General features: G+C 40.0%; 5 protein-coding genes, 1 long non-coding RNA gene and 1 other non-coding gene across 14 annotated transcripts; 1 reads left to right on the forward strand and 6 right to left on the reverse strand.

Moving 5' to 3' along the window:
* Window positions 1–435: 435 nt before the first annotated feature.
* RPS20 (ribosomal protein S20) lies at window positions 436–3,430 on the reverse strand. The gene is made up of 4 exons (XM_020812981.3): window positions 3,277–3,430; window positions 1,602–1,701; window positions 843–916; window positions 436–662 (listed from the first exon to the last, which is right to left on the reverse strand). The coding sequence occupies exons 1-4, from the start codon at window positions 3,277–3,279 to the stop codon at window positions 480–482; spliced, it is 360 nt and encodes a 119-aa protein (XP_020668640.1). The 5' UTR covers window positions 3,280–3,430; the 3' UTR covers window positions 436–479.
* Window positions 991–1,057, reverse strand: LOC140707245 (small nucleolar RNA U54). The gene has a single exon (XR_012087165.2). It is a non-coding gene; the product is annotated as a small nucleolar RNA U54 (small nucleolar RNA).
* A 3,021-nt stretch (window positions 3,431–6,451) lies between the features above and the next one.
* MOS (MOS proto-oncogene, serine/threonine kinase) lies at window positions 6,452–11,801 on the reverse strand. Its single transcript, XM_072998944.2, has one exon. The coding sequence runs from the start codon at window positions 9,066–9,068 to the stop codon at window positions 8,022–8,024; it is 1,047 nt and encodes a 348-aa protein (XP_072855045.2). The 5' UTR covers window positions 9,069–11,801; the 3' UTR covers window positions 6,452–8,021.
* Window positions 11,802–18,309: 6,508 nt separating this feature from the next.
* Window positions 18,310–54,896, reverse strand: PLAG1 (PLAG1 zinc finger). 6 transcript variants are annotated; one of them, XM_020812961.3, is made up of 4 exons: window positions 54,698–54,896; window positions 31,211–31,314; window positions 25,366–25,724; window positions 18,310–24,843 (listed from the first exon to the last, which is right to left on the reverse strand). In XM_020812961.3, exons 3-4 carry the CDS (start codon window positions 25,605–25,607, stop codon window positions 23,580–23,582), a joined length of 1,506 nt encoding a protein of 501 aa, XP_020668620.1. In that variant the 5' UTR covers window positions 25,608–25,724; window positions 31,211–31,314; window positions 54,698–54,896; the 3' UTR covers window positions 18,310–23,579. The 6 variants fall into 6 exon arrangements, 5 of the variants coding, with proteins under 5 accessions (XP_020668620.1, XP_020668622.1, XP_020668621.1 ...); XM_020812963.3 differs by having other exon boundaries at window positions 31,173–31,314; XM_020812962.3 differs by having other exon boundaries at window positions 31,152–31,314.
* A 188-nt stretch (window positions 54,897–55,084) lies between these two features.
* Window positions 55,085–73,716, forward strand: CHCHD7 (coiled-coil-helix-coiled-coil-helix domain containing 7). 2 transcript variants are annotated; one of them, XR_002302252.3, is made up of 6 exons: window positions 55,085–55,260; window positions 58,877–58,997; window positions 60,327–60,416; window positions 65,779–65,877; window positions 70,603–70,792; window positions 72,125–73,716. XR_002302252.3 is itself a non-coding variant. In XM_020812966.3 (5 exons), the coding sequence occupies exons 3-5, from the start codon at window positions 60,363–60,365 to the stop codon at window positions 70,705–70,707; spliced, it is 258 nt and encodes an 85-aa protein (XP_020668625.1). In that variant the 5' UTR covers window positions 55,085–55,260; window positions 58,877–58,997; window positions 60,327–60,362; the 3' UTR covers window positions 70,708–71,933. The 2 variants fall into 2 exon arrangements, 1 of the variants encoding a protein (XP_020668625.1); XM_020812966.3 differs by lacking the exon at window positions 72,125–73,716 and having other exon boundaries at window positions 70,603–71,933.
* Window positions 73,717–79,442: 5,726 nt separating this feature from the next.
* LOC110089703 (epidermal retinol dehydrogenase 2) lies at window positions 79,443–117,759 on the reverse strand. 2 transcript variants are annotated; one of them, XM_072998946.2, is made up of 7 exons: window positions 117,628–117,759; window positions 105,018–105,364; window positions 97,623–97,754; window positions 93,379–93,478; window positions 89,287–89,431; window positions 87,967–88,092; window positions 79,443–79,651 (listed from the first exon to the last, which is right to left on the reverse strand). In XM_072998946.2, exons 2-7 carry the CDS (start codon window positions 105,336–105,338, stop codon window positions 79,645–79,647), a joined length of 831 nt encoding a protein of 276 aa, XP_072855047.1. In that variant the 5' UTR covers window positions 105,339–105,364; window positions 117,628–117,759; the 3' UTR covers window positions 79,443–79,644. The 2 variants fall into 2 exon arrangements, with proteins under 2 accessions (XP_072855047.1, XP_072855048.1); XM_072998947.2 differs by lacking the exon at window positions 79,443–79,651 and adding an exon at window positions 84,378–84,747.
* Window positions 117,760–133,671: 15,912 nt separating this feature from the next.
* Window positions 133,672–135,795, reverse strand: LOC110089696 (uncharacterized). The gene is made up of 3 exons (XR_013545402.1): window positions 135,664–135,795; window positions 135,097–135,196; window positions 133,672–133,816 (listed from the first exon to the last, which is right to left on the reverse strand). It is a non-coding gene; the product is annotated as an uncharacterized LOC110089696 (long non-coding RNA).
* Between the last annotated feature and the right edge of the window lie 8,384 nt (window positions 135,796–144,179).

The following is a 144,179-nucleotide window of genomic DNA, read 5'->3' on the forward strand; positions in this document are numbered from 1 at the left end:
GCTATGCCTTGACTATTTGCATCTGGACAGAATTTGCAAAGACCAGGAAAAGATATTTCAAGATCTACACTGTTTAGTAGACCCGTTTCTACTTGCTCCTCACAACTCATGTAGACTTGTGCACACATTACCATTTGGAGACTGGAATCTGGAATTTAAGTTTTGAGTGTGCAAAGCAACACATAATTCATCCTACTGCATCAGTAATGGGAATATTACACATCAATATCTCCTATCTCATTTTCAGAGATAAAGTTGAATCTATTCTACACATATTTGTTTTATCCATAAAAAGCTACACAATATTTACAATTTAAGTACACAATTGTATGAATTTTCTAGTTAGTTCCCTTTCCTAAACTTCTTCCTGAAACTGTAAAAAAATAGTGTATGATTTTTATATATATAATTTACACCAGGGCACTACAGGAAACATAGGTAGAAAGTTTTCAACTTTTATTGATGTACATGACACTCATTTAAGCATCAGCGATAGTAACTTCAACTTCTACACCAGGTTCAATGCTGATAGAAGTAATTTGCTTGACAATCTCCGAAGGACTATGTAAATCGATGAGACGCTTGTGAATACGCATCTGGAAACGATCCCATGTTTTGGAACCTTCTCCACAGGGTGTTTTCCTTGTAGTGATGCGCAAAGTCTGAAATTTAAATAAATACAAATAGCTGACAATTAAGTAGAAGGCTTGAGAGAGACAGAGAGAGAGAGAGAGAGAATGAGAGAGATCTGGGGGGGGGGGGGGAAGAGGCCAATAAGGACAAAATATTATCTTAAAGATCGATATCATTGAGAGCATGCAGCATTGTATCACACACAATACCTTGGTAGGCATGCGGACAGGTCCTTTCACTTTCAGATTTTTTTCCTTAGCACCTCTGATCAGATCTGCACAGACTATGAAAATAAAACAATGATTGTTTAAAAGCTATATACTCACCATTCTAAAAAATTAAATTAAATTAAAGACAAGTTGGCTCAGAATAGCGTATAAATGAATCACGGTAGTTCAGTTAACACTTTATGTCCTCATTGCCAACTATATTTGAGTAAAATTATTTAATGTAGAGTTGTCAGTATGAAAAATGAAAGGTTCTACTTAAGGCATGAAAGGAAATAATTTTACTGCCAATTCCTTTTCTGAATTTGTCTATATTTTTGTGGGGTCTTATATGTGAACTACACAAAATGCATTCTGAAAATAACATTTTATCCGAGTATATAAAAATTAAGCCTAATCAGTGTTCTTTTTTTCTCAAAAGCACACAAGACTTGAAAGAGAAATTGATAGTCTCAACTTAGATACTGGTATCTCTACTTCAAAAATGCAGGCAAGAAACTCTAGAACATATTTCACTTTGTGAGCTCAGAAATGAATTCTACTGAACTCAACATGACATAGACATGTTATAAATCAGATCACATCTGGTTTTAAAATGATTAACATTAACAGCTCAATACGATGTATGATTAGGCTCATTTGTACCTTAAGCTACACAGGACTGAGCTGTAAGGGTACATCTTAGATGGACACCAAATTTCTGCCAATCATTTAGAATTCCTAGACTAATTTGCTACTTACCCTTTTCTAGAGACTTCACATTACGGCTTGTCAAGGTAATTCGGATTCGATGAATGGCAACTTCCTGTTCTACAGGTGCTTTCCCAGTATCTTTAAATGCCTGCAACAAATAGGAGATAAAAATTTGAGTTTGTAACCCAGAAGAGCCAGCAGAATCCTGGAACATAGGCCCAGATCCTGTTGCTTAGAGTATTTAATGGGTCTACTCTGGTGTAATTTACTAAAACAAGCAATAAGATTTTAGCCAAAGCTTTAAAAAAGTTTTAAAGGGATGATTTTATACTGCTTTATGGCAGATTTGTCATTTGTCTCTTACAAAATAACACCCATCTATTAAGGACATATATATGCTGCCTTTTCCTCCAGAGAGGACCCATTTACAAAGACTTGGCATTTTTAGGAATTCAATCCTACCATGTTTAACAAGTGCTGAATCTTATATTTAACTTAATACGCCAATACCCTTACCAAATTCTCACATGCCTCCACCATTGCAACAGGCCAAAAAAGAGCAGCAGTTAAAAAGCCATAGAACTAACTTATCCCTAAAAGTGTTTCACCGCAGGAATAACAAGAAAGCTATTTTTTAGATGAGATCTCTTTTGACTGATTTGATTTTCATCCTGCTTTTCTTCCAAGAACAGGACCCTCTATATATTTGTAGTATCCCTTGCTTTTGCAGTTCAGCTCTAGCAAACATAACTGTGAAATTTCAAATTAATGGCAAGATCAAGATCTTCCCATTTAATCACACAATACTGAGCTTAGCTGCACTGTGGTTGAAAAACAAATCGTACAGAATTTTTTTTTAAGAACAACATTTGTGAGTTTGGCGAAGGGACAACGCAAGTTAACAAATGAATTCACAGATTTGCTCATCCCAGACAAGGATCCAAGCCAGTCTGAGGAAGCATAGCCTAACTTTTGGGCTGCATTGCTGACTCCCCCATCTAAAGAAGAATACTGTTGTAGTTACATATAGAAAAGAATTTATTACCAGCTTAAAATTTCTGGATCCAGTTACAATAAATTTTAAAATAGTTTGCATTGCACCTCTATGTTGACTTCAGATTACAAAATTCCTTCCTCATTAACAGGGGTCCTGACAATCGTGGCAAAGCCGGTTTGCTAATAAAAAATGACTTGATGCCAAAATGTTCGGCATCTGCCGCACACGACACTTTGCTTCCTTTCTCTGTTCCGTCCTATGCACAATTAAACAGCCAGAGAACACAGCGTTTAATCGCTTTAATGCAGGTACAACACTACAAGGTAGAAAAGCTACACCACGAAATGCACCGGACCAAGAAGCAACAGCCCCAAAAAAGGAGATTAAACATGGCCGTCCCGCGTGTCCCCTTCTTCGTGAAGGCTGCTTAGCAGAGAAAAACAGAAAGGCCCCGCCTGATCCTTCTTGATCCCAGTCTGAGGCGAACACTTTCCAGATTCCATTTTAAACTGTAAAACAGGAGGGGATATTCCCGACGAGGAGGCAACCGCGGCGCCCCAAAGGACCTCGCCAGGCGCAGCCCCGGGGAGCTGGAGGCGCGGGAGGGAAGGCGAGGCGAGGTGGCGGCTAAAGGGCAAGGTTTGGGGCACCCAGAAAAAAGCAGCGGCGGGACCCCTTCCTTCCCCGACCTCCTCCCTCCCAGCCGGGCTCTTTCCTGCCTCTCACCATGGCCGCCGCCGCCGGGAAAGCTTTCCTGACCGACTTATTCCTGGCCGAAGCGAGCGCGCAAAGGCCCCCCGGAACAGCGGTGAGTCAGGAAACGACGAGGTAGGCCCGAGACGCCCTGCGCGACGAAGAGAGAGCGAGAGGAAGGGCAGGGCGGCGAGGCCGGAGCTATATAAGCTCCCGGAGGGCCGCCTCTTCACCCTTCGCTCCGGAACTGATGGAGGAAACCGGGAAGTTCGCGGTCCGGGCGCTTGGAGTCAAACGCAGGAAGGCGGGAAGCGAGTGTTCAGGCGCCGGGCGGAGCGGGGCTTCCAGGCGGCGGGCCCCCCCCCCCACTACCACCGGAGTGGCACGCTGGGCTTTTCTCCGGGAAATCGGGGTCGGGGTGGGGACACGTTTCGCAGCCGCCTCCCGCTCGGCTTTCTCCTCGATCTAAGACAGCGAGACCACGATTGCTTCGGGTGCAACGTTATACACGTCCTGCCTTTTCCGATCTTAACCTAAAATGAGCCCCAACGCACAGACGGAAATCCATTCTCCGTCCTGCATCTACGTTTTTCCCCACTATAGCCTTTGCTGTTCAAAACTTTGATAGCCTATTGAGCCGGATTTCAGACCAGGGATTTCTCTTTAATACCCGGACACTTAATTTTCAGTAGAACAATCGAGTTGAAAGGGTCCTGTAAGGCCATCCAGTCCAACCCCCTGCTCAATGCAGGAATCCAACTCAAAGCAGATCTGACAGGCCGTTGCCCAATTTCCTCTCCAGTTGCCTCCAGTGTTGAAGTGCTCAATTTTAACACAATAATAATCGTGTTAAAAGTTGTTATCAACATACAGTTTCCCCTAAAATAAGACCTAACCTGAAAATAAACCCTAGTAAAATTTTTCAGGATGCTCATGAGCCCTACCTCTAAAATAAGCCCTAGTTAAATTAAACCCTGCCCTCCACCAGGGACTCATTGTACAGCAACTGAGATTGACTCCATCTCCTCTGCCTCAATCCATATGTTACCTTCCCACCACCACCTCAACAAGCGTGTTCCCAAAACGAGACAGAAATCATCTGGTTCTGCGGCTGAAGGGGTTTGAGGCCAGTGTGTGTTGGGGCCCATCATGCCAGCATCACCACAGCGACCACTCCCCTGTCCCTGGAGGGAGTCACAAGAAATTCAGGCCCGAATTCGGGGTTTGGAGTTATGATGATGTTCCAGAATTCCATGACTGTATTTGAATAAATGTAGATTGTTGCACATGAAAAAATAAAACCTCTCCTGAAAATAAGCCCTAATGCATTTAAATATAAGACATTCTTATCTTTAGGGAAACACAGTATTTCTACAGAGATTCTACATGCAATACAAAATATTTAATTTTTAAAAAACAACTCCCAGAGTATCCTGTTGTATAAGGACACCAACACAACAGGAATGATGTCACAAACAGAAGCAGCAATTAAGTTGTCAATAATTTGTTCTTTGGTTCAATTTTAGGTTGTGCATGGTTTGCATACAAGGAGGCAAAGTCACACGGGAACTAAGCTGAAGCAAGGGCTATTTAATGTTTAAAATTGCCCTACATGACAAAAAGACAGGACATATTTAATACTATTTTCATTCCCTGCACCAAAATGAACATAGTTTTATAAAGAAACATGAACATTTAAATCACAGGTCAACTGTTTAAAACTAATCTTCACTAATAAAATTATTTTCACATAGCAAGTCTCTGGTCTCCAATTATATTTGCCTTTCCTTAAAAATCATATTGAACTTGGACTGCTTCAGAGTGAATCTCCAGGATTATACTGTTATAACTTCGGTTAAGTAAATCACTTTGCAGATTCATAGGTAAAGAGAATAAATACCTGAATTTCTTTCATGCACACTATAGCATCATTAATATATTAATATTGGCCATCTAGTGATATATGATTGCAATTACACCATATCTAATAGGTAATTGCCTCAAAATGTTTTGAAAAATAGCCTTTTCTGGAGAATTTATTATAAATTCTTGGGAATTTCTGCAAGTAGAAGCCTTGTTACTCTAAAGTGTCAAAAGTCATTTTAAATGAAAAACTAGCAGACCTATTGTAACAATGTGTTGGCTGTATTCTGTACTGTCAAATTACAAATGATCATGTGAATTAGCAAAATTGAGAAAATCAATTAGGTCTTAATTTAGGACTCAGATTAACTGAATTAAAATTACTGGAGTTTAAGTATGAAACTAGTTGAAGTTTAGGTTTCTTGAAAGACCAATTCTATCTCACATTGCAGACTGATATTGGTGGTGAGAAAGGAGTCCTGTTTAAGATCCAAATAAATAGAATTTATCATGAGCACAACAATGATTCACACCAATGGAAATTTGTAGTTTTAAAGTGCTAAATTTAAACATAGCTTAGCAAAATAGGGAATTCTGGTATCATGAATTCCTACTGTTGTGAATCATCACTGTGCTTATGTTACATGGACATTTCTGAACGTTGCCTGGTTATGTTAAGATTGTTCCATCCCACAATTTTTGGCTTAATTTATGATCATGAAGGACTATACAATGCATCAAAATCTTATGCTGTAATAGATCCATTGGTCTTAAAATTCTGCAACATTCTTATTTTTGAACATCTGGAAGCATTACTTTCTTTTCCTTAGGAGATAGATCTTGCCGTTTATATTAATACATTTCCCACTCTTCTATTGTAGATAGGAACTGTCTCTCCTATCATTGCAAGTGGATGCTAACTTTGTTTAGGAAAGAATCTATTCTTAACAGATGTGTGTGTTTTAGGAATTAAGAATACCCTTCCCCTCACTGCAGGGAATAAATATTATAATACTTTCATCCATTTCTCCTTTAATCCCCCCTTCCATGTTTCTACTTAAGCCCTTGAGTGGTTAAAAACATTTAAGAAAACCCAATTAACCATTACCCTTGTTTCCAGACCACCTGAGGAGTTATCCCAATCCAGCAAGGATTTAAAGACAACTTAAGTTCCATCTAAACAGTTACCACCATCTTCTAGTTTTTAGTTTCACTCCTTATAAGCAATATCATATAGTACATAGAACATCAAAAACTTTCTGCATTATCAGCTTTAGGCGCTAATGTTTTGCATATTCTTAGTTGATAAAATTATTTACATTAGAGACAATGTTAATGCAAACTCTGGCTGGGAAAAGTTATGTTAAATAGGTTACGTCAGCTCAGCTTTGTCCAATTGTAATTTATAAGCTGAACATTTCTAATTAGAAGTTGCAGAAAGAACAAAGTATATTATGCCAGTAACTCAGAATTAATACACACTTTCAAATATGCACTGAAAACTCCAATATTTTTGTTTATACAGTAATGTGAAAAGAATATATTGGGAACAGTAGGAGCATAATGACAGTATACAACCTAATTCTATGCATGTTACTAAGTTATTGGCTCTAACAGATTCAATGGGATTTAGCTCTTTTTTATTGTTTTTACAAAATTACAATATTCCTGTCTTCATGCTTCCACTGAAGATTGTCCCACAATGTTCAGTTAGATATGCTCCCTTAAAAGTATGTTTAGAATTACATCCTTAAGTTTTGCAAATAAAATATCTCATATTCAAAATCTGCAAAACTCCCGAAGAACCAGAATATATGTGGGAACGCATTTGATTTTTCATTAGCCCAGGTAGTTAGCCTTAACAACACTCACATTTATGCCCTCAAAATGACTGCTGTAAAACAGTATTTGTTGGTCAACATTTGGTCTGTATTTAGTCAGGCCTTAAACAGCTAATATCTAAACAAGTCCTAGGTCCTGTGTGTGGCATTAGACAGCAGGATGGGATACAGTATCTGAGCTGGAGAGAATGTTAAACTAGTTTGCAGATGACCACGTGTTGATGCACAACTACAAGCAAACAAGCAACCTCCAGTAAGAAGTCATGTAGCAACTTAACGACTAGCAAATTTATTTGGTGTAACTTTCATGGACTACAACCCACTTCTTAACATGCAGATGGGCTACAATCCAGAAAAGTTTATGACGCATACAAATTACGTGTTTAAGATACCTCAAGGCTGTTTCGCTGCCACAGACTGACACACTTATACTAAGACACACATGAATAAATGCTGCATTTACCAATTTCTTTAAAAATGTGGTGTCTGGTGACTCTTGTTCAGCAGATAACTAGAAAAGGTGTAGAAATCAGATAGCTTTGTTATTTCTAGCTGAGTTCACTGACAAACAAGGCTTGGAATACTGAACTAAAACTCTTAGAATTCCCCTGGTCAGTATGGCCAGTCTGGATTCTAGGAGTTGTAAAAATAACAGTTCCAAATTCTATCCATAAAGAGAGAAAAGTATTTTTGTTTAAGGCACTTTAAAGATAGGATCCTTTACATTATTACTGAATAGGTGGTTTTCATTACTTAACTTTGTCAAAGCTTGTTGCCCAGATCTCAGGTATTGTGCATTTTCAGTATGTGACTGTGCTCTCTATCTATATGGATTCCATGAAAAAAAAAAGACAGCATAAGAAACTGAAAGCTTCTGTTGCTCTACTGAGCAGAAGACTTTCTAACCTGCTACAGGTACTAAGATTCTGCAATAACTTTATTGATAAATTAATAACCAGCAACTTTTTTCAGAAGCTTCTTTTGCATATTGAAAAAGATCAGAGCAATAACTTAACAAATTTAGCAAGGAAGAGGAACAACAATAAAAATCAAGAGACACAACACAACAACTTTTTATGCTTTTAGAGATAGAGAATGAAGATCATGGAGGAGAAGTTCCGCATTAGGACGCTCTGCTACATCAGCTCTCCAGCAACTTTCAATTGTGGTCTCAAGCTGTTGTCCAATGGTTGAGTCTTTAAACACATCATCAGACAGAGAAGGACGCAAGTTGTAAGCTACCACAGAATAGAGTACATACTGATGGTCACCCAAATAAGGCTCTTTTTGTGTAACCATTTGCCAAAGCGTGATGGCAAATGAGTAGATGTCTGCCTTAGGTGTAATTTTCTCACCTTTAAGAAGTTCGGGAGCACGGTGAGTGTATGTTCCCCCTTGCTGACAAAGCTGAGGGCCTGATAACACAGTGTCTTCTAGCTTTTGGGAGCATCCAAAGTCTCCGATCTTACAAACATTTTGTTCTGTGATGAATATGTTAGCAGGCTTTAAATCCAAGTGCACAATCAACTGTGAATGGAGAAAGACTAAACCTGCTACAATGTCACAGGAGTAGCATACAGCCTGAGCTAGATTCAAAAATGCATTGCCACATCCAAGTCCATCATCCTTTCTTTCTGCTGTTGTGCAGCCAGTTCCATAGATAACATGGTGCAGGGTGCTGTTACCTACATATTCCATTATTATGGTGCCCAAAGTATCCTGGCTGGAAGGGGCACATGTGCTGGCAGCTATTACATGCACCACGTTGTTATGGTGAAGATGTGCCACATTTAGTTCTGCCCAGAAACTCTGTCGAGATGCCAAGCGATTCTTACTGCATTTCTTTACCTGCTTTACTGCCACGGTAGTTCCACAGTAAACAGCCTTGTACACAGAACCAAAGCCACCAGACCCCAGAGGGTGTAGCAGAGACAACTGATTCCAGTCTATCGAACACCAAGCAAGGCGAGAAGGTAGCCGGCAAGCCCTAGGAGAAGGGCCTTTCTCAGAAAATAACTTTTCACCTTTGGTTGAAAATACCAGGGGGCTACTGCAGGGTCGTGCATTAACAGATGGAGAAAATTCCAGACGGAGACGACTAACAGGAAGAGGTGATGGCATAACTATCTTGGAATATGTTTAAGAAATGCAGATTAACCACCTGAAAATTGTGAGTTCCTTCAAAAAAAGAGAGTGCTGGGCAATTCATGTGTTTTTTCCTTAAATGTGTTCTTTTTCTTCCAAGCTCCCACATTCCGTTCCCTAAATGACTGCAGCTGATTTTCAGCTGACAAACCCCAATCAGTTTCAGATGACAATAATTTTAATTATTTCCTAATAACTTTGATTTAGAAAGGGAACTGAATTACAGCCCTAATCCTAAAACACTTAAAGCATACTTCTAAGTGTATTTACTCTGAAGTACATTCTACTGTCGTCAATAGGAATTACTCTATATCTATTAAGTGTGCTTAGGGATCTGGGCCTATGTTAACATTTGATGGTTTAATAGTCCTTTTACTCCTCCCCCCCACTGCATTCAAACTCCAGTAACAACTGTGTGATGAAGGGATGATCCAAATGTGGACAACAGCATAAGACAGTTAACATTTAATTGTTTAGATTTAATTGTTCAGTCTTTCCCTCACGCAACATATAAGCTGTAGCTGGATTGGGCCCATTCAGTTTAGTGTATAAAAACTAAGCATGTAATCTAATCATGTGCTTAATATAATGTTATTTGGCCCAGATCTGTAAGGTCTTTCCTGCAAACAAACATTCTGCTCCGCAGAATCAATTCCTTCCCTCTTTCTTGAACTGCCTTAGAGAAAGCTCAGATTTTGGCTAATATGCATACAAACACTCTGTACCAAACAAGAGATCCCACCCCCCCCATGCTGGTAAAACATATTTTACATTACTAATGAAAATGTCTTAAAAATTAAATTGTCATCCCTTATGTACAATTAGTAAGTTTGTTTGCCACCAGCTGCACATGGATGTAGTGTCAAATATTTTAGATTTTAACAAAAGGATATGTTTGGCATAACAAAGCCCAGAGGCCCTCCATGTGTCGGGGAGGATCAGGGATGGATTTGGGATAGTGCTGATTTACTGTGCTCCTTGCGACCCTGGGGTCTCCTTTACGGAGCTGGCAGGCTTCATCTCAGTGGCTGTGTTGAGGTCACCCAAGGTCACTCCCTGTTTTGGGCAACTTCAACATCCATGCTGAGATGGAAGCCACTTGTCCAGTACATGAGTTCTTTGAAACCATGTCTTCCTTGGAAATACCTCAGTATATCAACGGTCCCACCCATATGGCAGGCCATATCTAAACCTGGTGTTTTCAATGGGGCAGATGGAGAGTGATCCGAAGGTGACTGACCTTGTTGGTCCCCTCGTCATGGTCAGATCACTGCCAGATAAAATGCAGCCTCTCAGTGGCACTTCCTCCCCACGGGGAGCAAGGACCCATTAAGATTGTCTGCCCCTGTACTGGATCCAATTGGTTTTCAAGACACAATGCGAGGGATACCGGCTGATCTGGTTGGCACTCCTGTCGTGGCTCTAGTGGAAGGATGCTATGATGACGCTATCAGGGCTGTTGACACAATTGCACCTAAATCTGCCCTCCACTGCTGAGCCTGCCCATCCCCTGGTATAACCAACATTTGTAGGCAACAAAGCAAAATAAGAGGCTGGAGATCCCTGACGGGATCTAATCTAAAAGCTGCAAAAAGCACATCAAACTTCTACTTAGCTAAGGTGAAAGCCACTAGGAGAACATATTTCACTACCTGGATAAGTGAAGCTCAAAACCATCAGGCCAAACTCTTTTGTATAGCATGTGATTTCTCCAGGGTTGGTCATAGTGACAGGCCTCCCAGTAATATCTCCTGTGACCAATTTGCGGCCTTCTTTAAACAAAAAGTGGAGGCCATCCACTGGGACCTTGACCATCCTTCTTCTCCAGTATATCAAGCCGAGATGTCCACTGTACTGCTTTGCCCAAAGAGTTTAACATGTTTTCAGCCTGTGATGTCAGCAGAGGTGGACAGGGTGCTTGAGCGCTGTAGGGCCACTGCTACCTCCCTAGATCCTTGCCCAGCTTGGCTCATAAAAGCGGCCCGGATGGTAAGAAAAGAATGGGCTATTGGTATTATTAATGGGTCTCTCCTTGAGGGCAGGGTTTGCTGAGCCCTTAAGGAGACACTTCCCAAACCTACCCGTAAAATGCCTACCTAGCCAGCAAATGATATAAACAACTATCGACCCACTGCCAATGTTCCCTTCCTCAGCAAGCTAGTGGAGAGAGTGGTGCCTGGTTAGCTTTAGGCACTCCTGGAGGAAACTGATGATCTTGATTCATTCCAGTCCTGTTTCAAGCTGCACCATGGCATAGAGATGGCTGTCCAGCAAGGTGACCTTTTGAGGGAGACTGACGGGGCAAAATGTCCTTGCTGGTCCTGCTCAACCTATAAGCAGCCTTCAGTACAATCGACTATGGTATCCTCCTGAGCCAGCTCTCTGAGTTGGGATCAGTCTGGCCTTGGCCTGGCTCTGATCCTTCCTTGAGGAAGCTGTCCTCAGAGAGTACAGCTTGGCAAGATGATGTCCAGCCCTAGACCCTTGACTGTGGAGTCCCTCAGAGGTTGATCATCTCCCCAATGCTGTTTAATATCTATATGAGGCCCCTGGGGGAGATCATCAGGAGCTTCGTAGCTTTGTGACACCAATACGTGGATGAAACTAGCTCTATCTCTTCTTCCACCCTTTTGTAGAGGATGCTGTTCCACCCCTTGAGTGCTGTCTGGATGCTGTGCTGCAGTGGATGAGGGATAATAGACTGAGTCTGAACCCGGGCAAGATGGAGATCCTGCAGGTGGGTGCCCCTAGTGTTTGTGAATTGGGTACCTCTCTCTCCTTTGGGGGGGCTACTCTCTCCGCTAAGGATGAGGTTCACAGCTTGGGTGTAATCTGGACCCAGCACTGTCAATGGAACCTCAATAGCTTCTGTGGTCCATTCTGCCTACTTCTACCTAAGGCAGATTGCCCAGCTGAGTCCCTACCTTGACACTGGGGTTCATGCAGTGGTAGTCTCGAGAATAGACTACTGTAATACTATCTATGTGGGGCTGCCCATGAGGCTGTTACAGAAACTTCAGCACGTCCAGAGCATGGCAGCCAGATTACTGAGTGGTGTTAAGAAACATCAACACATTTCTCCCACCCTGGCCACCCTGCACTGGTTATTTGTCTGTTTTCCTACCAGCTTCAAGGTAATAGTGTTAACTTATAAAGCGCTAAATGGTTTGGGACCTTGATACCTGACAGAATACCTCCTCCTGATGAGATTGCCCACCCCATTCCATCTTCCCAGGCTGGGCGGTTGAGTGTTATGACCCCGAGAGAGGCCCAGAAAGAGAGAACCAGAAACTGGGCCTTCTCGGTGGTTGCTCTTCAGCTCTGGAACAAGCTCCTGCCTGAAATCTGCCTGGCCCCTTCACTGGGAATTTTTAAGCAACTGTTTAAAATGTCGCTTTTCCAGAAGGCACTCAACATCTAATTACAGTGAGTGGTCTCAACATTTATACTATTAATCCTGCTGTCTTGCTATATATATTATTTCATTTTATTTTATTTAAATTGTTGGTTGTTTTATCTTTATTTTGATTTTTATTATTATGTTCATTGTTGGTATAGTGTATGTTTTATTTGTCTAACATGTAAACTGCCCAGAGTGGCCTAGTAGCCAGATGGGCAATATAGAAGCCGAATAAATAAATAAAATAAATAAATAAATAATAATGACACTAAGCACGTGTCACTGTAGCATGTATTGTTGATTCTATTTCATATCTATTAAATTGTGGAAGATTACCTTATAGACTGCAGTGAATGAATGAAGAATTTTAAAACGGCATTTAGATCAAGAAGGGATCAAGTGGGTATACAGTATATGCAGAACTTCTGTTTTGCAATTAAGCAACAGATTTTGAAGCACATAGTCATTCTTAGTCATTTTAGCTGAAACTAAGAGTGATATATATTATTTCAGACTGAGACCAGAATCCTATGTACAACTTGGTATAAAGCACATTATCTGAATGGGTGTTCTGAATAAATATGTACAAGAAAGACAAAATACCTTTTATTTTAACCATCAGTGAGATGACACCTGCAGAAGGAAAAGAACAAACATAACCATCTGTATCCTATTAACGTGATAGTCCAACTATGTATTTTAATATATATTAACTGCTGTTTTACCATGGCATCTATGGCATGGCATAATCTAGAAAATAGCAGCACTACTAATATAGTAAACAGAAACAAATGAATAAGGATTCTACTGCAATCAGCTATATTGCATTTCCCAAGTACCATGAGAACTTTTACATTCTGCCTTTTCCAAGTAGCCCTTACTTTGGAACTGTCTTTTTTCTTCATGTTTTAACCAAAGATACTTGTATATATAGCTCTGGAATAAATTTTCCAAGAAGCAATTACTTGCTTGTCTTACAGGCTAATCCCTGGGCCCAAGTACCTTTGACTGTCTTCACTGCAGTTGTGGCACTGTGGAAACTCCTTCTCCTGGGACAGGCAAGAAAGAGGACAATTCTCCTACCCCTCACCACCCCATGCCCTAGAAAAGTGACCTGCTATAGAGGGCTGGGAAACCTTCCAGCATATGTGTTTGCAACCAGACAAGGCTACAGGAAAGGTTGCTGAAAAACCCATAATGCGGTGAGAATTGCTTTGGATTTAGCCCCTGTAGAGTAGAAACAGATTTTCAAAGGCTAATTCATATTAGCTAGTTCACAATCTTATCAAGAAAAGCAAAATCATAAAATGAATACTTACCTTTGCAAGGGCTTTGCAGACTGCCTCTTAAAATTTGCTATATTACTTATGAATTTGCAGGATTCATGTCATAAAGGGCAATATTTTTCCATCATAAGAATATGTTCTCACTTCACAATTATCTGAGAAAGAAACTTCATAAAATAACTTTTAGTATTAATTGTTAGGGCACAGCAGGTGTTCTGACAGAACTGATGACCACCATAGTGCAAATAAATAATACTTACTTGGTGTTGTTGGGTAGAAATACACCAGAGCTCTGTAAATATCACTTAGAAGCATATATTAATGGGTAAAATAAAGGTTTAGTCAGAATTCACAGAGATAGTTCAATTTTTGACATTGTTCTGTCTCTACTATTGAACACAGAAAGTTTGGATCCTCCCATAAGACTAAACTGCCATGATCTATGCTAGAAACCAGATATAGGCAGCATGTCTGTTGAACCTACCAGCAACTTCTGGTAGCACCATCAGTGGTAACTACTATCTGTATTCCCTAGTCAAAATTGCAGACACAGCTTTTTAGTGACTCCAGTTTAACTTGATAGGTTTGGAAGGACGGGGGTGAGGACACTGCTTTAGAGATAGGCCACACCCTTCTTCTGGTGAGCAAAATTAAGGTGACTGTAAGTATAGAGCCATGGGCCGCACCTCCCAGAAGTCTGACTGGTGAATTCTTGGGAGAATTCTGGGAAAATAGGCACAACTCTTAATAGTAGCTATTATGTTGGATACCATTCCGTCTATACTAGTGGAAATTGATTCTTGATGTAGTGATGGATTACGAATAGGCTAAATGAGGTAGTAGTCTTATTAGTCGGAAGGCAAATAATCTGGAATTAAGTGTGCAGCCTTTTCTGGACAGGATTATAAACACTTTGAAAAAATCAACTTTACAGTTTAGGAATATTCTAGATCTTGAGTTTGTTCACCATTTACTCCTGGATGGACAGCAAGTGGGTATGGCCAGGCATACCTTTGCACAGGTTGGCTGCCACACAATGTGTTTTCCAGATACTGTTATGCATGCCCTGTTATTAGATTACTGAAAGACATTATATGCACAGGTGTGTGTCAAAAATATAAACAGGATTGTTTTGGGTCTCCTTTTTGGGTTTCATTATTCATTTTATTTAATCTATATTGGTCTTCACTTCACCTTCAGATATTAGACGGCTATTTTTATGGGGACTGCCCAACATAATCAATGGTGAGAGATGCTGAGAGATGCAGTTCAGTATCTGATTTGACACAAGCCACTTACTTATCTCCGGGCGAAATGTTTGTATACCATATTTGAAAAATAGCTATTATATGAGCCTGCTGGCCACAATCATCCTAGGACTTTGTCTGCATCCCACTTCAGAGTTCTTTTTGTTGGTAATAGAAGACAGGGTCATGCAAGGTACATTACCTATGTTGTGGAATTCTGTTTATACAGAGGTTTTCTTTCTTTCTTTCTTTTTTTGTTGTTATGTGCCATCAAGTTGGAACCAACTTACAATGACCTAATAGGGCTCTCAAGGTACATGAGGTATTTAAGGAATTTTACCAGTTCCACAGTCCCAATGAGTTTACATAGTTGCATGGGAATTTGAACCCAGGATTCTTGACTCCTGATCCATTACTTTATCCGCTACACCACAATGGATACTGTATTTCTATAAGTCATCTTTCAGACATCATTATGGCCATGATAAATCCCATAATTTTAAAAATACAGTTATGTATCAGAATGAGAGGCTAGATATTTGTTTCCTGACTATTAATATCTTGCTATTATATTAAATAGTTAGGATAATATCATTAGTTTTAATTAACTAGTAATTGGTGGAAGCTGACGGGGTAGAGATTGACTTTTATGGGCTCAAATGATTTTCAACTAGTTCTGGGATAGGTTATGTATGTTGATAAATTGACCAGATCAAAATTAATACATTTCATGAAAAACAGTGTAATTTTACTAAACTTTGTAAAAATTATAACCTAATGTATGGTATTCAAAAGTCCTACTGAAAAACATACAGATGATATATTATGGTTAAACTGCTGTACTGCAGCCAAAACTGTGCTCACGACCCAGGGTTCAATCCCAGGTAGCTGGCTCAAGGTTGACTCAGCCTTCTATCCTTTTGAGGTCAGTAAAATGAGTACTCAGTTTGCTGGGGGGGGCAATGTGTAGGGGGGCAATGCATAATTAACTTGTAAACCGCCCAGCAAGTGCTTGAAGTGCTATGGGGCAGCATATAAGCACCACACGTTGCTTTATATTTAGCATAACTCACTAGATGTCTCCTTGATGTGCACTTAATATTAACGAAATCCTAATACAATCTGTCTACACAAGGGGGCAACCTTGTTTTTTTGTTTGGCATCAATGAGGCCTATTTAAAGAATGGGTCTGAAAAGAAACCTTTCAAACAAGTTCATTTCTACTTCATCCTTTTGCTCGGATAGCAAGAATCATACACAGAGGCACACACTAGTATGCAGCACAGCTATAGCAAAACCACGTCTAAAGGCAATTGTTCACTTCTATCCCATTCCATCCAACAAATTCCCATTTTTTAAAAATCACATTTAGTCAATGGAAGATTCCAAACTCTTTATGCCAGACTTTGAAGGTGGGAGAAAAATTTGTGATTTCTTACCTGTCATGAGATTAGACACTGGGTTTATCCATTACAGCTGACTGGTGTTAAGAGTCAGAATAGAAAAAATGGAAATATTTTTTGTGAAATGCAGTACCACAAGGTGTAGTTAAGTTCACCAGCAGGGATGGCTTGAAAAGTCTGTGGAGTGTAAAGCCATCAATGGCTACCGGTCATGAAAGTCACTGTGTGTTCTTGGGCTACTCATTTGCTTTCTGACAGACCTACAGTGCAGGGTTTGATAACAGAGTTGGGGAGAGCAATGGACATTGCTTTAGCTCATGGTAAAATAAGCATAATATAAATTCAACAAATATTACAGAAAGTTTGATTATATAAATGCTAATACTAGCAGTATACTTCTTTAGTTCAGGAGTCAGGAAACACGAATAGGAAACTGCCACTTCATAAAATGTCCTGATAATGAGCTTCCCATCTGGTTGGCCACTGTGCAAATAGAATGCTGCATCTGATAGGTCTGTGCTTTGGGCTAGCAGAATTCTTCTTGTGTCTCTTCTGTGCTCCCTGGATTTCAGCTCTGTCCCGTCGTCTCCAAGTATCAATGCAGTGACAAAAGATTCACCACTTCTTTCATTCTGTCTCATACCCCACAGCATTACACTAATTCATTAAGTGACCAGGATGCAAAGGAGAGCAGAGATACCAAGAATTTATTTATTTATTTATTTATTTGATTTATATCCTGCCCATCTGGTAAATTCTACCTCTAGGCGGTAGAATTTACCAGATGGGCAGGATATAAAATCATGAGGCAACCAATTTTTTTTAGATATCCACATGCAGCATTTGCCACATGAGGTTGTTTTTGGTTCCATATGTTTCCATGCTACAGTCAATAAACAACAGTCCTATCAGACTGTAACTATGAGCTCTATTCAGGTCTTAAAATGCACTTTGGTACTCAGAAACACATGAATAGAGAATACCTCTATTGAGCACGAAGGAGGAGAAGCCTCTTCTACCTGCAGGAACTCTCCTCGTGACTAGAACCTCTATATAAAGAGCTTGCGTGGATATAAGAGGTCCTCCCTTTTAGAATGGTCACCCTTCATGTCCAAAAGATGACAAGTTTGGGAACGGAGGGGTAGTGCTAAAGCATCCTGCTATGTCATGAATACCCCCACACAAGTGGACATAATGAGGGTCCAGCCCCCTGGGACCAGACAGTCCACTCATCCATCTGCTGCTGTCGTGGCTCCATGCTCCCTTACAATCGCTCCAGAGCTTGTGACTGACTAGCCACTAGTCAGCCTTGCAGGGAGGCTCATCTTCTCTCCTTCTGCCAGGAGTGGCTAGTCGACTGCGAGCTATGGAGTGATTGGAAGGGAGTGTGCAGCCACGGCAGCAGTGGACAGGTGAGTGCGGGGGGGACACCTGTGCATATGAAACCCCCCATCTCTAGTCATGAATGTACTCATGTTTTGTCTCCTGAACAGGGCCTGTAGAAAAACTCTGATTGCTCCATGGCAATATTATCTTATAAGAAAGGATGACTTTGACACTCATGAAAACTTCACAATAATACCTTTGGCATGGCTCTGACAATTGCTACATTCAGCACTGTACTAAGTATATATTTTAAAAAAACTGTTACTGATACAGAAGACCATACTTATCATTTTAATCAATACCTTACACCTGACGGCATGAATAATATTTTGGAACTTTTAATTTTACTAAGTCTTTTTCTTGAAATAGTTGCCAATTTATTACCCATATATCAGAAAAAGTATTCATATATACTGTATTAGTATCTGGTACCTAGTCTGTAGCCTTTTGCATATTCACACATACACATACACACCATATTTAATTCCAGGCATATTTTGTACATAACTAAAACCATTCTGTAGTTTTTATTGATATTTTGTGGAGTTCACATATTTTTGTACAGCAAATATAACACTGTAGGCCACAAGAAGCTGCAGCACTATTGTTTAATAGCAGCAAGTTATATTTTTATCAGGGTATGTGGACAATAAATAGTCTGTTTCTTTGGATATGAATGTCTAAAATGAATTTCTGCTGCAGCTTCACAATGTGATAGCTATTTTACAGAGCTTATACACAAAAATATATATGCAATCTTTTGTCTATATTTTATACAAATACAACAGTAGTTTGTGAATACATTTTAAAGTACATATACATGATAAGCAACACAATTTCCCATATCACAGGATAGTAATTTTAAATGAAATACACAAATTCAGTCTGGAATGCATTTTCTATTTTGACTCAAACTCTGTTTCATTAAAACATTTTTGCACACAAGACCAAAAACATTCCTTACTATCTAAAAATATAATTTCAGCAAGCCAAGTCAGGTTCAGATGTCATCCTTCTTTCCCCATTTGTTAATACTTGAAAGGGCACTGAGGAACATGCATGTTCTTCACATCATATTCAAGCCCCACTTTCATTTTCATCTACTAGTTTTGAGAATGGGTTTATTTGGGTATAAATTTTCATGTCCAAGTATCTTCTTTTGCAAGTGCATATGAAAACATGGTGGCGTACAAAATTCATTAATGACAAATTAAGTCACAGTATAAAAATATATCATACATCTATAAATCTAGTATAGGCCTTTCTCTATGGATAAAAATACATCAGTCTAAATGAGACAGGGAGGTCTGTAGCACCATGAGAGGAGTTGTATCCCAAGTTATATTAGCAGCATGATCCACTATAATATATTTGCAGGAGTGTTTCTGAGAAGATAAACATTCATTCTGGTTCAACTGTACCACTGAAGCTTATACTGTAAAATGATTGCATGCGGTTAGCAATAGGTCTGGGTCAATTTTAGGGTTAAATATTTATCAAAAGACATGGCCTTTCAACATACTACCACCCTTGTAAGGGTTAAGGGACTATAACACACTTGTTAATTACCACAACATCATTTTAAATTGTCTTCCTCTGTAATGTCAAGTAGGTGGCTATTACTGCATACTAACAGGCTGTAAATAAGCAGCTGGACCTGTACAAGGTGTACTTCATGAAGCATAATGTATAGATTTTAGTACCCTGTTTCCCCAAAAATAAGATAGGGTCTTATATTAATTTTTGCTCCAAAAATGCATTAGGGCTTATTTTCAGGGGATTTTTTTTTTCATGTACAAGAATCTCTGTTTATTCAAATACAGTCATGTCATCTTCTTCTGGTTGCTGCACAATGGTGGGGTTTCACTTAACTAGGGCTTATTTTTGGAGTAGGGCTTATATTACGAGCATCCTGAAAAATCATACTAGGACTTATTTTCAGGCTACATCTTATTTTAGGGGAAACAGGGTACTAGGAGGCACATCATTTTAAACTGCTAAACCAGTGTATGAGACAAATAATTAAGAGCTTAATCCTTTTTTATATACAGGCACAGGATCAACCCTATGTTGAATCTGAAGCAGCATAGCTATGGCAGGACATTGTAACTGCAGAGTACTGCTTATTAAACATTCTGAAAGTTGCAATCCTAAGCACATTTACTTCTAAGTAAATTCCATCAAATTTAGTGGATCACCCAAGTAAGCATATATAGGATTCAGCTGTAAGGTTGAATGCCTGTGCCTAATTTCACTCATGTATTTCCCACTGAAATGTATGGGACTTAACTAGCACTAGAGGACATATGACTGACATTTGTAAGATCTAAGTACACACTTAATTATTTTTGACCATTCAGTTTTTGGACTGGTATTAAATGGCAGTAGAAGATGGCATAGATTGAACCCAGGAATCTACTGTAAAACCCTTATTAAAAGACACACTGGTTCTGTGCAATATAGCAAATTGATATAAAAACACTTTAAGCTGTACCTGTTAAAAGTTACAATGTTTATCATTTTGTACCCAAAGCATTATATCAAAGGCCCACATATGTCATCTAATGGCACTTGAAAAATTATAATAGATTTTATAATAGAAAGCATAAGAAATTCTCTTTTATACGGTTTAGGTTTTCTTTTTGAAAGTGCTATATCTTGTATTATGTGTAACACAGAAGTTGATCGCGCTTTAGTTTAAAACACACACACAACAACAGCCTACAATACATATAGAGCTCACTAGGCAAAAGATCCTGAAAATATGTACTCTTAACATTCATTATTAGCTTAATAAAGCAATCAGGTCTGGCTCATGTTTTAGTCAGTATATGGTTTTTGAAAACCTCTACTGCCAAATGAATAAATCACTCTATTCCACAATTCAGTACTAATAAAACACAAGCAAATTATATATATAATATTTTTTAAATCCATAACAGAAGTTTAGAACTTGCAGTAAGTGTGGTGTATGATCAGCCAGCACACGCCACACTCCATTCTTAAGAATCAATCTGGTAACTACAAAATACACTTTAAAATTGACATTTTAAAGTTCCCAACTGTGTCTCTGCCTAAATGATAGTCAGAAAGCACTAATGTGTAAATAATGCCTACACTGTCATTTTGCTTCCATTAACCCATACATCTTACTTCAGTGATGTGCACACAAGGTGTAGTTATCTACTGAAGTACTAACTGAATGAGGTTCAATATCTTGTCTGAGGTTAATTTGAAATGCACCTGTCTTTCTAATTAATCTCATTTCAGAACCTGAAGAAACTGCCATAATAATATGGAGCCTTCTATTATATTAAGGAGTACTGGAAAAACTAGTTTTTTTAAAAAAATCATGTTAACCAGCAACTAACACTGAAAACAGATAACTGTGTTGTAACATGCTTTGTACCTGTCAGGTACCATAAGCAATGTAGTGGTAAGCTTTTGATAAAATCTGAAAGGTTATAACTAGTTCAGCTTATGTCTGAAACAAGTGAAATGCTTTTAAAACAATTTTTGATGGTGTCTGCTTTGAGTAAGTAAGGGATAAGTGACAAAGGAGACCAGACTCTCAAATGTGGCTTCTGTGATGTGTTGAAGCTATTCAACATTTGTTAAAAAGCAAATTATACGACTCCTTTGAAGAGATGAGGCATTTCTATCCTTTCTGCTAAAAAAGGAGGAAATTTCTATTTACATATTGCTATTTGGATCATAAAAGTAGATTGGTAATGTTTCCAATTTTCTCCTGATCTGTTTTTGTTTCCCCTTAAAAGGATGGTGCTTAAAGGCTGTAAAGCAATATTGAACAAATCATTCCACTGTAGATATATTTTAAAAATCTGTTTCATAGAAACTAAAGGAAGCAATCTTGCAGCAGAGCTAAAGTCTACTTTGAGAAAGTATTCTCATAACATATTGGAGCAGCTTGCAGAATTTTGAAAAGGTATTTTCCTTATTAATACATCCTTATTTTAATGCCTTTGGAACAAACATTTATAAAAAGTTACCATTCATTAATAAAATTTAAATACATCCGTATAAAATAGTAAATCACACCTGCATATTGTTCCTACAATAAAAAAGTAGAAACTAATGATACAAATATTGGGAGCCAAAGCTCCTCAATGGGAGCAACTTTTGTTCCTGTGAAGTATATTTATTTTAACCACTTAAACCCATGTATTCATTCATACAGTTACTGCAGATTATGTGTTCTTAAATTCTTCCTTAAAATAATGAACAGAAGATTACCGAGTTATATCAAGACCATATTTTGCATGCAGATCACTTTCTCCCTCTTTTGGTTTTCAGGGACAGAGACTATAAGATGTCTTGAAAAGGAACAGCAACTGGACATACACCATGAGTAGCCATTTTGTTGATACTTCTCCTAAATACCCATGTATATTAGGTAAAAGTGGCATAAGCAATATGCTTTTACTTCACTCCTAGGAGTCCTGTTATTAATTCTTGGCATTGAATAAAATCACTAGCCAAATACCCAAGGTGTGGTAAGTGTGATTACCACCTAAGTTGTTGCTTAGGGTGACATGACACACCACAAATTACTATTCAAGAGATCTTCTACTCACATGAAAATACGGAAAATGTCTTTGCAAATTTACATTCATTTTTGACTGCACACTAATCAAACTGACCACACACGAAATCTATAGCTGGACCTGACCCCACTTTTCAAAGAGCTTCAAAAGGTGTATGTATAATAGTTGAAAAAGGTATAGCCCTAGTCATGCATGACAACTGAAATCATGTGGAGCTAACTATGTTGTGGGGACATAGGGAGGCAAGTAAGTCTTCTTCTCATGTCCTCATTCCATCCATAAGTCACACAGATCTTCACATACCTATCATGACAGTCAGCAGAGGTAGCTTGTAAACATCTTCAGCTGAATGTGCTTACAATGTTTCCATGATCAGGAACTCTAGTAAGGTAGGGACCCCGATCACAGAAACACTAAGCATGTTAAGTTTACATGCTTACAATTGCCTATGCAGACCTCTGCACTGAATATGCAAATGAGTCTGGCTACTGAGTCAAGAGCAGGGATGATCTCCCATCACAATCGCACACTTCCAGGTTAATAGCTGAACAGAACTTTTATTACATTATTTCTCTTTCAAGTTCAGCTCTAATTTTGTCTCTTTCAAATCATGCCAATTAGGCATATTTTATTGCCAGATTTTACTAATTTGTAATTGCACTTAAATGATAGGGCTGTTCCTCTTTACTTCTGTGAAACTGTTTAAGGAAAAGTGGCAAGATGTTCAGAACTTCCAAGAAGTCTTCATGTAAAAAAAATGTTCAAATTTTCATAAAGAAGCCACAAATTATTCTCCTGTTATAAAAAAGATAGAAATTTAAAGAACCTATTACATAATGATATTCTTTTGCTCTCCTTACAGGTAGTGAAATAGCTAAATTTTCACCAACAAACAGAATTATCAGGCCTTAATGCTTTGAAACAGTAATATTTTGGGAATAGTACTGTATTTCTCTCTCTCTATTTTTTTAAAGTGTGGGTCTATTGGCAGTAAGAATACATACACTATTTTAAAAACTGAAGTAAACAACTGTGAATGAACACATTCAAAATATTTTAAAAGTTAATTTGCATTTCATACTGGCTTAATGAGACTGGTACTGTACAAAAGTAGATTTACAAATGACATAGTAGGCACTACCTTAAAGTCATCTAAGGCATTTCTAAAAATAAACTTGTCACAAGGCCATTTTTTTCATCCTACTGAAACGCTTGATGAAAACGTGGTAGAGTTGTGGTTGTGTTTAGACTACTTGTGAAAGCTGCTGACAATGAATGCAAAGACCCAAGACCTATACCATTACCAGGGTCTTGTGGATCTTGTGCCTGTGGAGGAAGCTGAGTCATTGATGAATGTGCTTCCTCTTGTGTGTAACTCATTCCAAGATTTCCCACAGAAACAGAAGGATTAAATGGAGGTCCATTTACTGGTATAAAATTGAATAATTGAGAAAAGTCCAGTGATGGGGTATTTAGAGGTTCACTAATAGATACAGAACTTTTGGACAGGGAAACATCCCCAGACACATCATCTAGTGGACCTCCTGGAGGATCTAATCCTAATTTAGATGAAGACGCTTGAGAATCATGGGATGAAGAAGGCATACCACTTTGCAGTTCCATTAAGTAACTTTCAATTTCCCCTTTCAATGGTTGCTCTTTATCAGCCATAGAAACTGTGTATGAGGTAGAACTGAGTGGATATTTTAGAGAAAGCTGGTGAGAAGGGTGGACAGATTCCATATCTATTGGACAAGGCATTCCTAAAGGTAATGATGTGGCAACCATTTGGTGTGCAGATGTTGAGCTCTGCATGGACTGAATTTGTGTGTTGTAGAGATTTAATTGTAAAGTGTTTGTAAATGGCTTTGATGTCAGTTCACTGGAAGATAAAGACATCACTGGAAGCAGCTCATCCTTTATAGGCACAGAAACATTGCAGGTAAATGGGTCTAGAAGATCCATTGGCTCTGTTTTGACCTTCAAAAGTTCTTGGTTGTGACTTTTCTTCATATGCCGTGTTAGATGATCCTTCCGGCCAAATCTCTGTGCGCAATACTGACAGAGGAAGTCCTTCCTTCCAGTGTGTACAACCATGTGTCTTCGGACATCCTTTCGGGTGTAAAACCGACGATCACAATGTTCACACTGGTGTTTTTTCTCCTTCACTCCACCTGATGATTTGCCTGCATGAGTTTTTAGGTGCTCCAGCAACACCCCTGTGCTTTCAAATGTCTGCAAACATACTTTACAGGTGAGATCACCACTTGTTGCAGCATGCAAAGCCAGGTGACGCTTAAACCCAAGCTTCGTGTTGTAGTTCTTTCCACATTCTTCACACTTAAAAGCTTCTTTATTGGGATTATGTGTATGTAGGTGATTCTTTAGGTGATCTTTTCGATGAAACATTTTCTCACAATAATTACACTTGTGGGTTTTCTCTGGAGAATGAGTAGCCATATGCCTTTAAACACAGATATATTCTGTAAGTAATTATTTTGATCAAAAATTATATGTGTACATTTTAAAGGCAGCTAAATACTAAGCTAGTTTTTTCACTGCAATATATTTTGCAAGAAACATATCACTACAACATGTATCATACTAAATATAGCAACCACACATTACAAGTCATTTCATTTCAACTGATAGTTTAGTTGGATGATTTTAAAATTACTTTAATAATATTTTATTAATGTGAATACTTTGTTATTTCCATAGCCAAAATGCTCAGTCCATACACTTTTTGCAACAAGTTTATACAAATGAAAAATTTTAAACTCTCCTCTTTGAAAACACAAACAAAAAACTCAAGACAGTCATTTATAAAGCTATGAATTGCTTATAATGCTACAATCTGATATCTAAATTAACTAACATTTCCTCCTTGAAAATCAGCTGAATTGTACACAGATATAAACGTTTACAAAGCTTAAAACGGCCAACAAATGATAATATAATCTGAAAAGTAAATAGAGTTTAATACCTTAGTAATTTGTACTTAGAAACAAAGGCCTTGGTGCAGTCTTGTTGTGTGCACTTGTAGGGCCTCTCTCCTGTGTGAGAGTATGAATGAACCTTTAATTTCTCAACACTGTTAAAGGCCTTGTCACACAGTTGGCAAGGAAAGTTTTTTCTTGGTTTGGATTCGGCACGCTTACGTTTCCCTGAAGGGACTTTCTGGGTATCTCTTACTTCTGACAAATCACCAGGAATGACAGTGGCCATCGCAGCCTAAACCAGGCCTTCTTGTTGGACACTTGGGAACTGCCCAACTCCACTAAATGATTTAGCTTTAGATGGCTTCTCAAGTTTCATGTGGTCGTTAAAGAAAGCAAAAGGGGACTGGAAAAAAAAATAAGAAACAACTATTTGTAACTACACTTAATTTTGAAGTTTACTTGCTATGTGATGCTTTTGAATAAAGCTTATATAAAATTCGGTTCAGCTGGTCTAATGTAATATATGTAGACTCTTTTAAGCTATTTATTACAGCTCAATTCACTGCTCAGGATGGACAGATCCACATATACCCTAATACTCCATTTTGCAATGTTTAAAATAAATTCTTGAGCTAATATAGCAGTGCTTACAGGAATTTCTTTAAATGCCTATAAATTAAGGTGGATGTACATGCACTTTTAAAGTACAGGAGAGACAGCCATGTTGCAGCAAAAACAAAAGATTCTTGTCACACTGCAGAAGCTAGCTAGTTTCATTGCCAGCTTTCATGAACTGCAGCACACTTTGTCAGATGCAGCTGAAGGAATGGGCTAAAGTAATTGACAGCTTATGCCACATAAAACTGGTTGGTCACTAAGCTGATACAAGAATCTTTGTTATTTTGTTATTTTAAAGCAAAGTTTCAGTAGTTTGCAAAAATCTTATCCAGTATCAGATCACATATAATATGACGTGACTAAAAGTGCATGGCATCTACTAAATAAAAAATAATACTGTACTTTACAGTTCAGAACATTGTGATCTGAAGCACTGTAGTGAAAATTAATGACAGATGGTACGGCACTCTGTGGACTACACTACTACCAGTGCAAAGGGAAACTGCACACTTGGACTGGATCAGCGTACTAATTACTCTCACCTGCAGAAGCTAGAATGGTAAAAAAAAAGTCTTCTAGTCTAACCAAGCCTCCTCGCTGATATCTTATATTTTCTATGTAACGAGACTTACTACAATCAAAAATTTACAACCAGAAATAGAGTAGTCCTCAGTGTGCTGTAGCATGTGGTTTTTTTATAATATTTAAATAGGCCTAGCAGTCCTTAACTACATTAAAGTTGAACAACAACCCAGCATCTAAGCCAGTCTAGACATTTAATGTCTTGATCTAAATCTAATTGTTGGCCCCAACTGGAATAAACCCACTGACTCAATTGCTGAAAATCAGCAGTTATATAAACTCCATTGGTTCAGAGCGTCTATTTTCGTTGAGACTAGCAAGTAGAGTAGATGCTTATACCTAATAATTCTGGGCACTAATCCATCCAACTTTTACCAAATTACTTAATCTCATGTTTTCATATCCTGTCCTCTGTGCAATTTTAAAAAAAACTATTAGCCCCCACATACCATTTCAAGTATTGAAATTAAGATAGAACACAAATGGAAAGGGCATCGACTAAGGAAACTGAATGAAAGAATAGATTGGAAACTAGATATGTAATAGACAGATGCAGTTTGTGAGTACAGGAAAAGATAGAAAGCACCATAATAAGATTTATTCAATTCCCCTAAATCAGGGGTCTCCAAACTATGGCTTGCGGGCCACATCTGGCTTGCCTTGCCATTTTATCCACCCCATTCCCTTAACCCTGTGTGCAGAAAGGGTGGTTGTGTGGGGGGCATGCAGGCAGGCGTCTGTCCATGCATGTGTGCAGGGGTTAATGCGTGCAGGGGGATGCGGGTGGGCATCTGTGTGGGGTGCGGGTGCAGGGGGTGCGTTTGGGCATATGCGCGAATATTCCTGTTCCTTCTGCCCTCTAAGATCTTGAAAATATCTGGTGTGGCCCTCAGGGGAAAAGGTTGGAAATCCCTACCCTAAATGATCACCCTTGAATTCTATAGGATATCTTTGAAACAAATCCATGTTCTCTAAAATGCTTGGTATTCATGTAGTTTCACTAATTAACTTTTGAAAAACCCAACATTATGTTTAAAATATTCATGCGAAAGCAATAAAATCAACCTGGAGAAATGTTTTTGAAGGAGCTTGTGGAATTTGCAATTAATTTAACAAGATTTTTCCCTCCCTTGAACACCTCAGTTCCTTCAAATGTTAAAATGGAATACTTTTAGTTATAATGTTTTGGTTCTATAGTCTTCTGTTTTTTAAATCCTAAAATGAACTGGATCTATAATTTACACATGAGCTACATAATATCTCTTCAACTATTTTCTCTATGAGAAAAGTACTCATAATAAATTTCACAGTATAGGCTTCGGATGAGGAACAAATACCCTGGCCACTGATTTGACCAGCAAGTGGCTGTAAAGTTCCTCCACCTAATTGCAATCAGTGACATACAAACTTGTGCACTCTTATCACTCTCGCCTTCACATTTAGGTCTAACTACAAACTGACATTATGCTTGTACAAGCACTTTCACATCAGCACTGCAATAAAATACAGCTCTAAGCCATGACTAAAAATAGTCTCCACAAAAGTGATTTAGCATAATGAGTAGAAAAACTGGTGATGCAAATGTAACATTAATGATAGATTAGATCTGAAAAGGGAAGAAGTACTCATCAGGACTGGCATTCAAATGGAAAGGCTATTCTTGCATAGACCTAATTACGGTTGGGCAACTAGAGAAGACTAAAATAGTTTTATAAACTTCTTTAAGCTCACAAAAAAGCACAGAGAGGAAATCTACTGGAATTATTTATCAACAGCAATATAATAGACACAGTTCAACGTTTTTTTTCAGAATTTAGTTTGATTTTTTAACAGCTCTGTTTCAACTGAAATACTGGTTTGGAAATGGGTGGAAAACACTCTGTTAGCAAATGTATTCAAATATGATATCCTAGTCTCTCAGATATGGAAGGGCTACCTTCTAAGATAGTGGTCCCCAAACTTTTTGACACCAGGCACCGGTTTGGTTGAAAACCATTCTCCCAAGGACTGGGGGGGGGGGGGTACTTGTTATGTAGTAGGTTGTTGGAGGATAGTTTTGAATCTAATTCATTTCATGTATTGTGCCAGGAAAGATGAGTGGCGAGCAGGAGGTGAGCTGCAATTGAAGCTTCGCCTACTGTTAGAACAGCAGCGGCTTAGAACCTAATAGGAGCTCAATGCCACAGGCACAGCTGATCTAAGCAGCAGCAAGAGGGGAGCAGGGGGTGAAGCTCCGCCTCCTGTCAGATCATCATCAGCATTAGAACCTATTATGAGCATGTGGACAGGAGGTGGAGCTTCGCTCGCTGCTCACCTCAAGTTTGCCACTCATCTGTCCCGGTGGCCCAGTACTTACAAGGCCATGGACTGTATCTGGTCTGTGGCCCAGGGGTTGGGGACCCCTGTTCTAAGACATCTGGATAATCCACAAATAAATGGATAATCCACAAATAAAACCAGTATTATTTTTGTGCCATTAACTGAACTGTTCCTAAATTACATAGCTTCACTTTCTTGTACAGTCTATCTCAACTACTAATCCCTCTTTTAATTCATACAGAAAACAATAAATCTCAAGTCAACTGTTAATAAAAACATGGTCACCTTTCAAAGCATTCCTTATGACTGCTAATATTGCCTATTTAGTTGATTTTAAAAGTAGAATAGAAGTGGGAACTGGGAAGCAGAAAGCAAACTATTCCAAGATTCTATTTTGTATCACTAGGAAAAAACAAAACTTGTGAGTAAACACAGAAAGGAGCTTTGTAGAAACAATAACAGAACAGGAAAGAAAGCATAATTTAACTTTTTATGGTGTGAACTGTTTCATCAATTTTTTAAAGTATATGTACCCTAGAACCCTTTTATAAATATCTATGCTCCTGTGGTTCATTGTGGTTTTATTATGTCTCATCAGCTGACACATCTAATGCACCCTAAGAAAATGTATTTGCGAAGGCTTTCACGGCCGGGATCTAATGGTTGTTGTGGGTTTTTCAGGCTCTTTGGCCGTGTTCTGAAGGTTGTTCTTCCTAACGTTTCACCAGTCTCTGTGGCCGGCATCTTCAGAGGACAGCACTTTGTGCTCTGGTCCACAGAGTGCTGTCCTCTGAACATGCCGGCCACAGAGACTGGCGAAACGTTAGGAAGAACAACCTTCAGAACACGGCCAAAGAGCCCGAAAAACCCACAACAACCACCCTAAGAAAAAATTGTGTGAATCCTGAAACTGAAAAAGGAACTCTTTAATTAGTGGCAATCTGTTACTGCCAATGATGCCACTCTCATTATTCTGGCCAAACTCTGTACGAGGATACTGCCAATACAGGTAAAACTATGGAAATTATCTTCAGGGATTAACTAGAGACAAAAGCAGACCAACATAAGCTTTAGAACACAAAAAGCAGAGTGCAATGCCCAAAGGAAGGGGGAAAAGTTGACAGCAACAAGTTGAACACTCCTATTTTACCACCCCTCGTTAGAGTTCACAATAATTTAGATCCAAGCTTGCATTCAGCTGAGTTTCACTGACACCACAAGAAAGAAGAGGCAGCAATTTCCAATTTCACTGCAGCCCTATGACCCCTGAAAAGCAATGGAGACTGGAAGTACACTCCAGAACAGTGTGGGAAGTAGTGCCGCAGGGAAAATCAGTAATGATCAGTGGCTTTCTACAGTATGAAATCTTTGAGATTCCACACGGTAGCAAGAGCTTAATTCCCACTGTGAACAGGAACTTTCTATTTACAAATGAACATGCCTGGATCTAATTCATTGTGGTTTAGACTCTCTTTTTAACATGCAACTGTCTATAGTTAAGATATTGCTTTCTAATGATCAAAGAAGAATTTTAATTTAGGGGCGTGAAATCCAGGGAAAACTACAGGCCATATCCAATAATTCTATTCGAATAGGAGATTCAAAATTCAAACAGATTGAAGCAAACTGCTGGTTTCAAAAAACCAAGGCATGTTTCAACAGACACGAAGATTTCACAAGATCTTTAGAGTACACTAGAAAATAGTCATTAATTTACAAATAAATTAAATGTAGATTTGTCCTTTTGAAATATAAAATAGTTTAGGCTGCAAAGAGATCTGTGCATGGACAAAAATCATGGGATGGCAATTGATCTTGCTTTATAGACACCTTGTGCCAAGGTGGTATTGCAGACAGTGCCCTAACTTTCAGCAACAGAGGGAGGATGGACAAAATGGAAGAGGATGCAAGAAGCTGCTGCAGGAGAGTGGAAATTTCCTATTATATATGTAAAATAGTGCACATGCCCTTTGGAGCCCAGCTGTTTGAATTCTGTTCTGCTATTCCTATGATAAATATCCAAGTAATTAAATTTACTCCTTAATTTATAATTTTTAGATATCAAGTATAGCTAACTCAAGTGTGGATGTACAGGCTGAGCAATGCAGACAGTATTTTAACATTGATGCTCAAATATTACACTTCTCAAAGACCAGCTGAAAAAAATTTGAGTAACAATGCTCATTTCCAGCTTCAGTATATCATTATTCACAATGGTTCTTTCACAACTACAGGATGAATGATAACAGTATCAAGGACTATTTAGAACTATATTACAAAAAAACACACAATACTTTTATATGTTTTATACCATTTTAAAAGGTGCTCATACTCAAAATAGATTTATGGTAGCCTCTGTTCAGTGCACACCTGGTGATGGGTAACGAAGAAAAACCTTCAGATTTTGGTCTTAACCAGTTCCACTGATATGTCTAGGAGCAAACCAGAATCCAGTGCTTCCCATTTTTGCTGATCTGAAAAACAAAGGAGAAGGGGCTAGACATTAGTAAATAAGCCAACTTCGGAAGACTAGATGACAAAAAGAAATAGCCCATGCTCAACATTTTAAAGATATTAATAACAATAAACAGACGTCATGATTTAAATGTTTGACAGAAAAAGTTGTACCGGCTTTATATAATGAGGCAGAGGGGCCAGTATGCCACAGGAAGAATTAACTCTCTCTTCTCCCACTTTTGATTCCTGTCTTGGTTTTAAACTGATTAAGTGAATATGCCCACAGGAAGAATGTTCAATGCGATGGTGACATTAGTTGGAACAAATGCAAAAAAACTCAAAAAAACCCAACAACCCTGATTTAGACAATCCATTCTTTATTATCTTTCACTTTTGCTCCTCTCTTTTCTTTGCTTTCTAGAACACCACACATGGACCCAGCATGCCCTGCCCTTAGAGAAGCTGGACAGTCTACCCATGGAAGCTTGCTATTACTTTTTAGTTAAATCCCATAATTGAAAAGAATTGCTGACCACAAAAAAACAGGCTTTGTATAATAAGAGTACTGGAAACTAATGTAGAGGCAAATAATATTTTGTTTTGGGGTGTGTGAGAGTGTGTGAGATATATAGAGAAAGTTTGGAATACAGTTTGGAATATATTTTTAAGGGAACTTGTTATGTTACTCATTACCTCTTGGCAGTCAAGACTATCCAAGCAATTTCTCATGTTTTGCAGTATTGCTTTGCATTGTCATTACCAGCAGGTCAGAAAAATACAGGGAAATTGTCTCTGTTCCATCTACTGGCCTATTCAGACATTACAAACTGTAAATACAATAGGACCCAATTCACTTATCCACAGTCTGAAAATATTAAAAATATTAAAATTTTAAAAATCCAGAAAAATATCAAACTATTTTCACATGTATTAACAGAACTGGCCATTAGAGGGAACCAGAGATTGTGCTATGAATAACTGTAAGTGAACATAACATGGTCACTGGCACCCTCTAGTGGCATGCTCTGTTCTAATACAGTAATGAACTTGAAAATCATTTTTCCAGTTTTTTCCCCCTTTTACCATGCTATATTTATAATGTTAACTATTTTCCAAAGTTTTCAGTATCCACGCGGGGCTTGAAACCAATCCCCAGCGGATACGGAGGTCCTACTCTATTTACAAAAATACAAGAGTTAAAACCAAAAAATGGTTCCCTTACCACTTAGGATTTATAAGAGAATGACACCTTAAAAAATCCTGTAAAAATGCCTTTCTAAATGCCCTTTAAACCTGTGGAGTGTAGACAGTAAGAAGAAACCATTACTACTTACACCTACAAATTAACTTTGGCTGCAACTACACTAGCAATTCAGTTTTGTTACACCACGTTTACTGTGAGTTTTTCATTACATTACATTACATGTAACCCTCAAAAGATATCTTGTCACTATTACTAAGTCACCTATAATGAGTTTCTTCCAAGATCTGTTCAATTGTGACCAATCTTCAAATGGGAAACACCAAACAGGGGAAAGTTTAAGTACTCCTGCCCCACCTTGTTGATTCTCCAATTTCTGAAAGGAACGATAGGCAGCTTTTGTGTGTATTTGTGCACAAAATGAAGTTTTGTCCCTAACCCAAGAATTTGAATTGTAGCTGAACTACAATTCTTGCAATATATACTTCAGTCTGTTCATAGATTGTGTATAGGTCTTGTTTCACTTTTTTAGCCTTTCAATTTAAACAGAATTCAAAACCTTTTAATTCACACAACCTGTTTTTTTTAGATACAATAGAGAGAAGTTTTAGAATTGAAGCAATGTTATTTGGGCCATTCAGAAAACCATTTGCAAGTATTTAAAGGCTCTTCACAAATGTATCATCTTCCATTTATTTTAACTTGAGATGACTCCTTTTACTTCACAATTAAAAATGAGCCTACATAGCACAATATTTAGAGCCAATAACTAGCACTGAAGAATATTTTCTTCAATAATGCAAAGATTTCTTCATCCACACATAGCCAAAACCCTGATTAGAGATGGGCACAAAATGAACCCAAAAAACCCCAAACCAAACCAAACCAAAAAATAAAACACACACCAATGAACTGGGCAGGTTTGTCGTTCATTTCCTGACCCAATTTGGGGATCCAATTTTGCCAAAGCAAAATAAAATGACAAACTTTTTTCCCTTTCGGCTTTTTGTTTGCTTCAGCAAACCGGGATTGCCCACTTCTCACTACCCTGTTGCCTCAGCCTACCTGCTGCTGCCAAAGATGCCCTGACTTCTGGGTGCCATCCTCAGTAGCAGAGCCCTGGCAAGGAGACTGGGCCACTGCTTCAGAGCATGCACCTGCTGCCCAGCTAGCTAGTAGGCACATCTTCAGCTCCTCTGGGTCACCTCCACAGCTGCCACTACCTCTCTGGTCTGCCCAGGGAGGCTGAGATGATGGTGGTGGCAGGCAGGCCAGGCAGCAGTGGGAGGGGGGGCAGAGATGGGCTTCAACCACTCTAAACCATTATTCATGGTGGTTTGTGGATAGCCATGAACCATCACGAATCGCCATCATAATCACCAGGTCCTGGGGTAGTGTGAAGTGGGGGGGAAGGTAAAGGTAAAGGTTCCCCTTGACAATTTTTGTCCAGTCGTGTTCGACTCTAGGGGGCAGTGCTCATCCCTGTTTCCAGGCCATAGAGCCAGCGTTTTGTCCGAAGACAATGTTCCATGGTCACATGGCCAGTGCGACTTAGACACGGAACGCTGTTACCTTCCCACAGAGGTGGTCCATATTTATATACTTGCATTTGCATGCTTTCGAACCACTAGGTTGGCGGGAGCTGGGACAAGCGATGGGAACTCACTCCATCACGTGGATTCGATCTTACGACTGCTTGGGCTTCTGACCCTGCAGCACAGGCTTCTGCGGTTTAGCCCGCAGCGCCACCACGTCCCTGGTGCGGGGGGGGGGAAGGAGAGGGAAAAAGATCTCTTTAGCCAGCACACAGGCAGCAGTGCAACACTCAGATTGGGCCTATGACTACAATTTATCCACATCCACCATCATCTCCAACTCAAGATTCCTTAGGCGGAAGCCCTATTTTAAAAAGTAATTTTCAAAGACTAAGTGATACAAAATCCATTAAAAACCACAAAAAAGTCATTTATATGCTTTATTTTTTAATAATTAAATGGCAAAGAGAATTTTTTTAAGGTGGATTCAAATGGCAGTGTAACACCCTACCCTATTATATTACACAAATACCTTTACAAAGAGAAATTGATTAAAGAGTACGTGAACAGCATTCTTTAAATTAAGTATGCATTGTCAAGCCAATTCTGCCTTATGGCAACCCTTTCCACGGTTTTCTACATTAGCACTTGCTCTTTCCTTTTGGGGTCACCCCGGAATTGTGCAGCTTGCCCAAGGCTATACAGACTGGCTTTTCTCTTGGGAGGAAGAGTGGGGAATTTAACTCCCAACTGCTGGCTCTGCAGCTAGATATCTAACTCACTGAGCTCCCCAGCCATGTTCATGTCAGTGTTCATGGAACTTGCATAAGGAGAGTCAGTGGAGGAGAAACTACACCAGACAAACCATGTTGGTCTCACGCCAGCTAGAGCAGCAGGTACATGGGGCTACTGCAGTTCTCATTCACCCACATATTTTGGGTATGTTGCAAGAAACAAGGGACTATGTCTTGAAAGTCTCTCTTAATCTTTGCACTTTCTTCTTCCCCAGGACATTACTTTCTTCTTAGGACACTCTGGGACTAGCTAAGATCCATGGGAGATGCAAGAGATTAGGAGACTGGTTGTCTCTCAATAGGCTCTGTACAGGGGTGCCTCAAAGAAACACACCACTCCCCTAATCCCTTGCAGCTCCCATGGAGCTTAGGTCAGACATACCCACTTTCTTCCTCTTCAGGCTAACAGTTGTTGCTGCAGAGTGAGACTTGCTGGGCCACATATGTGTGAGCTGAAACTCCTTTGAGAACTCAGATTTTTTTTGGCTACAGCTAGCAAAGTATTGGCTGGGGAAACTTCTGGTTAATTCTGTAGTGAAAAACATCTGAAAACTGCATACCTAGTAATTCCATATACAGAATTCAGAATACCTATAATAGTATGCATTGTTACTGTTATTATTTACATTTTAGTTTATACATTCTGGATGTTTGACATTTACTGTAAACAGTATGCTCTTTTAAAAAAATATAATCTTTTTGGTTTTTTTTTACAGAAGGTCTGTTAAAAATCTTCTGTCATTTAACATCAAGTCACATTCAACCTATAGAGACCCTAACAGGGTTTTATGTAAGATATTTAAGGGATACCTTTAGCATTGCCATCCCCTAGTGAGTTTCCATGGCCAAGCAGGGAGTTGAACCCAGGTCTTCTCAATGCTACTCCATCGATTTATTTACCACACCACATTAGCTCTCTAAAATCCAATAAGTCCAAACCAACCATGGACACACAAGGTAACTAAGAAGACCTGTCACATTTTCATTTTTAAATGTAAGCACACATTTGGAAGTACATTAATTAAGGTCAACCACCAAGATGCTTAATAAAAAGGGAGGTTAATTAACTAATACATTACCACCCTACTGTTGAGTTCCCAAAGCAACTTACAAAGATCCCTATCAAGACACTCCATGCCTTCAGGCTTGAAACTCAAAATAATTTGGGGGTGGAGGGAGCTGTGTCAGTCTATTGTACCAAAACCAAAAGAAACATGTAGCACCTTTTTATTTATGTTTTATCTGGCATATGTTTTTGTGGACTACATCCTATTTTATCAGATGCCTGATGATAGGAAAGCTAAAAAAAGTTACACAGCTGGACCAGGCAATGGAATAACTTTGTCTCACTTACCTCCTGCTGCTCTAAAGCTGATAGAATAGATACAGTGATTGGGTGGGGGGATTGGCCTCTCATTAGAGATGATAAAAGAGCCATGCCTGTCTTCTCCCTTTCTGCTCTATAGCCATATGGAATGAATCCAGCTGAGAAAATCACTTTCTTGCCCTTTCCTCCTTACAACACCCTCTCCAACCACAAAGTGCTTGGACTGGGGTAGATTGAAACAGAATTTAGACAGAAAATGTCCCACTCTCTATTCATCAAATGAGCTTCTTCAGCTCTATGGCATAGTAAGTAACATTATGTAAAAACTATGTCCGGTTAGTAATCAAATATGAAATCAAATGCATCAACACTACATGTGCCTGTGCCTCACTTTATTTAGACTAATTACACATACTTATGAATTGTAAACATTCAGTAAGTGCCACTGAATTATAACACTGTTGCCTCACTTTTCAATCCAGACATAATTGAGTATAATAATTTGTTAAGAACTGAATGACTCTATCATTATACAAGTATGTAGTAAAAAAACATAAATGATCAATAAGGCTGCTATTGTTTATCCATTTATTGTTCAAGAGGAGGCACTCTAATGCTCCAGACAATCTAACATTTGCATATCAACAAAGTAGCTTAAATCCAGAACAGACCATAACATTCTTAACCTGTCTATTGCCATCCACCTGCAGCTATTACTATTGAAGTGAGTTGGAACTATGCTTTGAAAATACTAGTAAGCACACAGTGAAAATCATGGGTCCTAGAGAAGCACATTGCAAGGACAGAGGCTTTGGAAAGAACTCTGTTCAACTGTAGTGAAACAACAAAAGACACACAATAATAACATTTGAACTGCAGAGCTCAAAGTGTCCTTATGGATCATTGAGTTCAGCTCCTCTCAAGGAGGCACAGTGGGGAACTGAACTCTTAACCTCTAGCTCCACAGCCAGCAACCTAAGCCACTGAGCTATCCATGCTTAGGTTCCATGCCTTTTCCAAATTCACCATCTAAATTATCCAGAGAATTTAAAATTTAGTGATGTATGTAAGTCATGTCTGCAGCTTTGCACAAAAATATATTATGAGATCTTCCAGATTTTATGACATAATTTGTGTTGACTATAAGTGCCTAAATCCAGTGTTGTACTTGTGCTCAATCACCAGTGCAAGGATTTCCAACCCCCTCTCAATTCCCCCAACCTCACAAACAGCTCAGTATTTCCCACTCTCCAGAGCCAGTTTTGGGATCGCGCGGAGGGATCAACTTTCTGACTCTGTTTGAATGCCCAGTTCTGCAAGTGGAAGTCCTCCACTGGAGTCTGTCCATGATGTTTTTACCACTGCTTTTAGGAGGTGAATAACCCGATGTGTTGTGAAACAAACTCATTATGCAATGTGTGACACCTTTCAAAATGCCATTTAAATTCATTTCTGCAGATAATACATTTCAGTAGCAAACTGTAAAATTCAGCACTACAATAACTTTCCAAGAGGGATAAAAATAAATGATTTTAAAAACAATTTTAATTTCCATTTAAATCAAGATTTGAATAGTTTTTAAAAAATTTAAATAATCAAAAACTCCAGTTTTAAAATTTAAACCATGATTTTAATCAATTTGATTTAAATAAAACACATCCCTTTTCACTGTAAAATAATGTATCAATGGGAGAATTCTACAATCCCAAGCCACCTCAGATGCACACAGTAGAAATACACTAGCCATGCTAGACACACCTTCTCATGCATAATGTATTGCATTTGGAGTGGTGGGGGTCTGTATTAAATTTTGAGTCTCAAATTATGGCCTTGTGGAAATGCATCAAGCTGTTAATTTTGCCCTGGATCGGGGGAACGAAGACATGTATTTTGGGAGTGTTACAATTCATGATTAAATTGGACAAGTAACTGAAGGTAGTACCTTGGATGATTCACAACAAAAAGAAGGAGATGTACAAGCACAAATGGAACGTTAAGTACAGAACACAGATCCATGGAAGAAACACAGTTTGCACTGACAACGTTTGGAAATAAATCAAGAGGAATGGGGAAATGTCATAGCAAGCATATAGCTATTGTTTACCTGTCTGAATGTGTAAAACTGATTTGGAATCCAGACACCTGTCTGTTTTACTACAGAGCAGAAATACTCAGCAATCACCATCACCAGCCTCTGTAATTGCTATCCCAAACAAAGAATAGTTTGCTCTACCTATGTAAATCCTTTTTTGAAAACAAAAATCAATTTTGAAGCGTATTTCAATTACAATAAGGCAAACTGCAGGTCCAGAGTTTTTACATACCATCAGCTTTAAGATCTTCCACTCACCTCTTGGAACACCATCATCATGTCAGGAAAGGACCATGCTTAAGAACTTTGCAATCATGTACCCAGTTTATTCACACACTCAGAGCAAATAATTGTATTTTAAAGATGATAGAGTGAATATACAAGGAAGCAAAAGAAAGTTCAAAAATAAAAATACATAAATAAGCACTACTTTTGAAGATTTCAGAAAAGAAGATTTCTTTACATCTGTATGAGCCTATCAAATCTATGGCAAAGACAACAAATGAATTACTAGCTTAAAAGAGGATTTCAACATAAAGTAAATGGACAGTATGATATGAGCATCAAATGTGGTTTTAGGCAACCAACGAAAACATATAGTGGTTTCGTTTGGAATTCCTGTTGGATGACCTTTTCCAGGTATGTTGTTCTGAGTACTCCTCCCCTCTGAGCAACGCATTCATGTTATAGGAGAATTGTGTGGCTCTATTTTCAAAATTCAGTATGACCTATTGCATAGGTCTAGATTAATAATGGCCACATTATAATGACCTTCAAATAAACTTTAAGTCATCAGAGAGATATGGGGCTTTATGTTTTCCCTTCCTCACTTCAAACATGACTGCAGAATGCAGATGCCTTTTAAAGAAAACTGAAACCTACTAAATGTTTATAGCCATAGATAGCAAAGCCATACATACACCAAGAAGAAAATGTCCAATTTAATTACTACACTATGTAAACAGTAAACGAACTATGCTACTGGCTTATACTATGTTGGCTTTCAAGTTAGCCTCCACACATCTATCTACATTTTTTCTTGGACTGTCAACTTTAATCTTCTTTCCCTGCAGTTGGCAGTAATCATTTGAGCCAAGCTGACAATCAAATAAACTTATGGTAGCTATCTCATCTTCTAATCACACATACAGCAAAACAGTGGTAACTTTAACTGAATGAAACTTATGGTAATGGGGCTGTCAGATTTGGTCTTCAGGTTTTTGGATGTGACAAAGTTCTTCCCAAAGGAGGATTCTGGAGTTTGTCATTAAATCATACTGTAGAAACATGTAAAATGAACATAATGTATTGCAAAGTAAGTTGCTCCAGCTTCAGGCATCGGCATGGAAACCATTTCTATAGTGAAAAGCATGATGCCAACACTTTCACTAACTAGCACCTTTTCTAAAAATAAATCTAATGTTATTTGAATGATGTGTGTATGCAAAAATAAAACTGAAATTGATTCAAACTAAAAAAGCACTATATACACAAGAACATCTAGTAAAATTGAGTTTATGGCAACTGTAGTAGGGGTTTCAAGGTGAGATATTTAAGGAGTGGTTTCACTAGTGCCAGATCTCTCCAAGTGAATTTCCACGGCCAAGGTGGAATTAGAATCTATGCCTCCCCAGGTCTAGTTGGTTATTCTATTCACTACACTGGACTGGACATCCCTAAGTCATAAGTTACAGTAAACAAGTTGGTCTTTAGGGCCCTACCAGATATAAATTGCAATATTGTTCCTAAGTGGGAAAATGCTACTATCCCTTGTACCCAAGACCCCAATTGCTTTGATGGGAAGAATCAGAGAATTCCTTCAAGGGTTGCTCTGGGAAGAATCAGAGAATTCCTTCAAGGGTTGCTCTGGTTCTTTTGTTTCATTTCCCAGTGCATGTGCCAAATTAAAATTTAATTCACTTAAAAAAAAAACCTCTAGTAATGTCACAATGCGTTTTGATTTTGATATTTTTATTGACTTTTTTTTAAAAAAGCAGAGACTTGTAATAACTACCGGTAACTGAGTCTGTTTCTATTAGGCATTGCATCTTCTTGACACCTGGAAGTAGCAACAATGGGCAGGGAGGTTTAAATCTCTCAGCCAAGAGTGTCAGAGACAAAAACGAACCTCTCAAAAGCTCAATTCCTGGGCCTTATCCCATACCGTTGGTGGTTAAGATTACTTCTTCACTTCTCAGGTTATCTCTGGTAGTGTGCTAAGATGGGAACAAAGATGGTGCTCTGTAGTTCTGGGCAGCTGAATTCATCTTCATCTGCAGCATGCTGAATAAAAAAGATTTATCTCCCAGCCCAGTGCATCCCAAGGATGAATAACCTTGCATCCGATCAGCATAGATCAGCTGCAAAGGTGTTGGCTGTGCAAAATCTCTCTCTCCCCATCCTTCTATCTTTGTGGGGGCAGGGCAGAGGTAGGAGGAATACAAATGTTTATCTTAAAGAAGCCTTACTTTAATTTGGCCAATGTGATTCTCTCCAACACAATTATGAGAGAACACTTAGCCCCTCTTCTCTGTCATCACATTCTCCCCATGGTCAGTAAATAAACATCCACAGAAGAGTTTCCTGCATACAGACTTTCCAACCTTGAACCTCCACTTTTCTGGATCAGATGTGTTCTAGCAAAATCTAGTTCCACCAGCGATGGTGATATAGAACCAGTTTTCACCCCATTAATTTCCACTCTGCTTTGACCACGTGGACAGAAGGCATAAATAGAGAACTCAGACTCTCAGAAGGTGGCAAGAGGAAAATAAAGCTGCAGCATCAATGAAGAATAGCCACAATAAAAAGCTGCCATAAAGAAAAAAGGCACAGTCCCTGTCCTGTTCACAGAATGAATGTTGAGATCAAACTGCTTGTGCATTTTATTGTGTGGGTTTTAAAATATGGTCTGAGCACTGAGGTATCATGATGGTTAAACCAATCATGATAGTATGAATTTCTAAACTTAAGAACAAGAAAAATTGGCTTAAGCTTGGAATGGAAATTTCCCATCTCTTCATCTTTCCTGCAGCCCCATACCCTCAAAACTCTGCTTTCAAGTGTTGTGTGACTTTACCAGAACAACACCGAATGTACGTATCACTGAAATTCATACCTACACTCTTGGATCCAAGTTAATACTTCTTTTCACCTCTGAAAAAACACCACCATCCCACTGGCAATCAACAGATCTGAGCCCAAGTCTTCTAATTGCTATTCTAATTATCTAACCACTACATCACACTGGCATTCAATAATGTGCAAGTGAGATAACAGTTGACTGAATCACAGAGAGACCCATAGTACAGTCTTAATAAAAGTGCAGTTCTACAACATACATTTGGTATTAAAGTTGTGAAGTGGAGTTGCTGAACATAATTGTCTAGTTTGGCCACCACCTGAGAGCAAATATTACTTAATTTGACACTCTTTCCAAAGATGCATCAAACTGGACTTTGGAAGAGCGTCAAATTGAATAATATTTGCATGGGATATAAAGCATGGGAAGAAGGGACAAACTACATGGAGAAAAGTACATAGTTCAACTTATCATGACGCCATAATCTGTAATTTGGATAGATATGAGTACCTAACTGAAACATTCAGGTTACCAGAGACAGGCTCTGCTCTCATCACAGTAATAGTCCTAACATTCTTTTTGTAATTTATCTCATGACTGGCAAAATTTTTACTATGATTATCATTCCCTAATACTCCAGTTCCACTCTAAATCTTGCCCCTTCTAAAAGAGCAAGGTTGGTAACTGTGCCTTTTATCCAAGTATAGAGTTATAGTTACAGGGGAAAAGTTGCAGGCAAGGAAAAAAGTCTTGAGAGGGACCAGGATCCCCCAAGTCTGGCACTATATGTAGCTGGCAGCAGCAGCAATCAGGAGATCCTTTGAAGTTTACCTGGCATATCAAATCTGGGCTTACCTGGAGAAAGGCAACCTGAACATGGGTATGCATTTGCTAGATAAAAACAAATGAGACTGCTATAAAGCATTTGGGCAGGAGCTTAATAGTACTGGGGGACTTACACTGTCCTTTGCAAACCATTGGAATTTATCTCATCAACTCTGCTCTCAAACTCTGCAACAGTTATGCAGTACAGGAGGATGCCACAGTGTTTCACAGTTAAAGAACTGTATCACTCTAGCTACAGAACTGTGCCTCTCACAGGGAAGAAAGCAAAAGAAAGCCACAAAGGGGGAGGGGGGAAGCTAGAATGATTCTGGTAGCACAACTTGCACTGGATTTTAGTTTGGCCATGGGACTCAGGGATTGCATGACCACTTGTCGCTCACTGAGTATGAAACAAGCATTTGCTGGGTAGTTAGAATACACTACATTGATTTTGTTCCAGCTACAGTGGTCATCAGTGTAGTTCTACACACTTTGAAGCCCTGAGCAGTACGGGGCAAGTTGTTTGAAAAACCACCTGTATGTGTGATAACTACCCACCCTTAAGATCTGTTAGGTTGGTGGGCACAAGGAACAAATGTTTCAGGAATAGTCTCTACTCTTTGGAACTCCTTTCAAGGAAGTTACGTTTGGTCCCTTTAGCCTTGGCTATGAGAAAGGCTTCAACCTATACCTATTGTTCATTCTTACAACATAACTTTCTCTCCCTTGCCTTCAATATTACCTGAAGACTGGTTCCAGAGCTCTCCTTGGCCCTCTGGAGTTGGTTTTGTGGTAGATGGGAAGCTACACCGGGGAGAAATTGTCTGCTTATTTAATGGTAGCAGAGATTCTGATCTCTTCACTTTTAGAAACATCACCTCTACAGCTTCTATGATGTGGTCTTACTGGAAATGCTGCTGGCTGTAATGTACTGGCTGCATTAAACTGGAAAGTATTGTTGTTTGCTTTTGCATTTTTGAATATTTTATTTTTAACCATAACATAATCTTAGTGGATACTCATTGTGGTATAGCGATAAGAGCGATGAACCAGAACTTGGGAGGCTTAGGATTGAATCTCCACTCAGCCATGAAAGCTCACTGGGGGTGTGGAACTGGTAAAACCACTCCTTCAAATACATTCATTTACCTTGAAAGTCCTATTAGGGTTGCTGTAAGTAGGTTCCAACCTGGCATCTCATAACAATCTTAGTATAAAAAAATAAAGTAGACAAAACTGTAGTGGCACCTTAAAGACTACCTGCTATATTTTAATGTGAGCTCTCATGGACACTTGTCCTCCAAAGCACACATTAAAATATAGCAGTTAGTCTTTAAGGTGCCACAACATTTTTGTCTTATTTTTTATTTTTATTTTGGTTTTGCCTAATATGCTAGCACGGACTACCATGGCCACCTCTTTCAAAACTACAATCTCAGTAGAATTATTTTCATGGTATGTTCTTGTTCAAATGCTTACCAATTATCTTTATGGCCAAGACCTTCTAAGGTCTTGGCCATAAAGATAATTGGTAAGTATTTAAATTAAATAAATAGTGAGATTTTTCCAACATTATAGCAGCAGTCTTGGGAATGATATTAGCAATTGTGATCTACAAATATGCACAGTATTTCATACTTAAACATGACAACTAGACATCATATTTTATGTTAGCTTTTTCATTTTTTATTTGCTCCGATGCAATCATTACTAAACTGCAGCTTTTCTATGACAGAGTGTACAATAATTTGCAAAGTATTACTACACATTAGTTGTTATTTTACTGAGCTGGCTTTTTATCTAAAGGTATGTATTCACAGTTTCAGTTCAAGGTATTTCCATGATTATGTGTCCTATATACTATAAAGAAGACTTCTGGTCTTCTAGTTTTCATGTTTCATTTGATTTTTAAATCTACTGTTTTATCATCTATCAACACTTAAAGATTTTCCAAACTTTGGTGATATATTTTACCACTTCAACCAAAATTTTCCTTTCAAAATACAAGCTTAAATGTGAGCAAAACTAGGAAACCTAGTTTTTAGTGTTGGTTTTAAAAAAACTAAATTCTTCCCTGTTAAGAAATTTAGGAATGGGATACCACCACAAAAAGACAGCTGCTTTGAGATATTAATAAAACCCTTTGATAGATTCCTCTCCCTCCACTGAGATGCTAAGTGGGATGCCCAAACATTTTACAGCATTCATATCAATATGGAGAAAGTACAATCCCAGCTTCTTGCACTACTCACATGTGTATGGAACCATTTTTAGCATTCATTTTTCTATCAAAGTTCAAAGTATTTTGATTCAGTGGGACCACAACAAAACTGAAGACTTGGCAACTGATCTAGAAGCCCATGCACTTGATCACCATTTGGTAAACTAAACACTAATTTGTGGATTATGTAAATTTTAGCCAATATGTTGAAAGCTGTTTTCACCAGGGTGCCAGCAGCATATTGGAAAGCCATTCAGATATCATAAAATGTTTGAATATTTGGTTTGTATTTTTAGTTTGCTAAACAAACACCCTCACCCCCATCAGTCATTATCTGTGCTATCTTAGTAATTACTGATTACTTTAAGTACAAGAACATCACCATTACACTATGATCAGGAAGAAGAAGCTAGTATTACTTTGCCCATCTAAAACACAGTCTTGAAACAGTTTGGTATTCAGCAAGTTCTGAGACAATTTGGATTGCACAGCATATTTCTGAAGATGCAAATCAAACATGTATTGGAAATCACTGTCATTTAACCAAGTATACAACTCAGAGAAGCTCATAAGGGATATGTCACACAAGACAAAACTCTACCACTTTTCCTGAATGTTTGGGTTCAAATGATATTGCTGATAAGTACACAGTGAACAAATAAACTCTTTGGAAGTACTGCAGTGTTGCTGGAACTTAAATAAAACAAATGTCCATAATTTATGTTGCTAACTAATTCAATGAACATTCACAGGTTGTTTTTGGGTAGAAATAATGCATATTTGAGAGAGAGAGAGAGTACTAATTTATCTTTTCATAAATATCCCTTCTACTAAAATATGGAAATAAATATAGTACCACTAACACTACCATATATGTGACAAAAGATTTTAATCAAATAATATTAGTCTAACATGGAGTTTTCTCTTCCAAACCCTTAACACTAAATAGCTGACACTTTATTGCAGTATTACTTTATCTATTGGATCACAAGTTGCTTTGCTGTACACTTAATTCTCAGACTACTGCACTGCCCCCCACCTTTGTATGGGCAAGAGCACCTCAGAGGAAAGCTCTATTCCAAAACGAAAGTTAGGTTTATGTTCAACTAAACTCACAGTTGGAACTAAAATTTAAGTAACATGAGACCTTCTGAACAGGAAGCACATGGAATGGGTTGCAAGTACTGCTTACTCTCTTATCCAACACTTAGAACAGTAAGAAGTTACAGCATATGTCTATGAATATATAAGACATTTTTAAACCATTAAAAGTGATGCAGTTACCACAATATTTATTTAATTGTAACTAATTTGTTTCTGTTGAAATGGCTGGTTTCAGCTTATCCAGAAAACTTGGAAGTGGCTTTTTATTCATATATAATTCCAGCTTCTATAGCAAGACCAGCATAATTTAACTTTTTCAACATATGTATAACTATATTACTATCATTGCTAAACAAAAAATAAATGGCTTTGAACTAAAATGCATTTGGAACAATCTAGCAGAACTGAGTAATGCAAGATTAAAATTGTATATAATGATTAGCTTTGTGGTAAGTGGGGATTTCAACGTTGATCCAAATTTGTCACCAGATTTCAGCACCTTTTGAACCAAATTCATTTATCTCCAAAACTCTATAAATTGCCAGGAAATCTGCCCAAGCTTACTTAGCAAGCTTCATAAATGTGCAAGATTTGTTAATTTGCTGCTTCCCTCCCCTACAGCAAACTGAACTGACTCGCTTACTATACTAGACAGAAATATAAGCTACACTTATGATATGCTGTAATGGCTTACTGTTCTCCCTTGCCAATTAAGTATGAAAAATACAAAAATTCTATTGATCAAAATTAACACATAACAGTTCTATCACTGAAGACCACTTTCTTTGCAAGGTAAAATCTGTGGTCATAATAAGAACATTTCAACATTAGTAAAATCCTCATAACCGAATAAGATAATGTTTTGAATCTCTGGCTTAGTTGCTCAACATTAGGCAAAGTCCCATGGATATTGGTTGCATATATTTAAATTCTCCCTTCATATCTTTGAACTCACAGGAACATTCTGAGTTCCTAGGTGTCACCAACCACTTAATGATGGAGACAAAATTGTTTACCAGCACGGTGCTCTATTATATGCCTTCAAAACAGAAACACAAGCGTTTTTTTAAAAAACTAGAAAGTGCCATTCATACATATTATTTCAGGAGGATTCTATGAGCTAAACCATGATATAACAGATCTAGTAAAATGCTGTTACTGGTTCCCGCTTGGCCCATGTTTATGTCCATGACTTCATGAACATTTTAAGCTGGCCCATACATTATTAAAAGCATTAGGGATTAGGCCTATAATACAAGGGAAGTGTTAACGTTTGATCAATCAGTCTCTCTCAAAACTGAAACAGATCAAAATGTTTATTGTACTTCCAAATAAACTGCATGACACTATTTTTGTTTTAAAGAACTAGTATGTCATCTTAATGAATGTAATGAGTTCCCTTGTGATTGCAGGACAATTAAGGAAGTGTTCCGTTTACATTCTCAACTACAACAAATTTTCTGACTTCCTCCTGCAAAATGTGTATTATGGATAGACTTATCTATATAATAATTTCAGGGAAAGTTATCTTTCAGTATACCTTTAAGCAAAAGCTGTTTTGTGTAAATTGATTTTATGTAATACACAGTGGAAGTTTATTTCAAGATGCTTTTTGTTTAATCTTATAAGCAAATTAACCATTTTATTTCTAGAAAGTGCAGATCATGTGAAAGGGAACCTAATAAAGAAAAGAAAATTAATCTAAGTAAAGTCATCTACATGGAGCTTAAGGAGACTTTAAAAAGCCAATGAAGACTAAATGCACAAATTCAAAGCAGATTTTTTTCTGTATGAGTCTACTACAGATTAACATGTATTAAACTACAATTAAAGCTCTAAGGATACTAATTCTTTGGCCAAAAAGAAAAAAAATGGAAATTAAAGATGGTCTGAAGATACCCATGTACTGTACAACTTCTACATTTGAAATGCAGTACAAGTACAAGGCAATTTAACAAGTGCAGGTTATTCTACAAAGAAAAAAAATGCATCAAATCAAGAAGCAGGAACAAATAAAGGCTTCAGAGCACAATTCCATACTTTTAAGTTCAGAATTAACAGCAGATAACAAATATTAGTACTATTTTAAAATCTATGAAACAAACAATTTTAATCATTAACTATGTACAGTACTTTAGAAAATATTAAGTCAATTGAATTTAAGACTTCCTAATTTTGAACTGGACTGTGGCAACTTTACAGACAATAGTGATATTCTAATTAAAAGTAAGTTTAAAGATCCATGTAACTAACTAATACTATATTGTTTGCTATTAATAGCAAATACAGAACCACTTAGCATTATCCTCTTTTACTGCACTAAATGGCATTCCATAATTTCTCTGTTTAGGTGAATTATTAGACAGTTTACTAACATTTAAATGTTGAAAGAGATACATTGGGTACCACTAAACTGGCATTTTCTATAAGCTAGCAATGAACTAATTTACAAGATTAATTCATACTTTCTTAAAGTCCCCTAGAGGAGAAAAACTAAACTTGCACCAACTACACATACTACCCTTCAAGAAATAGTACCAGCTTTAATAATATGTCTAACAAAGGAAAATGTTTTAAATGTACTGTATTTACACTGATTTTTTTCTATTCCTTTAAGGAAACTGACAGTCTTCTGAACATACAAGCAATATAACAGTTAAAACACAGAGTGTTATGTAATTTGCACATATTCATATATGTGCAGTCTCAAATAGGTTTTCTTTAACTTTAGGTATCAATAAGGTAAATAGATACTCAGTGTCCAAAAACAGTAAAATATTTCTCAAAACATTGGACAGAATTGTCTAGTTATCAACAGAACCTGAAAAGCATCTAATATCCAACTTTAAATTATACCAGCTCTTTTAGAACAAAAAAACTATACAATTATCTTTATTCAAAATGTAAAGCTATTTCTAAACTCCAACAAACTATTTCAGAAATTGCAGCATAAGACATTCAGTCTTTCCCAATTCTCAAAAATGTAATTTGAAATTTCAGAATGCTGTTACCACATCCTATAACACACTCAGATATAAACGAATACAAAAGCAGAAAAATGAAAATCAAGTGTCACAATTATACTTCTCATCAAAATGAAAAAACAGATTTTTAGCACACAAAGTGAATAGTACTTTCAACAAGTTCTCGAAACACACCACAGCAAGTTATAGAACAGGAGTACTGTTTGTAATTGGACTAGAACATCCATACTCACTGTTAGAAATTTAATATACCCATAATGATTCTGAGATGATTTTATCACAAAAGTCTGTTAGAAAGAAGATAGCATCAGGAAACCCAATTTACTCTTTTAATGTGTGACAGATCTTAGCTTTTTGAAAACATTTTAGTTTTAGTTTTAAAAAAACTGACAACTAATTCCCATTAAACACTTTCTAATCTGATTTCTAGGGATATTCTCCACACAGCGACACATTTGGCACAAGTGCAAATAAGATTATAACAGCTTACTCCAAGACACTTTCCCCCCCAAACACTGCAATTAATTTTTTCCTTAAAAGCTTGTTTCCTTTGTTCTACCTCACTTTTCTATTTCTTTTATCAGTCTCTTGGCTTCATTTAAATCATGAGTTAAAGTTTCCCACTGCCTTAAGAAAAGAATCCCATACTATTTGGATACAATTCTTCTAGAAATACTCATAGAACTTTCTACTAATGACTTCAATTTCAAACTTGTGTAAAACTAAATGAAAATGAATCATCTGATATTAACAAAATTCACATTTATCTTTGATATCTTAATAAAATAACAAGCATGCTGATTATGGTTGTCCAAGGAACATGACATCTTTAATTAATAACAATATTTGCAAACTGAATACTCAGATATAAGATTTCAACACTTAAAGCCATCCTCCCAGTAAGCTATACTTACATAACACCAACTTATATTATAACTTATCAGTAAATTGTAAGATACCAAACTTTTATATAATTACAACTATAGATGGACATATTCAGCCATATATCATAAAACGAATTCTAAATGCTCTTTATTCAACAGCAAACAAATAAATTACACACAGTATAAGGAAAACTGGATTACTATTTGTAAAAAGCCACATATTCTTTCTATTCTGATGTATGCAAATCAAGGACTAGATTGCAATTATACTTTCTTCCTAATATAGATATAGTCTGTTATTGAGATGTTTTACTTGCTTAATACAGTTACTTGTGCATCATGTATGAGTTTTTAAGTATATATTTCAGGTCAGAATGTTACACCTTTCCATATTACAATTATTGCATATATTTGTCTGATGCTTTCTGAACAGTGAATAATCAGTTAAAGATGAGCAATAATGAAATTTGGACAAGCATTAAATAATTTTGTCAAAACACATGAATGATATCTGTTTTCAGGAGTACAGATGTTCATTATCTATTCAGATTTTTCAGCATTATAGTGGATGGTTTGGACATTACATACAAAAAAACTTTTAAAAATAATCAAGGGAATTTAAAGTTTATCATTAAATGCAATGAAATATATTAAAATATTATTATAAACCAGTGATCAAAAGTAAAATATAGAATGCAGTATTTCATGTCTCTAAGTGAACTAAAAGCTCAATTCACACTATGAAAGGATGAGATGAACACTTTATAAGAAGCAGCTCCAAACATTTGTATTAACAGAAGGGAGTAGTGTAGTCAATACAAAATACAAATGTAGGAATAGGTGATATCTTTATAGACCACTAAAAAAATCATCATACAATCTGAATAAGTCCTGATCCACGAAAGCTTGTAGACTATATGATGGTTTTTAGTGGTCTATAAAGGTATTGCCTACTCCTGAATTTGTATTAACAGAGTAAGACTGTGGCTGTAAGGCATTACTAAGAGAAATGATCACTAACCATAAAGAAAGTGTACTAATATTTAATATAATTACATTATATATGAAGCAAATAATGAGATTTCACTAAAGGGCAGGAGCATCATAGGGTAGTTTGGTCTATAAGATGCACTCAATAATATTTGAATCTATTCAAAAACTGTTGACATGTTAGTATTAGGTTTCTGCATTAAATGAACTGTGTCAGAATAATGTAATTTTATAAACTTCTGTTTTAGCTTAATCACAAAAACACTTCATACAAGGTTTCAATCCTAAATGAACTTGAAAATAGTCAAGTACGTAACAATAAAATTTTACTGATCTCTTTAAGTTAGCTTGTTACAAAGAGACATTTTCATGCCATTATGATTCTCAGCATTTTAAGCACATGTAACCAAATATATTCTAGAACCATTATATTTCTAATTGTCCTTATTTTTAAATGTATTGCTGCAACATTAAAGGTGTTAAAAAGTTTTTTTAAAAAGAGACTATGCTTAAGAGGAAGACAAAGATAATAAAATGCACTTTTACATGATATGTCCTGTGATATGTGTATAACAGATACAGCTAAGTCAACAGAATTATATTCAAATGTTTCGCTTACAGGTATCCATACATACAATATGAATGAAACAGCTTGATATTATGAAGGACCAACTGATTTAATCTAGCCCCCTGGGGAATTCAACAATTCATGCTCAAATATTTAGCACTATGGTTAATGGTTGTAATGATGTTTCTCCATGTTTGTTAAATGAACTCTAAAGTCCATCAAATGTACAGTAACAACTGAAAACTACAGGTTCAATTCCTAATAATTATCCTACATGCACTTGTGAACTCAGTGTCTTTAACCAGTAGACAAAAATTACTGATCTGCAAATGCTAGCTACTCAAGTGACATTCTTAAAACATATGGTACACATCAGCCATTTGCCAAGTTTGTTTGCTTTTAGGATTTTTACCTTCTCTTTAATTCCAACATTATATGGGAAAAATAGAAAAGCATTAAATAACAAGAAGCAATCTGCATATAATTATTACATAGTAACAAATTAGCCTCTCATCTACCGATATTAATCATACTATGAAAACAACTCAGACTAAATTTTTAAAAGAAAGCCACTGGGAAACTTGGGATTTTTTTTTTTACAAAAGTCTGAAGACACATACCAGAAAATTTATACAAGTATTGCCCTGAAGTAGCCCTAACACAACTGTAGAATGAAGTCCCTTGAACCCAATGAGATTTACAGTACTTTCATGTGAAAATGCACAGCACAGAAACAGGTTACAGACATTTGCTGCAGATGACAGCAAATCAGTTATATATCTATAAGGAACAAAAGGAAATAGAGATTTCTTTCAAGAGAGAGTCTCTATCTTATAGAGAAAAATTTCCAATCAAAACTGATGACAGATTTAAATTTAGATAGCACTGAGGCAAATAATTTTAATATTATCCAAATAGTACCTGAGAAGCACAACAGCTGTTAAGAGATTTTTTTTAAATAGTATAGTGCTCCTTAGGTTTTTCACTTAAGCCAAGTTTATACTGATCCAATTTTACATCAAGGAACCTGCACATTTACAACTTTAAAATGCAGGTAGATCTTTCATCAATGATTTCTAAAAGTTCCCTAGAATATTTTCCTAAGAAATAACTTGGCATCAGTTAAAAATGTCAAGAACACACCTATGTAAAATCTGGTCACATTTCAGTTTCTCTCCCCCTTCAAAACCCCCAAATCTAGGGATACTGTAAGTATAAATGACAACCTAATATATTTAAAATGTACAAGATAGAGAAGTTGTGTTTACTCTTTGTGCTAACTTAAACCCTTTAAATGGAAGTGAATGCCATTCACAGACTTAAAATATTTGGATTTTTTGACAGAAACAATAGAATTGAAAGTGTTTCAACACAGCTTATCAACATATCTGTTAGCAACATTTCTGTACATCTGCACTATTTTTGGCAAGTAGATTTCAAGAGCTGTTTTGGGGAACTGTGAAATGGAAGAAAAATGTTACACTTTGCAGCAGGTCATTTCAATTTCTGCACACATAAATCCTAAAGCAATTTCTAAGGCACCACAATTTAATTAAACTTCAGTCATCAGACATTATTGAGTTACAACAGAAAATAATGATCAGGTCCAAACAGTACTTACACATTTCTCATGCAAAGGAGTGTACCCATAACCAGAGTGATTCGACTGACCTAGTGTAATTCCACCAGTGTAAGTAAGTCACTGATTGCCTTCAAACTGTGATTTATCACATTACAGTTCAACAAATCCAGAACTACCTTGCTTTAGTTAGACATTTTGCATAGGTGAAGATAGCTAGAAGAAAAGAGGAGCGGTCTCTTTAAGATACCGTGCTCTGTCCCTTATCCCACGTGGAAACCAACATCAGCAGCACTTTCGCATAAACTTCAATGGGATGCAAAGCGAGCCTTTTTTTAACACATAAAGCGCGAAAATCGCAGGCTGCATTCTTAACGGAATACAAAACAGGTGAAATAAACATGCCCAGCATCACCGGTGCTCTCCCAGCAGAGAAGACTTCACTACGTATATATATACAGTATATATATTTTTAAAATGGCACGTTGCTTTACGTCTATGCTACTCTACTATAATGCCCTTTATAGACAGTGGACCCAAACACTGTGATCCATCCATAGCCAACGCAAAGGTACAGGACTCCATAAACCGGAAAGATTTACTCTTTTGCATTACAGATCTTCATGAGATCGAGAGAAAGCTAACATATAGGTATGGCATTGCGCGCCACCTTCTCCCATCTATGCCCCCCCTCCCAACAAACAAAGAGCACGAAAAGGAAGGTACAAAGTTTGGCAAAGGCAGCGCTTATCTGCTTTGCAATCTCTCCTCCTTGCCCCAGTAGTGGAGGAGCTCGTGCATTCCCACCTCCCGCCACCATTCAAGGGAGAAAAAGGGATTTTACACGTTCTCGCATTGTCGGGAACCGAGCTGTAAAAGGACTTTTTGCCTTTCCGAAGCAAGTCATCATCAACAAAAATAGGCATCAATACTGTATTAACTCCTTGCTCTCTGGGGGGAGGTGCAAAGCCGACCCCGGGGGGGGGGGGCGCGGGGGTTCACCGTGATCTCTTAGGGAGAAATCGGGGAGTGGATACGATTCGGGGTAATTTTTTGAAATTTTTTTCGGGTATTTTTTTATTTTGTTATATGCCTCAGTTCTCCCTCCATTTTGGTTGTTTATGATACTGACAACAAGCTATCCCTGCTCTCTCTCTCTCTCTCCGGATCCCTCCTGCTTTCAGTTAACGACCCCCCCCCCGCCTCCCCAAAGCAACCCACCCTCCAGTTCTTGCTTGCTTTCAAAAGTCTCCTCTTAAAACCCACACAAGGAGGGAGAGGTGGGGGGGGAAGCCTCCCGAGCAGAAGGGGAACCCGAAAAAAAAGGCAGTTTCTTTTCTCTACTGGGGCAGCGAGGGGGGAAAAAAACTTTTGTCCAATAAAAAAGAGAGACAGAGAGGGAGAAAGGCGCTGCATGCCCCACAGTTAAACTCCGGAGAGCCCCCCTCCCAAAAGCTTTCCGCCCCGGGGTCCCAGGCACCCTGTCCGGATAGTGCCACCCCCCTGGAAGGTTTCTGCACCAAATGGGGCGGGTTTGGCGCTACGGGTGAATTTACATTAATTTTCACTCATTTTTGGGGGGGCACCGCGGGCTCTTAATGTCTTCCGCTCCCTTCTCGCTGCTGCTGCTGCTGCTACCGCTGCTGCTGTCACTAGATTCACAGCACAGAGACGCTGGAGCTCAGGGACGGGGGGGGGGGGGGAGAAGAAGAGAGCGAGAGAGAAGAGGGTAGGAAAGAAGGGCAAGAACTTCTCCCAAAGTTTCTCTCTCTCTCTCTCCCCCCCCCCCAACCCGGGTTCCTAAACGAGAGACGGGGGAAGACCCTGCTCTGCAGTCTCTCTCTCTCTGTGGAAGTGGGAGAGAGAGAGAGAGAGAGAGGCGAAGGGAGGAAGGGGGGGCGAGCGAGGAGGAGGAGGGCGAGAAAAGAGAGAGGAGGGAAACTGCGGCCAGAGGGACTGAGGGAAAAGTGCGGCTTTCTGTTTTAGGGTGCGCTCCAGGACCCCCCAGCAGGCGGGCAGCGGAGCTCCCAGGAGCGAAGGAAGGGAGAGAAGCCCCGCACAAACTTTCCTCACGGCGGCTCCGCTCTTCTCTGATTCTCCCCCCCCCCTCCGCTCTTTCGCCTCCTCCTCCTCCTCCCCTTTCAGAATTTAAATAACCCTAATATTTCCCTGCTGAACCCCGGCTCCGGAACCCCAAACCAGCCGCTGACTCACCGTGGGAGCCTCAGCATCCCTTCCGCGCGCTCTTCCCGCCTTTTACAGGGTTCTCCGATTTTTCTGTAATTTTTTCCCCATATTTCGGGCTGGACGCTGCGGGCCTGGAAATTGTTTGCTTTCCCCTCTTTCCAGCAGCCATTGTAGTGTATGCGCTGCGGTGCAGCTCAGCCTGCCGCACACGCCGCGCCCACACCGCCAGCCGCCCACACGCGCCGCGGGTTGGACACCTCCCCCTGTCACTCAGGCGCTTAGCCGCGCCCAGGCGGTGGCGCCTTTGACGCTCGCGGCGGGTCTCGTTGGTAGGAGGAAACGCCGCTCGGGGAAGGGCGGGGAGGAACCGAGCGCGGATTGGCCAGCCCCGCGGCGAGCTCGGCGCTGCCCGTCAAAGTTTCCGGCGAGAGTGATTGGACGACTGTATTGTCACTTTCGGCCGGGCTGCGGGGCCAGAAATGGGGTAGGCTGCGCTTCTTATAAGGCGAGTGCCCGAACCGCTGACGTCTTTCGAATTGGAGGCAGCGTCTCGGAGCGCGGTGGGTTGGTGTCGCTGGCGTTCGGTGGAGGTGAGTGTCTCCCGTGGAGGCGCCGCCGCCGCTGCCTCTAGGCGGGGGGTGGGGGTGACTTGGGCGCGGACTCTTCGGCCTCCCTCCGTCGAAGCCCTCGAATGACAAGAGGCGCCCCGGGCTCGTTTTCCCAGTGGGGGAGACCTAGGCGGCAGCGGCGGGGAAATTTGGTGCCGAGGAAAGCCCCCCACCCCCACCCCGCGACCCTTGGCTGCAGCCCGGGAGGCATAAACTCTGCCCTGCCTGCCTGCCTGCCTCCCGGGCCCCGCTTGCTCGCTCCGTCGCTCCCTCCCTCCTTCCCCTCGTCTTTCGTATCCTTGTTGCCCTTCCTGGCTCGGTGACTTTCGTCGTGACCCTGAAACAAGAGCGACTCCGGTGCCCTTGGTGTGTGTGTGTGTGTGTGGGGGGGTTTCGTTTCTTCGGCGTCACGCGGGTTGGATGCCGGCTTGTCCCGTCTGGACCGCGTGGAAGCCCTTTCCGATTTATTGCGGCAGAAGTCGAAGGGCGGCGGGTTGGTGGTGGTGGTGGTAGTGGGGGCGGCGGCGATGTTAAATAGAAAGCGGTGCTCTCTCTCCTGTCACTTCCTGTCGCCTTATCTTATCGTCTGGAGTGATTTTTGCTCCCGTTTGCTCTCAGCGCTTCCCATCTTGTGTGGGTGTGGCTGCAGACCGCGAAATTCTTCCCTTTTCTGAAAGTGAATTGGGGGTGGGGGGTGGGAAGCATCTTACTTAAATGTGAGACAACCTGCCCCTTTCGTGGTTGTGGGCTTCCCGGAAGGGTTTGGTTGGAAGCCGACCCCCTATCCGTGTAAACAGCGAAAAAGAAAAATGAAATTAACACATAAACGTAGCAGGTGACGGTAGGGTAAGGTCTCTATTACTAGAGTTGAGGCGGGGAGACGGGAGACATTTACTGTAAGGAGAGCAGAGAGCTCTACTTTTAGAAATAAAAAAAATGGGTTCCAGCTTCTGTTTACAATACCTTAATTAATATTGTAAATGGTATTGCTGGCCTTAGCAAAATTGCTGCTGTTATCCATTTCTTAGGCAATTCTACTCCTGGGCTCTCAAGCTTTCTTAATTTCTGCAGTGTAATTTAGGGAGATGCCACTTTGTTGCTGTCATTTTCAGGAATATTTATTTAGCTATCCAGAGATGATACAATGTATAGGGTCATGAAGGTGGATGGATGCTTTCATAGCCCATAAACATATTACCTCATGTTCATATATACTGACTACCTACTTCTTCCCAAACTGGCCATGTGTTTTTAAGTTTACAGAGAAGTTGAAAATTATTTGTTTTGAAAACACTATAATTATTTTGTGCATTTGTACGTACTGTACTGTGATACCATATTTTGTTATTGCAATTATGGGAGGTGGAAGCCTTCACTGTTACCTTGGAAAAATTATGGGTTTAAATGTATAGTAGAGATGGGGCTTTGATAGCTAACCATAAAGCTGCAAGCTTTGCTTGAACATTGCATTAAAACTGGAGGTGCACAACTTGTAGGCCCCACATAGCTTCTCTAAAGTATTATGGACTCCAATGACCCTTGCCATTAAATTTGCCTTTTTTTTTTTTAGCTTAGCTTGAATTTTTAAGACATCTGTACTACTTCATTGAATCATACAAGCCCCCATTACCATCCCCGGTATGATAACCAAATGCTTGCTTTGTGTCTGGTATACTCTGATAGAAATTTTTAGCAGCCATAATAATGATAATTTATAATGGTCAGTGTCCAGGAAGATAAAATCACATAATACAAGAGACATTGGTCAAGGCATAACACCGTCAATGCACCCTCTGGCTGTTTTATGACATTAAAGTTAAAAAGTTCAGAGTTAGCCAGTGGCATTGAAGGATATAAAAGCTTTTAAAAACATCACAGCAGTCATATGATATAGGATGAAATTAGGAGACCCATATAACTATCAGTATGCCACCCCAACTCTCCTAGAAAGTAAGTTAAACAAGATCTCTCTAACAAGGGCAGGGGCACTCAAAGACCTTATGTGGTCAGGAGACTGTGGCAAGCTGTTGTGGTAGCGAGGGAAATGATAGTATAAGAGGACATGCCCCTGTTTCTACTTCACCACCATCATAAGGATATAGATGATCAGAACAGGGTACCCCTTGAAATCTCCCTTCCAGGAGATTAAAAGGCAACACGTTAAATCTGGCTAAAGTAAAAGCTCTTCTCGATTTAGTTGGTGTTATACTGGTCATATAGGAGGGGGAAGTATAACAACACTGGATTTGTCAAGTGAACCTAAATGTTCTCGAAGTAATATACAGTATCCCAGATCCTTTGCTTGATGTCTTATTCTGCATTGGCATAACCCATCACTATAAGGGTATTTGGGAAAAAACAATTAGCAGAATGTTGTTTTTGGGTGGGCTTTGGCTGTTCTATTCACAATTGAATTTGGTGAACACATTGTCATTTGGCAAATACAGTGGAAAAGTCCTTCCCATTTGATGCTGGGCATTGCCAATACAGTGGTGCCTCGCAAGACTATTGCTTCGCGTGACAACGAATTCGCTTTACAATGAGGTTTTCAGAGTGATCTTGCGCTTCGTTTAATGATGTTTCCTATGGGCGATCTTCGCTTTACAATGTCAGGGTCCTTGCCTCGCAAGACGGTTAAATTTTTGGTCCCTATTTTTCGCTTTACGATGTTTTTGACAGCTTGGTCTTGCTTCGCTATACGAGTCTTAATGGTCTCTGTTTCGTTAGATGGCTGTCTTCGCTTGGGAACTGCGTTTCGCTTAACGATGTTTCCTATGGCAATTTTCGCTTTACAATGACAATCTGTTCCCATTGGAACGGATTATCAGGTTTTCAATGCATTTCAATGGGAAAACGTGTTTCGCAAGCCAATGTTTTCGCTTAACAGCGATTTTCATGGAACAAATTAACATAGTCTTGTGAGGCACCACTGTATCTGTATCCAGAAAGTTATTCTGACAGCTGATTTCAGAGGGTCTGTCCTTTGTATGCTAGAAACCAGGGAACCTTTTAGGATGTGCTTTGCCCATTGCTGCTGTATAGTTATGTTCCTGAAAGTACAGTTTGCTACTCTTGACGGGAGAGTGAAGTGAGTATATTCTTCATTTGAAAAAGAGGGTGGAAAAGTAAGAAAATGTTGGAAGAAAAATGTTGTTAAAATAGTGAAGTGGAGCTAACATTAAATTGAAGAGAAGGGTGAGGTACAGTGTTGGAGGACAATGTTAAAATAACGTTTTAGAATAAAATGTTAAAATAATTTTTTGTTACATTGAGTGATATACACAATGTAGATTGAGGGTTGGGTATCCATGCATGTGTGCACTCCAGCTTCCAGTAGATATAATTATTGGGGCTGAAAAGTTATGCACCCCTGCATTAAGCTGTAGTTTAGCACAGCAGAATGCAAGCTATGAGGACTGACAGGAAACATGTGCTTATCATTGTAATAATAGTAAGACTAGAGTTTTTCAGATGGAACCAGCATGTCGAACATTGGTTGTTTTTCATTCTAGATGTTCATTTACATTTCAAAGTTTTGCATGATTTAGAATTTTTTAATAGATATTTTTGTGCTTTAACCTTTTGTTTGCACCTGCAGAGAGTACAAATGTTTTATTTGAAGAAAAAAAATTGAATTTGAGGCATGTGAAAAGTACTTAAGGTTCCACTACATTGAAATCTTGCCACCTTCCTCCTCGATTGCACTCTTGGACCAAAAAGTAATTGATTTGCTTTCTCTTATCTCTTTCCAACTTGAATAATTTGATTATTGATGCTTATAATGTTATGTTTTATATTGTTTTATTATATATGTTGGAAGCCACCCAGAGTAGTCAATTGACTAGATGGGTGGAGTATAAATGCAATTAATAAATAAATTACATGTAAAGATACTTGCAGTCTATGTCATTTGAAAATATGACATAGAAAATTGTGAAAATATTGCTCATTCGGTAATGTAAGTTGAATGTTTTAGTGGTATATAAACTTGTAAAGCCATGGGTTGTAGAACCTTTATCAGTTGCCAAATGAGCTACAAAAGGTTATCAAAATGGATTTTCTGCCATAGCAAAGTTCACATGCCACAGGCACAGCTGTTGTCATATGTGAAGAAGCAGATGCACCATGAAGACAGAGATGAGCTTGTCAGTGTTAAGGAAATGGAAAATGTAAGCAGATTAGTAACTTGGTGGAGATTTATTTATTTTGTTCGTTGCCTTTCTCCCCATGAGGGAGAAAGGCAATATTAAACTAGCAGAAAAATGGAAATTGTTGGTGTGGCAATCTGTGGTACCAAGATAACATTTGATTGAAGCAGAATCACATTGTTTTATTTGACCTGTGTACAAGGATGAAAATTGGGGTTCTGCAAGTATTTTTGTCATTGTAGAATGAAACTATTAATAAATCTTAAATCTCTAAGTCAGAACAATAAAATAAAAGCAACAAATTGTGTTTTATGTATTTGGCATTTCAAACTATGATTAAAATAATTCATTATGTACATATTTGAACTTAACCAGTTGCAGCACTCAATGTTACTGCCTTGAGTCCTGAAGGAAAGAGGTTTGCCAGAATGTGAATGGACTGTGCAACAGTATATTTTAGAACATTGATTTAAAATGGTTCTGTCAGGTATTTCATAACAAATACTCCCATGTTGTTCCAAATTTAAAACTGTGGAAAATGGGGGATTTGCGCTGCCTTTTCATCATGCTAACCAAATTCCCTGACTGAGACTTATATGTATATATATAAAGATATAACCTATTAGCCCGTTTAACTGATGGTACTCCTGTAGATACGACCAACCTAGGATGGTTTCTGGAACTCCATCATTTGAATGCAAATCAAATTTTTAGAGCTAGCAACAGTGACTAATATTAAATACTGAACTTAAAGGTTATGTGAGGACTCACTTATGCCCTGTCCTTTTTAGTTAAATGTATTGTGGCTAACACATGTTGTAGAAAATGCCAGAATTATTGCTAAAATGGAAGCTATTCTTTTTTAGCTTCTCCTCAAAAAATCTATTTCTTGTCTTTCAGCTGCAGTTTTTTAAAAAAAGAAACGTAACCCAACCCATGTCCAAAAAACCGCAAAGATTTCTTGATCCTGATACAAACCCCTGTTTGCCGGTAAGAAGCTGAGTTTTTGTTGTTTATCGATTCATTTGCAGAGACTGTGTAGCATAGTCTCTGCAACAGGTATGTTTTTCCTTTGAAATAAATAGGCTTACCGTATTTGCATAATGGATTCTGAAAGAATGGTGAGGGCGGTTGGAATGTGTTATTTAAAGCTTGATGTCTGTTTCAACATGTTGTAAAACTGTAATTAATGGGAATTTAAAATGAAATGTTTTCATATTTAGAGTTTTTTCAGAATAAAAAATTGCTTTTCCACCATCAATCATATTGGAAGGGTTACCTTACCTGTGCATGGCTGAGTAAAGCTAGTCCCAGATAGTTTGTGAATATTCATATATTTCTCTTCCCTTTCCATTTTTTAATTGTTTGTTTTAAATATTGTAAGTCACCTTGAGTCCTCTTCAGAAGAAAGGCAACATATAAGTATTTTAAATAATTTTTCTTTAAAATTTCTTTTATCTACTGTTTGAATTAATTATTGAAAAAATCAACCATTTGGATAATACATGATATACACTTGTATAACAGTCCAAGCTTTTCATTTCTGTTAAAGTGGGTGTCAGTGTAATTTCATCTGACAAATTTTAATTGGAACTTGCAAGGACTCCTGTGAGAAAAATGTAGTTAATAACATGTTGTGGCCATCCATAGCTAGATATCTGATAGGATGACGTCCTTGGTTCAAATCATCCTAGAAGTTATTTTCAAAAGTCTGCTTCAAAGTATGAGATACCTAACTACTGAGTAGAAGTGGATGTATTGCACATGTGTCCAAATTGCACTTTAACATTATTAAGAAAAGTCAGAATTACTAGTTAATTTGACTTGTTAGATTAAGCAGGTCCTTTTATAAAAAGAATAGTGCCTTTCAGAAATGTAATTTGTGTAAAACTGGTTTAGAATCCAGTAAATATTTCAGAGAATGTGAGAACAAAATAGCCATGCTTAATCAGACCAAAACAATAGCTTGAACAGTATCCTGTTCATACAACGGCAAAATAATTGCATGGATGCATCAATGCATTGTTCCTGTGTTTTTCAGCAGCCAGTTTATATTACCTCTGTTGCTGTACGGAATGTATGTCCTTTAGAGAGGGGCGTCAACCACCAGTTTGTCCAATAATTGTTCTATGATTCTGAGCTCTACGTTCTCTGGCAGATTTCTGGTCAGAGGCAGTGCCCTGGCTTCCCTGGCCTGCTTCCTCCAGGTGCTGTCTGAGTGGGCGCTTGCCAGTGGAAGCAGGGCTCAGAACCATGAAACACCTGCTGGACCAGCAGTTTGTGCCCATCTCTAGTATCCATTGTGAATAGAAGTCTCCAGTAATCTCGGTGTCCTATCTCCTTACGTCTAACCAAGTTTGCATTCATCACTACATCATTTGGCAATGAATTCCACACTCCCCCACTGTTCACCTTCAGTAGATCATCTCCCAGTTCTAGTAGTATAAGGGACAGGTTTCCTACCCACATTCTGCACACCATACATACATACATAAGAACCCTATATAGTGGCTTCTGTACTCACCATTTTTCCATCCGAAATAGTTCCAGACATTGCAGACTTTCCTTTACAGAAATTAGGACTTTCAAAGGCTAACTATACTGCAGCCCTGAGATCAGTCAGATTGTCATTTTCTTTCTTTTTTCTTTTTTGCAACTCTACAGCAAATCTTTTCAGCTGCAGTGCCCTAGTATTTCTAGGTTTGGACCACCTTAGATTTGAATAATGGCAGAAGTCATGCTGTTGAGTTAATATTGTAAATTTGCAGTTTTCCAGTCTAATGACAGGTCATTTGATTTGATTGTTATACTGGCATTCTCTTGGCAGTAGCTACAGCCTTATCATAAATAGTAGAAAATCATATGATGGAATTGTTTAGCAAATTGGTCAGCATGTGCAATAGAAATAAGATAACTCCTATGGTACTGGCAGTTCTATTTTTAAAAATTTATTTTTCTCATTTTGCTCACTAAGGAATCTGCATTTCTTAAGGCAGCTGCATGTCAGGTTGACATTTTAATCAAGCTGTGTACCATAGCCCAAATATTCCTTTCTTGGCTCACTAATATCTCAGTAGTATATATGTGATACTGAAGATTTTTAGTCCTATACCAACACTTTACAGTTGTTTATATTGAATCGCTTTTGTCATTTTACACCCCATCCCACCGAATTTGGAGAATTCTGTTTTGTCCTTTTACAATCTATTTTTGTTCAGAACTCCCTAAATTTGGCATCACTGACAAACATAGCCATCCGACTGCTAACTTTAATTAATTTATGAACAGATTTAAAACTTCCCTTAGATATAACAATACAGATCCTTGCCTGATCTCACTTTCATGTTCCTCCATTGCCATTTATTCCTGCTTTCAACTCTGTGCTTAAAAGTTTCCAGATTATAATAGCATATATTCCATGGCTGAGAAGTTTGATCAAGAGACTTTACTGAAGGACCCTGCCAAAAGCCTTTTAGAAGACTAAGTAAACAATAACCAAAATCCTGTTTACTCTAGCACTAGAGTAGGCCCATTGAATTAATGGGAATTTGATATGTCAAGTACCGTATTTGCCGGCGTATAAGACAACTGGGCGTACAAGACGACCCCAACATTTCCACTCAAAATCTAGCATTCCTTACATACTCGCCGTATAAGACTATCCCCTCCCTCTGCCTTTTACCCTGCCGGAAGGGCCAAAGAGGGAGGAGAAGGAAAGCAAGTTTCTGGGGTGGGCTACCAGCTGGCTCAAGGCAGAGGCCAGTGCCTGCTCGCTCACCCAGCCTCTGGAAGTCTCCTCGGGAGCCTGGTGCGGCGGTGGTGCTGGCGACGAGCGGGGCGGCGCTGGCTTGTTGCAGGTGCCGTTTGCTTGCCAGCTTCTCTCTTGCTTGCTTGCTGCAACAGATTAGCAAGCAAGCAAGAGAGAAGCTGGCAAGCAAACGGCGCCTGCGACAAGCCAGCGCTGCCGTGCGAGGCTCCCAAGGAGACTTGGTAGGTCACAGGGAAGAAAGAGGCGGCACTGCTGCTGCTTTCTGGGAGGGCAACTGTGTCGAGGAAGTGACTGAGCCGGTGGGGACTGAGCTCCACCCGCTTCCTGGGCTGGGCTCGCCTCTCCATGCTGCTTCCTGCTGGGCGCCTGAGAGCCGGAGCCGCCCGCTGTGTCCTCCTCTTCCTCGTTCACCTCTCCTCTTTTCTCCTTGCGCTACATGCTGCCTGCTCTGGGTGCACCCGCAGTATAAGAAGAAACACCCCCCCCACTTGGAGGCATGTTTTTCAGGGCAAAAAACTCGTCTTGTATGCCAGCAAATACAGTACTCCATCAGTTCCATTGTGTCAAATTGGGCAATTCTAACTGCAGTTTACTATGCTGAAATAAGTTGCATTTAGAATAGGCCCATTTGAATCAATGAAATGTACGGAGAGTTGACTCACGAAATCTGTTGGTTCAGTGGGCCTATTCTTGTATGATTGATTGCACTAAACAACAGGATTTTGGCCATTGTCCGTTGGATGATGTTTAATGAGATTTTCAAAGAACTCTAGTAATAAACTTTCAAAGAGCTTCCTTTTGCAGAGATCCTGCTAGTCTTTTTGCAGTTGGGCTTTTTAAGTACTTCAGCATTACATTTTATTCTGAGCCAGAATGCATAAGATGCTAATTATTTCAATTGAAATTTCATGAATCTTTTAATTTGAAAAAGCAATCCAAATGGTATGTGTTTTTGATACTGGGGTTACTGATCCAATTCCAATGAAATTTATCCCATTGTTCACAGTGCCATGGTGCTACTTGCTCACAAGAGGACATTTCTGTTGATGTTTTTACTTAGGTTTTATGAACAATTAGAATTATCTAGTCCAGATTTTTCTTCCTCCCTTTAACTTTATAGTCACTGAGAAAAGTACGTACATTTATGTGATTTTTGTAATTTTTTTCTTTATTTTTCTGAAATTTTAATTTCGTGTGTTGAATGTAATTTGTAATATATTAACGGCACCAACATGAGGAGGTTAATATTCAGTCTTCTAAGGGGAAAGTGCTTCACAGTGGAACAGATGCAGCTGAGAAAAGCCTCCATGTTCCTCATACTGAATCATTCTGTCTGGTGGGGCATAAAGTAGCCTCCCACCCTGCAGATCTTTGTGACTGGGCTAGTTCATATAGGGAGAGGTATGCCCTGAAGTATATAAGTGCCAAGGGTGAACCTTGAGCTCTTACTGGAAGCATATTGGTAACTGATGCAGTTTGTTCAGAATTGATGTCATAGTGGCTCTGAAAGGTATTCCTGCTAGCAGTGGCATCTTGAGCATGTTATACTGTAAAGTAAGAAAGTGTTCTATGTATTTTATGAAAGTAATGGGGAGCTAGGTAGGTAACCTGGTCAATTTTTTAAATACTAAATTATCTGTGCAAAGTTTTGGAACTTACTTACTTACTTACTTACTTACTTACTTACTTACTTTATTTATTTATTTATTTATTTATTTATTTATTTAGGAGAGAGTAATGCAACTATAGCCTGTCTGTTACATGTGCGTTTTTGAGCTTCACATAGATGGTTAAGCTAAGCAGCTGATTCTTTGAGTTTGGCATATAAATCTTGAAAGCTGTTAGTATGATACACAGTCATTTTTCCTGGTAGGTTTGCTTAGACACGCATCCTACTGAATGCAGCATAACATGCCTTATTCTAAGTATACTTGAGGTGCTGGCGCAGAGCAGTCTTCTGAGGAAGAAGATACCGTATAAGGAATACTGAATTCAGTATAATATTTTTTCACTTTTCAGTCTGTATGATTACAATGCCTATGGAGAGCTTTGAAGTAACTGATTACAAATAATATGATTATAAGGAATGGCCTACACATTTACAGTAAAACTAGCAGTGAAACAAGTTTTCAGTGCATTGTAGTTGCTTTCAAAATATACTTTTTGAGAGCATTTTTAGAGGAAAGTTTACATAATTTTTTCAAGCTTTATGCCATTTTGTCATCAGTCCTTAAGTGCTGATAAAGAAAGTATTTCCCCCTTTTTTGTCTTTTTATACATATTTGTGACGTGTGTTATCAACATAGGCCGCTGAGGGGACCAATGAGTATTTCCCTATACTGTATGTTTCTGGCATGTTGTTTGTGACAGCATAACACATATAGTGCTACAAATTACTTGCTTGCTTGGGGTAACTAAGGACTGTCCTGAAGCAGTGAGTAACACAACAAACACATTTGAAATGTAATGTTCCAAGCTCTCAATCAGTGTTTCAACTAGTGTAGATAGCAGTTTTAAAAACTGAGAAAATAAAGCCTTGTATCTTTGTTGACTCTTTAACTGTGATCTCTTTTTGTATTCAAGGAATCAGATGCTTCTAACAAATGTCTGATCAAGACTAACTATAGTAAGGATATGTGTGCCCCGTGTTTTCTTAGGTACAGAAACTGTAGAATATTTTGGGTAAGTAGATTTGCAGTGCTTTTCATACATTCTCACTGCAATGTTTGTAGTATTTTTATTTATGAACATGCACATTTATGGAATACTTACTTATTTATTTATTTAGATTTATACCTCACCCATTTAGTGGACATACCACTACTCTGGGTGGCTTACAAAATATTATTAAAACTATATAAAATATGCAAAACATATTAAATGAAAACTAATATTTTATTATCCCCCAATAAAATCATCCATCTGAGACATAAGATGGTAGACAATGGGCCAGCATAATTTTACGAAAGGGTGGTGCTTGGAAAGGCCTGGGTAAAAAGCCAGGTTTTAATGTGCTTGCAGAAACTCAAGAGGGTGGGGGCCAGTCACATTTCCACAGGAAGAGAGTTCCAGAGCAGAGTGGCCACTACTCAAAAGGCCCAGTTTCTGGTTGATGCCTTCTGGGCCACTTTTGGAGTGGCCACCCACAACATTAAAGATTGGGAGGTGTGGGTGGGATGGGAAGATAACCTGAGGGAGAGGCGCTCTGACAGGTAGCAAGGTCCTAAACCATAAAGGGCTTTATAAGTTAGTATCAATACCTTGAATTTGGCCCAGAAGCATTCTGGCAGCCAGTGCAAGCGAGCCAGGACAGGTGAAATATGGTCAAATGTAGATGTACAGTGGTGCCTTGATTTATGACCATCCCTACTTACGACCATTTTGAGTTACGACCAGCTCCGGCTGCTAAATTCTACAGTGGTGCCTCGCTTAATGAGCGACGAAATCGCATAGCGAGGGTTTTTTTTCGATCGCAACTGCAATCGCAAAGCGATGGCCCCAATGGGTGAAACTCGTATAGCGAAGGTCGGTGAGCGTTTCGCTTACCGACCTTCGCTTTGCGACCCGCGGATCAGCTGTTCATCGGGTCCAAAATGGCCGCCAGAACAGCCGAAATGGCCGCGCGCAGTGTTTTCGCGCCCTCGTTAAGCGAGGGGAGGGTGCGAAAATGGCTGCCGGCTATGGGAAGGCTTCGTTAAACGGTGAGTTGTCAGCCGATTTGGAACGCATTAAACATCGTTGGCTTTTTTTGTTCCGTTTAACGAAGTATTCACATAGCGAAGATGTTGGATTTAATAGCCTGGGGGACAGATCTGAGAGAGAGCTACCACTCCCTCAGTGTCCACCCAGGTCTCTGCTGTACATGCCAGGTCAGCCTGCATTTTGTTCTGTAACTTAAAGCATTCTTTGACATCTTCAACACTGGCAAGTTTTATTTTTATGTCACATGTTCAGCTGCAGAAGTATAGCATCTGTAGATGGACATTTATACAGTAATTGGAGACTAGGAGTATAGAATGTAATGGAAATGTATCATGTGGTGAGTGGTTGTTAAATAACGTTAGGAGGTGATCTCATTACTATGCAAGTATCTGTCTAGAGAAGTTACACACCCTGTATCTGAAGATGTGGACTACAGTTCACGAAAGCTTATGCTAAATAAAACATAAATAAATCTTAAGGATGCCACTGGATTCCATAATTTTTGATGCAGTGGGCTGCCTCCTGGAGAATAAGGTTTATGTTTACAGTTTGTTGCTGATACTCAAAAATGAGTTTTAAACTACTGTGAGTACAGTGGTGCCTTGATTTACGAACTTAATCCATATTGGAACGGTGACTGTAAGTCAAAACGTTCGTAAGTCAGAGCACCATTTCCCACAGGAATGCATTGAAAACCGATTAATCCATTCTGGCCGAAGAAAAAAATACCAAAATAAAAATAAAACACTGCAAGTCCCATGCTGGGACTCCAAAACAACAACAACAACAAAGCACAGAAACATGCCCCCCAGCCCAAAACTACCCTCCAAAACCCACCCAGAACAACTTTTTTAAAAGAAAAAAAGCAGCCTCCCAGGGGTCCCCCGCCGATCACTGCCTTTGGAGGCCTCCTGGGGCTTCCCCGCTGCCATGGGAGGCCTCCCAGGGGTCCGCCGCCGATCGCCGCCTTCAGGCCTTCCTGGGGGTAGACCAGGCCTACCAGGGGAAGCCCCCCCCCCGGTAGACCGGGCCTAACAGGGAGGGCTTCCTGTGGAAGGCCCAGTCTGCCCATCAGGAAAGCCTGAAGGCAGCGAGCGGCGGCGGCGGGGGACCCCCGGGAGGTCTCCCATGGCAGCGGGTAAGCCCTGGGAGACCTCCGAAGGCAGCGATGGTGGCAGCACCGGAAACCTGGGAGGCTCATACTCCCTTTCCCTAACCATTGGGGTGAAAGAGCTACAAAGAAGCAGTCTCTTTGCGACCAACGGTTAGGTTTTTGAATTTCCTGCCCTTTTTCCCTGCCCTTTTCCGTTCGCAGGTCAAAGCTCCGTTTGTAACTCAAAGCAATATTTCACATCCGGAGCTGTCCGTAACTCAAACATTCATAGGTAAGGGCGTTCATAAGTCAAGGCACCACTGTATATGAATATAATCATTTACAGTGGTCCCTCGACTTACGAAATTATCCGTCCCAGAAGATATTCATAAGTGGAAATGCTCGTAAGTCGAAGCACCATTTCCCATTGAAATGCATAGGAATGGGATTAATCCATTCCAGCATTTAAAAAAAAAACACACCAAAATAAAAATAAAACTCTGCAAGCCCCTGGGGCTTCAAAAAAAAAAAAAAAAACAAATCAAAACATAACCCCACCAGCCCAATTTCACCCTGCAAAAGCTACCCAAAACAGTTTTTAAAAAGCAGCACCTTACCTCCACCGCCACTACCCGGCCTGGGCTTCCGCCGCTGCCGGGAGGCTGATGATTGGGGCAAAAGAGTTACAAAGAAGCAGCCTCTTCGCCACCAACAGTTTGAATTTCCTGGCCTTTTCCCCTCCCTTTTTCAGTTTGTATGTTGAAGCTCCATTTGCAAGTAGAAGCAAAATTTTGCAACTGGAGCTGTTCATACGTTGAAATGTTCGTAGGTAGGGGGCGTTTGTAAGTCAAGGCACCACTTTATTTATTAAAATGTGCATGTCATGCTTTATATCTAAAGATCAAAGGACAAGGCACAAGCAAGAAAAAAGCTTCAGAATAGTTCGAAATGGTTTCTGCTATATAAAATAGTATAAGCTAATTCAACAAAATTGAAATAGTAGGCACCATCTAGCCAACGCATTATGATGGGTTTTGGATAATCCAGTTTCCTGAACTTGTGTATAGATTTGATTTTATAGAATAGTACAAATGTTGTGGCATAGATCAGGAATTACTGGAGATCAAATCAGACCTAGTTTATTTTGTATTCTCAAAGACTTTAATGGCTGGGCTTTGATAGTTGTTGTAGGTTTTCCGGGCTGTTTGGCCGTGTTCTGGAGGTATGACCATGTTCTGAAAAATCTCCAGAACATGGCCAAACAGCCCGGAAAACCTACAACTACTATCTAGTTGATTTTGTTTGAGACGGTAAGTTAGCTGGTAGACATAGCTAGATATTATACTACACTGCTCAAGCCACTACACAGTTCTGCTCTTTTTCCATATAGTAATTCCACAACCTGACATACGAAAGCAGTGGCAGACATTTGAAGTTGGGATTTAATTACCCCATCACATTGCTGACCGTTGTCTAAGTAGTGAAGCAAATGTCCGCATATGCTTGAAGAGCAGCAAGTCAAAGTACAGTACAGTATGATGTTCCCCAAGTATTTCTAGCAAGTGCAAAGATTCCTGCTTTATATTTCTGTAAGAAATCATTTCAAGACTAACTTCCATCTGCAGATTGTTAAGTAGCCATTCCTGGTACAAATAGTAAAAGTTCACTAAATTTGTATTCTGCTTCATTTATCAATGTTATTTGTCTTTGACCTACTTAATGCTAAATTTGTATTTTTCATGTTGATGGGTCTAGTGCTGTGGTTCTCAACATTAGGTAACCCAGATGTTGTTGGACTGCAGTTCTCAACAACCTTCAGCACCAGCTGTGTCGACTGGTATTTCTGGTTACCAAAATACCTGGGTTACCCAAAGTTGGGAGCCACTGGTGTAGTGCCTAGTGCTCAAAAGAAAAACAAACAAAAACCTCAAAGAAAAAAAATGCTGTTTTAATATGAGTTTTTTTATTGATCCTAATCAAGTTTGATTTCAGCAAGAAATTACTGTTTTTAATTAACAAATATATTACTGTTTATGATCACGCTGTATTTGATAGTTTATCTGTTTTTATCTGGTTACTCGGATATACAGTAGGGTCTCGACTTACGAACTTAATCCGTATTGGAAGGCAGTTCTCAGGTCGAAAAGTTCTTAAGTCGAATCTGCATTTCCCATAGGAATGCATTGAAAACCATTTAATCCGTATCTGCTCTTTTCGTCCATAGAAACTAATGGGAAGCTTCTATTCTGCCTTCTGCCACTAGAGGGAGATATTTTTTCTTTTTTTCCTTCTGAGATGACTTAGCTTTAAAAAAAAGGGAAAAAAGAGTTTGTAACTCGAATCTAAGTCCGTAAGTCGACTCCATATATTCCTATGACAGCGGTTCGTAAGTCGCAATGTTCGTATGTCGAGCCGTTCGTAAGTCGAGACCCCACTGTAATGACAAGTTTTCAATCCATTGTTATAGAGCAAGTGAGAAAAATTTGTCAGTAGTATAAATTTGAATTGCTCGAGATTGCTTGGAAGTCTATTCACCAAAACGTGTTAATAGTTATATTGTTGTTAATGAATTTGATTACAATTGGTAACACACAGGTTCTTTGTATTTCTAGAGCAAGATCATGGCACAGAGAAGAAGAGATGGAATTCAGCCAGCTATGCCTACAGCAGAAGAGAGAGAAAATATCCTGGCATCAATTGGAAAAATGCCATACTGATATTGCTGTGTTGCTGCATCAGAATATTCAGTGGTTTTTATTGTTAAAAAGTACTTCCTGAAGAATGTTTAAAACTACTATTATGGTAGGTATTTGTTTTGTTGCTGTCATCTTGAACATCTCTGTACGATAGCCTTCTTAACTTACAGTTTAGGTTATTACTCTATAAGGTGATCTTCATTCCACCCAAAATAAAAATCTGAGGATTGATGACTATCTGTAGAGAAATGTGCATGACATCTGAATAAGAAATTGAATTTTTATGGCCTTTGTCTGTTTATAACATAAATATTCAAAATGTAGAGTCCAGCAACATTGCAAAGGGTATGTTTTCAGAAATGCTATTGGTTTTAAAAAGCTGAGACGCCACATTTGGCAAAGTATGTTGATCCTTTTTTATGTTGAAAAAGAGTAGATCATTGGGCTTGTATATAGTAAGTCATTTTTGCCATTCAGCTGAAAGAAGTGCTGAAAGAAAAGGCATTAGTACTTGCTGGTGTGGTGTTTTTCTATACAGTCCTGCAGACCAATCCACTGATATCTTTGCTATCATATTAGATAATGATAAATAATAAAAACTACTATGTTTTAAATAGTGTTTCATATTATGATGTGAACTAACAGTATTTACAGATGTTGTTGCTATACTGTTTTGATCTTCCCCACAAGGGAGGGAAGATCCCACGGGGGGGGGGGAGGAATCTTCCCCACAAAGGGAAGATTAACCATATTCTAGCAGCATTTATAGGTTACTTTCTATTTGGAATCAGTGTTTCTTTTTATGTTTTCCAGTCTATTGCTAAGAAGGTTTCAGAATAGCCATAATGAATGTTTTTCTAATATTTCCTGATCCTTCAAGGATCAGGAGAGATCTGTTGCTCAGAAAGGCCAGCTTTCTAATTTACACTAGTGTTGTGCAAGAAAAGTGCGATTAGAACTTGACAAAATCCTGTTGATGATTTACACAAATCAGATTTCATGACCTTGTGGCAAATTGTTATTAACCTAATGAGGTACTGTGGTATTACATGGCATGTGCCTGATTGAGCAGTAGGTAGGCAGCTAGTAATGAAACTGGTGCTTTCCGTATTAATTAGCAGCAATTTGTCAGAGTGAGTTATACAGTTTATCTTGTGTACATGGAAATTATCAAAAGGTTTCTGCTAGTAAATGCAGTCATCATACATTCCCTCTTTGAAAATAAATTATCTGTGGTATTTAAAAAATTGTTTTGGTCTTCTCATGTACATTTGTAGAGTTCAGAATTGTAGTCATGCAAGAATTCATGTATGCTAGATTATAGAGTAAATGGAGGATAACAATGCAGAAAGTGAAAAATGTCTCAGCTACTCCAGAACTGCCAATCCTGTTCTAACTTGGCCATTTTTTCTCTCTCCCTGCCAAAGATGCTACTGAGAAATTGCACTGCAGCACTACAGAATATTCACCAGTGTAACACCAATGAAATACAGTGGTGCCTCGATTTACGAACTTAATCTGTATTGGAACGGTGTTCGTAAGTAGAAATGTTCATAAGTTGAAGCACCATTTCCCATAGGAATGCATTGAAAACCGATTAAGCTGTTCTGGCCGAAGGAAAAAAAATCACCAAAAAAAATGAGAACACAGCAAGCCCGGTCGGAAGGCGCTCCGTTGCTGAGGTTTAAGAAGAAGAAGAAACCTCCAAAACAAACACTAAAGCCACCAACAACACAGCACAGAAACATACCCACCCCAGCCAAAACCCACCCAGAACAGTTTTTTAAAAGGAGAAAACAGCAGCTTACCTTCCTGCAGACACCCACCCACACCCACGCGCTCATTCCAAAGCAGAAGGCGGCTTTCCCAAGCCTCTGACCACAATGACACACTGTCTAACTGCTGAAAGTGAAAGAGCTACAGTACAAAGCAGCCTCGTCGCCATCTACAGTTAGAAATCTGAATTGCCCACCTTTTTTCCCTGCCTGTTTCTGTTTGTAAGTGGAAGCTCGGTTCTTAAGTCGAAGCAAAATATTGCAACCAGAGCTGTTTGTAAGTCAAAATGTTCATAAGTAGGGACATTCGTAAGTTGAGGGGGGCACCACTGTAAATCATTTTAAATCATGGGGATCTTTTCACTGATGAGTCTTGCAATGTTGTTGGCAGTATAAGGCAGTTATGGCATAAAGTATCGTAAGTTCTTAAGTACTTACTGTGTGCATTGAACTGTGATTTCTCTAATTTTAATCCCCCCCAAAAGTTCCTCACCTCCTATACATTTTTTAAAATTTATGATGCCTTTTGTTTTCTGCACTCATGCTGGCAGAATCTATATTCTGCATAATATACTGCATAATCAGTATCAGTATATGTTAAGGGTGTTTTCTTTTCACTAAAGCTTAGTCATTTAAAACCATGATCTTTGGATGCTGTGTTGCATTTTTTTTCTGGCTGTGTTTTCCACAGTAGTGTGGTGGGGTGTCCCTACCTAGACAGTGTCCAGTGGTGATTGTCAGCACTGCCTGTTCTGGTTTTGGATGTGTGCTTGGTGGAAACTTAGCAAGGTTTTGGAATGTAATTAGAGTTGGGGGTATTCGTATTCATCCCTGCACAGGTGGAAATAATGAGTGTGTGGCCCCCATAGGGCTGGACTGTCCATTCACAATTTTGCCGCTGCCACCGGCTCCATGGAGGCTTCCTGTTGTACTGTTTCCCTTTTCATATAACCTTCTCCTAAAATGTACAATGGTATTTTGATGGCTTTTCTGATGAAGAGTTTTGGAGAACTCAGAAAATGGTCACTACTGTTTGACATCTGTGATTGTCCTGACAAAGGTACTGCTGCCTTAACGTGCGTTTCCAGATGGATGTCAGATTTATACTAATATCTCCAATTTTTCTATGTGCAGATACTAGAATAACTTGTTTAAAAATATAACAGTTGAATTGGATGTACTTGAGCACAATGTCATACTCTAGAGCAATGTTTCCCAGTTCTCCCAACAATAAAGTTTCATACTTAGAGTAAAATGTTAAAGTAGAATTCATACCCTCTCAAGTGGTTGGAAACTACTTTCAAACTTACTTGTCTTAGTAGGTGCTCACAATTAGCAGAGACAAAGATGTATTAGAATGTGAGACATGTATGCTTAGCAGTGGACCTCTGAATATATACATATGTATATGCATAGATGTACATATACAGTGGTGCGCCGCATAGCGAGGTTAATCCGTTCTGGATTAACCTTCGCTATGGGGAAACATCGCTATACGGAACGGAAAAGCCCATTGGGCACAAAACTCAGTTCTGCGATGTTTCCCCCATCCGGCCGCCATTTTCACGCCCTTGGTAAGCGAGGGCAGGGCGCGAAAACGCTGCGCGCTGCCATTTCGTGCGTCTGGCGGTCATTTTGGAACTGGCGAACAGCTGATTGAAAAAAATCGCTAAGTGAAAATCGGTAAGCAAAACGCTTACCGATGGTCGCTAAGTGATTTTCGCCCATTGGAACTGTCGGTATGCATTCGCATTAGCGATCCAAAAAACGGATCGCTATGCGAATTTGTCGTTATACGGTGCGCTCGTTAAGCGAGGCACCACTACGTACGTACATACATACATACGTACGTACGTACGTACGTACATAGAGGCATTTGGAAAATTTAAATACTTTCTTGATCAAAGATGCCGGTAATATCCTACAAGGAAGTATAAGAGATTTCAGTTTGTAATATTTTCTCCACATTGAATATTCTTGCTACATAAAGTGACATTACCTGACTACAATACAGTCAATTCTCAACTTACAAACGGCTTTAGATACAAACATTTCGACTTACAAACCACTCTACTAGGGAAAAATGGACTCAACTTGTGAACTTTTTTCGAGATACGAAAAAAAAGTGCACGGAACATCCTTCCCCCCCCCCGGACCCTCCGGACCCACCCCTGCAGCAAGCACCACTTTCAGACGCCTCCCCAGGGCAGGGGAAAAGCACCATTTTTTACAGTATTTCAAGCTTTTCCCCTGCTTTCACGCCACCATGGGAGACCTCCCTAGAGGTTCCCGCTGCTGTGATCAGTGCCTTCAGAGGTTTCAAAGGGCTTTCCCCCAACATCGGAGGAAGCCTTTTGAAAGCTCCAAAGGCAGGGAGGAAGGGCAGGAAATTCGAACTTCCCGGCCTTTCTCCCTGCCTTTTTGGTTTGTAACTTGATCTGCGTTCGCAAGTAGGGTCTGCTACTTGCCATGAGATCGGGTTCGTATCCCGAAACGTTCGCAACTAAACGACTTGGGCCCTGGATACCTGAAGGACCGCCTCCTTCCATATGAACCTACCCGGCAGTTAAGATCTAGCCAGGGGGCCCTTTTGAAAGAGGCGTCCCTTAAGGAGGTAAGAGGGACGGTTTGTAGACAAAGGGCCTTTTCGGCAGCTGCCCCCAGACTATGGAATGCCCTCCCGACTGAGATTCATCTGGCGCCGACGCTGATGACATTTCGGCGTCAGGTCAAAACCTTCCTGTTCCAGAAGGCTTTTAATTGAAATAATATTAGCTGTGGGTCTGATGGCAATTTTAATTGTATTTTAATTATTTTATCTTTTACTGTGTTGAATTTTGATTATTGTAAGCCGCCCAGAGACCTCTGGGTAGTGTGGGCGGCATATAAATAAATAAAATAAATAAATAAACTAGGGCCGTTCGTAAGTCAAGGGCCCACTGTACTATTTGTTTTATCAAACATATAAGCAAAGAAACTGGAGAAACCACTGGAAAAGTGGTTCTCAACTTTCAATAACCCGGGTGTTCTTGGATTGCAATTCTCAGAAGCCTTTATCACCAGCTGTGCTCGCCAGGGTTTCTGGGAGTTGTAGTATAAGAACACTTTAGTTACCCAAGGTCACTATTCCAGAGCCTTGCCATGACACATGCATCCACAGAGAAGGAAAATGCAAAGCAATATGATGTCTCTGTCCTGCATATGGTAAAATCTGAACAACGTTTCAGTTAAATGTTTAATTTACTTATATCTTCATAAATGCATGTTTATGTCAAGTATGACTTCACAGGCCACCACAAATATGTACATAAGGAAGCCATCATTTTGATTTATGTGTTAGAGGTTAGTGTCATAATACAGAATTGTATCATTAATGCCAAGAAACAACTAAATTGCATTTCTGTTGGTATTGCTAGGAAAGGTAAGATTCATATTACTAAATTACTTATAGAGCTGTTTTTGATGTTAATAGGAAACATTGTTCATAAGATAACTGATACGGCAGTGTCTGCTAAACATTTAGTTCTGTTTTCAGATTTTAGCATATCAAGATGAACAGACTAGCCTGATATAAAACACAAACAAGACTCCCCGCAATGGAAGCAAAGCAGCAGTTCCTACGTTGGAAAGAATTATCTGTTACTAATATGTACAGAAGAGTGAGAGCGGTTGAAAGATTAGTACAGTCTCTGGATAAATATAGAACAGATTTATACAGCAGACAGTATATATGATAAGGGGTGCCATGTGGATGTTTTTAAGTGGTAAAGTATACATGTGCATTGGCACAGAAGTCATTACCAAGGTTTTTTTTATTTGAACTTTGTCAGATAGGGAAATTATCTATGAGAAGAATGTTCTAGAAATTTCTCAAAATTTTTACCATAGAATTTGCAGTTGGAAAGTATAAAAAATGAATATACTGTAGCTCATGCATTGCTAAGCAAAAGTATTGAGAACAGCCAACCTCTAAATTTGGTGTAGAAAGTGACCTTCAAGATTGTAAAAATGACTTAACACTTCTGTGTTGGTTAGAGGTGAGTGAAATAATCTAATCCTATAGTCTACCATTTTAGCAGCAATTAGAAATTCACTGTCAATATTCTGTAAGGGAACATTGTTCTCCAAAATGAGCTCACCCAATCATTCTCAATACTGGAAGATGCAGGATTTATCTACCGAAGTTACCCATGAGAAGTTGCCACCATTTGAAAATAATTACTCCCCAAAATGAAAAGTTAAGAAACGTCCAGAACCAGAGTAAGGTTTATAATAAATGGCATCCTTTTGCTAATCAAATTAATGGAAATGGAACTTCATATTCATCGCCACTTGCTCGTGCCAATTAATGGAATATCGTGCTTAATAAAATGGTAAGTACCCTTTCCATTGATTAACAGCTTCTTTTCCGGCACAGTTGAAAAATCAGTGATATGCCTCTAATGCTTTGTAGTCTTAACTGGGAAGATAGAACACTGCTTAAACAATTACACATTCAGCATTCTGTTTATTGAATTGCATCTGTATGTTTCATTAAAAATATTTTACATTTCTTGGATACAAACATTCATGTGATTAAGGTGTTTGAGTGTGTCAGGGAAACAGAGAATAGTGTCATCAGGAAGGTAGATTCATGTTCCTGGACTTCTAGCAAAGTAATTCAAAAAGGAATGTTCACAGCTAAGACACAGATTAAGATGCACCCAAACTTCTTCAAGATAGCTACTAGACAGCAGCAGTAACTGAAGGTAACACTGGCAGAGGAAGCAATGGTAGTGACACTCAAACTAAAAGTTTTGTTAGTACTGTGCAGAATTCCTGATAAACTTTCCTTGCCATGGAAACCCTGTGATGAGGCAGTCAAAAATGAAACAAGAGATAATGCTGCAAGATGAGACTCCTACATTGGAAAGCACCTAGTCAGCAACTGTGGAGCAGAGGACAAGTGTGGATAGCTCTGTTGTCAGTGACGCAGCTAAAGGTAAAGGTTCCCCTTGACAAATTTTTGTCCAGTTGTGTTCGACTCTAGGGGGCTGTGCTCATCCCCGTTTCCAAGCCATAGAGCCAGCATTTGTCCGAAGACAATCTTCTGTGGTCACATGGCCAGTGCGACTTAGACACAGAACGCTGTTACCTTCCCACTGAAGTGGTCCCTATTTATCTACTTGCATTTGCATGCTTTCGAACCACTAGGTTGGTGGGAGCTGGGACAAGCAACGGGCGCTCACTCCGTCGCATGGATTCGATCTTACAACTGCTTCGTCTTCTGACCCTGCAGCACAGGCTTCTGCTGTTTAGCCCGCAGCGCCACCACGTCCCACCATGCGGCTAGATTAAGGCTAAAAGGATGTCTAGTGGCTGATACGCACAAAAGTGAATCCAATATGAACAACACATATAACATGTAACATGAAAAGTATAAACAAGATAAACTGGAAACTCTAAAGCAAGAAATGAAACATTTAAACATTGCAGTGCTAGATATTGGTGAACTTGAGTAGACTGGAATGGGATATATGTTCAATCAGGCAGCTACAAAGTGTTCTCTGGAAATGACAAACCCAGAAGAAATGGAGTAGTTCTAATACTGAAGCAAGATGTAGTGTAGGCAGTTGGGGGGGGGGCTATCGTGCAAAGCCTGACCAAATAATGCCGTATATTAAAATTTATCAACAGAATCACCATTCAAGTCTGTGCTCCAACTGCAGATGCTGAAGAAGATGAAATCGAAAGTTTTTAGGCAAGCATCCAGATGGAAATTGATTGCACACCAAAACAAGACTTGCTTATGATCACAGGTGAATGCAAAAGTAGGACACAAAGCAGAACCGTGAATCTGCGAGAATCCAGCAGAGTAATGTTTTCAGGTCCTGATGGCAAAATAACTCACGCAGACACGTTCAGCTTCCTCCAGCAAGACACCTGTATTTTATAGCATATACAAATATACAAAGCGGCAGCACAACAGCATGGAATTATCAAAGTGAAGGGTGGTACATGTTCTCCATACATTTCATTTATATACACTTAAGCATCTGCCGTTGCCCAATCAGAGCAAGTGTTGCATCATCCAGGCACCACCTCTCCAGAGTCACTGTGACTCAGCATTTTACACACCTGGATATCATGGCAGCTCATCAATGCTTCTGTTCTGTTCAGATCAGGCCTGTAAATTTTTAATACTCTGACAGTGAGTGGGTTCAAGTTTGGGCACCACTTTCTTTCCCTTAATCCCCCCAATTGGGGGGGGGGGGATGTTTGAAGCAAAGGTTGTTTGCATCGACCTTTTATTAACTTCCAACTGGGTGTCATGGATAACTATAGTGGTGCCTCGCACAACGATAAATTCACACAACGATGGCTTTTTCTGAAAAATTTGCCGCCTCACACAACGATGTTTCCTATGGGGAATTTTCGCACAACGATGTCTCTTTTCACTCATTTAAAAGTGCCTTAAACTGTTTGAAACCTGTTTTAAATGCTTGGCATCGATAGTCCAGCTTGTGAAACGTAAGCAAACTTAATTTGGTGTTGTTCTGAGGCGTCGTTAATTTTTGGTGGATTTTTTTCTCTCTCATTGAGAAGCATTGGACGGACCGTTCAATGGCTTTCAATGGAGAATAAAAAAATTCACCAAAAATTAACGAAAACTCAGAGCACCACCAAATTAAGTTTGCGTAGGTTTCAGGAGGTGCGCTAACGATTGCAAGCATTTAAAACAGGTTTCAAACAGTTTAAGACACTTTTACAGGAGCAAAAAGGGACATCGGAAAAGGCTCTTAGATCTCCGTTTCCCTGCTTTTGAAGCTCTTTCAATTTATTGAAAAGTGAGTTTTAGTAACAAATATTTTTAATCATCAAATATAACCAAGCACTGTTTATTATATTGACTTTTTTAACTGTTTGGTCTCAGTTGAGACGGTGAGAACTATAGCAAAATAATTGCGGTGAACAAAAAAAGGTGAACACGAAAGTCAATCTGCTGCTTCAAATTGGCGTATTAGCCCCTTTTTTATTCCAAAGTGCAAGGTATAGGTACAAGCATTTTTGGGGTTGTCCTCTTTATTAGGCTGTAATCTGCAGCATATAAAGTTGATAAGTTTATGTTGCCTGGTCCTGTACACATCAAGTAGATCTCACCTCAACTCGAGACACCATATCAAACACCTTCCTCATCCTTTGATCAATTTCTATATATAACAAACACAAAACAAATGAAATAGTTACAATTAGAATGCAAACATTGTTACATTGTACTTGTTCTTATTGGAAATACATTTTGATATATACCTAAATGTTTTGTATATACTGTACCTAAATGTTTTGTATATACCTAAATGTTTTTTTAAAATTACCTATTTGTTTTCTGACCGGATAACTGACAGTTTTCCTGAGGTCAGTGCGTCAATGTCTGACTTTAGGTCTTGTGCAGTAGCAATCCATAAAACAGCATGGAGGTTGTCACCGGTGATGCGTGTTCTGTGCTTGGTCTTGTTCACATAGGTAGGTGTTCCCAACATAGACAGAACATGAGCAGCTTGACATCAGAGCTGTGGCATCAAAGCAGGCAGAGGTGGCAGTAAAGTCCTCAACTGCAGCATCCTGGAATTTTGCTCTCTGGCTACTGTTGCGCTGAAGTTTATTTTATTTACTTATTTATTTATTTAATTTATATATTCCATCTGAAAGTGATGTATTGCACTGTCAATATCAATAGTGAAAAGATTGACAAAGTTGGTAAAGGTGAAGTGCTGTTATTTAAAGTCAGAGAATCGCCAATCAAATTCATTAAGCAGCTGATCCACTTCGGTAGCCAAACAAGCATATGAAAAAGCATCTGGGAATGAGGTTGAGATGCTCTGACAGATAGGGAAGTGGGCAAGATCCATTTGGTCAAGCTGGGACTTCCATAGGTGCAATTTTTTTCTGAAAAGTTGTGATTGCATTATATATATTGCAGTTATGACTTGCTTCTTCCCAGCAGCCTCTGACCCAGTTGGGCAATAAGCGTTGTTATGTCACACAACATGCCAAAATCACACAGCCAGTTTGGAACTGACAGTTCAGGAAAGGGCTTCCCTTTTGCATGAAAAGAGAATTTCTTTCAAAAGCTCATATAATCACTTGAGAACGGTGCTCCTACTCAGCCACCTTACTTCTGTATGGTATGGCACATCCGTATGTTCTGTGCCCACCTCTATCAAAAACATTTGGAATTGATAATTAAGGCCCCGAGCATGAAGGAAGTTCACGGTTTTTGTGACTGTGTTATCCAGTTCGAGAATCTTGCCACACACAGCTGCTTGGTAGATAACGCAGTGGTAAGTTATTAGAGGTGTGTGGCAGTTACTTTTTTGCATTTTCTCATTCAACAGTCCAACCCAAGCCAGTTTTTTGTCCAACATTGCAGGTGTGCCATCAATAGTAAGCCCCACCAAGTTTTCCCAGGGTAATTTAATTTTACTTTGAGACTCCTCCACTGCAATGAAGATGTCCCATTTGTTGTCCCATGAATGGCGACCACATCCAAGAGCTCCTCACTGACAGACACGTCTGCCTTCATGCCTCTAGGCCTCTAAAAAATGGCTAGATGAACTGTAACTGTATTGCCAGTGCTTTCGTCCACGGCTAACAAAAATGCCAGATAACTGCGTGCTTCTTCAGCCAGTACAGAAAGACTACAGGTCAGAGTATGGGCACAGAGAGGTGCGGGTTAAGGAGGGGCAGTATTATTTTTATTTGTATGCCATATTTCTCCCAACAAAGGGACTCAAGGCATTATAATTCACACAGTTAAAAACACAGTAATTTAAATATTAAAAGACAATATATGATTTAAAATTAAATTAAAAGATTAAAACATGGAAAAGATTAAAATTATCTGCTAAACTTGGTTCAGGGATTCATTTTTGAAAGGATAAAAGGGAGGGGACCATCCTGATCTCCTGAGGAAGAGCGTTCCACAGCATGGGAGCTGTCACAGAGAAGGCCCTCTCCTGTGTCCCCATCAGCTATGCTTGTGGTGGCAATGGGACTAAGCGGAGGGCTGCCTCCTACTGGTCTTAACTGCTGAGAAAGCACGTATAGGGAGATACAGTCCTTCAGGTAGCCTGGACCCAAGCTTTATAGGTAATGACCAGCACTTTAAATTGGACCTGGAAATGGACGTAGCCACTGTAATTCTTGTAACAGGTGTGTTATATGCTCCCTGTAGCTGGCCCCAGTCTGTAGTCTGGCTGCAGAGTTTTGTCTCAGCTGAAGTTTCCAAACCATTTTCAAAGGCATCCCCACATAGAGCACATTACAGTAATCCAAACAGGATGTAACTAAAGCATGTGTCACTGTAGGCAAATCTGACATCTCAAGGAACAGGCGCAGCTGGTGCACCAGCTTTAGCTCTGCAAATGCATCCAGGAGTACACCCAAGCTGCAGACCTGAGTTTTCAGGGGGAGTGTAACCCCATCCAGCACAGGTAGTATCCCTATTTCCTTATCTCCCTTGCAACTGACCAGGAGCACCTCTTCTCTGGATTAAGTTTCAGTTTGTTTGCCCTCATCCAGTCCATTACTGATGCCAAGCACTGGTTTAGAGTCAAGACAGCTTCCCTGGAATTAGATGGAAAGGAGAGATAAAGTTGGGTGTCATCCGCATACTAGTGACACCAAGCACCAAAACTCAGGACAACCTCTCCCAGTGGTTTCATGTAGATGTTAAAAAGCGTGGGTGACAAAGCAGAACCCTGAGCAATGCCACAGGCCAATGGCCAAGGCATTGAGCAGGAGTCACTCAATACCACCACCTGAGTTCTCCCCTCCAGTCTTCTTTCCACCTGAAGGTAGGGATCCCTCCATCTTCATGTCTTCAAAAGTGAAAATGTTGGGAATGTCTTTTTAAGCCGTCAGTTAGGCAGGCAAGGAGAAAATATATATAAGGAATAAGTAGGAATAGCACATAAGTGGGGTTATAATGGCCTTTGCCTTGCTTTGTAGGGGCAGTTGTTAAACAAAAGTATTTTTCTCTTATTCAGGTAGCATGGTTCCTTGAAAAACTTAAGTAGATTCAAGATGATGTGGCAGGACTGCTCCTTTTTTACGAGCAAAACAGAACGTCTTTGTTATAACAGCATCACTGTGTACTGGGCTGTTCTGGGATATATTTGGAAGTGCTGGTTACAAGTGAGAAAGCCCAATAAGACTCAGGTTTTAGCTGTCTGAAGTACAGCATCTCTCCATGCAATCCTTGCTGTGTTCTAAGACGGACACCCTTATGTCCGCTCTGCCACTCTTAAGGGTATGTTTTGGTTAGGAACCTGAGGGGTTTCTTTTCAGTGGCGGCCCTCACGTGGGAATCCTAGACAGGAAGACTAGGTCATTTCATCTGGCAGGCTTTCAGCAACTGGTGACTAAGAGAGCTAAGATAATGCTGCATTTTTACTTTTCTGATGTGCCTCCTATTGTTTTAAATTAGTGTTGAGTGTATATTTAATTGAATTTTAATCTTATAACAATGTTTTCAGCTGGTTCCTGTATAGGGAGAACAGTGGGATATAAATAAAATGCATAAAATAATACTGAAGATGATAGCACTAATACTTCCAAAAAGCATGAACAAAGCAAAGTGTCTACAGAAATGAAATGGGTGCTTGCTAACAGGGTAGCCAGGATCACTCATTTTTAAAGGCTATTTTTAAAAACAAACTCTTACTGGAATTGAGACTCTTTCTATTAACTTCAAATATTTTTTAAAAATTGTGGGTCTAGGTAATTTTTGCTTTTGGAGAAAAATTTTTGGTGAGGCAGGGCAAATTTTGCAATGTTTTAATACATTCTCAAATGGGCCTGCTTGATTTTTATTTACTTTTCCAAGACTCGTGGGCCTTCGATTTTTGCTTATTTTAAAAAATTCTACAGGGTATGAGTGGTTTTTTTGTTTATTTTTTCAAGACTCCCTAGTGTGCCTTCTTTAAACCTCTGTGGTGGGTCTCGCCACTTTTCATGCCTGCATTTTTCCCTGCAATGTGGGGATCATCCCTCCCCCATTTTCCACTTACCAACCACAGTTTAGTTTTTCTAGTCTAAAACACAGATTATTGGTAGAACAGGAAAATATGTCTCGAAAGGAGTGCTTTTATGGTGTTGGAAAATTTTCTGGAGAGGGGTCAGTTTTGGGTGTTGTTATGCTCCTTGCTCCTGAGTAATCCAGTTCCTGTTCTAAATACATAAGAAATGTTGCATCAGACACTGGCTTATCCAGCCTGACATTCTGTCCATACAGGGACCAGGGAGTTGCATATGGGAAACCTGTCAGCAGAATAAGAGCAACTTGTACACAAGAGGCAATCTCTGCTGTGACAGCAGAGCATCTGGAAGGTTTGGCGGGAGTATGCTTTGGTATACATTTAGGGGATTCCTTTCCTCACCCCTACGAAGCTCATGTGCTTCAGTTTCTTTATGTGGGCTGTTGAGGGTTTAGAAGACTGTTTCACCTCTAATAATCTTGTGGCCTTCAATTCTGGTGACACTGCCCTCTTCCCTACCCTATATTGGTGACAGCCACCACTAGAATTGTACCTCATAAGGCTGCTTCAAAAAATATTGACAATATCCTGTTAAGTTGACTCTAACTTATACTTATCCTTTTATGTGTGATTTATCATGGCCTACTTCTGGAGGCACACTAGGATTGTACAGCTTGCCCAAGCCTATACAGGCTGGCTCTTCTGGGAGATACGGTGAGGAATTGAACGCACAGCTCCTGACTGTACAGCAAGGTATTCTTAATTCTCCAAGAGACTTGTAACTTTCTTCAGGCTTTTGAGAGGATAATGAACACCGAAGTGGAAAGCAGTATTCATTATTGCCACTGTTTTATTTATAGAAGCTAATGTTAGCTTTTTTAAAAATTCAAATGTCACGTAGAAGTTAAATAAATTTTATTGCAGTAAATTATTAGTTTGCAAGCCACATTAAGCAGAGGTGTAGGAATTTTAAAAGCAGGTGAAATCAAAGTAATTCATATTTTAGTGATGGTGCAATTTAGTTTTAGATCAGATTTTATTCATCTCTATATTGAATTATGCACACATATTCACAACAGAAAGAATTGCTGCAGAAGGTGTATAGACCTGCTTTTCACTCAGGTCAGTCAAGTGATCCTGGGGTTTTTGTTGATGCTTTCTGATATTTAATGCCTTCGGTCTTCTTTGTCCAACCTCTGAATGTATCCATAAAATGGAAATTTCCCATATATTTCGCAAGAAGAAAAAACAATTTTGTAGGCACCACACTAGGAATGGAGAGAAATAACATAAGCCACTGCAAGTTAAATTTCAGAATTTATCTCTTCCCTTTGGATGAATTATTCTATTTATTATTGTGCTGTTACTCTTCTTTTAAAAAAGGTTTTACTCAAGGTGGCTAAATATTCATAAAAGAAATTTAAATGGCTGATAAAATAGTTGGAAAATCAAAAGGGACAATGTCGTGATCTCAATGCAATTAGTATTTTATTTACCTGTACATACTAATAAAAAGCCACTCTAAACAAATGAAACTTAATCAGCTCCTCTTTCTATGTCTTTCTAAAACAAACAGAAAGCAACAGGAACACATTAGACTCCGATGGAAAGACAGTCTTCTCTACACCCTTAGATGAAACTATATTATCTATCAGACACAATCAGATGGTGCCTTTTTTCCTTATTTGCCCAAATGCAACATCGGAATCCATTACTTCCCGCCCCCCATATATTCAGAAATGTTAAGTCCCCCTCCCCATCTTTTTATCTCCTTGCCAAATGAAATGAGGCAGGTTGCCACTAGATTAAACATTTCCTAGTATGTAGCTTCTCTCAGTATGGTAGACCACTATTAGGTGAGTTTCTGCTATGAAATTCTTATACAGTATAGTAATTTTAAACATATCAGAGCCTGGCAAATAGAGCATGATAAGATGCATGAAAAGATAATGCAGGAAAGATAATGCAGATCAATTTTTTTTAATGCCTCCAGCGTCTGCATGTTATCTTTTCCTTCAAACACATTCCTGTAAACGTTTTCTGGATAATAAATTACTGTAATTTTTTCGTACAAAAAGTTCAAGATCTATTTATTTATTAATTATTTATTTATTGGACTTATATACCGCCCCATAGCGCTACAAGCACTCTCCGGGCGGTTTACAATTTTAATTATACAGGCTACACATTGCCCCTCCCAGCAAGCTGGGTACTCATTTTACCGACCTCGGAAGGATGGAAAGCTGGGTCAACCTTGAGCCGGCTACCTGGGATTTGAACCCCAGGTCGTGAGCACAATTTTAGCTGCAGTACAGCGTTTTAACCACTGCGCCACGAAATCTAGAGATTTCAGTCTTCAGTAGTGAGCTATAAGAACAGCCTATGGCAACTTGGGCTATTAACTATTCTACCCATACTGTTTTTCCAGTCTAAATCATTGCTCACACAAAAAGATGCATGTTGGGGTATTTCTCCCTTCTAGGGATAAAAAGAATAGAGGTGAGAGCAAAAGGTTTCAGTCAGTAAAAGAAAAGTGGCAGAAGTGATAGCATGAGTTAATAGTCCCTACCACTGTTTTGCACAAGTAAGGCATCCTCCTAATGCCAGATTTATACACAAGCTAAATATACTACAATTTAGAAGTTCAGAATATGAGGGACATCTAAATACAATACAAAAGAGAAAAAAGAAAACAGTTGTAATCTGGAGTTTCTTCAATAGCTGCCTTGAAGTAAAAGAAAACATGTTGGAAAATCCACTCATGATTGTCATGTGTAGTGTAGCCCCATCTCCTTTGGGGCCTGTAGCAGGCCCGTGAGAGATTATTTGAAATGAACTATTATCAAAGAGTGCCAAATTAGTTTTCCCATACAACTTTTGGGTTAATCTGAGTGTCTTAAAGGTCTATGGACATTTGAAAAACGCTTGGAAAAAATGTCGAAAAGTTGCCAGTGATTTGTCCTGACGCCGAGGGAGGCCCGGAAGGAAAGAACTAGAAACCAGGCCTTCTCGGCGGTGGTTCCAGAGATTTGCGCTGCACCCTCGCTGGGTACTTTTAAGAACCAACTAAAAACATGGATGTATAGGCAGGCCTTCTCTTCCAGTTAATTCCTGTCCTCTTTCCTTTTTTATTCTTTTTCTCTTTATTTGATTTATTTTGTATTTTTCCCATCTTGCAGAATCATTTAATTAATTAATTGTTATAAATTTTTCTTGAACTTATCCTTTATGTTGTAAGCCGCCTAGAGTGGTCGAAATGACTAGATAGGCGGGGTATAAATAAATGAATGAATGAATGAATGAATGAATGAATGAATGAATAAAAATTGTCCCATCTGCATATTCCAAGCTTCTAGACAGTAGGAACTAACAAATTCCTTTATTACAGAAAATCTCTGAGCGCTCCTTTTAATTGCTTACTGCTTAATTAGTATTTTAAAGATAGGTGGGCATAATCTGGCCCACACACCACATACAGCTTTTCAAACAAACTTTTGAACCTTTCCCTCTTTCTAAAGCTGCCAAAACAAAAGCAAAAGTAAGGTTTAAAAAATCCACATACTGTAAACACTATAAACAACAGCTAACTAGAAATAAATTTAAACAAGATGGAACAGATTTAAAATAGCTACAGATCAGAAAATGGTTTTGCTAATGTTTTTACAGGGGTGGATTATGCTGCTAATATTTGGTGGTTGGGGGGTGCCCCCTTTTGCATGGAGGTGGCCTCCAGTCTGTTATGCCAAAATGGAATGTGGGGTCTGTGGCCTTGGCAAGATTGCCTATCCTGCTCTAAAACATTTTTTGAGGGTAATCAAACAGGCTTTTAAAATTAGCTCAATAATGTTTACTTTATTTAGATTTATATCCCGCCCCTCTAGACAAAGTCTACTCGGGGCGGCTTACAAAAAATGATAAAATACAATAGAATAATATATATTAAAACTGAATAATACAAGCAACTAACTAGTGAATAAATACATTATCAAGATGGGAAATTAAAGAAACGAAACAGATAATTGACTGGAGGGAAGGCCTGCCTAAAGAACCAAGTTTTTAAATGGCTTTTAAAAACACCCAGCAAGGGAGCCAAGCGGATTTCCGTTGGTAGATTATTCCACAGCTGAGGGGCCACTGCTGAGAAGGCCCGGTTTCTTGTTCTTTCTTTCCGGGCCTCTCTCGGCGTAAGGCCCCTCAGCCATCCCTGCTGGCTTTGTTGGGTGATTCGAGTAGACCTGGGTGGGAGAAGGTGATCTGCCAGGTATCGAGGTCCCAAACCGTTTAGGGCTTTATACGTCATCATTAAAACTTTGAAATCAATGCGGAAACAAATGGGCAACCAATGCAGAGCAGCCAGGGTGGGGGAGGTATGCTGATATTTCCTCACCCACTAAGGACCCTGGCTGCCACATTTGAGTTCCTTCATTTGCTATTTAGAGCATGAAAGAATGCAAAATAGATATAAAATCAGAATAGGTTATTCTTACCTTTTCCCTGCCAGCAAGACGTGTATGCTTCGTGGCATAAAAAGATATACTTGATTCTGCAGCACAGCAGTCACAATTTTTGAAGCTGCATATTCTGCATCTAGAATGGGCAGGATGAGCGGCCACCTGTTAAAAGATATTGGAATTCTGAACGGTCAAGTTTTGCCCGGTGTTTTACCTCCTTCCAATTAAGTAGGTTTACATATTAATGCCACTATAGCATAATTCTAAATACATGATAAATAATCTTGTTTGTGTTTTAAACATACACTCTTACCTAATTAAAGAAACATTAAAAGTTCTGGTGGTGGGACTATTTAAAGCATTGAATGATAGCAAAAGTTTCAAACAGTGGGTAAGGGATGACTTAGTTCACATTAAGCTAGGTACAAATCCAAGTATTATATGAAAAAGCTCTGCTATGCAGTCTCTATATGCTGAAATGCACGTGACACAGGAGCGCCTCCTTACACTAGCTCAGATCATTTTTCCATCACTGTCCACTGCAGTGGTTCTCTACCGGTGGGACAAAATGATAGTCTGTGTGGGATTTTCCTAACAATTAGTGAGAATTTGTTTCCCGTGCTCTACTGCAAGTGTAGTGTGCCAACTCTTTGACTTGAGTTATCCATCTGTGACCTTCTGACCTAATAATAATTTAGTATTTGTTCTAAATATTTTATTTTTATTTATTTATTCGATTTTTACCCCGCCCCTCTAGACAGCATCTACTTGGGGCGGCTATTGTTTCTTTGTAGCTTAACTATAAATGATAATAAAAGAATGCTTGTGAATAAATATATATATGCATACCCAAACACAGACACACTTTCTTGGGGGCAAAACAGGCACTCCATCATGGTGGGACTCAAGTTCCCTGACAGAGTGATTAGTGGGATATAAAAAGTCTCCCTTTGCATTATTAATAGATCTTTTCACTGGAATGACTAGGGACTGAAGGGAAACTGGGAACCTTTGGCATACAAAGAGCATGTGCTACTGTATAGCTATGGTCCCTCCCAAGGATGAAAAAAGGAAAAGTGCATTAAGTTGCATTCACTCCTATTATCTACTTCTCAAATATACCTCTAAGAGGGAATGGTAAACATACACAAGAGTCTAGAACACTTGCTTGTGTCTACTAATTCATATGTTTAGATCAATATACATGGACTCTCCTCCATCGCCACTGTACTATCTGCTTCTTGAATGAATACCTAAGGTGTAGGTGAGCAGTGTTGTTATATGGCAACTCAGCTTCATTGTACCAACAATCAATTTAGTGCTTCACGTACAGAAGTATATGAGAAGTTAACTCACTTTGTTTGACAGCCATCAAACATTCCGGTGTTTATGAAAAATGGACAGACAATTGTGGATTTAACACCAGTCTTCCCCATTGACAGCATTTCCATAGCTATAGACTCGGCAAAGCCAACAGCTGCAAATTTGCTTGCACAGTAATCTGCAAAGTAGGAAGGAAGATATTGTAGACATGTAAAATTCATGTAAAGCAGAATTCATTTCATATATATCACCAGTGCCTGTGAATTCCAAAGTTGGTTGGCACTGCTTATTTTTAACAGTCCAAAGCACACTTAAGTTTTTACATACCCTTACTGAAAGAGTACAGTTCCTTGCTCTGTTGTTATATGAGGCATTTTCTTGAAGTTTATTAATCTAGCTATTCCTCATCCATTATATCCCTCATTTGTTTTTGCCGGAGCAATGAATCACAGCTTCACACTGGCGGAAGAGTGACATTTTATCTAAAGACTCCCTCAGAGGCCCATACGTGCCTAACATCTAGCATACCAGCTTTAGCAGCAATGTTTAGAGAAACCTCCCTCCCCCATCCCCTTTTGTGCCTCAATTATGTTCTGTGATCTAGTTACCAGTGTTGTGTACAAGTGCAGCATATGGTTAGATTTCCTAATTACTTCAAACACTTCCTCAGAAGCTACAGGAGGCTTCTGTTTCTTGTCTGGCCCCTACCATGCCTTTATTAGATTATTGGACAGATTGCTCTATAATTGTATCACAGAGGATTTCCCATGCTGTGGGACCTAGGAGGTCTATAGTTACTGCAAATGCTTACTCCCCAGTTTCCACACATATTTGTTAATGGTAAGTATGAAACACTGATTCATCGTTCTAGTAGCCCCAAATAACAGGGCAGCTGTGCAAAATCCTGGTAGCAAAATTGCATTTTGTTCTTCAGCTTCACAAAACCTGTTTCTGTGGAAAGCATTAAAAATACTAGCAATGAGGGTGGGATTCTGTTGGCGTAACTTAAGCTACATAAGACTGATGACAGCAGCAGCAGCGATAATTTTTCAGAAATTAAACATATCTGATTTCTATTTCAAGGCTCCTGTGTAATCCTTCCTTCGTTGGGAAGCAATGAGACCTGCAGGATAGGGAAGTCCTTAATTACAAAAAAAAAAAAAAAAAAAAAAAAAAAAAATCACTGCTGCCAGGATCACTTTACCAATGGCAGTGATTTTCTGTAATTAAAGACTTATTTTTTCCTGTCCCACTCCTTCCATAGCTTCCTCCCAGAGCATTGGGACAGAAGTTGGAAATGCACCTTCTGAAAATCCATGTAATTTCACATTTTCTCTACCCTCCATCCACTAAGTCAATCAGTCTTTATGAGCTTAGTTTTTATGCCAATACTGTATCGCCTTTTGTGTTGGCCTTGACCATTCTGTCAATCAGTGTTTTCATTTCATGTTTATCTACTGATATTGTTTTATATCTCCTGACTTTAATTTCTGTCACTGCCTTCTGCATAGTTTTATCCACTTCTGTTTTGTTTTCTCCATTTATCTTTTAAGCTTTTTCAAAAGTTCTGTTTCAAGTTCTAATGCATTCTTCTCCGTTATTTTCTTAATTTCCACTAGTAATCCAGCTTTTTTCCATTTTGCTACTTTCACTCTGAGTCACCTTTCTGTTTTTATCTCTATAAAAACCAAGCCAGGGCTTCCTTCTTTCTAGCAACTCTAGATAGCCAGTTATCAACATGTTCTGAAGATACTACTTCCTCTCTCTGCTTATCGAGGCTAAAAATCCAAGCTTTTCATAGAAATGACAGATGATTCAGCTGATTAAACTCTTTGCATTATGGCAGGCTGCCCTTGGAATGTCCTAAAATCTGAGAAGTGAGATGAGATTTTTCACATATCCAGCCCTTTGTCCTCACGCCACCCCTGGTCTTCTTCTGCTTCAGCATACAAACAGCCCATAAGAAACTTTCACATTGAGGGGAGAACACAGCAATTATCTTTTAAACTACTGTATGTATCCTCTTACAGAAAATGCATGTAACTCACATTTCCATATGCATATGCAGGATAATATTTCTCAACCTTGTTTCAGGGATTGCGAGCTTCAGTTTATCTGCTCTTTAGAAATGGGCATGAACCTTGGTTTGGAGCGTCATGCCTGTTTGTACACATTGGCGCCACAGGTGCCACACGTTCCCTTGTCTTGCTTCCTTGGATGGATCCCCCACTCATCAGCTGTTTGACCAGTGTATTCGCGAAGGCTTTCACGGCCGGGAACTAATGGTTGTTGTGGGTTTTTCAGGCTCTTTGGCTGTGTTCTGAATGTTGTTCTTCCTAACGTTTCGCCAGTCTCTGTAGCCGGCATCTTCGGAGGACAGCACCAGAGCACAGAGTGCTGTCCTCTGAAGATACCGGCCACAGAGACTGGCAAAATGTTAGGAAGAACAACCTTCAGAACACGGCCAAAGAGCCCGAAAAACCCACAACAACTGTTGGACCAGTCTCCAGCAGGAGCACAGGCTTCCCTGCCTGGCTTCCTTAGCTGGTCAGACAAAGAGACAGGACAGGCAAACCTGCTCTCTTCCTGAGGAATGGTTGGGCAGCTGAAGAGGAGGAGAGGAGCACATGCCGGCTGGTGTGTAGATCATTGGCTGGGGAGGTGGGGGAAGGGAATGTGCGGCAGCTGGGGTGTTGTATGTATGAACTGGCATGAACCTCTGAGCTGAGGTTCGTGCCCACCTCTACTGCTTATCATGTCCAGACCAAAGATGCCTCCCCCAGCCTGTTACTTTCTACAGTTCTACATCTTTTTTCCAACAGCAGTGGGTGCTGTTGCGTCCCTTGAGCGCTGCCTGGGGGCTGTACTGCATAATGGACTGAGGCTGAAGCCGGTCTGCAGCCTGGGGGTCCATCTTGACCCAGCGCATACCATGGAGTCCCAGGTAATGTCTGTGATCCATACCGCCCATCTACATCTTCAGCTGCGCTCCTATCCTGATGGGGTGCTCACCACTCTGGTCCATGCACTCTACATGAGGCTGCCCTTGAGATTGATGAGGAAACTACAAATATTCCAGAACATGGCCACCAAACTATTAACTGGGTTGGAAAAATATCATCACATTTCACCCACTCTGGTGGCCTTACAGTGGTTGCCCATTCATTTCTGCATTGGCTTCAAGGTATTAATGCTTACATATAAAGCCCTAAATGGTTTAGGACCTTGATAGCTGGCAGAGTGCCTTCTCCCACCTAGCTCTACTCGTGTCACTTGATCTAGCCAGGCTGGGCAGTTGAGGGGCTTGACTTTGAGAGAGGCCCGAAAGGAGAGAACTAGAAACTGGGCCTTCTCAGCGGTGGCCCCTTGCCTCTGGAACATCTTGCCCCTCGAAATTCATCTGGCACCCTCACTGGTAGTTTTTAAGAACAAGCTAAAGACTTGGTTCTTGAGGCAGGCCTTTCCGCCCTTCTATCACTTAGTTCCCTGTGTTTTTCCATCTTGGACGTTACTTACTTCTCTTTTTTGTTTGGATGTTGTCTGTTTTAATTCTTGGTTTATACTGCTTGGACTGTAAGCCACCCAAAGTAGATTTGTTTGAATCTAGATAGGCGGGGTAAAAGCCAAATGAATGAATGATGTGTTACGATACTTGATGTAAGAGCCAAGATTTGGCACCTAATGAATATTGAATGAAATGAGTCTTTGGGATTAACTCAAATAGTCAGTTAATCCACTCTGCAGGCCTCAAATCCCCTCCCCCCAAAGTTGTGTAAACAGTGAAAAAAAGTTGGCTGAAAATCCTTGTGTTCTCTCAGACATACTGTGGACTCTTTTCTCATTTTTTAAAGGGTTTTCACCAGCTCATGGGCCCCAAAACTCCATTTTAAAAAAATACTGTAAAGAAATAAAACCTTTTCCAGACACTAGAAGGTACAAATTGAGGTGGGGGGTTGCAGGAGCAGCCCTCCAAGGTGCAGGGATGGGACATTGTCCTTTGCTTTTCCATAAGAGTAATCTCTTGCATATTCTTTCCAAACCATGGTCTACAGACCAGTGCTAAAAAACCCAAGGGCTTGAGTGGTATCTTCAGATTTTTCTTCAGCGCATCTGCTGTGTACTAACCTGCCAATCCACTGACACCAAATAACCCAGCTGAACTTGCAATAGTCACCACGTGTCCATGATTAGAGGCCATCATGGCTGGAAGAAATGCTTTGGCAGTCTGTGGAGAAAAAACCACACAACTACAGTAGTTGTATTATAGCCAATAGACATATGATTGTTATGTGCTTTTGTATTGGTTGAGACAAGGAATACAGCCTAACCATGACTCTCTCTCTCTCTCTCTCTCTCTCTCTGTGTGTGTGTGTGTGTGTGTGTGTGTGTGAGAGAGAGAGAGAGAGAGAGAGAGACAGAGCAGTTTTTAATTTCTGAAAATTGCAGCTGGTAAAATCATCCTGGGGGTGGCGAGTTTTGAAACTTAAATATTCCCTCCTTTCCCCCCCCCATAGTTCCCAATGGCTTCTCCTTCATAAATGGAATCCCAAGGAGGTTGGGTGAGGAAGGAATTGAAATTTTCTCCAAAAAATTGTAGCTGATCATGTCATCAACCTTATGCAGCAACAGGATTTCACTACTTAGGTTTTAGTAATACAGATTTGCATACATTTCTAATTTTTGTCTTCCTTACAATTTACTTACTTAACTATTGGCCAGTATCTAATACTTTTACAGTTTCTTTTTAATTGTGGGAGCTTTCCTCAGTTTTTATCTTTTTACAACTGAGACTTTACTGTTGTCAGAACTTGGAGATGTTGGATCCAAAGTACTGTAAATATTTAGCAACATGTTCTCTCATCAGACCCATCTGGCAAAAATATGCAAGATGAAAAGCTGTGTATAGCTACTCTTCACACAGATTTTTTTGAGCTAACTGAATTCCTCTTCTCCCCTTAGATGACAACTAGTTCAACAGTACGCTTTTGGTGGGCTCTGACCTGGTGAAAAGTGCTTTTAGTCTAGTATGGGAAATAACTGCCTCTCTACTTCTGCTTCTTCCTTGATTGCCCACCAGGGGGCACCAACACCAAAATCACAGGCATAATTTTTTTCTGCAGCCTCTTACCAAGTATTTTCTCTTTGAATTTAAGAATGTTGATGGAAATCTTTGTTGTTGATTTTAAGAATGAATTTCTTTTGAAGTTTTTTTTAAATTAATACTCTTGACCTTAATGCCCTGACTTAAGGAGTAGCAGAGAGACAGACTTAATATGGAGATTTTTTAAAAAATACCAGGGAAAACCACCATCATTTTCTCCTGTTGCAGTGCAGTACAATATACTTTTTAGACCATCTCATGAAGAACAGATTGTTGAACTATGTGTCTCGAAACCATACACCTTGCGTCTCTCTCCTCCACCTCCAACCTGCTGAGTGAGCTCTCATAGTTCTTTATGTGCAGTCAAATTACTTCTGACTTACAGTGACTTAATAGGCTTTCAGGTGTACCTGAGATGTTCAAACTGGTTTACAATTACCATCCTCCAGTGACGGTCCAGGGATTTGAACTCAGATTTCCCAAGTCCTCATCTAATCCTCTGTTTATTACACCAGATTGGCTTTCACAATAATCATAATGGACTGTTTTCAGGACTTGGTACGAGGGATGTTGGACTTCATCAGTTCAGGCTGTGTGGCAATGGCCAAACATGGCAGGAACCAACAGCACACAAAGAGCTATGCTTTGTTGTAAGTATTAAGCACAAACCCACAAATTATCTTTTCCAAGTTTTTGTCATCTATCACAGACCCAAAACAATTCTCAGCTCCACAGAAACTAGGAATAAAGACAATCAATACGGCATACATGATTTGAAAATTTTAACCGATTAATGAAATATTCCATTAGGGATGTTTATTTGGATTCATAAATATTTAGAATCTGATATCTGATTCATCTTAACATATTCAAATCGGATAGTTCCAAATATCTGTAATAATAATTCCTAATATTTGGAGTCCCATTTAGTCTTTGTATTAGAAAACAAAAGGCTAAGTTTCAAATTGTTACAGAAAGAAGTGAATGTGAAACCTATTTCTTGGGCATCCTGGAATGATATTTTGAGAAATGAAACTTAAAAGACGAAGAGAACAAAACCAGCAAATGATGTTTATCTGCACCAATGTAATCTAGAAGCAGTCACAGACACCAGAAGGCATTTTTTTCACATTGTTTCTTTCTAAATAAACATACACAAGCTAGATAGCATTGGTCTGATGAAGGCAGTGGTTCCCAAACCTTGGCGCCCAGATGTTCCTGGACTAAACTCTTAGAAGCCTTCACCACTGCCCAGAATTTCTGGGAGTTGTAGTCCAAGAACGTCCGGAGACCCAAGGTTGGGAACCATTGGTTTAAAGTATTTAATGTCTATTGATTAATACATATCTTTATGCTAAAGAATTCCCTAAGAATTTGATGAGAAGCACTTTCCACTCCAGAAACCATGTTTATTATTTTCCCGTTTCATTAAAAAAAAAAACTAATTTAAATGTTTTCAAAAATATTGTCTACTGATTCACACTAGGGCAGAAGTGAGCTTGACGGAGTTCTAGTTTCTTCTGAATCCCAAGCTGGTGTTGCTGTTTGCAAATTTTCCATTAAGAATCGATGTTAATGAGATTTCATTAAGACTTCATGTCTGAGTCATTTTCTGCAGGAAATTCTGCCCTGCCCATCTCTTAATCTGAGCTAATTAACTTAGCATTTAATTTAGGGTGCAGCTACACTAGCAGCAGGGAGCAATAATTCAAACTGTTTGAAGGATACCAGATTACTAGCTTCAAATATTTGAGAATTCTTGCACAATTATTTCTTTGTCTATGCTTGCACGTAGTGGGCAACAAAGGCTAAAGATTGCCAGGATAAAATCTTTCCCCTCCTTATCTATAACTATCAAGATCTGCCAGGGTCACTGCTTTTCCTATGTGATGGCATTTGTTCGTGTATTAAAATTATTTTATTTATTTATTTGATTTATACCCCGCCTATCTGGGTGACTCATCCACTCTAGGCGGCTTATGTTGATATAACTCATATCCTCAAATTCTGATGAGTGGTTCTCTAGTATTTGTGCAACAACATGTCCAATATCTATGGTTCTGTTTAACATTGCAGGATTTTTTTCAGTATTCTGGAGTAAAAAAGTAAAAAGTAATATTTCTGTGAAGATCCTCACTCATCCAGGTGAGGTTATCTGGGAGTTGAGTCATGGCAACTGAACTTCTTTCTTGTTAGGTTGAAATATTTCGCTACTCATTCAAGTCATCAGTCTGAAGACAGTTGATAGGAGATCCCAGATATATCCTCCACATTGGTTTCCAGGGGGAAGTGAAACCAACGTGGAGGATATTATCAGGGGTCTCCTACCAACTCTCCTCAGTCTGAAGAAGCTACTTGGTTGAGTAGCAAAAGATTTCAACCTGATAAGAAGTCCAATTGCCATGACTCAACTTCCAGATATTCTGAAATACTGTGTTTAATGTCTGTCTCTAAACAATTCTTCTTTCAGTGTTTGTTACTCTGAACTAAATTAGTAATTTTCCATGCAATAATTTCATACACATTCTTTGATAGACACTATAAGGATTTAATTTTTTTTTTAAAAAAATAAATGTTTGTGGGCTTCTAATGGTTTGGAAAAACCTGTATCTGATTATATAATATCGTTGAAGCATGTGACAATTTCTACATACTGCTTGCATCTGAAGCCACTGCAGGTGGTTTCTTGGCTGGCCCTTTAAGATGAGGCAAAGAAAAGATTTTTAAATTTTTGTATAACTGATGCAGCACATCAGTGATAGTTGACATACAGTCAAAATATTTTTTCATTTCCCTTGCCCTCTGACTAGCAGGGGAAGAAATTATTTTGCCAATATCTTGAAATGGCTTGCTTATTAAGCCATCTTACAAAATTGGTAATTGGAAGAGAAAGGTTTATCTTGGATGTACAGTATTCTGGACATCACACAGGCTGGAGCTGATCCAAACCAAAACCAACCTACCAGCATCAGACAAGTGGAGGGGCCAGAATGGTGTGGGTAGGAATACCCTGTGGATGTGCTGGTGCAATTTAGCAAAGGCATGGTTTTTAAGAGCAGACCAGCCCATCCCTTTAGTAGCCCAAACAGTGGGCTAAACAGCCAGTCTAGTCAGCCTCTCAGCCTGAATTCTGTGAAATACTGGAAGATAAACGTATGAGTCCTATGATGTGGTAAGTGCTGTAAAGAGTGTTCTTTAGCAATCAAGAACCAATCCAAATTCAAATCTACCTCCACATATTTCAAAAGGCAATCATAAAATTCCTTACCCAAAAATGTGCCATTGTGTTCACTTCCATTGTTTTTTCTATCAGCAAATCGGGAGCATCCAAGAATTTCTTTCCCGTTACAATGCCAGCATTGTTAATCAAGATACTGACATCACCAACTTCCTTTTTCACCTAAAACAAACATAAGCTATTGAAATATTTTCTGAATCATGATATTTTGTTTAATAAATGTACACATTTAGAAAAAACACTTCACGGATTGCTGCCTTGTCATGGCGAAAGGGCTTGAGTAATTCAGAGAAAGTACAAGTAGCTCCAGAGCTAATGAAGTGGTTGGGCCAAAGCCGAAAGGACGCTCAGCCGGAAGAAATATCAACAACCTCAGATATGCAGATGATACCACTCTGATAGCAGAAAGTAAGGAATTAAGGAAACTTGTAATGAAGGTGAAAGAGGGGAGTGCAAAAAACGGTCTGTAGCTTAACATAAAAAAACCTAAGATCATGGCCACTGGTTCCATCACCTCCTGGCAAATAGAAGGGTAAGATATGGAAGTAGTGACAGGTTTTACTTTCTTGGTCTCCATGATCACTGCAGATGGTGACAGCAGCCCCGAAATGAAAAGACGCTGCTTCTTGGGAGGAAAGCGATGACAAACCTAGACAGCATCTTAAAAAGCAGAGACATCACCTTGCCGATAGAAGTCCACATAGCCAAAGCTATGGTTTTTCCAGTAGCAATTTATGGAAATGAGAGCTGGACCATAAAGAAAGCTGACTGCCGAAGAATTGATGCTTTTGGACTGTGGTGCTGGAGGAGACTCTTGAGAGTCCCCTGGACTGCAAGGAGAGCAAACCTATCAATTCTGAAGGAAATGAACCCTAAGTGCTCACTGGAAGGACAGATCCTGAAGCTGAGGCTCCAATACTTTGGCCATCTCATGAGAGGAAAACTCCCTGGAAAAGACCCTGATGTTGGGAAAGTGTGAAGGTAAGAGGAGAAGGGGATGATAGAGGATGAGATGGTTGGATAGGGTCATCGAAGCTGCCAACATGAATTTGACCAAACTCCGGGAGGCAGTGGAAGACAGGAGGGGCTGGCGTCCTCTGGTCCCTGGGGTCACAAAGAGTCAGACATGACTTAACGACTAAACAACAACAATTTAGAACAAAAAATTCTGTCACAAGTTATAAAACAACTTACTAGTAGGATTCTTACTATTAACATTTATTCTTGCTGTATCAGCTTTCTTTAAAAAGCCTCAGTTTTCTCACACTAGGGCTTTCCTTCCCCAGCAAGAAAAGCTTCATATGCAATGCTCTTTTAAAGGCACTTAAAAAAGCAGCAAGAGGTTCTCAAATATCTGTTTTCTTGTGGTTTCCTTATTTTATTTGTTCATGTTGGAAGGAATCCAGTGGTGCTTCTGGAGTGCAAGGATCAGCTAATAGGGTATTGTTACTGCCCAGAGGAGACCCAAATGCCTCCATATCCCTCACATTCTTCGGGGAGACTCCTTTTGAACATATGGTACAAAACTATCTTACTATATTTCAGATAAATTATTTTGCATAATGTGGATGTGGGATCTACTATCTTGACTACAGGTGTAGTTATCCCAGGTCACTGGAGGGAGGAGATGTCATCCCCTTACTTTTTGCAGCAAAGACTAAGCAAAACCCTGAATACTGCGAACTGTATCTCACAGGGAGGCACACTTGTCTGGGCTCCAACTCTACGTTCAAAGAACAAACAAGAACTTGGCATGTGTATTTCTTGCATATGTGCAGAACATCCCAGGATGGCCTGGCAGGCAGGGATATATCATTCTGAATAAGGCAATTCCTCATTCCTTCTCTGAAGGTTAAAATCTGACTCCAAGAGCCCTAGAAATGGATGAAATGGAAGCAAGAACAAGACAGGCCTAGAGTCAATTGTCCTCTGACTGTTTTGCCCAGTGTTCCTTATTTTGCAACTCATCCAGATTCCTACAGCCGCTTTTGTTCCTATGAGTCTGTTGAAAAATCACTTTCTGAAGTCAAGCTTTTGTTGTTTTAATTTCTCTAGTTTTTCTCCAAGAATTTCAAGTAGGGGTAGCAGCTGTGGGGTAGACATCTGTGGAGTTTGGTTGGGTTTATTTCAACTAAAAAATAAATACGTTTCACCAGGCACCACCCACTGGAGATAAAAAGAATAATTTTACTCTTTTCAAGGGCTCCCACACCCCAGTTTAATGGGGGGGGGGGGATTAGGAAACTGGTTGATCCAGGATAGAGGTTTAACTACCATACAGGAGATAGTCATAACAACTATCTGTTTCTGCATGGAATCAAGGGTTGCAGGTGGAGGGAGATATCCCTGCTGAATGCCACTGAACTCAGAATAATGCCATTGAACGCAGAGAGATGAGTTAAATTTCTTTTATTTGAAATTAAGCATGTGGAGCTCAGACTGGATTAGGACTAGGAAAAGATTAAGACAATGAAATACAATTTATGGACTCTTCTGACTGCCTATAGGGGCATGAGAATATAAACGTTACCTTGGAAGATAGCTGGTTCTTACCTCTTTTCCAGTCTCCTGTTCCTGCATCCCTGCCCTATATTACTTCAAAGGAGCCTTGAGATCAAGACGACTTCAAAGAGAAGCCTAATGCTCAAACTTTTTTCTTTAGTTAATCTCTTTTGTACATCAAAGTGACCAAATGGTTGTATCTGAATATGAAAGCTGTCATGCTGTCCCATCAGAGGGCATGCAGATTTCAAAGCTGCAAAGGAAGCATGTAAGAATGATCAAAAAAGGTAAAGAGTAATTATGTAATGGTCAGCTTAGGTGCCAATGTGGCGTTCTCTAGAGTAAGGGAGAATTCAGAATTTGAGTCTTCTGAAGCTTAGTATGGCTGGGGGAAGCTGTGCTTCATTAATTGTGACTGTGTTACTCATGAGTAGTACTCTGTGCACTGTTGAAGAACTTGTTCCTGGGTGACACAAAGAGTTTCTTCTCAGTTTTGGTCCATTACGCTACTTAGGTATGAGATAAATTAGTGTTTATTATTTTCTTGTTTCTGTTTTGTATGTTGTAATCCTGTACCCACAGTTCTTTGGGATTGGGAGCTCTTCCTATCTTTTGAATTGTCCGTTTCTCTTCTTTTGTTGTTTAGTCATTGAGTCTGACTCTTCGTGACCCCACTGACCAAAGCATGCCAGGCCCTCCAGTCTTCCACTGCCTCCCAGAGTTTGGTCAAATTCATGTTGGTAGCTTCGATGACCCTGTCCAACCATCTCATCCTCTGTCATCCCCTTCTCCTCTTTCCTTCACACTTTCCTAACATCAGGATCTTTTCCAGGGAGTCTTCTCTTTTCATGAGATGGCCAAAGTATTGGAGCCTCAGCTTCAGGATCTGTCCTTCCAGTGAGCATACAGGGTTGATTTCCTTTAGAATTGATAAGTTTGTTCTCCTTGCAGTCCAGGGGACTCTCAAGAGTCTCCCCCAGCACCACAATTCAAAAGCATCAGTTCTTCGGCGGTCAGCCTTCTTTATGGTCCAGCTCTCATTTCCATACATCACTACTGGAAAAACCATAGCTTTGACTATGTGGACTTTGGTCAGCAAGGTGATGTCTCTGCTTTTTAAGATGCTGTCTAGGTTTGTCATCACTTTCCTCCCAAGAAGCAAGCAGCTTTTGATTTCATGGCTGCTGTCACCATCTGCAGTGATCAAGAAAGTAAAATCTGTCACTGCCTCCCTATCTTCCCCTTCTATTTCCCAGGAGGTGATGGGGCCAGTGGTGATGATCTTAGTTTTTTTGATGTTGTGGTTCAGACCATTTTTGGCACTCCTCTTTCACCCTCATTAAGAGGTTCTTTAAATCCTCTTCACTTTCTGCCATCAGAGTGGCATCATCTGCATATCTGAGGTTCTTGATATTTCTTCCGGCAATCTTAATTCCGGCTTGAGATTCATCCAGTCCAGCCTCTTCTTATTTCTTTTAAAATAAATTTTACATATCCTTTCATGCCAGTGTCTGAACAGTGACTGAGAGGTGAAATGTAGTACTAATTTTCTAAATCTTGCCTTGGTTAAGGTACTGAATTGGTAATACTGAAGTCAGTAGGAGCAGGTAGAAGCAATTCCTAGATCACACATTGCTGAGCATTTGAAGGCATGTTGGTGTAGGATCCCAGCTAGGATTCGTAGACTCTCCCCTACGTGCTTGTTCTGAGGTGCTCCACTCAGAGAAAGTGGAAGGTAGCACAGCAGAGTAGTTATAGGAAGGAGTCTAGGCTCAGGGATCATGAGATAAACTTTCCTCTAACTACCACTTGCTTCCTGAAATTTTTCCTTTAGGGTCTGAAACATTCAGCTGTCTTCTCCAGTTTTGGAGGCTTTTCTTTTTCACTCCCCATGGTGAAAGAAGATAGGGTTTAGAAAGCGACTCATGAAGGGAGAGCAGAAGAGAGGCAGAAGGACTCTGGGGAGAAATGCAGAGGAAAATGAAAAACAAGATGTCCCATGTAACTGTGGAGTGTATGTATGTGTGTGAATAGGTTGAATGAGGAATCCTGTGTGTGTAGGTGGACGTGTAAAGACAAAACCAGCAATACTGGTTTAAGCAAAAGCTATTGAGACTTTTCATCTAGTTCAATTATTATTTGCATACAGATCCTTCAGTTCTTGTCACTACACAATTAATCCCTACTTAAGCAAACAAGTAATTATTTGCAAATATGCAGGACTTCTTTGCTCATATCAAATTGCTAGGTGGAGATAACTTAGTGATGCAATATCAACCGCATTATCTTTGCCCCATTCTGTATCATGGTATCTTAGAACAGAATACAATAAAACAATTTGAAATTAGTTAACGTACGTGAAGATATGAAACCATCGTGGAAATCTGAAACTATTTCAAAACTGTACCATTACTGGGCTTTCACAACCTCCTCAAGCCAAGGATGGATGAATTGGCCATTCTTTGCTGGCCTCACCAGAGGCCATCTCACTTTACTTGTGGAGAACTGTCAGAAGAGATAAGGGGGACATTGCAGGAAGCTGCTGACTGGCTGGCTGTACTAAATAGTCTCCTGAAGTACATATTAGGGGGTAGTGGGTGGCAACAGCAGTGTTACTGTATAGGGGTAGGGGCAGGGCTTAAAAGGATGGTATTGGGAATGCCTATGGTGCTCCAGCCAGGTTATCATGCAAGGGAGCACTAATGTCTGTGTAGTGGTTGCTGTACCTGTGGACAATGGATGCTGGTAAGTGTCAGATGGCCCATTCTTCTGAGCTGGGGACTTTCCTGAAAAGAGCTACGATGCCAGCTTGCGCTCGTGTAGGGATTGCATAACCAAAGAACCAGTCCTTGTGACATGTCAGAATATCATGCCATTTGGTGGCACAACTGTTTTCTACTGCTGATAGCCAGCACAGCTGCCTGTCCTTTTCTACCTGGTTGCTACCAACAGCTGCCATTATAGTACTCTTAGGGTAGTGCTCCTTGGACCAGCGAGGTCTCTCTTCCAGCTGGCCATACAGTGTGGCCCAAGACAGCATCATTCCGGGGCTGGTTGCAATTTTTGTAAATGTTTCTGTCTGCCCTAATGGTCACCTATGGTGCATGACCAGAACAATCAGGTGACACACGCACATCAGGTATCTGTCAAAGGAAGAATGCTTACAGCCGGCACAAATTTGGCAAGCACTGAACAATTTCCTGACCGTCCTGAGGTCTCATCAAAACCCAGTACAACCAAGTATAAGATGACCTACTTCAGCACATCCTTGTTGCCCTAACAGTCCTGGCCATGGGCTCCTTTCTAGGTGGTAGATTCTAGGAATCTATTGCATCCAAACAGTTGTCAGTGCATGCCTTCCACAGTTGCTGCATGCTATGCTCTGCCATGTGAGTTGGTTTTACCTTTACCCAGATGGGAAAGCTAAGCCTCCTATTGCAAAAGACTTGTTCTACTTGCTAATACATATACCCAACATGATGTGCCAGGTGGACAGTACACATGTGCTCATAATCCCATGTTGGCATTCCAAGGCTGTGGAACGCAACAAGTCCACAGCCTCAACACTCAGTATATGTGCAACACGAGATGTCTTTCCATCAATGTATGTGCACTGTTCATAGCTGGCACCCATGATGCCCACATAGTCAAGATGTCAAAGGTGAGAAGTTATTTGAGCAGGCATCCCACTGAACAGTATTTCTTCCACATGTGTGCTCTGTGCATCACATTTTTCAACAATATTTCCCTTCCATTTTTCATGTGATGATGAATATTCACTATTTCCCTATCTCATCTCTACAGATGCATACAGACATTGACGCATGCAGCATCAATAAGGCACATCACAGAATATAGGGCCTGGATGAATGTAAATTCACTCAAATAAAGCTTCATTTCCAGATGTGGCAGTGCACGGGTGGCAAGTCTCATATCCCTAGGTGGACAGCTATTAAGATGGTGACTGTGCAGTATACAGTCACCCTTGATTGCTTCCCTGACGTTACAGAACAACATGATGTCACACCTGTGGTGGTCCTCCCTATATTTGATGTCTGTTGGCAGAGAGGCTATACTGGATCGGGCCCTGAGGCAGTTGCCCTTTGCAACAGCATAGCTGATTATTTCTTTGGGCACGGTGGATCAGATTAATTCCTTGGGATCCTGGGAATGTTCATTGCTCAGAGAAGGGAGCAAACATTTTCAGTGTGGACAGCCAGTGGTTGGCAGCCTTCCATGAAGGGTGAACACCACCACCAGTGCTTTCTCTGTGGTCTGTATGCCAGAGCATGCACACCCCACTTACTTCCCATCTCTTGGACTTGCCTGCCCTGTTGCTTGTTGTTTCCCTGGTCACTTGCACCCCCTTTGCCTTAGGTCTTCATTGGCGCTAGGCTCAACTTGCGAAATGAGGATATCAGTTCCACATTCTCTGAGGCTATGAAACCACTTATGCAACAGAGCATGAAGAACTTTCCCCTATGTATGGGATTCCACAGTTCCACTAATATCACAACCGCTTGTGCAATGGTTTGTCATGGTTGTAAAATTAACCAACATACTATGTGTGCTACTGCTACACTTTACAAGGGTAAAAACACTGGAAGTCTGTCAGGAGGCCAACAGTTCACAAAACAGACAGAATAGTGACTCATATTTTGCCTAACATTTCTGCTTCTGCCAGAGCTAGACTTGATTAAAAACAAGAAAGGAATATTTTTGAAATATATATTTTATTTTCTAGGGATCTGGAGGCAAGTCTCATCTAAGAAATGGAAAGTTCTTCCTTTCTACCCTCTCTTGAGGGTTTCATCCTCATCCATGAAACCACACCTACTGTTTCAATTTCTAAGTTATTAACATGGCACAAAAGGAGAACCCAACATAACTAGGTCGTGTTATACACAATAGAAAAATAGTTACCTGATCTGCTGCTCGATAGGTCTCTTGCCTTTTGCTGCAGTCACAAATGTATTCATGTACTCTCACAGCTCCAGCTTTTCTTGCCAGTCTGGCAGTCTCTTTATTTCCTTCTAAATTGATATCCCAAAGAACTAAAGTGGCTCCAAGACGAGCGAATTTTAAAGCCATAAGTCTTCCAATACCACTTCCAGCTCCAGTTATAAGCACTATCTCACCAGCAACATTCTTCTTCCGCACAGGAATAAATAACAAAAAGATGGACTCCAGTAAAAAATATACAGTCAGCACAATGAATCTGAGTGTCTCCAGGAAGGCATTCATGTTGGAGAAAGATCTTTTCCAACTAGCTGTTGAGCAATTAAAAACATCAGTTAGCGCTACCTGTCAATACTGTATGTCAAACTTTAACTCCATATTGATAGCCAAAATCAACCGTATCCCATTTGTGTTTAGAAAGATTGGGAAGAGAATTTCATGAGTGCTCCACAAACCCATATTCTATAGTTGGTCTAGCAAGATACTACAGTGGACCCTCTACTTACGGAATTAATCCGTATTGGAATGGTGGCTGCAAGTCGAAAAGTCTGTAGGTTGAATCTCCATTAACCTACAATGCATTGAAAACCGATTAATCCCATAACTGGCAGTTTTTATTCTATTTTTGTTCCATTTTGTTTTTTTTTCTGGTCTGTAAGTCGATTCTCTGGCTGCAAGTCGAATCTAAATTTTGCGGCCAGAAAAGTCTGTAACTCGAAAAGTCTGTAAGTTGAGCCGTCTGTAAGTCGAGGGTCCACTGTATGATCAACAAGAAGCAAATGTCACTGAGAGATCAAGGATTATCAGCAGTCATGTTCCCCCATCTCTCCTGCAATAAAATCATTCTATCAGAGTGAGCAAACCCATTTCAGCACCAAACCCAGGTCTGAAGCCAGGCTACAGTGGGTCAGTATAATAGTTCCTTCAAAACCATTTAGAAACTGCTCAACCCTTTCTAACATCTTAAACAAACCAACACATCTCCTTTTTTTATAAATCTTACCTCAAAGGCAGATACTCGCAACTCAATGGTTAGTTGTTAAAGTCTTCCAGATTTAAATGGGTTTCTTAAAGAATCAATGCATGGCCTCCTCTTTTGAGGCTATTGGCACCTGTTTGTAAGGAGGCATTAACTAGCCTTACCCAGCTTGAGCCTTATCCATCCATATTGCCAGGATGGATAAGGCTCAAGAATATAGGTGATTTGTATCCGCGAAGGCTTTCATAATATAGGTGATTACCACAGTTTACCATGCATGATGTCTAGATCATTAAGGTTTCACTCCTGGAAGAAACCAGCCTCACAAAAGGAAACGAGGCACGGCTCAGGATACCTTCATTAGGACTGTCGCTATGATGGCATCGAGTGCGGTGTAGAAAGGTGAAAAATGTTATATTTAAAATTCCATGCAAATTTATTGTAATACACGTCCAAGGTTTTACCACATCCCCACCTACATCTGATTTTGAAAACTTGCTAACTACCCAGAAAAGCTCTGCTTTACCATGTATACCATTTGAGGCTGGAATGATGTCAAGAATCCTTTCAGTGCTGTACAGCTGCTGGAGTGGAACATTTTAGTAGGCCCACCACCACTGCAGTGAGGAATAGTCACTATGACTATAAATGCCACTGAGAAGGCACCTCCATTGCAGACTCCCAGTTTCACACTCAGCTGGAAACACTAGATTAAGGATATACATCATATACATGTATACATGGGATGTGGTGGCGCTGCGGGCTAAACCGCAGAAGCCTGTGCTGCAGGGTCAGAAGACCAAGCAGTCGTAAGATCGAATCCACACGACGGAGTGAGCTCCCGTCGCTTGTCCCAGCTCCCGCCAACCTAGCAGTTCAAAAGCATGCAAATGCAAGTAGATAAATAGGGACCACCTTGGTGGGAAGGTAACAGCATTCCATGTCTCTAAGTTGCACTGGCCATGTGACCACGGAAGATTGTCTTCGGACAAAACGCTGGCTCTATGGCTTGGAAACGGGGATGAGTCGAACACGACTGGACAAAAATTGTCAAGGGGAACCTTTACCTTTACCATGTATACCAGTCGCTTATCAAGACCATCCCATGTTTGTTATGATGACCTGTGCTCAACTGTACTAGACTTTGCTAACATCATGTTAGAAATCACTGAAACAGATTGGGACACTGATGAACAGTGGAGTGGATGCTACACAGTCAGACCTGGGACAGGTTTGTTCCAAGTTTTGATAACATATGCCACAGAAAGTGGTAGGTGGCAATTTGAGATAATTATTCCTAATTTCATTTTGTCCAAATCAGCCTACCACATACACCCATCCTAGGTTCTCAGGTTTTACTCTTCATCCTGCTTTTCTTGCCCAATCCCCATTCTCTTCCCTCTTTTCTGCAATTCAACATCTCAATGTTTTGATTAGCCAGTCACAAAAGTCTTGCTAAAGCACATGCCACTTGGATTAAAATCTCGGTTGCGTAATGGGTTTTTATCACTAGTTCATCAGTCTTGACTAGATTAATTTAGACATCAATTCTCCTGATTTCAATTGCATGTGCTTCCAAAAACTAAACTAAACTAAACTAAACAACTAACCCATGCTTAAGCAGTAGCAGAGGAACTACACAGAAGACAAGCGTTTTAGGCAAAATAGTTTAGTCTTTAAGGCGCCACATGCTTTTGTCTTTTTTGTTTTGTTTCTTTGGATTTTGCCTGATAATGCTTGCACAGACTAGCACGGCTACCTCCTCTAACAACAAGCTTTGTTGTAAGGACAGGCACTCTGTTTCCAAACAAATGGACCTCCAGTTTTTCATGAAAACTTTGCTCTTAGTGTCATGCATGTTTGCTTTTGAGATATTTAAGTTTCAGGATAATTTTTCCTAATTAGTTACTATGTTTTTGCCAGGTTTTTTACATCTTTATCACATGTTTCTTAAAATAGTCCTTATCCCTATATGTGCCACATAGAATAGATCTGAGGTTCACGAGAACCTCAGATCCTGAAAGTATGGCCTCATTATAATCTTAATGCTCTAAGTATTACTATGGATATTTTTCTTTTTTATATTTGAAGTTTTGATAAAATAGTATTTCATTTAAGATTGTTCTGTCCTTTCTTTCTACCAGAACAGCCTCTGAGAAAGCATGAGTCAGCAAAATGTTCAAAATCATTAAGAACAAATCAAGGCATCCAATAACAGTATGAAGTACACAATGTATATCTTTTAAAAATATCAAGGCCAACCAATTCAGTTGCTATTAAAAACTTAAGTAACCAGAACAAACTTATTTCAGTTTCTACACTAGGGCTAGTGAACTTGATTAACTTCCAGATGTTGCTTTCATCAGCTCTAGCCAAACTGGCAAATGGCCAGGCAAGGTGCGAACTATTGGTATATCTGGATGGGCAAATGCTCACCAACCCTGATTTTAAGGTGCTAAAGTACAGTAGTAGTTTGCTTAATGTCCAGGCACATGAAGAATGACATCAGACTTAATTCTTACCTGAAAACCTGGTTCATAAAGGAAGCAAACAGAAGTTCAAATACCTTGGTGTAAAAATGTAATATTTTGTACAAAAATAATGAAGGGGGTGCTGGAGAAAATGCAGTCCTGAAAATGTATGTTATACTTTTAAAATGAGGGTTGAACAGAAGTTTATCAAGAATAAGTGCAAAACAATGAGTCAACCAGCTCTCCAGCCAAATCTGCAAGTAAATTCATGGTATGATAACCTCGCCTTGCAAAAATATTTTTTTTCCATAGCTGACAGTTGTATGTGTTTATCTTGCAATGTGTTAATATGGCCAGAGATGGCATTTGCAAGTCCTATATCATTCATTCTTTGTAGCAACTATACTCTGTTGTTTTAGTACCCTGGAGTAGTATCAGATTGTTTATTTTACAAGCCTTTCTTCCTCCAGCTTTGCAAATCTTAGTCACAACTATACAGAGGGAAACAGTTGAGATAAAATTTATATGCATGATGGATACCCATATACATGAATTGACTATAACCCTAGGTTTCGTAACTCATTTCCAAATGTAATACTTCTGCTGTTATTTATTGCCACTGTTATTTTCTTCATATCTACCAAGCCTATCACTCATCACAAGGCTCAGATGTAAAAACTGTCAATATTCCCTACATTAACACACGTGAGTCCTCTGCTATCTTCTCTTATATATTCCTTTTCTCCCTCTTGAGGTTTAACTGAACCTCTAGTCTTCCAACCATTCCCCATACCCCTTCTTCTCTCTCTCCTCTATCCCTCGTCATCTTTGCTCAGGTCTGGTGTCTTTTTCTGTCTCCTAGATGAGTGTTTACAACAATACCCTAAAACAACTTAGGCCATAAATTACTGCATGTAGATGTACTGTACACACAAGGGCCAATGATTTAGAACGTTCTACTTGTAAAACTGATATTTAATTCAAAATTTCATTCTGTTTCTGTATGTCTGACAAAGTGGACGTGTCCACGACAGCTTACATTAAAATATAATTGTTACTCTTTAAGGTGCCACATGCTTTTGTCTTATTTTGTTTCTTTGGATTTTGCCTGATGAACTACAGTGCTTATCATCATAGTGGCAGCTTGCTAGATTCTGAATTAAAAGCTCTTGCAGTTACAAGACCCTGATGTTGGGAAAGTGTGAGGGCAAGAGGAGAAGGGGACAACAGAATATGAGATAGTTAGGCAGTGTAATCGAAGCTAAGAACATGAATTTGACCCAACTCCGGGAGGCAGTGGAAGACAGGAGGGCCTGGCGTGCTCTGGTCCATGGGGTCATGAAGAGTCGGACATGACTAAACATCTAAACAACAACAAAAGTTACAGGATGTGCAGGAAGAATAGAAAGTCCTATTATAAAATTTATCTTTGTGCATGAAGCCCTTGTACCTCCAGACTCAGCAGAAAGGATTGCTGGTTGTGGATGAAGGGGAGATAAGGGTATAAATAAAGGCCAGAGAAGATACAAGGACAAGGAGCAAACAACATTAGGAAGGAGAACGGGGGGGGGGGAGTAGCCATTGTCTACAAATCCAACTCCTCGGTGGTAAAGCCAGGTCTAGAGGCACTCCACGTGTCGATAGGGGCTAGGGATGGTATTGGGATTTTGCTGGGTTACTGCGCTCCCCGCGACCCAGCCACTTCCCTACCGGAGCTGGGCGACTTTGTCTCCGCGGCATTGTTGGGATCCCCGAGGCTTTTGGTCTTGGGTGATTTCAACGTGCACGCGGGGGCAGAGACCACAGGGTCAGCTCTTCAATTCTTGTAAACCATGGCTTCCTTGAACATGTCCCAACATGTCATCGGCCCCACCCACATGGGTGGCCATACGTTAGACCTGGTTTTTTCCACTAATTGGAGTGAGTGTGGTCTGGTGGTGACTGACCTTGTGTTGGTCCCTTGTCATGGTCAGATCACCACATAATAAAATGTAACCTCTCAGTGGCATTCCCCCTGGCAGGGAGCAAGGACCTATTTCTATGGTCCGACCTCAAAGGCTACTGGGTCCTGTTGGATTCCAGGAGGCCATGAGAGGTGTTTCGGCTGACCTGGCTGGCGCTCCTGTCGAGGCTCTGGTTGATTGCTGGTCTACTGCTGCCACTAGGGCTATAGACACGATTGCACCTAAATGCCCTCTCTGGCTCAGTGCTCGGCCTGCACCCTGGTTTAATCAGGAGCTCCAAGCGATGAAGCGACATAGGAGAAGGCTAGGGCGTAGGTGGAGGAAGAACCCAACGGATTATAACTAGATTGCTATCAGGGGCGCAACTAACCTTTACCTGACTAAGGTAAAGGCTGCATGTAGATCTTTCTTCGCTAACCAGATGAGCAAAGCGTCCAACAAGCAGGCGGAGGTATTCCGTATAGTGTGCGACCTATCCGGAACTGGTTCAGGTGATAGGCCTCCCCCTAGTTTTTCCCCTGACCAGTTTACAGCCTTTTTAAAATCTAAAGTGGAGGCCATCTGCCGGGAGCTCTCTCCGTGTTTAAAAACAGAGTCGAGCAGAGATGTCCAGCGCTCCGTCTTGCCCGGTGACTTTCGATTCTTTTCAGCCTGTAATGCCTGACTCTGTCACCAGGGTGCTTGATCGCTGTCGAGCCACCACCTCCTCCCTTGACCCTTGCCCGGCCTGGCTAATCAAAGCAGCCAGGCCGATAACAACAGAACGGGCCCCAGCAATAATAAATGAGTCTTTCCTTGAGGGCAGGTTTCCATCTGCTCTCAAGGAGACACTCATTAGGCCCATAAGAAAGAAACCTAGTTTGGTGGTGGACAAAATTGGCAATTATAGGCCCGTCGCCAATGTTTCTTTCATGAGCAAAGTAGTCGAGTGGGTGGTGGCCGATCAGCTCCAGGCTCACCTGGACGAAACAGATGCCCTGGATCCATTTCAGACAGGCTTCAGGCCGCGCCACGGTACTGAGACGGCATTGGTCACCCTGTACGATGACCTGTTGAGAGAGGCCGACAGGGACAAAATCTCTCTGCTGGTCCTCCTCGACATCTTGGCGGCCTTCGATACCGTCGACCACGGTATCCTCCTGGGGAGGCTCTCCGAGTTGGGAATTGGTGGCTCAGCACTCGCCTGGCTCTGTTCCTTCTTGGGGGACCGTCCCCAGAGAGTACAGCTTGGGGAGAGCGTCTCGGCCCCGTGGAGTCTCAATTGTGGGGTTCCACAGGGGTCGATTATCTCCCCAATGCTGTTTAACATCTATATGAGGCCGCTGGACGGGGTCATTAGGTGATGTGGGGCTTCGTGTCATGAATATGCCAACGACACCCAGCTCTACATCTCCTTTTCACCAACTGAGGTGATGCTGTCCTTTCCCTTCAGTGCTGCCTGGGGGTCGTACTGCAATGGATGCAGGAGAACGGGCTAAGACTGAACCTGGACAAGACGGAAGTTCTGAGGGTGGGTGCCCCCGTGGTAGGTGGCTTGGGTGACTCACTTTGGGGGGGCCACCTTGGCCGCAAAGAGTGGGGTCCGCAGCCTGGGCATATATTTGGACCTGACGCTCATGCATTTTTCCATCCCTGGCGGATTGCCCGGCTGCGACCCTATCTCGACATGGGGGCGCTCACTACCGAGGCTGACACGGAAACTTCAGGTGGTGCAGAATGTGGTGGCCAGGCTCCTTACAGGAGTGAGGAAATACCAACACATCTCTCCAACACTGGCTGCATTGCATTGGCTGCCCATCTGTTTCCGTGTCAACTTCAAAGTTTTAATGCTTACTTATAAGGCCCTAAATGGTTTAGGACCTCGATATTTGGCGGAAGGCCTCCTCCCACCAAGGTCTACCCGGATCACCCGCGTGAGTCAGGAGGTGAGGCTGAGGAGCCTGATGCCGAGAGAGGCCCGGAAGGGGAAAACACAAAACCAGGCCTTCTTGGCAGTGGCTCCTCGCCTCTGGAACAATCTCCCTCCGGAGATTTGCGCGGCCCCCATGCTGGGCATCTATAAACCCAACTAGAAACATGGCTGTTTATCCAGGCCTTCCCTGCAGCCAATTCTTGATTTCTCTCTTACTTTTCCTTCTTTATTTTACTGCTGTTGTTGTTTGATTATTATGTATTTGCCTATGTTTTTATTATCTGATTTTATATTGGAAGCCGCCTAGAGTGGCCCGGTGGGCCAGACAGGCGGGGTATAAATCAAATAAATAAATGGGAGAAAACTCTGCAGGGGGGGTGGTGGTAAGATTTTTTTTACTATATGCTGATGAGATTTTATAATTGCTCATGTTCTAGTCTATTACTTACATAGTCCTTTAAGATATTTATGTAGATGAGACTTGAGAATTATTTTTATAACTTAGAGAGCATGCCTTTGTAATACTTTTTTATTATTAAGTATTTGTAACATTTTAGTTACAGTCTTATTATTCCACTCTTAAGCACCATACTGCTTTTTGTTAAAGCACTTTTAAGTTTTGTTAGAGTAGTTACTTATATTTTCAATTTAATGTATTAAGTTTTCATAGTTACATTCCTAAAACATTGTATTAAGTGTTAACAGTTACATTCTTTGGATATCCAATAGATAAAACTAATATAACACATTTATATCTGCTTGCATGTGCCTGTTCAATAAAAAGAAGTAGAAGTTTTCTTGGACATTCCATGTCTCTGCCTCGCATGGGGTCATCGAAGATAATAGTAAATTGTACAAGGTACAAAATATTCCTCTGGGTTATACTGGACAACTCTTTGGGATAAATGCCTGCTGTGGTGAGTCTCCTACTTTTCCCCTGGAGGTCTATAATGTTCTCTAGGATGCTTAGGAAGAGAGGTTCAGGCACCAGAGTCCCCCAACCTGACATTCTGATCACATTATTTACTATAGATCAAAACATACAATTATCTTTGACAATGCACACAGTATGATGATATGTATTCTCAGTTTATTCTAATGGACTTCAACAGAGGGGTATGTCTGTGTGTGCCCCTTTATATATATAAAAGAAGTACTTGAAATGTACATTTGGCACAGGATGCTAAGAACATCCTCATTCCAGAGAGTGGTTAATGAAATAGCACTGAGCTTGAATAAAGACCAAGAAAAAATAAAATGCAAAAAATGCAAAAAACTAAAATACTTGCAGAATACGTGCAGAATGCATCATGCAAAGGGCTGGACTGGAGGAATCCCAAACTGGAATTAAGATTGCCGGAAGAAATATCAACAACCTCCGATATGCAGATGATACCACTCTGATGGCAGAAAGTGAGGAGGAATTAACGAACCTTGTAATGAGGGTGAAAGAGAGCGCAAAAACCGGTCTGAAACTCAACATCAAAAAATCTAAGATCATGGCCACCGGTCCCATCAACTCCTGGCAAATAGAAGGGGAAGATAAGGAGGCAATGACAGATTTTACTTTCTTGGGCTGCATGATCACCGCAGATCGTGAAAGCAGCCACGAAATGAAAAGACGCCTGCTTCTTGGGAGGAAAGCAATGACAAACCTCAATAGTGTCTTAAAAAGCAGAGACATCACCTTGACAAGAAAGGTTCTGCATAGTCAAAGCTATGGTTTTTCCTGTAGTGATATATGGAAGCGTGAGCTGGACCATAAAGAAGGCTGACTGCCGAAGAATTGATGCTTTTGAATTGTGGTGTTGGAGGAGGTTCTTGAGAGTCCCCTGGACTGCAAGGAGAACAAACCTATCCATTTTTAAAGATATCAACCCTGAGTGTTCACTGGAAGGAAAGATCCTGAAGCTGAAGCTCCAGTACTTTGGCCATCTCATGAGAGGAGAAGACTCCCTGGAAAAGACCCTGATATTGGGAAAGTGTGAGGGCAAGAAAAGAAGGGGATGACAGAGGATGAGATGGTTGGACAGTGTCATCAAAGCAACCAACATGAATTTGACCAGCTCTGGGAGGCAGTGGAAGACAAGAGGGCCTGGCTCTGGTGCATGGGGTCATGAAGAGTCAGACACGACTTAATGACTAAACAACAAAAAATACTTTGCTTATGTAATAAGAAAAAAAACAGACTGTGAAAGTTGATTATTTAAAGTACATTAAATGGGCAAAGATCTATAGGACCCTATGGGCTGAGGAACTTTGGACACTAGTCAAGGTACAACTCAGCATAACAGTTTAGAGTTGCCAAGTGGAAGGTTGGAATAACTATGATCAGCCTCTGACAACCAGAAGAATAACAAATAAGAAAAGGTCAAAGGTAGCATACTGATATCAAAATTAATCTCTTTAAAATTAGCCCAGTCCCCAGGCAGTTCCTGCTTCCCCTGCTCTGTTATTTACTTAAAAATTATGTGGGTTTATTGCATTCACTCCTTTTGTGCCATATGTATTTAGCCTTGAGTTGTTTCTGGAAAAACATTGGAACCTATAGTAGAAATGTAAAGGCTTTTAAGGATGGAATGAGAACATTCAGAAGAACCTGTATCTCATCTCCCCCCCCCTTTTTTTTCCTTCTGGCCCTACACATCTCTATATACCAATTATGTTTCACATGGCTAATCACCTGTCTGCCATATTCCACATCACTAGAAGTTTCTCAATGATTTTAAAATAGTTTTTATTTATTTATTTATTTACAATATTTTTAGCCGCACCATTGCCAGTGGCTTCTGGGCGGCGTACAGCATTTTTGCAGTATTGATTACAAATACATAAATCCAGAAAGTACTGCTTAACGAAAGTACATTGTCATAAAAGCGAATACACTGATGCTGCAATACACAAACGAATGTTCTGCATTTTGCCATTGGCACTACTAAGTATGAAGTATTTTGTGAATTGTTACATGATCTCTATCACTAGCTTGGGACTGATGCATTTTACTTAGCCACAGGTCCCACAGCATTTAACATGACTTACATGCTGAGCACACGGTCAGTCGGTCCCCTCTGTCCCATCTCATTTCTGCACAGTGAAATGTGTTGATTGATTATTGCCTAAATGCATACCAACAGCTTAGAAAAGCTGACTGACAGAGGATTAAACACTGCCAAGCTGAGCCTCCTTTTCTTTCTCACGCCCAAATGAGCAGGTATGGGTCCAGACCAGCTTGAAACCATCATACATCACTAGGAGAACTTTACATGTTCATTCCCAGACATCTCCCCATAGTTGAATTCATTTTAGGGCTAAAATGAAAAAAATAAACCACATTCGTTTCCCCATGACCTGCAATGTGGGAATTTAAGGAGGGTGGCTATATGAAGAAAGCTTTAACCTGTTGTAATGGATTGAGTGATGGACTAGGACTCAGAAGACCTGGGTTCAAATCCCTGCTTAGCCATGGAAACTTAAGTGTGTGCCATTGATAAAACCACTTCTTAAATATTCCACTTGCCTTAAAAGCCCTGTTAGGGTTGCTCTAAGTGAATTCTAACTTGATGGCACATAACACACACACACACACACACACACACACACACACACACACACACACCTGTGTACAACTGTCACAATCCAGCTCAGGTTCACACATTTATACACTTTGGCAGAAAAACTGAGGCTCACTGTATTTCTGGAGAGAATTTGGGCAATAATACAATAGGTAATAATAAGCAAGTAAATAACAATAGAAATCAACATGTGAATAGAGGAATAGTCCTGAAAGTGAAGGGAGCACAAGTTTAGAGAAGTACTGTATGTATAGTCCTATTTATTTTCCCCTTTCCCTTTTTTTCCGTATGTCAATGTAATTGTATGATATTTTGGGTATATTTTATTGATTGTTTATTAATAGATTTTTAAAAATAGATACATAATTTGAATTTAATGCTGTGTGTAGTTTAGATATATTTTCTAGCTAATCAACAGTCAAGACTGGACAATTGTGAAAGAATATGTATATGCTCAGTAGTAAACAATGAAAAGTCCACACAGACAGTATTACTGACCTCCCCTTCTGCCAGATTTGAAGATCATGCTCAAATTATCTAAATAATTGTTTAAGAGTCAGAAAGGATACGACACAGCCTAAAAGCTAAGCACTTTTACAGCACAGTCCTTATGTATATTTACTTAAGTTAAGTCCCACTGCCTGGAGTAGACCTTCCAGCTCTGATCCCAGCGATTTCGGCAAGCAATTGCAGGCTGAAATCAACGGAACTAGGAAAGCGCTCCCCTTTAACCCGATTCACAGTACTTTAGTATTGTTTAGACAGGATACGCCGTATGGTTCAGCTGACCCTTGTCAAACAAAAGGCTTCTTTGGGCGCTCGCAGAAAGTACTTTGCCTCCCTAGATGGAGTCAAAGTAGATAAGCTCCCCGCTCTTGCTTTGCTACACAGTCCAAAGTCGCTCAGCAGCTGGAGCGCTTTCGGGCGGTTCAGAGACCGTGTTAATTTCAGGAGAGCGTTTCCTGAAGGGGACACCACGCGTACACAACCTTTCCAGCTTCACAAAGGCAACCCCGAGGATCACCAGTCGAGGAGAAAGCTTCCCCTTATCTTCTTAATCCTTTTCCTCCAAAAAGTAGCAACCTAGAGATTTCCTAGTAATTTCCGTGGAATTCCCCGGGGGGGGGGGAAGGGGGAACCACCTTCGCTCCCCAGTGCCCAACATGTCTAGAAAATAAGCCTCTCTCTTAAAAACAGAGGATTTCCCAAGCTGTTCAGCTTCAGGCAGCCCTGGAGCACGCTCCCTTTCGCGACTGGCTAGCCCTTCCCCGTCTACGCAACTCTTTTGAATTCCTGGACTTCCCAAGAAATGATAATGTAAGGAAGTTTAGCTGCCGTCGGCCTGAACGCGGATCGACACGGTCCGGGGAAAGGGGCAGATCCTACGGTTTACCACCCCCCCCCCCGTTCCGAGTTGCCTGCCCAAGCTCCGCAGAGTGCAGAGGAGCTGCGCGATCCAAACAAGAAGCCCAGGCAACGACCGCTAGTAGGGCGTCGGCGGGCTTGACAGCTGCGCAACCCTCGCACCCAGCTCCGGCTAGATGTCCCAGCCCCTGCCCTCAGGCTGCGCCCAGGAGATCGATCAGGGGGTGGGGGGGAATCGATCTCTCGATCGCTTCCTTTCCCCCCTCCTCGCCAGCCCTCCCAGCTCCCTCCCCTCCTCCACGCCATATTACCGCCGGGGAAGCCGCAAGATCCGCACAGCTTAGCCACCGCAGCCGACTCGGTGCAAGGCAGAGGAGGAAGCCCCGGCTGGCGCAGGCGTCCTAGGAAGCCGGCGGGGTGAAGATCCGCCCCTTCGCCCCATGGCCTGCTCCTTCCCCTCCGGGGAGGCGGGCGCGGAGGAAAACGGTGCCTTAGGGTGCTTCGGGAACCATCGCCACTCTCCGCGGTGTGCAGGCGTCACTTTCCAGATCCCGCTGGCCTGCAGCCCCGTTGCCACCCCCTCCAAGCCTCCCGCCTTTGACTAAGTTGCCTCCCCCCTCCTAAGGGGCTGGGTATCGCCTGCTCCCATATGAGCGCCCTCCCGCCTAGCCCTGCCTCAGGGTCCCCGCGGTTAAAGCAAGGAACCGCCGCCGCCCCTTCCTGCTGGAAGCCTCGGTTTTTAAACCGTGTGTGGTCCGAACAAACTGCATGAAACGTTTGGTGGCTTTTCAGGCACGCAAGGGGGGGCGCGGGGGCGGTGATTGCGAGGTGAGGAAGGGAAATGGAGGCAGCCTCCCCCCCCCCCATAAGGCGCACGGGCAGGTTGGTGAGGGTGGTTCTTGGTTCGCCCTTCTTCGGGGCCGTGTACCCCCCAGCACGCCGTCTCCGCATTCCTCTCCTCGCGGCTGTTGCTGCCCCGCTCTGCCTACCTGACTCCCCCCCCCGCCCTGGCAAACGCCCCCTCCTCGCAGCGATCCCTGCAAAGCAAGTCACTCTGGGGAGGGGGGCACCCAAGGCAAAGAAGGGCCTTTGCCTCAATATTGATCTTTGCCTCAATGATGTAAGATGCCTCCTTCTTCACTGTTTGTACAGTAGTTTTAAATACTGTAGTAGTTTTAAGGAGAGAGAGAGAGAGAGAGAGAGAGAGAGAGAGAGGCCCCCAGCATATGGTAGTATTGTCCCAACTAACTGCTCACCGTAACTAAGTGCCCAAGTCACCTGTTCAGCCCAGCTTGATCTTGTGTTCTGCCTTGGCCTCATGGAGGCTCCATTGCTTTTGACAAGAATTGGTGTTCCTCTGCTTTGGAGCTATCCAAGTGCTTTGGGATGCTAGCAACTTGTTGAGTATATTTTGCTCAAACCCAATGAAAGGTCTGTGCAATGTTGCTCTTTTCTGCCACACGGGTGCCCAAACCCTTTCCCCCACTGCTCTGCAGAACCTCACAATTCAATGCTCCAATCCACAGATCTTGCCCTCTACGGTACTGCCCTGGCTGAACCAACCCAGAAGTCCTGCTCTCCCACTTCCCCCTGTGTGCCTCTTTGTGACCCCATGAACCAGAGCACACCAGGCCCCCTGTCTTCCACTGCCTCCTGGACTTGGGTCAATTTCAATGACACTGTCCAACCATCTCGTCCTCTGTCGTCCCCTTCTCCTCTTGCCTTTACACTTTCCCAACATCAGGGTCTTTTCCAGGGAGTCTTCTCTTCTCATGAGATGGCCAAAGTATTGGAGCCTCAGCTTCAGGATATGTCCTTCCAGTGAGCACTCAGGGTTGATTTCTTTTAGAATTGATACATTTGTTCTTGCAGTCCAGGGGACTCTCAAGAGACTCTCAAGAGTCTCCTCCAGCACCACAATTCAAAAGCATTAATTTTATGGCAGTCAGCTTTTTTTATGGTCCAGCTCTCGCTTCCATACATCACTACAGGAAAAACCATAGCTTTGACTATGCGGACTTTTGTTGGCAAGGTGATGTCTCTGCTTTTTAAGATGCTGTCTAGGTTTGTCATCACTTTCCTCCCAAGAAGCAGGCATTTTAATTTCGTGGCTGCTGAGAGTGCTTGAAGCACTATGGGGCAGTATATAAGCAGCACACTTTGCTTTACTTTGTTTGTAATGACCAGCTTGTTCTCCTGACAAAAATCTATTACCTTTTGCCCTGCTTCGTTTTGAACTCCAAGGCCAAACTTCCCTGTTACTCCTTTTATCTCTTTACTCCCTACTTTAGCATTCCAGTCCCCTAGAATGACAAGCACATCTTTCTTTGGTGTCAGTTCTAGAAGGTGTTGTAAATCTTCATAGAATTGGTCAATTTCAGCCTCTTCAGCATCGGTGGCTGGTGCATAAACTTGGATGACTGTGATGTTGAAAGGTCTGCCTTGGATTCGTTTTGAAATCATTCTATCATTTTTGAGATTGTATCCCAATACAGCTTTTCCCACTCTTCTGTTGACTATGAGGGCTATTCCATTTCTTCTACGGGATTCTTGGCCACAATAGTAGATTTGATAATAAACTGAATTGAATTTGCCCATTCTCATCCATTTTAGTTCACTGACACCCAGGATGTCAGTGTTAATTCTTGCCATCTCCTGTGTGACCACATCCAGCTTACCAAGATTCATAGATCTTACATTCCAAGTTCCTATGCAATATTTTTCTTTGCAGCATCGGACTTTCCTTTCACTTCCAGGTGCGTCCGCAGCTGAGCGTCCTTTTGGCTTTGGCCCAACCACTTCATTAGCACTGGAGCTACGTGTAGTTGTCCTCTGCTCTTCCTCAGTAGCATGTTGGACGCCTTCCAACCTGAGGGGCTCATCTTCCAGCATCATATCTTTTAGCCTTTTGTTTCTGTCCATGGAGTTTTCTTGGCAAAGATACTGGAGTGGCTTGACAGTTCCTGCTCCAGGTGGATCGCGTTTAGTCAGAAATCTCCACTGTGACCTGTCTGTCTTGGGTGTCCCTGCATGGCATAGCCAATAGCTTCTCTAAATTACTCAAGCCCCTTTGCCACAACAAGGCAGCAATCCGTGAAGGGGCTTCATATGAATAGGTAAAGATAAAGGTTCCCCTTGACATTTAGTCCAGTCATGTCTGACTATAGGGCGCGGTGCTCATCCCTGTTTCCAAGCCATAGAGCCAGTGTTTGTCCGAAGACAGTTTTTATGTGGTCATGTGGCCAGCACGACTAGACATGGAACGCCATTACCTTCCCACTGAAGTGGTACCTATTTAGCTACTTGCATTTTTACATGCTTTTGAACTGCTAGGTTGGCAGAAGCTGGGTCAAGCGACGGGAGCTTTCTCCGTCACGTGGATTCAATCTTACAACAGCTGGTCTTTTGACCTTGCAGTACAGAGGCTTCTGTGGCTTAACCCACAATGCCACCATGTCCTGTCCTATGAATATTTGGAGTTTATTGTTATCAATATGCAGAATGACATACAGCTCTGTCTCTCCTTTCTTCATCCACAGGTGATGCAATACAGGTTCTTGTGCCCTATCTAGCATTGATAATGGATTGGACCAGGGCCAATGAACTGAAATTTGCCTTTCATTTTATGTACTAAATTTAAGATGCTGGTCATGACCTTTAAAGCCCTTAACGTTTTAGGACATTGGTATTTGTTTCAGTATCTCTCCTACAAAATATTTGCCAACTGCTTACAGTCCGTGATGTTAAAAATTGTGACATCAAAGGAGGTCAAAAGAGTCAACCCAAGAAACCATGCACTGATAAGCCTCTGACTTACCTTTCAGAAGAAATCAAACCTGCTACCCCCCCCCCCCTGGAAATTCTTAACATTTTAAATGTGTGTGTGTTTGTTGCTGTCAAGTTGGGATTGATTTACAGTGACCCTAACAAGGTTTTCAGGGTAAGTCAGATATTTAAGGAGTGGTTTTGCCAGTTTCACTCCCCCCAGTGAGTTTCCATTTCTGAGTGGGGATTCAAACCCTGTTCTTCAGGGTCCTCGTCCATGACTCTATCCACTACACCACACTAGGAACTCAAAATGGCTGAATATAACAATATTCTTAATTTTTGCCTGCTATATCAATTAAGGACAGAGTGAAAAAAATGTGATTTTATAATGGCTGACATCTAGTCCTTGCAGCTAGAGTAAATCAGTGGAACTTGCATAGGCGTTAACACGCCCAATCCTCACTAATATTGCACTTTACCTCTGAATTTCAATAAATGACTGGCTGAAACAACTATTTTGCTATGGGGACTTTCAGCTCATGTTTATTGAAAAGTAGCTTCTCCCACCACATTGCAAACCACTTTGAAACTAAGGTCACTATAAAATGCAACTGGAAAGATGACATTTAGTTGTGTTAGGGGACCATGAAAGGTTGTTGTTGTCAGGAAAAAAAAAAGAAAAGGTAAGAAAGAAAAGGAAAGGAAATAAATGAGTCCTTTTATATGTGGTGTCTAAAGAAATTCTTTAGATCCTAGCTAATAGTTAGAATAGTGTGGCTGCCTATGATGAAAAGGAGAGATTTATCAGTAATGATGAGACATACAGTAAGTGGAACCAACCTCTTTTGGACAATGCTATTTCACACCAAAAACAATTTAAAAGTTGCAGTTTGACTATTGGAAAATGTGATTTATCAATGACAGAAAGTCTGTTTTGTCAGTAAATGTACTGAACCTTCACAAACAATGAACTTTGCAACTATATATTAACAGTGGCAACAGGGTGGGGGCTTGCAACACTGTATACATGTGTTAGAAGAGAATAAAATTTTTCTTCATCTATACCACTCTTGCCATAGGTACCACCATCCTGATGTGTCGGACTACAAATCCCATCATCCCCAGCCAGTACAGCCAATGGCCATGTCTAATATGAATCATAGGAGTTGTAGCCCAATGCATTAAGAGCACATCAAGTTGAAGGCAGCATGAAGACCAAATATGAGATGGTTTGACACCTTAAAGGAAGTCACAAGCTTCAGTTTGCAAGAGATGAGCAGGGATGCTGAGGGCAGGACATTTTGCAGATCTCTCATTCATAGGGTCGCCATAGGTTAGGGCAACCTGATGGCACATAACAACAACAGGACCATCAATAGTGGGATGAATAGCTAAATGTATGGAACATGCGGCTTTTTTTTTTTTTTTTTTAAATCAGGAGTTGGATTCCCCATTGTGCTGGGGGTAAGAGCTAGTCTGTGCAAGCTTGAGCTGCAGGGTCCCAGAATGCCCGTAGGGATAAATAACTGATAAGCCAGTTCTGAGTTATTTAACCCTAGAAAATTCTGGGAAGAGTGAGCTGGAATTGGCTTGACAGGACATAACTATTGAAAGCTATCAGTGGCTACTTGCCAGAATGGCTGTATGTCATCTGCACAATATCAAAGGCCTCTGCATATAAATTGTTGGAAAATGTGAGATGTCAAAATCTCATGGAGAATGTCATCATGGCAACTAATCAGCCAACATAATGTTGCGTTAAATAGGCCTTCAGTATGATTCAGCAGATTTTTTCTTATGTTCTTGGGGCTCATGGGATTTGTATTAGGGAGGATTTTTAAAAATATATCTTTTTAAATCATCTGTGCCTTGCCTTGCTACATTACTATGAAGCAATAAACAAGTGACCTATGTTAGTGGCCGCTTTGTGCTCTGAGTAGTTGTAGCTCATAAATCACAAATTCCAAAATTCCTTATATGTGAAACTTATTGCTGTCAAACTTTATGAATAAAATTGCAATTAAATGCCCTTGATTGTAATTGCAAATGGAAATATGAATGGTAAAGCTTGTTGGTTATGTTCATTATTTGCGAATATCTCTAAAGTTTATTTCTTATCAAGGTTGGTTTCTCAGTTTTTCAGTAGGTGGAGACAAAGCATAACATTTGGTTTCTTTTTGTAGTAGAAAATTTACCGGAAAATGTATATTGGATTGGCTGACAGAGAAGGGATAGGGAACCATCTGTCCTCCAGTGCAGTTGGACTACAACTCCCATTGCGACTGACAATTGATCATACTAGCTGGAGGATGATGGGAATTGAAGTTTAACCAAATCTGCAGGGTCACAGTGTATTCTTCACTAGAATACATGAGGGATTTTCCCCCTTTTGTTTTACTGTTTTGTTTTGGAGCTGCAGAGATAGCAAATTAATACATTGTATTTCTCTTGGGCCTTTTCACCTTTCTGAAAGAGATTGGAAAAATGTAAGGCATACTGACTTTTGCTGTTTTGACATTCAATCAATTCATTATGGAGAATATTCCTAGGTACCAGAAGAGCACTTCCAATGTAGAGAAAAAACATGAGGGGCAATTCAGGTAAAATCATTTTTCATCAAAATAGCCATAGCAAGCTCATGGATAACTGAAAAGTTAATAAAATCAACAATTGATTTTAATGTACAGTTTTCACAAAGGCTTTCACGGCCGGGATCTAATGGTTGTTGTGGGTTTTTGATTTTAACTTTTATGCATGAACTTCAAGAACTGCAATGCTCACTAAATAGATCTCAGAGGTTGCATCTGAGAGTTACCTTTTTTAATTCCACAAAGACATAGTTGGAGACCACAGATGTAGCATGTTCTCAATACTCTTTAATTTTTTCACAAATCCTTCAAGCCTCTTAAAATAAAGGAATCTTGGGGAGGCAGGGCTTCGTCGCAACAAGATCGGTCAGGTTTCAGGAGGCTCCTGAAACTGACTGAGACCACTTGGATTTGACCCCTTCAAACTTGCGGGGGAAATTACTTTTACTAAGAGAAGGGAACGTCTGAAGCAACAGAATATGACCAAGAAGGGAGGTGGCCCGGGAGATTCCTGGATTGGTCTCCCTTTGAAGTCACAATCTGAAAGCATAACTGAGTGGGTGCCATCTTTGGCACAGAGCTGTGAATGCCCCAAAACAGAGCGGAGAAGAGCAGAAAGATTTTGGAAAAATAATCTTGACCAAACTTGAAGTAAGTGGCTTGTTTTACATATGGAGCTGTTAAGGACCTGAACAATGAAGAAACTGAGTGTAATCTGTCAGAGAAAGTGACTAGACCTTTATCTGGCCAGATTCAGGAACACTCCCCTACCCTTCATCTGAGGCTTGGCTGAGAAAAAGAGAAAGAAAGAAAGAGAAAGGGGAAGGAAGAAAAACCACTTTGCTTCTATTGTGGCAATAAAACTCACTCTTGCAGGACAATATAACCATAAACTACTGATGGATTTCAACCTGTGAAGCAGCCAGGAACAGTCTTGGGAAAAGCCCTTCCTCCTGTCAACCTTCTGCCCCAAGCTACTATTGTGAATAACTATTGTGGTCACTATCTGCTGGAAAGAAATCCAGATAATACCTCCAATTATGGGACAACAAGACATCCTCAAGAATATTCAAAACATTATACTTAATGGACTGCACCAGATGAAAATAGAGATGGATCAACTATTTGAAGAAATCAAAGATGTGGGAACACAAACGGAATTTACACTGAAGACTATAAATGCCTGCAGATATTTGCCTGGCTCCCTCGCTGGGTGTTTCTAAGAGCAAACTTAAGACCTGGCTCTTTAGGCAGGCTTTCCCTCCTGTCATCACCCAATGACCTTGCCATTTTGAATTATATTGTCATTGTTGTTTTGATTTTATTATATTACTCTTATGTCTTATTGTTAGCCGCCCAGAGTAGACTTCAGTCTAGATCAGGGGTGGGCAATGAATTTCTATAGGGGGGGCCACATTAAAAATCTGAACTGTGTTCGGGGGCTGAACCAACTTTACTTAAAAATAAAATGAAACAGTGATGTTATGATTGTTTTCATTTTAAACTTGTTAATCTTCACAAATACTAAAGAGGTTTTTTGTGGTATGTTAAAGAAAAGCAACTGATCAACTTTAAACAAAAAGTTATAAATTATTTTGATGTCCGGTGGGCCGGACAGGAGCGGCTCGCGGGCCGTATGTGGCCCTCGGGCCACACTTTGTCCAGGTCTGGTCTAAATGGGTGGGCTATAAATAAAATAAAATAAAATAAAATAAAATAAATAAATAAATAAATAAGATGGAGAAAGAAGTGAAACTACAGCAGGGAATCAATTATTTAAAACCACAGACAGAGACAATTTTATTCTTAAACCACAGAAGTTTCTAGAAGAAAAAGATGAAGATACAATGCAGCCGAGATCCAATTTGTTAATCCCCCTTATGGAGATGTCAACAGCGGAAGTGCAGCAAATGGCGAAGTTTAGTATGAACTTTGATATGAAAGGGAGAAGAATCAAGATGATGACACATGCTGTAGCAGATGAGGCAAAGGTGACTACATATGGAGTGGATAAAGCTCCCGAGAATGGATGTGTGGTCCATAAGATGGAAAATGAAAGATGACATGGTAAGAGGGGCACAAAATATTGGTTAGAATATGGAGATAGAGCAGTGGAGATAAACGTTGTTAAATATAAGAAGGTATTTTGTGGTGAAAGAATATATGATAAACACAAACTAATGGTTATAACAGTGATTTAGAGCAATTTAGAACAATAGATATAAGATGGCAGAATAATATTAAACCTATAAAACTAGTAAACTTAAAGATAAAAAGAAAGAAAAAGTCAAAGAAAATGGAAGATTAGTAACAAATATGGAAAATTATTATAATTTTTTTCTTCTTTGTACGATTTCCATCTTTAATACAATTATATAAGGGGATGTAAGAATACTTTTCACTCTCTGGAATTTTACCCTTTCTTACTCTTTCCCCCTCTTACCTGGCCCCCTATTTGTACTATATCTAGTTGCTCAGCGCATTGAATTTCTGTGAGACCCTGGGAATTTTCACTTGTAGGAATCACAAATCTCAGAAAACTGTAGCCATTCACTGCTGATATGTAGAAATGTAAACATTTTTTCAAGCTCTGATATCTGTCCTTTTCTTTGGAGGGACTGGTAGCAGCCGACACCTCAGTGCCTGCACAAGAGCATTTGTCAGTAACTTGTTCTTGAAGGTTCCTAGTAAACAATGAGTGCTTTCAGAGCAGGAAACTCCTTTTTGATGATGTTTACTGATACACCCATCAACTGATTATAATAAAATTAGAATTCTGTTGTCAAGATTAAGGTGTTACATGCAATTACCTAAATGTGATTGCATGTAATACCTTAAAGCCTAATTGTGCTATGGCTGCTGTTGTATCTTCTCTGGCTAGAAGAGGGAACCTGAGTTCTAATCCAGCCAGTGGAGGCTCTGGGTTCCCTCGCCTTTCCCTAAGGTCCCTCTCCTCTTGACCTGATGGAGGGAAAGGAAATCTCTGCTACTGGCATGGCTTTCTCACTCAGCTATGCAACACTGAGATTTATGGTCAGCCATATTTCTTTGTTTCAGCATTTAACATTATACTTTCTTATGACCAAGACAAATTAACCCTTCTTTGTACTCACATTGTGGCTACAGATGAGAATAGTTTATTTCTTCGGGTCTTACTCTCTCCTACCTCAGAGAGGCAGTTTAGTCATATTAATTGGAAACTTAAGAAGTGTTTCCTTGAGCCCTAGGCAACTGGTGACAAATGCATTCTCAGTGTCAAACTGTCTTGTAAATTGTGCTTTGGTATAATCATTGAGTTTTTGGGGGGTTTTTTTTTGTCTTGCAGATGTTTCTAAATTCTTTGGGGTTTCTCTGATTGTTTGTATGACCTCCTCTTACAAAATGGCTTGCTCTCTGGAACATTCTCCAGAGAGAATGGAAGAACTTGCCTGAGGCCCAGAAAGGCTGAGGGGCATGAAGGGCAGACATGGGCTATTTGTGTTTGCATCCCTGGGGATACAAATATGAATAGCAGCACCACAGGTGTGGGGGCAGAATGGGGAGTCTTCCAGTTCAGCCAATGAGTGGTCAGTTGCGTGGGGAGGCAGGGAAGACACAGCCAAGCTCCTTCTGTGATTGGTGCGATGATGGAGCTGAGAGCTACACAGCAAACAGTGATTGGACCAGCCAGTTCTCAGGGGAGGGAATGGGCCTCCATGGCACCTGTGGTGCCACTATTTGAATTCATATCCCCAGGGATATGACTAAAAATAGCCCATGTCTAATGTAGAGAATATGCACCTACTATCCCATGTACACCTTGGCATTAAGAAAAGCATGCATTTTGTAACTTCAAACAGAAGCAGATGTGCTGTCCAGTCCTCTCTCTAGAGAGTGGTAAAGTGCATGGGACACAATTTTATATTTTCCCCGTAAGTGCATAATTAATTAGTTACGGTGTTTAGAGGGATGAACATCAGCCTAAATTGGGATTAATTACTTATTCATGTGCTTGTAATACAAAATTCCATTCAATTTCTGTAGGGTTCACAGCCAGTCTGGACACCATGCTGAGGTACAGCCGAAATTAACTTTTATTTTCCCTCTTCAACCACTTACTCTTTGCCTCGTATGACATAGTGGCCCTAGTAAACATAAGCTACGTCTCTCTTTATTGTGAAAAAGACAACTGAACAAGTCATATTGATTAAACGTCCAGTGAAATTGCACACCTTTCTGAAGAAATAACACAATCAGGCTTGATTGTATAGTTGGAAAAACAAATCACATCTGATTTTAAGCCCCTAATTTAGTCCACTTTTTCTGGATAATCATAGCATTATGATTAGACATTTTAACCATAACAGTATTGTGAAAAAACATGCAAATATAAAACAAAGCACAGCATGTCTACCAGATTTGGAAATGCTGATCGAATGTCACAGGTTATAGCAAGAAAACAAAAGCAGCTTTATTGATTACAGCTTTATTGATTACAGCAGCAGTTGCTTCTGGCTAGCATTGGGCTCAAATCTAGTTCATTAGGAGACCTGAATGCCACCAAACGTAAGACACTGCCTTCTCCAGACTCCATCTGGGAGACAACCTGTGATGGCAGTTCCCTTGAGGTCTCATGGGTGTGTGCCACTCTGTCCCTCCTTGCCACCCAGGGGCATTGCCAGGTCCCTGATGCCCTATGCTAGGTTAGACCATGGCCCTGCTCCCAGTTCCCTTAAGAGGATTCCATTATTATTCAGGGTGTGCCTGTCCCCACCTGCTGCCCTCCAACTACCTGGATCCATGCCAGTGCTCCAAAATACCCACAAAGAATATAATGACTGAACAGAACAATCTAACAATGGGACACCCACAAACCCAGTTCCTGAAACAACAGAACAAACTGGAACAAACACTGAACCTAAACTGGGTGGGAGGGGAAGATGACACTGCCAAGAATCAAGTGCATTCTAGCCGGAGTTCAGTTTATTCCAGGTGTGTCAAATTTACTAGTCCTAGAATCTAGAAATGTGCCTTAAAAAGAGAGAGAGAGAGAGAAAAAATAAAGGATAACCAGAAAGTCAGATTAGTGGATCTAGAAGGTTGCCTTTTAAAGTAAAAAAAGATTGGCAGGTTGGCAGCTAGCAAATATTTTTGACATAAGACTATTTACTGTATTTATAGATTTGATTTATATACCACCCCATTAGTGCAAACACTACTCTGGGCAGTTTACAGGTTAAAACCAAACCCCACAAGGCCCATGCAATTCAAACAATATGGTGACACACAACTATAAAATTCTAAAAAAGGCAAGAAAAAAAATTACAGCCTCCTGAGACTCATTTGTTGAAGGCATTTTTAATAAGTCAATTTTTACATTTTTTTCTGAACATAAGGAGGGAATGAATCTGGTATATCTCAGTTGGTAAAGTGTTCCAGAAACTGGGGGAAGCCACTAAAAAGGCCCAATTCCTTCTCATAAGATTTTTTTTGGCCTTTCCTCCTTATGGCCTCTTTTAGCGATATGGACTGAGAAGAGCAAGTGGAATGGGTAGCTGATTTCTGTGAGAGATGTTCCAACAAGTATCAAGGTCCTAAACCATTAAAGGCTTTATAAGTCATAACCAGTACATTGAATTGAGCATGGAAACTGATAGAGAGCCAATGAAGGCAAGCCAAGACTGGAGATTCATGATCAAATTTACTAGTCCTAGTAATCAGTCTGGCCGCTCAGTTTTGGACCTGCTAAAATTTCTGTACTGTTTTCAAGGACACCCGTACATAGATAGAACTAAAGTGGTTTATTTTTGAGATTACCAGTGTGTAAACCACTATTGATAGTTATCTCTAAATAATAACTAAAAGGTAACATAAAGCTGGCTTTCAAAAATATACGAAACAGGAGACCACTGACTGTCACACAAACCAATTGTTAAGAAGAATTCTTGTAGAACCTACAGCACAGCAGTTGTTTGTCAGCTGCTTTCTCATTTGTTCTAATGCACCTTCTGATTGAAATTATAATCCAAAACATTTTCTCAGAAGGAAAACTGCTTTTTTAGGAAGAACAATTTTGATTAGTGCTGAAAGAAACAAATAATCATGGCCTTCTCATGTTCTCTTTTTTCCTCAGATCTTTTCACTAGATGCTTACGTGTATTTCCATGGCCCTCACCACACCCTTGGTATAAAGCCTGAACAAGGCTATAGAGAAGACTCGCTATATAATTATTTTCTCTTGAAATGATGGAGGAAGGACGAGGAGGCTAATATACAAGCTTGTGAAACAAAGAAACTATAGGCAGTTTGAAATATGCCTCTGATGAGTTGGGTACTACATATCTGGAAAACAGAGATTTTTGAAAATGCATAAAATTCTGCTTTTCCCAGTCCATATTTGTATCTTTGTCTTCTAAATTTGTTTGATTCTTGCTTTATATTTCAAGATATATAGGTAGATGTTTTGCAGCCAATCAAATCAACATTCTACAAGACAATTCTAAAAATGGGGGCACTCCCAACAAGAATAATGCTCACTACCATTTACACTTGTTGAAAAAAAGCCCCAATAATTGCTTTGTGTTTGAGTGAGAAGTGGTTAATTGATGAAAAAGGAGTCAGCTTCTGAGATTTTTCCCTTGTGTTGTGTCACTTTGTGAAAGAAAGTGAGCAGAAGAGGCTATTCTGTGTAAACTGACTGCAGCCATTGCTGTTGTCAGCATTCAGGCTGCACATTGCTATGTTCAGTTTGGCATCTTTTTTCCTGCTGGCAATGTGGGCGTAATATTGTGAAGCAACATTGGGCCATTTACTGGCATTTTGAATTGCAGGTACAGAAGCCAATATCCCATGTTCATAAACTGAAGGTTTTTTAAGGACTGACTTTTATAGTACAGAGAGCTTAGTTGGAAGATGATCCATTGCAGGACCCAGACACCAGACATTGGGAAGAGTTCTTTGTGCCACTGGAGGAAGCAGCCCGAATATGCTGAGACAAGGTGAGGTGACTATAGGCGAGGTGGCTAGAGAACCAGTGCCGGATACGGCTCTGGCAGACGAAACAGCAAGGGCAAGCTGCCCTGTTGCTAGGTTGGCCTCATGACATGACTGTTTAATGATCTGTGATCTGTGTCGCGTCCCCCTAGTGCCCCTTGTTTGTTCTCCCCAAACACAGGTCCACCCTCAGGATGCGTTGCCTTGTTTTTTATGCCACCACCAGTGAATCTGTTCCACAATACATCCAAATATATCTCAGACACATGCTGCCAATATAACAGGTTTATTGATCATTTAGTTGGAATGTAAATCACAGATGTAAATCACAGTTGTTAAGGATCATTCATTAAATTGTATTTGATTACACGTTTACTTGTCTGGGTTTTATTCACGCTAACCTCTTTAACAATATTCTTTAATCATCTATCTATTTTCTATTACTTTTAACTCTTTCCTATTCTCTATAACACTCCAAGTTTCCACTCTCTGTCTTAACTCTCTCAATTCAAAGTCCTCACTCTCTCACTTCCATTCCCTATCTCTCTGTCTCTCTACCTCCCCAACTGTCCGTCTAACTCCACCCCTCCTGTCCTATCACAGGCTCCTGCCCTTGAGCTCCATATGATGGACAGGAGTGACATGGGCATTGTGCCACAATCTGCTATGTTGCTAGATAGAACACTGCTATCTTTTCAGAATGAAATTAATACAGATCAGGTTAATATTGCATGCTTTAATAGGAATATCTAATGATCTGCTATTTATATGATAAATAAGAGGCAAAAAAGCTGCCTTTCAAAAATATACAACCACTGAGTATCAAATGAACCAACAGCTGAGAAGAATTTTTGTGGAACATACAGCACCACAGTTGTCATTCAACTGCGTTGTCATTTGTTCTAATGCACCTTCTGAAGTCATCAAAATTAGAATCCAAGATAGTCTGCCAGAAGGAAAACCGCTTTCTTAGGAAGAAATCTGCAGGGAAAACAGATCACAATTTTGGTTAGTGCTAAAAGAAACAAATCATATCCTTCTCTGGAATGGTCCAAAGGGCCTCCCCATGTTCTCTCTTTTTTCTACTGTTTTCACTAGATGTTTACGTGCCTCTCCATGGCCCTCACCACACCCTTGAATATAAAGCCGGAACAAAGTTATAGAGAAGACTCACTATATACCGGTAATTATTTTCTCTTGAAATGATGGGGGAAAGTTGAGGAGGCTTATCTTCACAAGAATTTGATTCTTTAAGAATGTTATGGAGAAGATACGGTCTTGTTCACAATAATTTACTAATTCCACAGATTTTTGTTCACAAGGAATCTAGCCTGAAATGAGATATTGCTATCATATTAGTGGCCAGAAGTCTGTACATGTTATCAAAAGTTCTATTTGCTTCTTAGATGAATTACAGGTTTCTTGTAACTTAGAAACAGCAACAACAGAATTCAATTTAATTAATTTCATGATAATTTGGTTGCTAGGCTTTCTATCAGTACTAAAGAAATGTTTCATTCTAATTTCCTTCTAATAATACTTGGGAATTTTTGCCAGATCCGCTTTCTGTTCTTTAAATAACTATATTTTTCTAAAGAAAAAACACAGAAGTACGGAATATGTCAATATTTTCTTCAGAAGCAACATTGTAGCTTCCTTTGGAGAAATATTTTATGTGTGCTTTTGGAACATCTACAATAAACTATAAGCAACAAGCTGGCTGCACAGAATGAGGAGCGGAAGCAGGAGCAGAGAGGGAGGGAGGGTATGAGTTCCATATTCTGCAAACTGCTTCCCATTTATGCATATATAGTATGTCATATTGTTCTCTTTCTGGTTTGCCACCTTCTTATAGCACCAAAGCAGAGGAAGCTCTTTTCTCTGATTTTTTTAAGCAGATTATGCATATGCTTGGATGTTTGAGTCAATTTGCAGGAACTGATACCTGCCTTTGCATTTTGACGTGTAACAGAGGAGAGCTCACTTCTGCATAGACAAGCATAGGATCATATTTTCAATGTGTGCTCCATGCCCTAACTGTTTCCAAATTGACACTGGGATCATGGCCTGAGGAGAGGGGGACAGAAATCATTCTTCTGTTAGAATGAATGTACCTTTTGATTATTAGAATTTCAGTCTGTACAGAATCTTGTTGGACGGAGATCAAATTCCGACAGGATATGGAATTTCTGCAAGCATTTTGCCTAGTACTGCTTGCGTAAACCATGAGTCCATTTATGAGTAGTTTTGTAAACATTTCTAGGGCTAGATACACTTGTATGTGTAAAGAAGCTAAGTCTGATGTTCTGATTCTTAAAAAAGGAATAAGTGCCTCTATTGTTATAAATGATATTCACACAGAACTATTTAAAGCATATATATTTCCCACTGATTTTGGATGTATTTGGCTGATTAAGAAACAGGTACAAAGATTTATGGATTATTGTTGGCTTTCATTGACCAGAATTTTGATTGAATATTTACAGCTGCATAAATGTTGTGGTGTAATTTGGAGTGTAGAACAACCATTAATTAAGTCTGGGACTTGATTTCTAATAGCATGCCACTTCTGTGACTCAGCATTCAAACAGGAATTCGATTGGAGGCTTATTATTTGCAGCTAGCTAGATACATAGATACATAGATAGACAGACAGGGAAAGAGATATCAAATGAAGGTCATGTTCTCACATTTTAAGAATTAGGAGTCGCGCTTGTGATGGCAGGACGACATAAAGTTCCTCTTTCAGAATGGCATCCACAATCTTCCTGCCTACAGAAGCTACATCGAGGATAGGAAGTAGAAATGTAGGCCTGAAGAAAGATAAAACATTGAGTCAAGAAATGCTGGGGGGAAAACCGCCCTGGATCAAAGTAACAGTTTTGACAAAAAAAAATGATGAGTTCCATGCACCCACATGTATTTTGGCTCTTGTTCCTTGAGCACCAAGTTTCATTTGCCCAAGCTCTTTACTTAGTCTTTTGTAAACATGTGTGGATTGATTGCTTTTTAAAATCCAGGACTTACTTTATTTTTAAACCGGTAATTAATCTTGTATCCACATAACTAGGACAGACGATGGTGGTTTTAATGCCTTCCTTCCCTTTTTTCCTCAGTTCAAGGGTAAGAGACTCCAAAAAGCCAAATGCTGCATGTTTACTAGAAGAATAGACTGAAAAATGGAAAACACAGAAAAATTAAAACACATAACGTATTTTTCCGTGTATAAAACAAAACTTTTTCCTTAAATGATTTGAGAAAAATTGAAGGTTGTTTTATACACGGAAGGCAGCTCTTTACCACTGCCTTTTGCGAAGGGCTCAGCAAAAAGGAAGGGGAGTTGTTGCTCTCTTCCTTTTTGCTAAGCTCCATGCCTTCTTGAAAGGCAAGGAAAAGTGGGAGTCACTTTGACTTTTGCCAAGGCATGGGGCTTAGCAAAAAGGGAGCCCTTTGATCCCTGCTTTTTCCAATTTGGCGTTAGGAAAGGGGGGGGATTGTCTTATACATTGGTTCGTCTTATAAACAGAAAAATATGGTAAACAAAAGGATGAGCAGTTCTGTATCCTGAATGTAATTAGAGAAAAATATCAGCTTTCTGACATCAGCTGAATTATTTTACAGCTCTCTTAAAACCCTAAACTCAATTCAGTATATACGTGCTTGTGGTTGAATGCATACTTCAATGTACAGAGCTGGTGTACTTCTAAACATCTTGTTTCCTGATGGCAAACAAGGAATGCTATCTGGCTTAATAACAGTAGAAACGCAAACAGTAGAAACAGGCTATCAAGTTATATTAGTTATATTCAAATGTCCAGGAAGAACATGTGGATTAGCTCTTCCTAAACACTTCAGAAGAGAGGTGTGCATTTGGGCTCTAACCCAGTTCATTCCAGAGTAAGGGCACAGAGATTGGCACCCGATTCGCCCTGTGCCCTTTCAGGGATACCTCAACCTGACCCTTGCCCACGCTTGTATTATTAACCTGGATTTTCAGGGGTGGGTGGGGAGGAAAATGCAAATAGAAAGGCCAGGTTATAGACTCAAGAAAAGGTGCAACTGCACCATGCCCTGAAGTTTTGCCTCCCTCCCTCAAGGCAAGACAGAAGGATTTGTGGTTATAATAAGGCAGCCTACAAAGCTGTCCTGTTTTCTTTTCCCCCTTTTTTTATCCAACCACCAGCGAGATAACCCCACTGTCACTGTGAAGTGGAAGTTTCCTAAAACAACCACAGAGAATACAGGCATTGAGGGACTTTGAAAGGGCAATGGGGACAGCCTTGTATAATTTCTTTTTAGAAGAGTAATGCAGAAAGATATATTCCCTCAGTTCTTTTCCTTGAGTAGCCAGTTCCACAAATTGAAGCACATTTGTTTTGTACTAGTTCTGATACAATTAGTTCTGAGCTTTAATTACATAGATTAAAAAAAATTACATCCTATTTTACTGACTTGTGGTTTGAGTGCCTCCAGAAAATGCTGCAACACTTGCAGTAGTAACCAAATGTCCCCGGTTGTGGGCAATCATGGCTGGCAGAAAGGCTTTGCAAGTCTGTGACATAGATGGGAAAATAATATTAGGCACGTTTCATAATATTTTAATAGAATAAATATTAATAGATCAATCATAAGTGGTTGTTCAGGATCTTAACACTGGTTTAACCTTTGAATATTTGGATTCAGACCATTAAGTAATTTCAGGAAAAAGTGGGAACTTTTTCACTCTACTGCTTTCAGTAAGTCTAAGAATACTGAACACTGTTTTATATGGAGGTATTTAGGAAGGGGGAAAAAGAAGTGCATATTAGGAGGAAACTGTTTAATATTATAAAGTAGTATGATTTCAATAAACTAATATTATTATAAATTAATTAGCATTATCACGATAATGAACACACAAACATCTTAGGGTTGCATTTTCTAATGTCAGCCATTGTGAAATGGAGTCAGATCCAAACAATACAAAATTAAAAACAATACCTGTAGTTACACATATAGACAAAAAAAAATAATAATTACCCAGAAATGTGCCTCCGTGTTGGTTTTTAAGGTTTCTTCTACGTCTGAGTCAGAAAGTTCCATAAAAGGCTTCTTCTTCCATATGCCTGCATTGTTGATTAGAATATCTACAACTCCGACTTCTTTTCTTACCTACAGTAAAAAAAAGATCATTTGTGATTTCCTTGGGTAAAAGGATTCTAAAAAGACAAGAAAAGGGAATGTTGAAGAAAGAGGGAAAAGACAGAGAGCACAGAAGGCTAGAACATAATGTTTCGCTACCTTTATTTCTCAACAGAAATAAACTTTTTTTCCCTTGAAGAAACCTACTTTGCTTTTTCCAGGGCTGTTCTAAGTGATGTCGAATCTGGGCAGAACCCCTCCCCCATCTCAAACAGATATGGTGAATTGACCCCAGAAGATAAAAGGTGCAAGGAACATATTTTTCCTACCTTTATCCCCCAATGTATGGTCAAAATAGTAGAATTATAATTTATATAATGTATGAGTTTGGAAGAGTAAACCAGTCTACATGTAAGTGTACACCAGGTTTTCTTTATTTTTTTATTTTTTAATGATTGTGGTGATGGGAAAAGTCCCCTTGCCGCTACTGCAATGTTGGTTAGAGTCCAGTTCAGACAGATTTTTTCTTCTTGCATTGGACAGGAACATGTAGTGAAGCTAAATAAAATGGATGAGTTGTGTGAAACCTTACTATGGGTGGAATGGTTTATTATTATTTCTCCTTCATTTACATCAGAGCATTACACAATTTAAAATTATGGACATGTATACAATATAGTCTTAAAGAAATGGGAGTGCCTGACCACCTTATCTATCTCCTGAGAAACCTATATGTGGGACAGGAAACAACAGTTAGAACTGGATATGGAACAACTGATTGGTTCAAAATTGGGAAAGAAGTACGACAAGTATATTGTTCCCCAGCTTATTTAACCTATATGTAGAATAAATCATGCAAAAGGCTGGACTGGATGAATCCCAAACCAGAATTAAGATTGCTGGAGGAAATATCAACAACCTCCAATATGCAGGTGATACCACTCTGATGGCAGAAAGTGAGGAGGAATTAAAGAACCCCTTAGTGAAAGAGGACAGCACAAAAATGGTCTGAAGCTCAACATAAAAAAACCAAACAAACCCTAAGATCATGGGTCCCATCACCTCCTGGCAAATAAAAGGGAAAGATATGGAGGCAGTGACAGATTTTACTTTCTTGGGCTCCATGATCACTGCAGATGGTGACAGTAGCCATGAAATTAAAAGATGCCTGCTTCTTGGGAGGAAAGCGATGACAAACCTAGCAGAGACATCACCTTGCCGACAAAGGTTTGCATAGTCAAAGCTATGGTTTTTCTAGTAGTGATGTATGGAAGTGAGAGCTAGACCATAAAGAAGGCTGACCTCCAAAGAATTGATGCTTTTGAATTGTGGTGCTGGAGGAGACTCTTGAGAGTCCCCTGGACTGCAAGGAGAACAAACCTATCTATATTGAAGGAAATCAACCCTGAGTGCTCACTGGAAGGACAGATCCTGAAGCTGAAGCTCCAATACTTTGGCCTTTTCATGAGAAGAGAAGACTCCCTGGAAAAGACACTGATGTTGGGAAAGTGTGAAGGCAAGAGAAGGGGAGGACAGAGGATGAGATGGTTGGAGAGTATCATCGAAGTGACCAACATGAATTTGACCAAACTCCGAGAGGCAGTGGAAGACAAGAGGGCCTGACATGCTCTGGTCCATGGGACCATGAAGAGTCGGACACAACTTAATGACTAAACAACAACAACATGCAATATAGATATAATTAAAAACAAAATTTTATGTGAAGTTAATTATACTATTTTTGACTAGAAGTAGTCTATTTCAATAGCGTTATCTTGGCCATATGCTATATCTTCGTTTGTACACACAGTGGGGCATAAATTGCCTGCAAATAAGTGCTGCATTAATTGAATTTCTCCACAATCATAGAAAATTTGTCTTGCGTGTAGCCCATTTTACATTATTATTTCTTGATCATCCTACTTCACTTCAAAGTCTGTTAATTGGCTCCAAGTGGCCCAACTAGTGAATTGTCTTGATGGGAGACATTCTTTGGCATTCATCTATTGGGGGACTTATGTTGTTTTTGTTCCCTATAGGTTTAGCCTCTTCTGGTTTAATATTTACAGTAGTTTTCTTCAATTTTAGCTGTTACCTAGGGAGTTGGTGACAATGAAGTGGGTAGGTTTGGTGTTATATCATATTTTTCCATTCATTATTAACTAGCACCTCTCAGTGGTCCTCTGGAGAGCCAAAGCCAGCCAAATAGTAGACTTGTTCAATAAGGGTAGATTTCAGGCAGCCAGTAATAATCCTGCTTGATTCATTAAGAGCTGCATCCATGTCTTTGGTATGTGCTGACACTAGCATATTTTGCTGTTGAGTAGCACAGGGACAAAGCTGTTGTTATTGTTTATGGGTGTGCACCCTCATCTGACTCAGCCAGTTGCCTACGTATGTTATTTCTGGCAGCAAGTTCTGTTTGCTGTTTAAGCAATGTTTTCTGTAGGTCAGGGTTCAGTTGCCCAAATACTTGGGGTGGTGCAGTGTTCCACGATCCTGCAGTCCCAGCTAATTCAGAACTTCTTGTTTGCTTCTCTATCCCTTTAAGTGGAAGATACAGAGCTGTGTTTTTGAAAGGTTTGTTTTCAGCCAGTTGTTTTTATAATATAAAGAAAGATCTTCTAATGCAGAGGTTAGCTGGTGCACAGTGGCTTCCAAGGTTTCCCTTGACACTGGACTGTCAAGGCAAGATCATCAGCACAGATGAAGTTTCTGGAGTATGGGAGTATTGGTTGATCATTTGTTTAAATGTTAAAAAGCAATGGTGCCAGGATGCTGCCCTGTAGCAGATGGTTCCTTTGATTTCTTCAGGCACTGTCCCTTCCTTGAAATTCATTATTGGAGTAGAACGAAAGCCATTTCTGTTATCCATGATCTTTAGTAAGGAGGTAGAGATTTCTGATCAGCAGTTGATGGTGAACAGTATCAAATGCTACTGTAAGGTCGACAAATGCTGCTCCAGTTTTTTTTTTTAAAAAATGTGTTTCAATGCCATTTTCAAAATGTTGGCTTCGATTTAAGGTTTCAGCTGTATAGCTCTTACAAGGTCTGAAACCTTCCAGAAGCGTTATGCTGAAAACAAACGTGATGAGTAAAATGGTTTATTATTATATGGCAACACATTAATGTGAGAGCTAGAGGTAGTGGGTGTGACTGGTGAGGGAGCCCTTTCCTTTCCCAGTGATTTTCCACTAAAAATAAAGTATTGTGCCCTTGACTGAATTGAAGACCAAAAAGAAGGGTGGAGTCAGAAAGTTGCCAATTCCTTTCTGTAATTTTCTCTCAAAACATTCCTTCCCTCCCCATTCTTTTTAAACTCAGTATAAACTGCACTTTCAAAACGGATGTTTTCTAGGATGATACCGTTCCACCATTATATTCTAATCCCAACCACATTGTACTATTTTATTTTATGTGGAAATCAGTGAGAATGTAATTAGTCTGTGATGAGACTTAAGTACTACTAAATAATTCTTCCATTTATGTACAGACACAAGTAGGGACAGAAGTCCAATTTCTATCTCTTTTTTTGTGTGAAACATGAGAGGAGAAATGACTGCATGAATTGGATAGAATTCCCCCCTTTGTTCTATGTCTATTACTTGAAAGAGTATTTCCCTGACTTCAGTGGAATATTTTTCTTACTAAGATGTTAAGGCCTTCCTGCTTGAATGGATGGTCTGTTTCCCATGGTAAGGGGAATCTAGTAGATCTCGGTTCTGGTGGAGGTTCTTCACTAGAAGCAAGAGGTGGGTAGTGATTTTTGCCAATTGCTTTCTTCTCTGCAGCCTACATTGCTACTTTATACATTGCTGAGGAGCTCCTCACCCCCTAGAGAATACTTGAAGTAATATATGGAGTTGCAGGATTGAGGGATGATAATTTTGCATTGTTTCCTTCCAAAACCTTTTCCCATTAAGGTTCGTACAGTTTTGTTCTGTGCAATTATGGTTCTATTTAGACATGGACCAATCTGCCAGCTCTGATTTATCTGAAGATCAAATTAGATGAGATGTTTTAGGACATATTAGGAACTGTGTTCTTTCAAGTGATGAAAGACATCTGGTTCATCCTATCACCTAATTGTTCTCATTTCTGTGTGTTGCATTTAGGCATACATTGTCAAGTGAGTGATCACAAGGTGGTGAACAAAGTCTTAATCGGAAATCCAGTCGTTGGGGCACACACACATCTTCAATAAAATCCTATAACTAGTGGAAAATATGCTAATTTTAAGAGAGATGCATTTCATCCAACTTTTTGTGTGACCCTCAGTAATTCATTTTCTCTGTCTTGAGTTTGTCCTGTTTTCACATCATTTAGTGCTCATATATTTGTATGCAGTTTCTTCCAAAGAGTGCATTTTTCTATGCATGTTTCTCTAAGATAAATGGTTTTTGAACTGTTTTTGTTAATACATTAATTTACCACCCCCACGAATCTATCCATTTTTTTGCACACTTTTCTCTAATGTATGTTTGTGGGCATTTGTTCCTGAAGATCTGTCTCACCAGATTTTAAGAAGTGCAAATACAGAGAGACAACTGTGTCTCAATTGGTTTGGGAAGTATTCATTCAAAATGCAAACTGAATGAAATCTTTCAAATTGCTCGTTTCAGCCCTATGACTACAATCCAAACTGGTTCACATTCGAATAATCTGTTTCAATCTGGCTCTTTTCTGCACTTTGTAATCTAGCTTTCTTTTCCGCATTATCTCACAGCCAGATAGATAATTTTCATGGTGCAAATATAAACTAGGTGAAAGTAATTGCAATAATATTTTACATTCACACAGGGATGATAGCAAATCTTTGGACCCGAGTCCCTATTTCAAGTCCGAATCTTCGGACTCAAGTCCCAACTCCATGTCTTTGGGCCCGAGTCCTGAGTCCCAAGCCTTGAGTCAGAGTCCCAAGTCATTTGCCCCACCCCTGAGGCTTGGGATTCAGATCCAAAGATCTGGATTGTGCATTGCTGCCCAACTGATATGCCAGAGTAAGCACAAAGACAGTCGGCCTCCATACCTGGTGCCACTGCCAGCACCACAGCCGGCACTGCCATCTTCAGAGGCAGCAGGTCCAGCTTCTCTTCCAGGAGCCAGATGCTGCCTCTGAGCCACCCAGATAATACATTGGCACATGCGCAGGCCCAGCAGGCCTCTCTACCTTCTGTCATCACTGCTTATGGCACTGCCACCCACCGTCACTGCCACCACCACCACTCACCACTGCGAATTTCAGACATAGCAGACATGGCTTCCATTCCATGAGCAGGCTGCTGCTTCCACCCATGCATGCACCACCCAGCTGATAGGCTGGCTCATATGCAGAGACAGTGGGCCTCCCTACCTGGTACCACACCTACCACCTCTGCTGCCACCACTACCCAGAGTCAGCTCCTGCCTCTGCGTATGTGCCGGCCTTTCAGCTAGGTGGCAGGTGCATGGGCAGAAGGGAGCTCCTGGAAGGGAAGCCAGGCCTGCTGCCTCTGAAGAAAGTGGTGGTGGGCAGCAGTGGTAATGGCAGGAAGGGAGAGTTATATGGATTTGACAATTTGATTAAGAGAAATGGGTCTGAGTCGTGAGCTGAGTTGTGAGTCCCCCTCCCAAACCCTCAAATCAAGTCCAAGTCAAGTCATTGGTGTGACTTAAGCCAGACTTGGCAGGGATTCATCACTTGCGAGTCCCCATCAATGCATTTGCATAATTAAAGATCTGCTAGCTTACCTGGTCTGCCACTGCATAGATTTCTTCTTTTTTGCGCAGGTCACACTTGTAGGTATGAACGGCTTGTGCTCCATTTGACCGGATGAGCTTGGCTGTTTTCTCATTTCCTTCTTCATCAATGTCCCAGAGAACGAGAACGGCACCAAGTCGGGCAAAATTCAATGCAATCTGCCTTCCGATTCCATTTGCTGATCCAGTGACAAGCACTGTTTGCCCAGCCACCTTTTTTTTCCCAGTACAGAAGCACATCAGAAAAGCCTCCAAGCAGTAATATAGAAACAAAAATATAAATTTCAGAGTATCCAGAATTCTTCTTATAAGAGACATGATTCTCTACAAATTATCTTACAAAGAAAAACAAAATATTATGCTAATATAGTATAAACTCTATTATTTCCAGTAAAACTTTATAATGTTCTTTTTGAATCATTTCATGCAGATCTTTTCTGCATCATAGTAAGAGTAGTTCTGCCTGACCATTCATACTCTTTGTTAAAGTCAAAGAAGATAAAGGTCACTGCATGTTAGAGAGTGTTTATATACCTGCCATTCTTCTTCTTCCTGCATTTATAAATACTAAATCATAAAGCAGTGGACAAAGACTATAATTTAATATGATAAAGATGTTTACTAGTCTTGAACGCAGCAGGAAATTTTATGTTAGTCATACTGTGCATGATGAACATACAGATTTGCAATGAGGAAATCATTTCATTAATTAAGCTTTTTATTGGCTTCTCCATTCCTATACCCTTGGGCACTTTAGAATGAACCAGCTGACTGGCTGTTGGAAAGAACACCCAGTTTTACCTGCTAAATGTCTCCCTTTTATTATTTTCAAACTAGGTCATTCAGTGAAGAGCTGGATCCCTTCTCTAGCATTGAGAATGCAGCACTCAAAACAATCTTAGGTCAGTGGTTTAGGTCTCTAGCTCTGGAGCCAGAAGCTGGGAGTTTGATTCCCCACTGTGCCTCCTAGAGAGGGGCTGGACTAAGTGATCCATAGGGACCCTTCCAGATAAGCAGTTCTAAGATTATTGTTATTATCCTCTTGCTTCTCACTCTACAACTTGCATGTGAGTTGCTGGAGTAGGAATGATCTGACAGATGCTACCTATCAGTGTAATGATAGACAAAGAAGCCCCATTCTGGTTTTCAATTTGGAGCTATGAATTGAGGGGCAACACTTAACCAAAACTGGGAAGAAGATGATGAAAGATGAGGGCAGGATGAAGAGCTCCACTGTAAGTTTGTTCACATCACCCGATTGAATAACATCTGAATAAGGTCAGAAAAGTGCTTTTAAAAGGGGTTTTAAATAATATCTGTAGTGGTTAGTTTGGTACAGGAGTAAGCCTGTGAGCTGCATGTGGCCTGCAGCACTCTTGAATCACCTCACCACAGCTTTTTTCCCCTCCCAGAAAGCAATTTTTCCATGTTTTATCTCCCAAGCTGTTTTAGATCAAGGAGCTCAAAACTGAAAGTGACTTGTGATAATTTCTTGTTTGGATAAAAGGCCTCTGCTTGGTCCGCTTATTTTCCCGGGACTGGAAGTGGAGTTTTCTATATCCTCATAGGATCTAGCAAGAAATCCTTCCTTCCTTCCTTCCTTCCTTCCTTCCTTCCTTCCTTCCTTCCTTCCTTCCTTCCTTCCTTCCTTCCTTCCTTCCTTGTCAATAAATCTACAATAGACACACATACGTACCACATTTTGTGCCAAGGATGATGAATCCTGTTCAGCCTAGGGACCCCATCATCATGGCAACTCATGGAAGGGCAGAAGATGAACATCCATTTTGAATAATGTCGGGGGGAAATTCCTTAAACCAGAATGCTTAAAGAAGTCTATTTGGACCCATCTTGAACATGTAGAAAAGGTACCTCACTGGATGATCTGAAAGGAAGGCTTATTGAGTGAACTCTGAGGACATGGAAGAGACCTAAAAAGTCAAAGAACTAATGTACATTACATCTGCGAAGATTCTGAGGAGATGATCCTTCCTTAATCTGAAAGTCAGATGTTCAGATTAAAGAAAAGACATAATTTTATAGAGGAATATATGTACATGTGTCTGTTTGTCTGTATATTGGTCATTTTATAGTAGATGGTTTTGGAATGGTGTTGGTCATCTAGTCTCTGAGATTAAAAAGCCCGAACCCTGGGAATGTCCTTTGTAACATGACGGGGGTGTGCCTTTCAAGAACAACTGCAAAGTACTGTATAGCATGTGCAACAATTGCAACACAATTGCAAGACTTTGCCATCGGTTTTGAGTGAAAATGACAGTGCTGGAGTTTCAAATGTTAGCAGATTTAAAACAGTGTTTAAAAACAATTTTGAAGCATTGTTTAAAAGTAGGCTTGTTGAAAATATCCTTTCAAGGTTAACAAAAAATGTAATTTTAAAGGCCAAAGGCCTCTTAGAAAAATGTAGTTTTGGCTGCCAGCCCAAAGGTTAGGACTTTCCAAGCAACTGATTGGCTTTCCTTGAGAGCTAATTCCACAGCTGTTACAGACAAAATAGAGAACACAAAATAAATACTCCTAGGGCTATTGCAGTCAGAAGCCATCAAAATGTGCCTGCTAGTCAAATCCACTCCATGTCTGATCCTCCTTTATGCCACTCTGCTGTTTTCTTCACTTTCCTTCTCTTTTTTTTCTTCATCACTCCACCGGTGAGAGCT

The sequence above is a fragment of the Pogona vitticeps genome, chromosome 4 (genome assembly GCF_051106095.1).
Source record: "Pogona vitticeps strain Pit_001003342236 chromosome 4, PviZW2.1, whole genome shotgun sequence".
Taxonomy (NCBI): Eukaryota; Metazoa; Chordata; class Lepidosauria; order Squamata; family Agamidae; genus Pogona; species Pogona vitticeps.

Bases quoted from the DNA above. Each gene is read 5' to 3' on its own strand.
- CHCHD7 (XM_020812966.3), top strand. From the start codon at position 60,363: ATGTCCAAAAAACCGCAAAGATTTCTTGATCCTGATACAAACCCCTGT. The intron at 60,417-65,778 runs GTAAGAAGCTGA...TTTGTATTCAAG, and splicing joins ATACAAACCCCTGTTTGCCG to GAATCAGATGCTTCTAACAA. The intron at 65,878-70,602 runs GTAAGTAGATTT...TTGTATTTCTAG, and splicing joins GAAACTGTAGAATATTTTGG to AGCAAGATCATGGCACAGAG.
- RPS20 (XM_020812981.3), bottom strand. The intron at 917-1,601 runs GTAAGTAGCAAA...TTATTTTCATAG, and splicing joins TGTGAAGTCTCTAGAAAAGG to TCTGTGCAGATCTGATCAGA. The intron at 663-842 runs GTATTGTGTGTG...TTTAAATTTCAG, and splicing joins CTGTCCGCATGCCTACCAAG to ACTTTGCGCATCACTACAAG.
- PLAG1 (XM_020812961.3), bottom strand. From the start codon at position 25,607: ATGGCCACTGTCATTCCTGGTGATTTGTCAGAAGTAAGAGATACCCAG. The intron at 24,844-25,365 runs GTATTAAACTCT...CTGTGTTTAAAG, and splicing joins TCTAAGTACAAATTACTAAG to GCATATGGCTACTCATTCTC.
- MOS (XM_072998944.2), bottom strand. From the start codon at position 9,068: ATGCCATCACCTCTTCCTGTTAGTCGTCTCCGTCTGGAATTTTCTCCA.
- LOC110089703 (XM_072998947.2), bottom strand. From the start codon at position 105,338: ATGAATGCCTTCCTGGAGACACTCAGATTCATTGTGCTGACTGTATAT. The intron at 97,755-105,017 runs GTAACTATTTTT...TGTTTGTTTTAG, and splicing joins CCTATCGAGCAGCAGATCAG to GTGAAAAAGGAAGTTGGTGA. The intron at 89,432-93,378 runs GTTAGTACACAG...CCTACTTTGCAG, and splicing joins TGGTGTCAGTGGATTGGCAG to ATTACTGTGCAAGCAAATTT.